At 44.6% G+C, this 144,179-nt stretch overlaps 2 protein-coding genes across 4 annotated transcripts; both read left to right on the forward strand.

The window, feature by feature from the left end:
* The first annotated feature begins 11,429 nt into the window (after positions 1–11,429).
* On the forward strand, positions 11,430–25,936 carry LOC146058503 (uncharacterized). The gene is made up of 6 exons (XM_083170791.1): positions 11,430–11,550; positions 13,409–13,511; positions 14,809–15,104; positions 17,650–17,745; positions 20,840–21,001; positions 25,268–25,936. Exons 1-6 carry the CDS (start codon positions 11,430–11,432, stop codon positions 25,630–25,632), a joined length of 1,143 nt encoding a protein of 380 aa, XP_083026917.1. The 3' UTR covers positions 25,633–25,936.
* A 29,591-nt stretch (positions 25,937–55,527) lies between these two features.
* Positions 55,528–118,402, forward strand: LOC146060767 (interleukin-1 receptor type 1-like). Of its 3 annotated transcripts, XR_014470471.1 has the most exons (10): positions 55,533–55,618; positions 68,054–68,132; positions 73,134–73,377; positions 78,715–78,886; positions 79,615–79,777; positions 88,467–88,535; positions 99,400–99,523; positions 102,528–102,673; positions 106,124–106,707; positions 118,331–118,402. XR_014470471.1 is itself a non-coding variant. In XM_083174385.1 (9 exons), exons 2-9 carry the CDS (start codon positions 68,063–68,065, stop codon positions 106,132–106,134), a joined length of 999 nt encoding a protein of 332 aa, XP_083030511.1. In that variant the 5' UTR covers positions 55,533–55,618; positions 68,054–68,062; the 3' UTR covers positions 106,135–106,849. The 3 variants fall into 3 exon arrangements, 1 of the variants encoding a protein (XP_083030511.1); XR_014470472.1 differs by lacking the exon at positions 78,715–78,886 and having other exon boundaries at positions 55,528–55,618; positions 79,602–79,777; XM_083174385.1 differs by lacking the exon at positions 118,331–118,402 and having other exon boundaries at positions 106,124–106,849.
* Positions 118,403–144,179: the final 25,777 nt, after the last annotated feature.

Genomic DNA, 144,179 nt, shown 5'->3' on the forward strand with positions numbered 1-144,179 from the left:
TTATCATCATTCATTTTTTTTTATTTGTAGTTGCATTGCCGCAAAGTGAACCTGCTATAATAATAAATCCAAAGAATAACTACTTACAAGTTGAAATGGGTGAGTTTTGTCCTTTTGCAAAATGGTGATGGATTTTTTACAGCATAGCTGCCGGGTCCATTGTAGTACTGTTCTCTACGCTGCTTTTTCTTTGCTAGGAAATTTGGTACTCTTTACCTAGAACGGCGCCCATCGCGACCATCGCGACCATCGCATGCACTAAAAAACGGGTGCGATGCGATGCCCGCGATGGCCGCGATTTCCCATAGGGATCAATGTTAAAAGTGTGATTGGACGCGATTTTAGTGTTCAATGGCTCAATGGCCGCGATTTTTCCATAGGAAACAATGTTAAATGGGCCACAGAGCCCAAATAGTCACCCTAAAGTCAGAAATGGCCCCCACAATTGTCAACGCCACCCCACGATCAACGTCAACCCGAAGCGTGGCGAGCGCAGCGGTACGCGTCCTCCGACCTTTTCATACCCCCACTATCCACGTCGGCGTGGAGTTGAGAATAGAATAGTGTGGCGAGCGCAGCGAGCCACCGAGCCAATGTGACACCTGTGAAGCCACGGACACCTGTGAAGCCCGCGAGGGGACGCGTTTACCTGTGAAGGTATCCGCGTCCCCTCGCGGGGCTCGCTGCGCTCGCCACGCTTCGGGCTCGGTGGCTCGCTGCGCTCGCCACACTATTCTATTCTCAACTCCACGCCTACGTGGATAGTAGGGCATGAAAAGGTCGGAGGACGCGTACCGCCGCCCCTCGCGGGCTCGCTGCGCTCGCCACGCTTTGGGTTGACGTTGATCGTGGGGTGGCGGTAACAATTGGGGGGGCCATTTCCCAGTCAAGGTTGCCTATTTGGCCTCTGTGGCCCATTTGACATTGTTTCCTATGCCCACATCGGGTCCATTGAGGCATTTAACAGTAAAATCTCGTCGGTCGGGCCATTTAACATTGATTCCTATGGGAAATCGGGTGCATCGCGTCGCGGGCATCGCGGGTACATTTATGGCCGGCCGCGACGCGACCGACGCGATTTCCATGTTTAACATGGGTTTCAATGGGAAATCGCGGGCATCGCGTCGGTCGCGTCGCGGCCAGACATAAATGTACCCGCGATCACCACGACGGGCGCCCTTCTAGGTAAAGAGTACCCCCACTTCTTTTGACTAGCCTATCCCTCCTCCTCCTAACCTCTTTCGCTTCTCCTATCCTGCCTACCCTACCCCTTCATCTGTTCCCATCCGTTCCTACTTATCCTGTTGTTTTTCGTTCCTCCACCCACCTATTTTTAGTATGTTAACTCTTATGAGTAGGGTCCTCCTTCCTCACGTACTCACCCTACCTCTTTACCTCACCTGTGCTCCTGTCCTGTTCTTCCCTTCCTCTACTTCATCTTCAGTCTCCTCGACAATTTTGACACCTACTTCAGAACTGTACACTGTAAACTGTACACTGGACACAGCCATCACACTGGACACAGCCTCTGGACACCGCCCCTGGACACAGCTCCTGTACACTGGACACAGCCGTCACACTGGACACTGCCCCTGGACACTGCCCCTGGACACTGGACACAGTCTCTGGACACCGCCCCTGGACACAGCTCATGTACACTGGACACAGCCGTCACACTGGACACAGCCCCTGGACAATGGACACAGCCTCTGGACACAGCTCCTGTACACTGGACACAGCCATTACACTGGACACAGCCTCTGGACACCGCCCCTGGACACAGCTCCTGTACACTGGACACAGCCGTCACACTGGACACTGCCCCTGGACACTGGACACAGCCCCTGGACAATGGACACAGCCTCTGGACACAGCTCCTGTACACTAGACACAGCCATCACACTGGACACAGCCTCTAGACACCGCCCCTTGACACAGCTCCTGTACACTGGACACAGCTCCTGTACACTGGACACTGCCCCTGGACACTGGGCAAAGCCCCTGGACAATGGACACAGCCCGTCACCCTGGACACAGCCCCTGGACACAGCCTCTGGACAATGGACACAGCCTCTGGATACCCCCCTGGACACAGCTCATGTACACTGTACACAGCCGTCACACTGGACACTGCCCCTGGACCTTGCCCCTGGACACAGCCCATCACCCTGGACACAGCCCCTGGACACAGCCCCTGGACAATGGACACAGCCTCTGGACACTGCCCCGGGACACAGCTCCTGTACACTGGACACAGCCGTCACACTGGACACTGCCCCTGAACACAGCCCCTGGACACAGCTCCTGCACACTGGACACAACCCCTGTACACTGGACACAACCCCTGTACACAGCCCCTGTACACTGGACACAACCCCTGTACACAAACCCTGTACACTGGACACAGCCCCTGTCACACTGGACACAGGCCCTGTCACACTGGACACAACCCCTGTACACAGCCCCTGTACACTGGACACTGCCCCTGGACACAGCCCCTGGACACTGGACACAGCTCCTGTACACAGCTCCTGTACACTGGACACAACCCCTGTATACTGGACACAGCCCCTGTACACAGCCCCTGTACACTGGACACAGCCCCTGTACACAGCCCCTGTACAGTGGACACTGCCCCTGGACACAGCCCCTGGACACTGGACACAGCTCCTGTACACAGCTCCTGTACACTGGACACAACCCCTGTATACTGGACACAGCCCCTGTACACTGGACACAACCCCTGTACACTGGACACAAACCCGGTACACTGGACACAGACCCTGTCACACTGTACACAGGCCCTGTCACACTGGTCACAAGCCCTGTCACACTGAACACAGCCCCTGTACAGCCCCTTGTACACTGGCCACTGCAGCCCCTGTACACTGGACTTGTGTACAGCAGCCCCTGCAGACCCTAATCGAGTGAGCAGCAGCAAAATAATATATTATTATTATAGCACAGCACAGAGCACAACCACCCTCTTCCCTCTCCTATGCTGGAGTAAAGATGGCGGGACGTGCGTGCGTCTTATATAGAATCCAGATCCCGCGAGAATCCGACAGCGCGATGATGACGTTTTGCCTCATTTTCGGTCCGGAATTTAGGCGGGAACTCCCGAGCCGGCTCGGATCCAGACTCGGGTCACGATATTCGGATCTGTCGGAACTCGGAGATCCGGACCCGCTCATCTCTACTAATTACATGTGCTTCTGTTTATCCCCATGATTATCATCTTCCAGGTATAGTATAGTATTCTTGTATCCTAAAAGGCAGCTGCTGTGTCTCATTATCAGTTTATATAAAAAGCTTCCTCAAATAACCTTTATACAGTATGCAATTCAATGTTCAACATGTAATAATTTTGCAGGAGCTGCTATTTCCCTAACATGTGAAGTGATATTTAATGGAATCATTTTATTATATTGGACAGTCAATGATTCTGAAATTCACACATATTCAGATGATGGCCGAGTGGTGCCGGGAGAATTATAGTAAGTATACTGTAAGTTACACATTACTCAAAATATAGTGTCTAGAATGAAGTACTGTAATGCAAAGTTAGATGTTTGTGCTATGCGGCGTATCCATATGTACAGTAACTAACATGCACTCACTGGTCTTGCCACAAATACAAAGGGGGGATGTAATAGATGCAAGCATCTGCACCTTTCAGAACAGTCTGCCCAATGATTTAAATTGATAACATTTTTAAAGGCAAAATAAACTTGGTTTGAAGTCACCAAGTAAAACTGCTTTAGGTGTATGTGAGCGGTGCTGTCTCCCAGGGCACCTGACCAACACTGATGACCAACATCAGTACCTAGACCAGTGATTCCCAAACTTTTTCAGTCCAAGGCACCCTTTGGGTCTCCATGACTTTTTCAAGGCACCCTTAAGCCAAAATATGGGTAAATAGTTGGCCCGTGCAAAAATTTCACATGCGACCAGCGGCCCCCAGCACACACAGCGTGGCCAGGGACAGCAGCGAGCAGGGTACTGCACCCATCTATCTCACTGCACCCACGTAACCCTTTTCCCCAGTGCACCAACCTGCACTGCAACCCCCTACCACACTGCACACACTTAACCCATTGCCCCATTGCACTCACCTAACCCCCTAAATGCACCTGCTCTGCCAGCCCCTGCTACAATGTACCCACCTAACCCATTGCACCCACCTAAACTACTGCGCCACTGCAACCACCCACACTTCCACAAAGCGCTCGCTTAACCCCTGCCAACTGTACCAGCCTAACCCCCTGCCTCCACTGCATACATCTTACCCCTTGCCACACTGCCTCCACCTGCACTGCCATCACCCACCACAATGCACCACCTGCACAACAACACTGCACCCAGCTGCACTTCCACCTCCTGCCACACTGCATCCAGCTGTATTGCCACCTTCTGGCACACTGCAATCAGCTGCAATGCCACTTCCTGGCACACTGCACCACCTGCACCCAAACCTCCTGGTACACTGCACCATCTGCACCCCCACCTCCTGGCACATGGCACCATCTGCACCCCAGCTCCTGGCACACTACACCAGGCAGCCAGAAGTCCTGCTCTCTCCCTTCCTCTCACCACGCACTGACAGACACTCAGCAGCAGTGTCCCTGCCCAGTGTCCTACTACTGCTGCCTCTGGCCATCCTCTTCCCCTCCCGCACTGTGCACGGCTCCTTGCCCGCAGCCTAGTGCTGTCAGTCTGACAGCAGAGTTAGTCGGGTCCCCAGCATGAAGGTCAGGACCAATGTTCCCTCTAATTTTACGAAGTCTGTGTGCAGCAAAAGATTTTGGCTGTGCAACTCAGGAAGGAAATTTACATTTTTGTGCGTCACTTATATATAACTGGAAAATGACGTTCAGCATTTGTGTTAACTTTACTTCAAAATTATATTAATGATATTAAACATTTAATCATTCAAAACACAGCACACAATTAATGTAGTAGTTAATGGGTGAAACACACATTAATTGAGTCCACAACTGCAAAAAAAGGGACAACTGCTGCTTTGTGCGCTCTGTTGTAATGTCTGTGCGCACGCTCCTCGAGTTGTGTGCGCGCGCACTTGCGCACAGCTTAGAGGGAACACTCAGGACTCAGCAGGTTCTCTGCTGTATGCTCTCAGTGCTGGGGACCTGGCTCAATGCGCTGTCAGACTGACAGCTCTGCTAGGCTGCAGGTAAGGAGCTGTGCACAGTGTGGTCGTACATGATGTGGGTGCCGGGGGTGTACAGGTGAGATCACGGGATGTCAGCTGCCCACCCACTTCCTCCCGAATGTGCACACATATGTAAGTGATAGTCACTTTATATATATGTGCACGCATATTCCCCCTAGCCTTGTCGCCCTTCACACGCCTGGGACAAACAAACCTGTGTAAAGGGGGGCTGGCGTACCACCTTTCACAGGGCGGGTGCTGGTTGACTCGCAAGTGTGGATCACCTATTTATGAACTCCATCCATACTTACAATCTCCACGTATACCTGATTCGGCCCAGTCACCTGTTCCTTGCATGATGTGCATACTGTAGTTTGCTAAAATCTGCAAGGCTTCCGCAAACACACTTACTTCCAACTCCAATTTATGCCCAATGTGTACTGAAAACACCATTGACAATGATAATAATTGGCTTATTAGTTGATAGTTAATGAAGCAAGATTGAGAATGGGCCAACCCTAGGACAGACCATATACGTATTAACTGGTTAAGAGTAACCGGTGTCTAAGCATTAATGTGATGTGTGAGAATTATTTAGCTTTATATCTTTCTCTTTTATCCTTTTCTCTTATATTAGCCATAGAGTCACTGCTGATGGGAACTCAGTAATCGGCATTAGCTTAAACTTTTCAAAAGTAAAAGATGAAGACTATGACAGAACATTTTACTGTAATATCTATTCTAATATAAACCCAAAGGCATTTATTATGTTGAGACACCCAGGTATGTATCGAAACCATTCACTAATTGTGTTATTATTTGACCATTTATGTACATGTCCTCATACACCAATGATGGTCTTGAAAACCACCCCACTTGGCATGCCAGGTAGTGTATCTTCAAGCATTGGGCATCTTTTTTGTCAAAAAAGCATCATAGTTGCAACACAGTGTGCAGGAGGAGACCATGGGGGAAATTTACTAAGATGAATTTGCGAAAAAAAAATCGTATTTTCATACGAAAATACGATTTTTTTGGTGTATTTGTATTTATGGCATTTACTATGCCAAAAATGCAAATTTTCGTATTCGTATTGATGGGACATTCGTATTTGTATTTACAAATACAAATGAATACACCATCGAATGAATACGACAGAAATCACCATTCCACAGAATGGTGATTCCTGATTTACTAAGCGGCCGTATTTTCAATATTGGAGTAATTGTAGTAAAACACCCGTGAATGGCCGGCCAAATACGGTAGGAAAATACACTTTATTTTTCTGTCGTATTTGCAGGCTTCAGTGTTAAAAAAAAAAGAAAAAGAAATATATAAATAAATGAAAAAAAAAAAACCGGCGTGGGGTCCCCCCCACAGCCGTTACCAGCACCAGGCTGAAAGAGCCAGGGCTGGTAATAAAAATCAGAAAACCCGGCAAATAGGGGTTCCCCGATTTTTTAAAACCAGCCCCAGGCTCCAGGTCCGCGGCTGGTTCCGAAAATACCGGGGAAAAAATTACTAGGGGTCCCCCGTACTCCAGCCGGTACCCGAGACGGACTGAGGAGAGACGCAGAGATGTTTCATCTTCCGTGCCTCTCCTCCGAATGATTCTATTGGCCGCTTAGCGGCCAATCAGGAGCCGACTTTCTCGGCCAATAGAATCATTCGGAGGAGAGGCGCGGAAGATGAAACATCTCTGCGTCTCTCCTCAGTCCGTCTCGAGTACCGGCCGGAATAGCCGGCGTTTGTTATTTTCTGAAGACCAGGACTACGTCGGACAGAAGAGGACAGATCTTCGCAAGTTGGATTTCCTTCCACAGGTACCCCTATGGATTTCTTCAGATCCTGGACCCCGGACTCTTCAGCCCTGGAGCCCCGGACCCTGGACCAGCCCTGGACCCCGGAACCAAGGCCCTGGACTCTGCAGCCCCAGACCCAGGAACCAAGGCACCGGACCATGGAGCCCCGGACCATGGAGCACCGGACTCCGGACCCTGGACACCCAGACCCAGGAGCACCGGACCCCGGTCCCAGGGACATACCGAAGGGCTCAAGATAGGTAAGTATCAGTATGTGTGGGCTTTGGATGTATTAAAGTTTTATTTTTCATGTGTCTGTGTGTGTGTTTATTTTACTATTTTTCATACTGTGGAACTACAAGTGTCAGCGGGCCCTTTAATGCCCCGCATACTGGGACTTGTGATTCTCCAAGTCCCAGCTTGCAGGGGAGGCTTGCTGGGTCTCCTACAGTAGTTCCACAGTATTAAACAATAGTTTTTTTTTTTTTACACAAGCTCTTCAGCCCGGTGACCACCGCACAGGGTCACCGGGGACAGCACCAGGCTTCAGCCTGGTCAGGTAAGTCCTGGAGGGGGGGACCCCTTTATTGGGGGGGTCCCCACTCCCCCAGGGCCCCTGGCCAGGTTGACTGGTATAATAAGTGTCCCCCAGCTGCGGCATTACCCTGCTGGCTGGTTTGGCCTGGGGCTGGTTCTTAAAATACGGGAGACCCCTAGTCATTTTGTCCCCCATATTTTGGGAACCAGCCCCGGACCTGGAGCCTGGGGCTGGTTTAAAAAAAAAAATCGGGGAACCCCTATTTGCCGGGTTTCCTGATTTTTTTAATACCAGCCCGGCTCTTTCAGCCTGGTGCTGGTTACGGCTGTGGGGGGGGGGACCCCACGCCATTTTTTTTATTTATTTATTTTGCCATTTTTTTTTTACATATTGCAGCCTGCACGGATCTGACTTAACCCGGCAGAGTGCCTGTATGAATTCGTATTAGCAGCCGTATATACGGCCGCTAATACGAATCATTACGCCATCGGAGGGTTAAAAAACAGTCGTATTTGACTGCTTTGTAAATTCACCTCCAGAACACGACATTGCATACGGCTGAAACAGCCATATGCAGTCGTATTCATTCGTACTAAGAATACGAATACGAAATTTCGCCCTACGCTTTTTGTCCCCTGTATTTTTGGAACCAGGTCCACCTTAATGAGCCCGGGGCTGATTATGCTTAGTAGGGGGAACCCCACGCCATTTTTTTGCATTGGTCTGTTCTGTCAAATTCGCCAGTCAGGACCTGGTCTATTTTTTTTTGCAATGTTTACGAAAAACCGCACCTTATTACATTTGCGAGTTTGCCACGGGAAAACTTCTGGATGTGAAGTGCGACCAAAAATCGCCAGTTCAAAAAATGCGCTATTACATGTGCGATTTTCATAAAACCTGCAAATTCGGCTGTTATTCCTGTTAATTTAACAGTGGTGAAAAGAAGGGTAGCCTCGAGATTTATCACCCATGGAGACGGATGGCCAACGACCATTGATAATTCATAATCATCGATGGTTTGTGGCTGCTATTGAATACTTTTGCATCCATGGGGGAAATCCAGATGGTTTCCCTACATTGATTGCACAATAACACTGAATAAAATAGCTCCACCCCTGAAACCTATTAAACGCCACCGCCAGATACTGATTGGCCCATGGCCCAGTCAGTAAAAACAGAGATGTCCATCAGTTGGTGAAACCATTGCCTCTTAGGGGTAAATGTATTAAGATGGGAGTATTACCAAAGATGGTATGTTGCCCATAGCAACCAATCAGATTCTAGTTATTTATTTAGCTCTTTCAAGAAGATATTAGAGTCTGATCGGTTACTATGGGCAACATCCCATCTTCAATCAAATTCTCAATCTTGGTAAATTTACACCTTAGAATCCAGTTTAAGTTCCCCCGGCCAATGAGTTACCTAGTTGCATAGTTACATAGTATTTAAGGCTGAATACAGACTCCCGCCCATCCAGTTCAGTCTTTATTCAGCCTTAAATACTAGTGTATTAGCTTCATCCCGAGTTGTACGTAGTGTATACTGATATGATTTAAGGACAGATTATGATTATTGCTTGTACCCCTGGATGTTTTTAACCAATAGATGTTTGTCTAACCTTATTTTAAATGTATTTATTGTGTCTGCAGACATTACTTTTCCAGGAAGAGAGTTCCATAGTTTGGCTGCCCTTACTGTAAAAAATGTTTTTCTTCTAAGGGAACGAAATCTTCTTTCCTCTAATCTAAACTCATGTCCTTATGTTCTTGAGTCTTTCCTTACAGTAAAAAGGGCTTCTGTTCCTTATATTGGCCCAGTGGCGTAACTTCAAAAATTGCGCCCCCCCCGCCAAAGGTTTCTGGCTTCATTCTGATGATATGAAGAACGGACCATCACAAAATGTCCGCCCCCATACAGCAGACAGTTTCAGAGAACTGTCTGCTATATGGGGCAGACATTTCATGATGGTCCGTTCTTCATATCAGAATGAAGCCAGGACGGGAGCTGGGACCACTGCAGCGCTGACACAGTGACAGGTATCCCAGCTCCCACCCGCACCGCTATTACAATAGCACCGCAGCCCCCCCGGCGCCCGCACTTACATTGCGCCTCCCCGCGACCGCGGGGGCTGCGGTGCTATTGTTACACCACTGTATTGGCCCCTGATATATTTGTACATGTTAAGCATGTCCCCCCTTAAACGTCTCTTTTCTAGTGTAAACAATCCCAAATGTTTCAATCGATCTTCATAGCTTAAATTCTCCATTCCCTTTATTCGTTTTGTTGCTCTTCTTTGGACTTTTTCCAGTTCTATGATGTCCTTTTTATCAGTGCCAGATTAAGGGATAAATGGGCCTGGAGCTGAAAATTATCAAAGGCCTATTATGCACCATAATAGGGGACATGGTCAGCACCTAATAATGTGGGGGCGTGACCAGTGTTCGGGGTGGTCTGCTCATGGGTGTGTCTCTATTTGTGTAAATATTTTATATATAAAATATATATATAATGTGTGTGTGTGTGTGCTGGAAATGGAAGGGGACTGGCATAGGAAAAATGCAAAGGGTTTAGTATAGGGTGGAAATTGGTTGGCATATGCAAGGGCCTGGCACAGAAAAGAGGGAAAATAGAATATACTTACCTTCTAGCGGCGGCTGCAGACTTTGGGCTTCAGTGCCGACCATGTATCGCCAGCACTGAGAGCAATGGATGATATATACTGTATGCACTGTACTTGCAGAGTGAGGCGACATTCCAGTCAAAAAAAAATACTGAAAGCCAAAACTTGGTAGACAACATTTCAGCACCTTTTATGTGGTCTCCTAAATTTACCACACCATATACCCCTTATACAAATCATGCAACACAATAGTAACCCCCTTATGCTGTACTTGCCTCTTACACATTATGCCACATGGAATGAGCCAAATTTCATACCGACTGAGCCAAAATTCACACTATGGCACACGGATTGAGTCAAAAATTACATTATGCCACACAGATTAAAGCAAATTTTTCATTTTGCCACATGGATTGAGCCAAAATACACAAGATAACAAACAGATTGAGCCAAAATTCACAATATGCTTCACAAATAGTGACATTAAAATGTACATTATAATGCCCATTACATGTTAAGCCACACACCATAATTTCCATTATCTATTATGCCAAACACCCTAATGACTATTAAACATTATGCTACCTAAGTGCTGCTTACCTACATGCTCATTGCCAGGGGTTCCATGCTTGTTGCCATGTGGGATTACATGCTCATTGCCAAGGGGGAATACATGCTCGCGGTAATTGTGGGGCAGCCAGCGCCGGGCAGAAGTGACAACCATTGACAGCCGTGCAGAGAGCGGGGGGCTGCCCGGCTGTATTCAGAGCTCTGCAGGTCCTGGCTATTTGAAATAATATCCCTTTCACACCAGAAAATGTAGGGGTTTACCCAGGAATATGGTCCCAGGATCATGCAGGGACATTCCTAGGCTGGCCTCTTGAGTCCCTGCATTTTCAGGTGTGAATTGGAGAGCAGTGCCATATTTCCCATTGGGCACAATGGGCAGTTGCCCAGGGGCCCAAGGATCCTAGGGGCCCACCCCAATGGGAAGAATGGCACTGCCCTGGCGATGGGTGCGTGGTGAACAGGGGCGTGGTGAACCTTGTAGCGCTGTGTGCGGTGCGCTATTTGCCAGGGCCCGGGCAGCAGCCGGGAAGCTGATTTTGAAGAGACTGGCTGGACACTGATTGGCTGAATTCTCTAAGCCAATCAGCGTCTGCCTCATCTTTTAAAAAATTAGCAGCGCTGCCCGCCACCCACAGCATCCCCCCAATGTCTGATGAGGAGAGCGGTGTTCGTGCGGGGCAGCATGGAGGTGCGCTGGCCACCTGCCGCTGCTGCTAGCTAAGTGACATGCAGAGCGGACAGCTGGCTCTCCCGGCAGGAGCCACATCCACGACTCTCTCCGGCACTCCTCCTCCTCCTGCTTCCCGGGCTGGGGAGGCGCTGAGGCGGGTGAAAGCCGCTCTCCGCAGTCAGTGGGAAGAGGACCATCTGGAGAGACTGCAGCTGCTGGGGTAACTATGTGCCACAGCACCCGGGCTCCACTGGGGGTGTGAGGGGGGCGGGGAACGGACGGAAGGTCCACTAATGTTCTGCCCAGGGTCCCCTAACTATGTTAAGATGGCCCCGGGGAAGAGAAAACCACCCCCCCTTTAACCGACTATATTGTTCAACTATATCTTCGGAACCAACTGACCCATTTGCATTAGACCAGTATCACATTGAAGACTACTTTTAAGTGGGCTTCAAATAATTTTGGTCCCATGAAACTGGGCCATTTGATTCCAGAGAAGTCTGCCCTCAAATAACATGAACAGACATTTGAGAAATAAAAAAATCTGTTTATCAGCAATATCTCTGGAACCAAATGACTCATAGCGACGTGGGGCTGGGCTCATTGGAGAGCCCCAGTCCTCATCTACAAAATGGGCCTATTTGGAGAGTGAGTCTGGAGCTGGAGCTCCATCAGGCCCATTGTTAATCTGGCCCTGCTTTTTATAGTGCAGGCCCAGAATTGTACTCCATATTCTAGATCTGGTCTAACCAGTGGTTGGTACAGTGGCATAATTACATTTGATTTTCTAGTGTCCATACCCCTTTTTATGCGTGCTAGCATCCTGTTGGTCTTATTTGGTGCTATATGACATTGAGCACTACACCCCAGCTTGTTATCTATTTGGACTCCTACTCTTCAAAACTTTTCAAGTTCTGAAATACCCAGTGCCTCCCCACTTAAGTTATAGCTAGCACATTGGTTATGTTTTCCAAGATGCATAACCTTGCATTTATCCACATTGAACCTCATTTTCCACTTTTTTGCCCATTTGTCTAATTTATTAAGATCGCTCTGAAGCGAGGAGACATCCTCGGTTGATTTAATTACTCTGCTCAGTTTAATGTCATCAGCAAAGATGGAAACATTGCTGAGTATACCCACCCCAATATCATTAATAAATATATTAAATAAAAGGGGCCCTAGCACCGACCCCTGTTGCACTCCACTTAGTACTGGTATCATATTTGATACTGCGCCGTTTATGACCACTCTCTGTTCTCTATTACCAGCCAGTTCCTTACCCATCTACAATTGCTTTCCCCTAGTCCCAGACTTTCCATTTTATTTATCAACCTCCTATGTGGAACCGTGTCAAAAGCTTTAGCAAAATCTAGGAAGACCACATCTACTGCATTTCCATTATAAAGGTTGTTACTGACATCCTCATAAAAGCCTAGTAAATTTGTTTGGCATGAACGATTCTTCACAAACCCATGTTGGTTAATACTGATTAGCCTGTGAAGTTCTAAATATTTCTGGATACCATCCCTTAAAAATCCCTCAAATTATTTACCCACTATTGATGTTAAGCTCATAGGTCTGTAGTTAGCTGGGTCATCCCTTTTTCCTTTTTTGAATATTGGTACTACCTCCGTTATTCTCCAGTCTTTTGGTACCTTACCAGATGATAATGAGTTCTCAAAAACGTAATACAGTGGTGTTGATAATTCCTTCCTTAATTCCATTAGTACTATAGGATGAATCCCATCTGGGCCTGGGGATTTGTTTGTTTTGATTTTGCTGAGCCGTAATGTTATCTCATCTGTCGTGAAATTGATTGATTTTTTAACATGATAGTGCCACCCAAAAACAGGTAAATCAACAGGAATTAGCTGTTGGGCCTGCTCAGGTACGAAAAGAAATCCCAGTTAAGTGAAGCCTACGTCATAAGAAAATAATATTTTTTTTTTCAAAAGCTAATGTTTATATGATCACTACTGTATTTTTGTTTTCCAATGTCTGATTATGTCTTTATCTTGTACTGTATTTGCAGATCCTAATTTCCAGGGAGTTTTGATTGCTATGTTTGCAATTGTGTCTGTTATTGTCATAGCTGTAATTGCCTTCCAAGTTTTTAAAGTTGATATTGTTCTTTGGTACCGGAGTTCCAGTTTTGCTCATACAGTTCATAAAGGTATGTTTGATGTGTCAATGACAAAGGGCAATGGTTTCAGAAAAATATACTTAATACTATTGGAAATTAAGTCATGTTGTATACATTATTTTTACCAGGGAGTAAACCACTATTTTCAAAATATGTCTTATGTGCATCAAAAACTTTTGTGAACAAATTACAGACAAGAAACTTTAACCCATTGAGTGCCAAGTGCATTTGTCCAAATAGGTGTGAAAATTGCCAAGTAAACATTTTTATTCATCATAATGACCTGTAATGTTTACAATTAATTTTAGACAAAAGAGAGTGCAGTTGTCACACTATTATAATCAAATATAAAATGTATTAATAACACATAGATATAATCTCTATAAAATATAGCATATTATTCAACACTGACATCTGTTGGGCATTGGAGACAATATTTCAAAAAGCATTGGAGACAATATTTCATATATTGCTTTTAGAAACTTATGGGCCCCATACATCAGCAATCACAATTAATGGATTTCCAGATCCAGGGATTTTTGGGCCAGATAAATGGATTCTACAATCTATTTGACTTGCCCACACATTACAGATTTATTTCAGTGATCGGCAGATTTTTCCATCTAAAGATTGCATCTTCATATCTGGAAATTGCCCAATCGATTGCTGTTCATAATGTAAATAGATGAAGACGAATTGGGAATGCCCACACATATAAAAAAGATCTGCAGATAATACCAGATTATTAAACATGTTTAAAAACCTGATTAAGCAATCGATTGGCGATTTTGATTGGGATTGCCAAAAGGGGGAGCCCTCACATCTAAAATTAATTGTGGCAATCATCTCCATATCTGAAAATTGTCACAATTAATTGCTGATGTATGGGGCCCTTAAATAGATGAAGACGAATTGGGAATGCCCACACATATAAAAAAGATCCGCAGATAATACCAGATTATTAAGCATGTTTAAAAATCTGATGAAGCAATCGATTGGTGATCCCTATTAATTTTTGATTGGGATTGCCAAAAGGGGGAGCCCACACATCTAAAATTAATTGTGGCAATCATCTCCAGATCTCAGGATTGTCACAATTAATTGCTGATGTATGGGTCCCATAAGTGTCACTAATAGAGCCAATTCTGACCAGCAATGACCACAGTTTTAGATGTCTCTTGTAGGCTTAATGTCCTGTTCGAATTGGTGCAGAGCAAGACAGCTAATCCGATTTGAAATAAACTCACTATTCACAATGAACACATTACCTTCTTTAATATTACACTCAGGATCAAAGATAATGTATTTACAACTTCCACCTTCAATAAAGAGGTGGACTGCAATAAATATCTTAGTTTTAAGAGCAGTCACCATCGCCCTTGGATCACCAACGTTCCCAAGAGCCAACTATTGAGACTTAAAAGGAACTGTTCAGATCATGGAACCTTTAAACTACAAGCTGCGTCCCTATTAGAGTCATTTCAAGAACAGGGTTATCCCCCTGAGCTACTAAATGAAGCGTTAAAAGATGTAATAGACATAGAAAGAACAACGCTTCTTGAAACAAAAAATCATATAGCTCAGGGTAATGCAGACAATGAATTTAACTACAGCTCTAAATTAATTTCTAAATATAATTCCCACTCTATGCAGATTAAGAAAATTATAAATAATAATTATAGGCTCCTTAGGACTGATAGGTTTCTGGCCTCCACTCTAGAAGAGAAACCAAGAACCATCTTTAAGAGAAAAAACACCTTGAAGAATGCCTTGGCACCAAGCCACGTTGCTCAGGATATTTATTTATTAACAGTTTCTTATATAGCGCATACATATTCCGCAGCACTTTACAGAGTATAGTTGAACATTCACATCAGTCCCTGCTTACAATCTATATTCCTGACCACATGCACACGCACACACAGACATTCTAGAGTTAATTTGTTTGGAACCAATTAGCCTACCAGTATATTTTTGGATTGTGGGAGGAAACCGGAGTACCCGGAGGAAACCCACACAAGTACGGGGAGAATATACAAACTCTACGCAGTTAGAGCCATGGTGGGAATGGAACCCATAACCTCAGTGCTGTGAGGCAGTAATGCTAGCCATTACACCATCCGTACATCCAAAGTCTATCCAAGGTACCCGTAAGTGGGTGCTTTAAATGTGGCAGGGTTAACTGCATTACATGCATATTTCTCATAGATAAAAGTGCACAATTTAACTCGACCTCTAACAAAACCTCTTTTAAAATAAAAAGTTTTATGAATTGCTTATCAAACTATGTGATTTACCTTATTACATTACTGATGTGAATGTTCAACTATACTCTGTAAAGCTTTGCGGAATATGTATGCACTATATAAGAAACTATTAATAAATAAATTAACTGTGATTGCGGCCTTCAGTATGTTGGCCGAACAACCCGTGCATTGATTGTACGATTCCTGGAACTAGTGGCGTAAGTTTGTCCCAGTTGCCCGGAGGCAGGATAAATATTGGTGGCCCCCAAATACCTCAATCAGTAGGGTGTCTGTCACCAGTAAGACAGGTGACGGGTCTAATACAGGGTGTGACACTAGCAAAAATTATGTTTGGAGGGGGAGTCAGCCACAGAAGTGATATCAACAGCTTTCAATTAACTAATTCAAACATTCAGGGCATAAGGGGTGCCCCCTTGGGAGCAGGAGCCCGGCGGCAGATGACTCCATTGCCTCCCAGAGTTACGCCTCTGCCTGGAACATCGGAGGAATGTGATAAATAAGGTACCATCACATAGTATCTCTAGACATGTAAAAACACAGCATTAAGGGAATGTTAAAGGTTTTGAGACTACTGGCATTGGAAAGAATACCAATTTCTGGTAGGGGTGGAAATAAGTTTAATAAATTGTGCAAAAGAGAGGCATTCTGGAAATTCTCATTCAGATCCCTTTTTCCATTAGGATGAACTGAACAATTTGGGTCCCTGAAGTAGAACACCATCTGATCTATAGATACTCTTGTTATATGATGATAGTCGTTTTGGGGGGGTTCTTTCCTGGGGTTATGTTTTATCTGTATATACCTTATATGTGCATCTTGCCTATATACTAAAAATATTGAAAAAAATTATTATTTTCTTTTGTACCATCGCTTTGGGGTCGGCTGGGAGTTGAACCTGTGACTCCACACTTGCTAACCGTGGTGATCTATGGGTGGAGTTTCTAAATGCAATATATGAAATATTGTCTCCAATGCTTTTTTAACCAATGTGCCTAACAGATGTCAGTGTTGAATAATATGCTATATTTTATAGAGATTATATCTATGTGTTATTAATACATTTTATATTTGATTATTATAGTGTGACAACTGCGCTCTCTTTTGTCTAAAATGAATTGTGGTCTTTCTACTTTGAGTGATTCAGAATCACTTCTGAGAGCAGCACCTGCCACACATCTGTTTATAAAAAATTTAGCTGTATAATTACTTTATTATATGCGCCCGATATCACTGTTTCCGGCTGTCGCGCTGTGTGTCTAAATACATCACACCTCAGCGTCAGCAGACTCAGGGTGTGTTTTTTTGTAGACCTGTAATGTTTACCTTATACAGGTTGAGTATCCCGTATCCAAAATGCTTGGGACCAGGAGAATTTTGGATAACGGATTATTCCGTATTTCGGAATATTTTAATATTTCAATGATGTATTTTGAAGTATCTTGCATTTATGCTGTATAAACACATAATATACACACAAATATATTTTATTACCACATAAAATACACACAAACATATTTTAATTGTTCAAAAAACAAGGTTTCAAAACGTGAAACAAAATGTGTGTACTATCTCAGCACTGAATTTGAATGCCAAGCAATCATTGTCTTGCACATATATAGTGCCAGTTACATATCATGTCCCCAGTGATGCTGTTACATATGTCCCCAGTGAGTTTTTAGCAAAAAAAATATTTTTTTTTCACTTTCTGGAATGTCCGTATTTCGGAATAATTCGGATAACGGATATTCGGATACGGGATACTCGACCTGTATTAGGAAATATTTTATATATAAGGAAATATTTTAACACAATTTTTCTTTGAATTTATATAACAAATGCGGGCTCTGGGATCCTCTTCAACAGCATCTCTGGTCCCAAGGGTGGAGATGCCGCTGAAGAGGATCCTGCTAAAGGCCGCCATGGCCGCCAGGCACCATCTGGGCACCACCAGGGAACCAGGTAAGTATGAAAATATATATATATTCCAAAATCCGAAAAAAATCCCTTATCTAAAATGCTCATGGGCCCGAGCATTTCGGATAAGGGATACTTAACCTGTATTGTGCACAACTCTCATAGAGATGGGTTTAAGCTTTACAATTGCATAACTTATTGAACAACTTAAGACACTGTACTGTACATTAGAGCACCAGATTCCCTATTTGCATCCTTAGCTTGTGAAGATAGAACTTATGTGCTAAGGTCTGCTAGGGTGAAAAGTCTGTTCAATATGATAAACGGGTAACTGGTCCAGAATGTATATACAAACACAGGGTTTTCAGAAAAGGTTTTCTAGAGGGGCAGAGCAAAGCACAGAGATGGACACTTAGGTGACCCAGTATATGCCGGGTCAATTAAAGTATTATAGATAGACCAAATGTATATTAATAATAATAATAATTTCCCCCACTCAACATGATTACATGTAGTACATTTTTTACATACTATGCATTTGGGGCCTTAGGACCTTATTCTGGGTTACTCCTTCTGTAAAATGTCCAGAGAGAATTAGATTTGGGTGGTCTATTTTTTTGCTATTTTTTTACACTGCAATATAGATCTCACTTTGAAGTAAAACCCCACCAAATCTAACTCTCTCTGCACACGTTACATCTGCCCCACCTGCAGTACACATGGTTTTGTCCATCTAAGAAGGAATTTGCCAGAAGGAGTGAACCAGAATAAGGCCCTTAATCAGGGCGCAAATTGATTGAAAAATGCAGTTGCAAATCCATTTAGTTCCTTGACATTCCAAAGTAATTCTGAAGGTTTCTTTATTTGTGTAGTATAGTACAAAATCAACTTTTAAAATCTGGTGCATAATTCTTTAGTCTCTATTGTATAAATGGTCATTTTTTAGCATTTGCGACCATCACTTGCAGTCATCATTTACTTTTCCCACATGGTCAGAGCTCATGTTGCACAGACTCTTTTAATCGCACCCTGTGAATGTGTGCGCACTCCTTACACTTACCGTACTTTCACTGAGACTATACAGCCACTGTGAAAGCACTGAGACTATACACCATGGCCAGATGTATCAAGCTTCAAAAAGTGATACAATGGAGTGATAAACAACCAGCCAATCAGCTCCAATCTGCCATGTTAAAAGCTGGGTTTGAAAAATGACAGTTATGAGCTGATTGGCTGGCTGTTTATCACTCTCCACTTTATGAAGTTGTAAAAATCTGGCCTTATCTGTGAAAGCACTGCAACTGACTACACACCCACTGCCTTGGATTGCACCCCAGTTTCCTTGACTAAACACCCATTCCAGCTGGCAGCTTCAGACAGAGACCCCTATTCACAGTCTCCAATCATACATTCTCTATGTTCAGTGCGAAAAATCACAACTAAAGACCAGAATAGAAAAATAGGAGGAATGCCTTCCGCTGGTGCACCTAAGAATTGATTAGACTCATAATACATAACGTTTATTGGGTATACATAAAAAAATGTTTGCGAAATAAAACCAAGACATACAACAATCACACTAATAAAAAAGGGGAGGATGTTCCCCTGACTCAGTGTGACCCCCTGATCACCACAGCCCCTATATGTAAGTGTTTTTGAGTACCATAAGCAACAGAATGAATAAGAGTGAGTATTCTCTTATTTTAAGAGGACTTGCGGTAAGGTCTTTTTTATAATAAGTGTATATCTCTCGCGGAGAGACAAATCTGATAGACCCGGGTGAGGCACGCAGCTATTGAGGGCAATACCCCAGTAGTGCTGCCGTCAGCCCTTGTAGCCGCTCTCGTCTCTTAGTGCTGAGGGCTGGTGAACCGTGTATGAGGTGTGCAGGCTTGCACTTGCCTCGTTCACCCAGCTGGCTCAGGTAACGCTGAGTCTGGCGCCAGACTAGCGTGTCGGTCACGGAGTGGACCGCTCACAATGGTTGTGCAACAGTACAGATCAAAATATCAACATTGTATGTGGGGAGGGGAAGAGGGGGTTTACAACACACTGAGTGTGTTAAGACGGTCAGCGTACGCTTCGCAGTGAACGCTTCCTCAGGAAGGGTCCTGAGGAAGCATTCACTGCGAAGCGTACGCTGACCGTCTTAACACACTCAGTGTGTTGTAAACCCCCTCTTCCCCTCCCCACATACAATGTTGATATTTTGATCTGTACTGTTTCGCAACCATTGTGAGCGGTCCACTCCGTGACCGACACGCTAGTCTGGCGCCAGACTCAGCGTTACCTGAGCCAGCTGGGTGAACGAGGCAAGTGCAAGCCTGCACACCTCATACACGGTTCACCAGCCCTCAGCACTAAGAGACGAGAGCGGCTACAAGGGCTGACGGCAGCACTACTGGGGGATTGCCCTCAATAGCTTCGTGCCTCACCCGGGTCTATCAGATCTGTCTCTCCGCGAGAGATATACACTTATTATAAAAAAGACCTTACCGCAAGTCCTCTTAAAATAAGAGAATACTCACTCTTATTCATTCTGTTGCTTATGGTACTCAAAAACACTTACATATAGGGGCTGTGGTGATCAGGGGGTCACACTGTGTCAGGGGAACATCCTCCCCTTTTTTATTAGTGTGATTGTTGTATGTCTTGGTTTTATTTCGCAAATTTTTTTTTATGTATACCCAATAAACGTTATATATTATGAGTCTAATCAATTCTTAGGTGCACCAGCGGAAGGCATTCCTCCTATTTTTCTATTCTTGTAAATCCCATGCCTATGGTAGCACACCCTCATTTTTCTGCACAAAATTATTATAATTATACTAGTATCTGGGAGGGTCCTTGAATCAATATAAAATGTTACTGACCTGTGCGATTGACATATCTCTTCCCTCGAATTGTGTCACAACTAAAGACCATTCAAAGAGCATAGCATTTCAATTTCATTTTAAATAAAGCCTCTAATGCAATGTTTAATAATCAATAAAAAATTTTTACCACATTAAAACCTGTTATACCATACACTTCTTGGGGTAAATGTTCTGTGACCGAAATAGAAGAAAACAAGATCTACTGTTGATTTAATTTCAAGAAAGAAATAAACACTTTTATGATTTCTAATGTTACCTTGCAGATGGAAAGATGTATGATGCGTACATTATGTATCCCAAAAATGTTATGGGAACGACCTGTCATAATATGGACATATTTGTGCTTAAAGTGTTGCCTGAGGTGCTAGAGAAACAGTGTGATTATCGACTGTTTATAATTGGACGGGATGATCTACCAGGCCAAGGCAAGTACTTCCCATCCTCTGTACAGTATTTACATACCCTCCAACATTTGAAGGGCAGAAATCGGTACACATTTAGGAAGGGGCATGGCCATGGGTAAAGTGGGAGTGGCCTTGAGAAAAGTGGGCGTGTCCCCCTGCCCAGCACCTGATGCAGCTCATGTCACATGGTGGCTTGGTGGGCTGCTGGCATATTAAATAAGTATACTTATTTATTAACTAAGTATATTAAATAATTATTATTTAATAAAGAAGTATTCTTATTTAATATGCCAGCAGCCCACCAAGCCACCATGTGACATGAGCTGCAGGCCTGGTAAACAGGTGCGTCACATGCTGGATAGACAAGAAGACAGAAATGCATTTACAAAGTGCAGCCTGCTGAGCAGAGCCACCTACTTGCTCTGCGCTGTGATGTGTGGCTGAGGCTCTGGACGGTCCGCTCCGGATCTGTGGGATGGATCCCCCCTCACGCGTGCCGCGGCTCAGCTGCCCACCGCACCCCTCTCCCCCACAGAGATTGGCATCCTCACTGTTTTCTCAGGGCTATACATGGATTTGCTTAATGATGCTGTAATGATATTGTAAAGTAGATTCTTGACTGAACTTTGGAAGATAATTTCCTAGGTTCCCTCCATGTTTTCTACACTCGTATGCTGCATGCACATATAGTTAAACAAGGAAATCATAATCGTTCAGAGCATTGTCTCCCAGTAGTTAGTATTTATAATGCACCTAGGTCAGTGATGGTTATGGAGGTGGTCGTTCAGCAACTTCACTTCATCCTCAGTGTGATCTTAGTATAGACAGCAGAAGGATAATGCGATTCAACGTCACTAGGGACTGCACGCACATGGGTGTCACCCTTCAGTGGGGAGACACCAAAAGAGCTGCACAACACCTAACCTGGCAACGTCCGCACCTGCACCTTCATATGCACCTTCATATGTCGCCCCCCCCCCTCGCATCCGCACACGCACATCCAGGAACCAGTCTTGGGCTGTCATTACCCAACCCACAGCAGCAGCAACATTAGGGCGGAGGAAGATAAAGACCTCCTGCGTCTGTGTAGGGATGGCCATCGACCATCGATAATTCTAAATCATAGATGGCTTATGGCCGTTGTCGAATAGTTTTGCCAAGGGGGAGAACCAGATGGTTTGCGTTTTTTTTACAATGTGCCATGACATGAAGCATTGCCCCGCCCCCCGTGATTTAATTGACCCACAGGCCAATCAGCTAAACAATATGGATGACCATCAATAGGTAAAAATATTGATGGTCATCCATTGCATAGTTTAGCACTATCGATGGCCAGTTGCACTATTGCCATCAATGACAACGATGGCCATCCATAGATCTGTGTTAATCTTTTGTGTATGGTATCTGGGGCAGCAGTGAGGAGAAGGCCAGAGAGAAGGACAAGGCTGAGCCAGTGAAGCCATCCATCCCATTCACAGGCTGCGCTGGCGGTCATGCTCTTTAAGACCGGGACACTATAAACTGAAACTAGCATCTCCTGTGGGCTCCCGTTGAGGAGGTAATGCCCCACTGAGGCTGGGGAGTGGGTCTGGGGGCACTTACTACTGGTGACATGGGAACTTCTGTGGGTAACAAGGAGGCACTGTGTGACAGAGGTGCTGGGGGCACCTAATGTGAGTGACAAGGGGGCACTTCTGCGGGTGACAGGTGGGCACTTACTTAGAATGGCAGAATGGTTGGGTGGCACTTACTACCGATGACTTGGGGCACTTACTGCGGGTGACAAGGGGGAAATTACTGTGAGTGACTTACTGCAAGAGACATGGAGGTATTGTATGTATAAGCAGTGAAAAAATGCCACACAAACAGACAAAGTCACTCTTAAGCACCCCCCAAAAAAGTCCTGCTGCTGCTTGTCTGCTGTAATAGTACAACTGTATACTATAGGACAAAGTAAAAAGATCAAAGAGTTTTTTGAAGATCTCTCACAGCGCTGGACCCTTGGAATCAGGATAAACTAGATCTTTATATATATTTGATAGCGATATTTAGATTCAAAAATAGTGCAGTCCACTTCTCTTAAATTCCAACAAAATATTTATTAAAACAAACATGAAAAACTCCACATCTAAAAAATGGCTTCCATATGCAATACAAAGACAAAAAATATTTCCTCACACAGCAAAGTTACTGCACCATCTGGAAACAGGGGATTTTAGATGCAACAAACCAGAAGTTTCCCTATGTCAAAAATAATCTCATGGAAAAAGATGTTCTTCCCGGGTATCTCCTATGAGCATTTAGGCATAGTCTGAAGAGACCTTTTCTAAGGCCTGGAGCAAAATAGAGGAAAGAAGACACTCTCACCCTTCCACTGTAATCACTGGTGGGGACCTTTCTATCCTTTGGTCTGGGGACGTCACGGGCCGACACACTGCCACTGTGGTTTTCCGTGTACCCCTTTTCCTCTGGATATCATCCTTTTTTAGGAGAGTGCTGTTACTCTCAGTGGCCGCACTGCCACTGCAGCTACTGGTCTCTCCTATTTCCCAGTGTTGCTGACTCCTCTGGGGTATTAATCCCTAGATGTCACAATGGGAACGGTGCAGGAGCCAGAGAGACTGCCGGCACATCTCTGACTGGGATGCGCAGATACTGCGCATCTCTCTGGCTCCTGCACAGTTCCCATTGTGACATCTAGGGATTAATACACCAGAGGAGTCTGCATCACTGGGAAATAGGAGAGACCAGTAGCTGCAGTGGCAGTGCGTCCACTGAGAGTAACAGCACTCTCCTAAAAAGGACAATACACGGAACCACACAGTGGCAGTGTGTTGGCCCGTGATGTCCCCAGACCAAAGGATAAAAGGTCCCCACCAGTGATTACAGCAGAAGGGTGAGAGTGTCTTTCCTCTATTTTGCTCCAGGCCTTAGAAAAGGTCGCTTTAGACTATGCCTAAATCCTCATAGGAGATACCCGGGAAGTACATTTTTTTCCATGAGATTATTTTTGACATAGGGATGTTACCCAGAAAAGGTCTGGTTTGTTATATCTAAAATCCCCCGTTTCCAGATGGTGGAGTGACTTTGCTGTGTGAGGAAATATTTTTTGTCTTTGTATTGCATATGGAAGCCATTTTTTAGATGTGGAGTTTTTCATGTTTTTTTTAATAAATATTTTATTGGAATTTTTAAAAGGAGTGGACTGCACTATTTTTTAATCTAAATATCGCTATCAAATATATATATAAACATCTAGTTTATCCTGATTCCAAGGGTCCAGCGCTGTGAGAGATCTTCAAAAAACTCTTTGATGTATAAGCAGCACCACATAGGGCATTATATGCATAATTGACACCACAGGGGGTATTGTATGTATAAGCAGCACCACAGGGGGTATTGTATGTATAAGCGAAACCATGGGGGCCTTGGAGGTATTGTATGCATTAGCAGCACTACAGAGGGCATTATATGTATAAGTGACACCACAGGGGGTATTGTATGTATAAGCAGTACCACAGGGGGTATTGTAGTATAAATGGCACCACAATGGGCATTGTATGTATAAGTGGCACCACAGGGGAATTGTATGTATAAGTAGCACCACAAGGGGCATTTTATGAATAAGTGGCACCACAAGGGACATTGTATGTATAAGTGGCACCACAGGGGGTATTTTGTGTATAAGTGGCACTACTGGCGGCATTATATGTATAAGTGGCACCAAAGGACCTTGTATGTATTAGCGATTACATATTGTCTAATGAGCATGATGGTGTGTTGCAAGGCCATGCCCTTGCAGTCAGGCCACACACTCTTTTTGGAATGGGTATCCTAGAGGTACGTGCAAATTATTTATTTTACATTTGAAATGGGGGGTGGAGGGGCGCCAGAATCTTTTTAGCAGGGGGGGAGCAAAATGTCTAGTTACTCCATTGAGTATAACATAAAATACCAGTATTTATGCTCTGTGTTCTCGATATAATTCTCATTACTAAATTACATTTTGTACAGGCAAATAAATAACACTAGGCAGAGGGATGATTTTTGGGGACTCTGTGGGGAGCAATAACTTGCAAGCTGCATTATGAATATATATTTCTGACAAATAAGCATTTCATCACTGCTAGTGAGCGAAAATACAGATAAGTAGGATAGATTATTTTCTTATCTTTATTATCCTTGAAAGTGTTATTTCAGATACGATTTTCTAGTTGCTTCATGTTCTTTGATACATAGGGGGATTTATTGGTGGAAATGTAAACCTACTTTCTTGTGTGTTCGCAGCCATTGCAGACCTTGTGGATGACGCAATCTCCCAGAGCAGAAGGCTGATTATTGTCTTAGGAGACCTATCAAGCGATAGCAGCCTCGGTGATGATTTTGAACAGAAAATAGCCATGTTTGATGCTCTCATTCGGAATAAAATTAAAGTCATCTTGATTGAGCTAGAAAAGATAACAGATTACACAAACCTGCCAGAGTCCATTCAGTACATCAAACAGAAGCAAGGTGTTGTGCGATGGAAAGGAGAGTTCACAACTAAGAGTTTTCAAAGTAACACAAGGTTCTGGAAAAATATCAGATACCGGATGCCTCCAGCCCAGAATCCTTCTGATCGAGAACTGTACTACATTGGTTCAGAGAACTGACATGGATGTAAAAGTCCTTCAAACACCTTGGTTAGAGGTATTTGAAGGACAGACAAACTGCATTACATATGATCGTGTGGATTTAGCCATAACTATGGATTTGTTGGTCATTGCACTGATATTTATGTCTATGTTGCAAATATAATTGTTAGGGGAGTGTCAGTGGCCCTGCTCTCTAACTCTGTTGCCCTGGCCCAGTGTCCACAGATACGTGCAGGGCTAGTCTTCTCCTGTACCCGTCCCGGCTGTAAGGGCGAATTAGGTCTGCCCAGACTCTGTTACAGGCAGGTTTTACGGTGGGACAACGTATCTGTGGAGACTGACCAGAAGGCAAGAGGATTCTAACTAACCCCAGAAAGAGCAGGCCACTGATCTCCCCAAAGACTGGGGAACCCCAGAAGCTCCAGGGGAGTAACAATACTCAAAGATGATACACAAATGAAATGGGACACACTGGTGAGTAAGATGGGATAACACACAGTGTGGGCGCAACAATGCACATGGGTGACCAATAAAGAAATATTCCAAGCTTACAAGGATACAGCAGGGTAACCCCTGACTTAACTGCAAGCATTTTTGAAGAGAGAAGAAGCGGTTGTAGAGGCAGATGCACAGCAAATGGTACAAGAGCTGTACCTGAAGAAAACGATTGTTTTGTATATATCAAGACAATTATCTTAAAAATGACCCTTATGTTTTTATTTTATTAGTGTGAAACTCGGGGTCATAAAGCGTTTTGAGACATGGTGAAATAGATGTTAAAAATACGTACGGTTACTAACAACATACATTGTGTATAGGGATTATAGTGGTGAAAAAATAGATTTTAAAATGTGGAGTCCTGCTTTGCCGTATTAGGTGACTGACTACTATGAGATAATTCTCACATGTATCTTGGGCTGTATTGCCGTTCTCTTGTGTAGTTATTTGGATGTTGGATCCAATTTTACACTTGGTAGGGGGTGTGAGTATTTAATATATTATTATTATTTCTTAGTATCCTTCGGGTCAAGAGGTTTCTCCCTTTTCGAGAGATGTATCTTGTATAGGCTTTATGTGGATAGGTACAGCTGACACTGTTCCACTGCACTTGTTAGCCTGGTATACAATATTGCAACACTGTGTTCCGTTTATATGGTAACAAGGGTTGGACACTGTGTGTTCCCTTTTAGGAGGATTGCATAATTACACCGTGGTATGCAATATTTAATGGATGATCTGGTTGTGACTGTATCATTTGACCATCCACAGAAAGAAGGGATGGGCTATGGCGGTGCTTGCAGCAGATTGCACTTAGTTAAATTTTCAGTATATTCACAGAAAATGTGGTGCTGACAGTTTATATATACTTTTTACTTTATACCTTTCGCAGTGTATTAGTAGATTATAGTATCACTTGGCATTGGAAACTGAACACTGTGTGTTCCTTTTTAGGAGAATTACAGGGTTACGCAGTGGTATGTAATATTTGTGTTCAGTGGTCTGGTTTATCTTGACCATCCAGGAGGGTGGGTTATGATACTGTTAGTAGCTAATATATGCTTAATTTAATTCACAGTACGTTCATAATATATGGTGCTGGCAGCTTGTGTGTCCTTTATTTCATTTCACCATATATCAATAGGTTGTAATATCACCTCATTAGTATGAAGCTATGGTCTAATGTTAAGATGGTGATTTTGCTTTGGGTGCTTGTCAGTGGTGGTCAGAGGATAATGCCTCTTGATTTATTATCACCACTTTCCCTTTTATCTCTCCTTTGTATAGTCTGGTGGCCAAACATAAGAGACTCGTGCTCCTATCTACTGATAGCCTCTGTCCCTAGGACACGCCCCTTTGCATCAGTCATATTCACATAGAATCAATGTTATACAATAATTGTTACAATAAGGCAAACGTCAGGACTCCACAGAGTCCGACACGTGTTTCTCCCATCTCAAACTGGCTTTTTCAAGGCCGTGGAGTCCTGACGTTTGCCTTAATGTAACAATTATTGTATAACATTGATTCTATGTGTATATGACTGATGCAAAGGGGCGTGTCCTATCCACATAAAGCCTATACAAGATACACCTCTCTAAAAGTGAGAAACCTCTTGACCCGAAGGACACTAAGAAATAATAATAATATATGAAATACTCACACCCCCTACCAAGTGTAAAATTGGATCCAACATCCAAATAACTACACAAGAGAACGGCAATACAGCCCAAGATACATGTGAGAATTAACTCATAGTAGTCAGTCACCTAATACGGCAAAGCCGGACTCCACATTTTAAAATCTATTTTTTCACCACTATAATACCTATACACAATGTATGTTGTTAGTAACCGTACGTATTTTTAACCTCTATTTCACCATGTCTCAAAACGCTTTATGACCCCGAGTTTCACACTAATAAAAAAAAAACATAAGGGTCATTTTTAAGATAATTGTCTTGATATATACAAAAAAATCTTTTTTCTTCAGGTACAGCTCTTGTACCATTTGGTGTGCATCTGCCTCTACAACCGCTTCTTCTCTCTTCAAAAATCCCTGATACATAGGTTGTTCAAAGATAGCACCCCCACCAAACAAAAGTGAATAGGTTGACCCAGATTTCCCAAAACATAGGAAACCAAGCAGCTGTGTGCAGACTCAACCCCCCTCTCTTGACTTAACTGCAAGCAGACTGGAGCACGGTGAGAGGACCTGAGGGTGCAGGACCACTCAGGACTGACAGGCAGGATATCCAGGAACCAGGACAGACTCTGGAGATCAGGTGCTTCCCCAAGCAGGCGAGCTGGAATCAGGCAGGAACCAGAAGCTATGACTTCCAAACATGCAAACAGCACAGGACTATGGGCTCAGACTGTGAGACTTGCACACGGCTGACTGAGGACTATAACTGGCAGGGCTGAGCAGGTGAGGCTGCCTTATGAAGGCCTCAGGTGATTAGAGCAGCTGTGAACTCCAGGCTAGCAGGGTTTAATCAACACACACTAGTGCAGCGGTGGCCAACCCGCGGCTCGCGAGCCGCATGCGGCTCGCCACGCTGAAATTTGTGGCTCCCATCGGGGTTTTGAATTTGGCGCCAATTCGGCTGCCAATTCAAAACGGCGCATCGGTAGCCAATAGGAAACGGCCGTGGCGAGGCAATCAGCGCTCGCCGCGCCGTTTCCACCCCGCCCCCGGCGTCTGACATCAGACGCCAGCGGGAGGGCGAGATGTCTCCATGCCGGCGGAGCGCAGGAGCGCTCCTGAAGAGGCGAGAAGCCGCCGGAGGACGGCGCAGAAGACGGCGGCGGGGAGAACAGTTCCGGCGCCGCTGAAGAGGCCAGAAGACGCCGGGATCAAGACAGAAGATCTCCGGCGCCTTCTGGAAGAACAAAGAAGATGGCTCCCGGAGAGGCCAGCGGGGGTGGGAAGCAAAAGAGCTAACGAAGCTCCCCCCAGCGGCCTCTCCCAACACCAGGTAGGGGCCTTTGGTCTCCTACCCCCCATCCACCCTAGACCACCGGGTGTCAGGCACTAGGCCCGTGGGCACATTCAGGCCCTTCCGGCCTGTGGGCGCATTAGTCGGGCCTTCTTGGCCCGTGGCTCATTTGTTTGTTGGGCCCTCCTGGCCCTCTAGGTGGGGCTTTTAGTTAGGAAGCTGGGCCCTCCAGCATAGGTGTTGCACTGTGGGCAACACCTGTGCTGGAGGGCCCAGCTTCCTAACTGTGGGGGCATATGATGTTTGGCACTGTGGGGGGCATATAATGTTTGGCACTGTGGGGGCATATAATGTTTGGCACTGTGGGGGCATATAATGTTTGGCACTGTGGGGGGCATATAATGTTTGGCACTGTGGGGGGCATATAATGTTTGGCACTGTGGGGGGCATATAATGTTTGGCACTGTGGGGGGCATATAATGTTTGGCACTGTGGGGGGCATATAATGTTTGGCACTGTGGGGGGCATATAATGTTTGGCACTGTGGGGGCATATAATGTTTGGCACTGTGGGGGCATATAATGTTTGGCACTGTGGGGGGCATATAATGTTTGGCACTGTGGGGGGCATATAATGTTTGGCACTGTGGGGGGCATATAATGTTTGGCACTGTGGGGGGCATATAATGTTTGGCACTGTGGGGGGCATATAATGTTTGGCACTGTGGGGGCATATAATGTTTGGCACTGTGGGGGCATATAATGTTTGGCACTGTGGGGGGCATATAATGTTTGGCACTGTGGGGGGCATATGATTGGCACTGTGGGGGGCATATGATGTTTGGCATTGTGGGGGGCATATGATGTTTGTCATTGTGGGGGCATATGATGTTTGGCACTGTGGGGGGCATATGACTGGCACTGTGGGGGGCATATGATGTTTGGCATTCTGGGGGGCATATGATTGGCACTGGGGGGAATATGATGTTTGGCACTGTGGGGGGCATATGATGTTTGGCACTGTGGGGGGCATATGATGTTTGGCACTGTGGGGGGCATATGATGTTTGGCACTGTGGGGGGCATATCTGGCACTAGGGGCATAAAGTTTTGTCATGTGGCCACTCCCCTTGTGTCATATGACCACATCCCTGGCCACTCCCCCGATCACACCCCTTTTTGGCGCGCGCGCCTTCGGCGCGCGCATGATGTTGGCTCTTTGGTTTGACCAACGATATTTTTCGGCTCTTTGCCTCTGACCGGTTGGCCACCCCTGCACTAGTGCATAATTACCACAGAGGACTGAGCTGCTATGGCACAGCCCTACCACTGGAGGCCACCAGAGAGTAAATACAAACACAAGCTGACATAATCCCATTACAGGCAAGGCAGATAGGAGTCATAACTCATGACTCCTAACAATAACCATTTCAACGTCTTGTTTACAACCTCACTTACTATTTGGTTTAGTTTCAATACAAGTGGAAATCTGTTAGTCTAAATTTGAAATGAAAAGTTTTGGTCTACACTTCACTTCAAGATACATTCTGGATTATCAGGGCTAGATTGGATAGGATACATATAGATTAATGATGATCAGGATGCCAGCGGTCAGAATACTGACACCGGCATCCCAAAGGAGGGAAAGTGGACAGGGGTTAGGTAAATATACTTACCTTAACCGTTTCTCCTCTTAACCCTCCCTTACTGTAGTCTAACCCTAACCCCCCACCCCCAGCCTGACTTTAACCATTCCCTCTAGTGCCTAATCTTGTCTCCCATACCTAAACCTATCCCCACCTCCAGGTGCCAAACTCTAACCCTCCCTCACTGCAGCCTAACCCTAACCTTCCCCCTCTCCCTTACCTAATCCTAGGTCTCCCTCAGTGCTTAAACCTAACCCCCCACCCCAACCATAATGATAATGCACCCCGATTACTTATCGCATCCCAGCAGTCAGGATTCTGATTTCAACGTTCAAGTTGATGTCAAGGTTATGGTGCCCAGCAGCAGTTGAGATGCCGGCATTGGTGTAGTGTAGGGGTTCTCAAATTATTGTGCTCTGGGACCCCATCAGACAATAAAAAATATTATTATAAAACCCCAGCAAGCTACCACAGAATGGTCCCCACACATGTGTGATCAGCAGTCATGCACGGCAGCATTCTGGTGGCACAAAATGATGGGAGGAGTCTGAAGTACCCCAAAATGAAACAGATTTTTCAGACTCCTTGGATCACTGGCTGAGAGGCTAGGAAAGTCATCAGCCTGATAATCTGCTTCTGAGGAAACCGTCAGATAGTGTGGACTGAGAAACATGTCAAGTTAATCTGCTATCCAGCAACACCAGTTAACCCCAAAGCTGCTCGTTTACAACTGGACCCCTTTATCTCCCCATGGATACCCGCTGTTCTTTGGCCACACCAAGGAGTGACCTGCGGCGATCTCATCTGTGCTGACACCTGGCCGGGTGAGTGCGACGCATCTCTTTGCCATCAGAGAAGGAAGCGAGAGGTGGGGGTGTGTGGATCTGCTCCCGGCACAGGCTCATATTCCATCAGAGCTGCGACGTTTGTAGGGGACTGTCAACATCAAATCACCTCCACTACACAGCCCTAACCTTGCTCACATCCCTACAGCAGACACCATATATATATATATATATATATATATATATATATATATATATATATATATATATATATATATATATATAGGAGACTTTTACTTTCCAAATTGGGATTCCCAAACATTTAAAGGAATACTCCTATATAGCAAACATTAAGGAGCTTGTCCCCTGGTGCCTATCTTGGGCTCCTTTCAAAACTTCGGAGATTAGGACGCTAGAAGCTCCCCACCTAAAGGAGACTGTGATGCTATATAAAGTGGGTAAGAGCCAACCTAAAGTGGATACATTTATAGGTTAACTGTGGATGCTGCTGCATATTTTATGCTTTTATGTTCAACTTGAATATTGATTTTTACTATTATTACTTTTTACCTTTATAATAAATTGGTATCTATGTGTGCAAATATACATGTGAAATGTTAATACATTTTCTTACATACATTAAATAATTATTTAATCAACTCAGTGCGCTCTCTTAATTTATAAATATTTTGTTTTCCTTGTTGATAATCAGCAATCATGCTGATATGGTCGGGACCCACTTTGTAATAGGACCCAAAGTTTGAGAACCACCAGGATGAAATTTCTTTTGCCACCCATCCCCACACATACAAAACTAAACGTATCTCATTTAAAGGATGATACGTGTACATGTGGTAGGGAATATAGATTGTACACTCTACTGGGGCAGGGATTGATGTGAATGTTCAAATATTCTCTGTAAAGAGCTGCGGAATATGTGTGTGCTATATAAGAAACTGTTAATAAATAAATAGATAATACGTGGTGCAAGTCATGGAGCTGGTCAATTGTATTGTACCTTTGACCTTTGTGTTTACCCAGATTGTGTATATTTTTTATTCAATAATAGTTTGCTAATTCACCAAGAGGCTTTATCAATGCATTGATAAAGGCTCTTGGTGAAACGGTCGTTGGCTCGTTAAAAGACCGCTGCTAGTGTGCCACTATATCTATGTGAAACAATGTATTAGTACAGTGTAGAATCAGTATATGTAATGATTATGCATAGATGAGAACGGGCAGATAGATAGCGCAGGGAGAACCCGGCAATAATAGCCGGCTTATAGCCTGCACTAGCCCGCTACAACAGTGATTTAGAAAGATTCATATCAGTGAATGACAGCACGAGCATATTCAGGCAGCAAGCTGGGTAGTGAATAGTCAAAGCCCGCAAAATAAGAACAGCGGGGGATAGATAGATCAAGCAATCTCACTTCATTTACACAGCCGTTTAAAACCTCTGTATTAGCAAAGCGACTGACAACGCGAGTATATACTGGCACAGAAGCTGGCTCGCGGTCAGCTCGCTCTTGTAAGAGGCTGGTCATATGAAAGTATATTTTAGAGCTTTATACTCAGTGCAGCCGCAATATAGACTGTATATCTTGAGACATAATACAAAATACTAAGAGGCTATTTAAGTGAGACTTGCACTGTCTTAAAGAGATAGACAGCAAGAATTTATAATCGGCTACAGACATTCGGCTCATTTAAGTAATCTGATGTAAAAATGTCTAAAGGTGTGTACACACAGCTCGCATCGGGACTCGCATCTCACAGCATGCTAGAGGGGCACAATTTACACTATATAGTGCAGATCTGCACTATACAGTCTTGTCTGCCCTCTCTATCTGGCTGCTGATTTGCTCTCACACGGGAGCACGCATCGGCAGCGCATCGGGCTCGCAAGCCCTAAAAAAGCACGCGATTTGCATGCAATTTGGCTTCTGATGTTCACTATATTGGGTACATCGTAAGCCAAATCTTACCGTCTGTACACACTATAAGTGTATTGACATACATTGTATGGAATAAACTGCCTATTAAGGAAAATTAGAATCTATATCACTGTTCAGGATTAAAACTGTACTATTATTTTCTCGTCTATCCAAATGGAGTATTAAGGGGGGTATTCAATGTCAGGGTCACGGCAGTCGAGCTTGCTCGACCGCCGTGACCCAGTCCCGTTCTCGGTCAGCTCGATTCAATGTCCCGCCTGCCGGGGAGCGAAAAGGGGGCGTGGCCGCGAGTTGCGGCCAGGAAGAGGCGAGCTGCAGCCGGCAGCTCGTCACTTCCCGGCTGTTCTCAGCAGAACGAGCCCAACAGCTAGTGCTGTCGGGCTCGTTCTGCCGAGATACCCTGCTCAATGCTGTCGGGGAAGACAGCATTGAATAGGGCCCGGCGAGCATCTCCCCGATGGGAGGTGCTCGCCGGAGATTGAATATCCCCCTAAGTGTGTAAAAAAAGTGTAATTACACTGAATAAATAAATAAAATATAAAGGGATTATAAAAGGCCTTTGTTATACAAGAAAATACCAAGATACAATAACACTTATGTACCTCATAAATAAAATACTGAATAAAAGTGTAGTATAACAAAAATTATTATTCCTTTGAACACAAGAGTTTAATAACTACACTGAATAGATCTGTAATTGTGTAATGGATACTGTCAAAACATTAATTGCAACATAAGTGTCTAGGAATATTTTTCAGACACTTAGTTGCAACCAAAGGCTAAACATAAAACCAACCTTTTTATGTAACAAGACAGTTGCACAATAATTTAGATACATTGTTGGCACACAGGGACAACTTATCCCCTATAATTGAAAGCATCACAAAGCAGCAGTCTTTATATGTTTTAAATCTTATTATTTCTTTCTTTCATCTTCATTAACTATATTTTTATATTTCACCAATTTTATGTAAGATTATTAAAAGTTATATTTTATGACTTAAATTTGGACTTTAAGTGCACCCACATTTATACTTACTGTGTTCTTTTTGTGTGTAGTAGGGCATATATCCTCATGGTCCATCTGTTTAGGAGTTAATTTTAGCCTGCAAAACTTGCAGTTAATTAACATGGCAGATGCTCCCTCCTCAAGAACAGCAGCATTACACCTTTCTGTCATGATTTATCACAGTGCACTAAGTCGGGCGACTGTACAAAGTCAATATATATCAGTTTACTTATCTGTCTGACCCTCTGTGGTCATTGGAAAAAGTGCTGCGTCAGAAGAAACTGTCACTCTGTCTGCAGGAATAAATCTTTTTCCAGCTCCACACAGTGTGGGAAAAAAAGGACGCCAGGGCAGAGTGAAGGAAGCTTTCAAGTCCCTGCTACAGCGGGGACGGAGGCTCTTTTGGCACCTTTTCCCCATTTAAGCTGCTCCTACTGAGTGTTTCTTCTGGTTTCCAGTGTCTCGTCTCCTATGGGGACCACTTGGAATCACCCAGCTGCACTGAGCTCATTGAGCTGATTCTTCGAAGAATGGCGATTCTTTATATAGGGGTGATTTACAGACCACCAGGTCAGGAAGAGGAACTTGACAAGAGCCTATAGCAGGACATCAATAAAATGGCATTAAAAGGAGAGGTGATAATCATAGGAGACTTTAATCTACCTGATGTAAACTGGGAGCTGCCTGTTGCAAGTTCCACCAGAAGTAGGGACATGCTGAATTCCTTGCAAGGAGCATCCCTCCAGCAATTGGTGAGGGAGCCCACTCATAAGGACGCAATATTAGACTTAATACTTACAAATGGTGACAGAATATCTGACATAAATGTGGGTGAAAACCTGGGATCCAGTGACCATCAAGCAGTTTGGTTCAAAATAAAGACAGAGACTCACTCATTGCACACAAAAACAAAGGTGTTAGATTTTAGGAAGGCTGATTTTGTAGAGATGGGAAACTCTGTACGGGATTCTTTGGAAGAGTGGAGAAACTTGGAAGGAGTGCAGGAGAAGTGGGAAATATTAAAAAGTGCAATTCTAAAAGCAACAGATCTTTGTGACAAAATAGTTAGGAAAAACACAAGAAAAAGGAAGCCATTGTGGTTTGCGAAAGAAGTAGCAAGTATTGTGAAAGCAAAAAAGTTGGCCTTTATGAAATTTAAGCAGATGCAGAACAATGAGGACAAAGAGATCTATCTTGTTAGACAGAAGGAGGCTAAGAAGGTAATCAGATGTGCAAAAGCATAGGCTGAAGAGAAAATGGCCCAGTCAGTGGGTAAAGGGGGGAAAACTTTTTTTTTGGTATATAAGTGAAAGGAGAAAAACAAAAAGTGGAATAATAAGACTAAAGACAGAGAGTGGAAGTTTTCTTGAGGGGGACAATGTAATAGCAGATAATATTAATAATTATTTCTGCTCAGTATTCACTGCTGAAAGAGAGGGGAAGGGGCCACAGTTAAGTTGTAAGTATAGTCAGAAAACTGAGGGAGAAATAAGTACATTTACAGAGAAGAAAGTCCTCCCAGAACTCTCAAAACTGAAAGTGGATAAATCAATGGGGCCAGATGGGATACATCCAAGGATACAAAGGGGGATATTCAATCTCCAGCGAGCACCTCCCATCGGGGAGATGCCCGCCGGGCCCTATTCAATGCTGTCTTCCCCGACAGCATTGAGCAGGGTATCTCGGCAGAATGAGCCCGACATCACTAGCTGTTGGGCTCGTTCTGCCGAGAACAGCCGGGAAGTGATGAGCTGCCGGCTGCAGCTCGCCTCTTCCCAGCCGCAACTCCCCTGCAGGCGGGACATTGAATCCCGCCTGCGTGTTCTCAGTCGAGCTGATTGAGAACGGGACTGGGTCACGGCGGTCGAGCAAGCTCGACTGCCGTGATCCTGACATTGAATACCCCCCTAAAAGACCTTAAAGGGGAGCTGGTAAAACCAATAACAGAATTATTCAACCAGTCACTAGCTACTGGAGTAATCCCAGAGGACTGGAAAACAGCGAATGTAGTCCCACTGCACAAAAGTGGAAGCAAGGAAGAGGTAAGCAACTATCAACCAGTGAGCCTTACATCAGTAGTAGGGAAATTGATGGAAACACTCTTAAAACAAAGAGTTGTAGAATATCTCAAAACCAGCAATTTACAGGCTCCAAAACAGCATGGGTTTACTGGGGGAAGATCATGTTAAACAAATCTTATTGACTTTTTTGACTATGTGACTAAAGTAATAGATCATGGTGGGGCTGTAGATGTAGCTTATTTAGACTTTAGTAAAGCTTTTGACACTGCCCCACATCACATAATGTTAAATAAACTTGAAAGCTTGGGATTGGATTCTAAGATAGTTGAATGGATAAGAGCATGGTTGCAGGACAGAAAACAGAGAGTTGTAGTAAACAGAGTCACAGTCAAAGGAGGGAAAGGTTACAAGTGGAGTACCCCAGGGATCTGTACTTGGACCAGTGCTTTTTATTATCTTTATTGGTGATATTGCAAATGGAATTGAGGGTAAAACGTGCCTTTTTTGCAGATGACTAAAAGATATGCAACAGGGTAGACACACCAGGAGTGGTAAAACAAATGATTGATGATCTAGGTAGATTAGAGGAATGGTCAAGAGCATGGCAACTACAGTTTAATGACAAAAAATGCAAAATCATGCACTTGGGTTGCAAAAATCCAAAGACTAAATCTAGTATAAATAGCACTAGAATGGAAACTACTGAGGAAGAGTGGGATCTAGGTGTCACTATTTCAGGGAACTTAAAGGCAGGTAGGCAATGTAACAAAGCAATGAAGAAGGCAAGTCAGATGCTTGGTTGCATAGGGAGAGGTATCAGCAGTAGAAAGAAAGAAGTAATAATGCCACTGTATAGGTCATTGGTACGACCTCATCTAGAGTATTGTGTTCAGTTCTGAAGGATATAAATACATTAGAGACTGTACAAAGAAGAGCAACTAAAATGGTGCATGGCCTACATCACAAAACGTACCAGGAAAGACTAAAAGATCTTAATATGTATACTTTAGAGCAGAGAAGGGAAAGGGGGAACATGATAGAAACTTTAAAATATATCAAGGGGTTTAACAAGGTACAGGTGGGAGACATTCTTCACAGGAAGAGGAGCAGCAGAACACAAGGACATGCACTGAAACTAGAGGAAGATTCAGGAGAAATTTGAGGAAGAATTGTTTCACAGAAAGAGTAGTAGATAAGTGGAATAGCCTCCCATCAGAGGTGGTAGAGGCAAATACAGTAGTACAATTTAAACATGCTTGGCGTAGGCATATTGATATCCTTACAAAAAAATAAGGATCAAATATGGTTTGAGGTAGCATGTTTAAAAAAGGGGCAGACTAGATGGGCCAAGTGGTTCTTAACTGCCATCAAATTCTATGTTTCTATGTAGCCTGTAAACCCATTCAAGATGGTGTCCATCGCCTTTTATTCCCCCCTATGCAGGGAGCCAGCTCCGGAGTCCTCCAGGGCCCAGGAAACCTCACTGTGATGAGGTTAAAGCGCTGTGCTGAGAGACCAGACAGCTTCTCTCAGCACACAGGGAGCTGACAGGACGCGCTTCTGTCAGCCTCTGCTGCGCTGTCAGTGTGAGGAAACTTCCCCTGGAAGCTTCACACTGTAACCTGCACTAACTAAAGTGAAATATTAATTAAAAAAAACAAACCCCGTAGCTACTCTAACACATGGCTGCTTCAGCAGCCCTTCAGCATAGTACCCACTCCGGTGGCCACCTAAAATGAACTGGTGAATGCTGGGATGCAGAAGGGAGGAGCCTGCCTCTCTGAAAGCTTTAGCATAGGTGCCTGGCTTCTTTGCACCCTTAAATCCCTACGGTTGAGCTGTGTCCCCAGGATGGATGAAAAATAAATTAATGCTACCGTTGGTGGGTGGGACCCGCCGGTATCTGGGATGGTTGCCCACCTTTCCGGGAGCTGGGGCCAGGGATGCCAGAGAGCCGCATTTCCAGTGGGACCGGGAATGGCCACACGCATGCAAGCTCCCCTGGAAAACGGGAGCCTCGCGTATGGGAGGAGGATGAGGGAGGTGGAGACAGATGGCGCAGCATCACTGAGTGTATCAGGCGGCACCACAACTGCAGCTCCCAACATGGTGACTGAGAGTGCAGAGGGTGAAAGAGCACCGAGTGTCTCAGGTGCCGCAGCCCCCGGGTGCTGCAACACAATCCTGGCCATCCAGACTGCCAGCCGTTGCTGTTACACCCAGAGGGATTCCTGGCCTGTGGACACCCTGGCCAAATTGACCTTTGGGGGTGGAAGACCTCAGCTGCCCCCAGCTCCTGGGTCAACCCAGTGGTGCCCCCCCAGAGAAGCCCCAAAGAGGAAGTATGGCTTTAGTATTGGGGGGGCAGTGGTAATGGACCTCGACCCATAGAGGGCCCAACTCCGGCCCCAGGCCCCACCGACTCTCCACTCCTCACTCGGCCTCATTGACTCCCATCCCCCACACGCTGGCTCTCCCTTCAGAGGTGATTTCAACAAGGGCCCCTGACATACCCCCCCCCCAGCCCCACTGCAGGACATCCTCCATGCTGGCTGACTCATGTAGGTGCTGTAGGGGAGAAGGTCTGCTGAGTCCTTCTACTGCTGCCTGTGAGAAGCATGATAAAGATGGCACCGCAAATGGCTGCATAGGAAATGTGCCACTCAGCCAAATGTACCCCCATGTTTCCCCTGTCTCATACACTGCATAGCAACCTAAAACTGTACTGTCTCTGCTTAACTTATCTACCTGATTTTTGCAACGACAAGTGGCGCTGCCTAGGAGCTGTGCAGCTCAGCAAATATATGTTCCCTGTGTGATAAATGTACTGTCTCTGCTTATATTGTTACCACCTACCTGGCTGCTGCAATGACCAGTGGCGCTGCTGATGGCTGTCTAGGCGCTGTGCAGCTCAGCGAATATACAGTATATTCCCTGTGTCTATAATCCCCAGGATACATCTAGTGTATACCTGTATGTGTTATGTATATCTGTACTGTCACTGTTTAACTGTTACCTAACTAGTTGTTACACAGCAAATTCAAATTCAGTTCCTAGTATACGCAAGTATAACACCTGGCCAATAAAGCTGATTCTGATAAATTAAGCAAATGCTGGAAACCAGTGGAACAGTATCAACCATGAAATATTTGCATTTCCTCATACTTTACTTCTCCTTACTGGTATGTGCTATATATGACACCAGAGACTCTTATGCAACCAGTGTGCTACTTCCTTACTGCTTTGTCACTATGTTTAGACAAGTTAGGCAGCACAACAGGAAATTAATAGTCATAAAGTTCCTGGATTTTTAGCAATGAGTTTCTATGTCCCAGCACAAAACAAAGTATGTCCATCCTAACTTTTTCATGATATAACTATTAATAAGTTATCACAAACACAAACTAATATTTTAAGCATGTCTCCAAGAGACATGCTCCTATGCTTGTACCCGCTGGTGTATCTAAAATGGGTGCACGGTGTACACCGGCCCCTGAGTCCCAAGGGGGCCCAGGGCATGCACACTGCACCTATTTTGATAATAAAGAAAAAATGACAGAGCACAAATCTATTTTAAAACTCTCCTGTCGGCTGCTGTCTTTAACTCCACCCCTTGAATTGTAACAAAGAGCAAAGAGAAAAAAAAGACAGCGCTGATTCAGGTAATCACATTAAAAATATTTTAACATTAACAGTACATTTACACAAATCACACACAAATCACTGGGCCGGTAAATAGACAACAAAAACTAATATCACTTTCACTGTAGCTGATACTTTAAGAGATATTACACAAGCAGATTGGTTAGTATAGCATAGCAAAAAAGGCAGTGGTTAGAGAGAGCGAGGCCTGCCTAGGCATGAGGGAATATAAGAGTCGGTGCAGTTTGGGATGGTATGACAAAGATAGAAATCAGAGTGTCACTTACCCATAGAAGTGCAGTGTAGATGGGGTAGCCAATCAGGTGTAGAAGGGGTGGTAGCTTAAGTGGAGGTATATAAGAGGTAGTCAGGTGATCCATCTTCCTCTTGAGTCTGGATTCCCACCCTCCCTCCCTTGTGCTAACCTACCACATGGCCTTTTGTCCGTCACCCAAATTTGGCTCTCATCAATTTTAATTTAATTGGCGGGAGGGCGCTCTCGATCAGCAGTCCAGTTTGAAGTACAGGTGGTCACTGTGAGGTATTGCCACCCTCTGCCAGGAAGGCTGGTGAGTTCTGCCCCCGAGGGGGGACGCAGGACACTTTTAGAACTGTCCTCATTAGGCCCTAGGAGGGGCGGCAAGACAGTCACAGCGCAGGCTGGCTTTGAATTCAATGGGGGCGGTTCCTCGCCCTAGTTACAAGTTGGGGCGTTGTAGTCGCCGCCATTGCTAACTTTATGACTGGCTGGTCTTCAAGCGCTCTCTAGGCCATCCCTTTCAATAGGGTCATACCACAATAAATACCCTTTACCTTTTTAAACTTATGCAGTGGTTGTCCGTGTCGTTATTTCAGGTCACGTGTCCGTGTGAGTTATTTCAGGTCATGTGTCCATGTGATTTACTGCTAGGGGTAATCAAGGTTTAAGTTGAAAGAAAAGGTTCATCTCAATAATGCATTAGACGCCTTATAGATGCTTCCTATGTTATAATTTGGTTAGTCCTGATTATAGCAGCTGGTAAGAATCCATTGATGATGTGCAAAAAGAAGCAATTTAGCAAAAACAATCAGTCAGCTCTCTCACAGCTCTGTTTGTTAAGGATTCAGTTATTAGTAGCATGTATGCTTTTAGAGTTATGCAAAATACTGTTCAGTCAATGGGTAAACACAAGGATTAGTGTCTGAGCTCATATGAGCTTTAACCTGCCAGCCTCCCAACTGTGTGACTTTGTACAAAATCGCGTTCTCCCGGCTGCTGATCCTTGCCAATGCAATGCAGCCCTTCTAGGTTCCTCCATGGGACAGTGAGCGGGGCGGCAGTGGGGTCGGCACTTGTGTGGATATCCTTTAACGCAGTTCTTCGCCTCCAAATCAGCGGCTTCCTCAGGAAGGTATGTATTCCGGTTGTCACCATATCTTGGTTTAAATAGCGCTCCCCTGTAGGTGCGCACATGCGCCGTGCAATGTAATCAAGCCTCCTTCTCATTTGGAATGCACGTGCATGCGTTCCAGCACGTATCCAAGCCTCAATCTCAATTGAGAGGCTCTCATTAGCAATCTCAGGCACGCTTTGTGATTTTTCTAAAATTTTCCACCTCTAATCTATTACTTTATACAAATTCTACTGCTGCAAACAATTTTCAGAATCCATCCACTTGCTAAATTTGGAAAAAGAGCTAAGCCGTGTTTTACATGTTGTGACAAATTGAGAAAAAAAAGCCAAGATGTATGTGGTCACATCTGTATATAGAGCTAGATGTTTATATATTATTTTTATTACATATCTATAGAGTTTGAAAAATATCGCTCAATAACCATACCATTTTCTACACCAATAAGGTGATTTAACATGAAGGGACAAATATCATATTATATAGTTCTACATTGATGTTATCATATATTATTAAGTTTCACACTAACGTTGAGACCTTTGGGCATTAGGGTGGCTAACCGGAAAATCCAGTAAGCCTCTCTCCGGCAAAGGTTACCAAACCGATTCCCACCTCTTACAGTTTTCTTAATTTGTTCAATCACTTTTATTTGAATATGACCAACAATATTATTTTGACAAGATGATATATGTTTTGATAGCAGGTGTGTACGAATACCCCCAAGATGTTTTGCTGATGTTCAAGATATCTAACGTGTAGGCTCCTGGTCGTTCGACCAACATACTGTAATCCACATGCGCAGTCTACTGAATAGACTACAAATGTGGATCTACAATTCAGATGTCCTTTGATCATAAACTTTTATTTAGTTTCATAGGAACTCAACTCCACACTTCTCTTAACTGCCGTTTGGAATGTTAGGCATTTATGATTGCCTTCAGGTAAAGGTGGTAGCCAATTTTTAGTTGTTAATTCCATTGATGGAGTTTCTCTTACAGAGAAATGACTCGATACTAGTCTTGATTTTAGGTTCTCTGAATTGCGGAATATAACTCTCCCACTAGGTTCAATTACATCTTTTAGTAAGTCATCCTGCAACAACAATTTAATGTTCCTATTCACAATTTTCTTAAATACATATGCATAGCTATTATATTGTGTAACGAGCGACACATTCCTCTTGTCATACTGATTTTCTTTTTGGTACTGTTTTTTCCATCTAATACAAGGTCTTTTCTATCGATTTGTTTAACCTCATTGTAGGCTTCTTCTAATAATTGACTTGGATACCCTTGATCTACAAAATAATTAATAAGTCTCTTCGTTTGTTTGTGGAATGTCTGATCCGTTAAGCAGTTGCATCTAATGCGCACCATTTGGCTTTTAGGAATGTTGGTGTTCCACCGTGTAGCATGTGAGATAGTAAATTCTAAATACCTATTTTGATCTACTGGTTTTATGTAGGTCTCTGTGTCTAGTCTGTCTATATTGGCCAAGAGCGCAATGTCCAAGAAGTTAATTTGTGTAGGGTGATAATTACAAGTAAAGTTTAAGTGTTCAAATTTAAACTATTCGTGAAAAAATTCTGTGACTCAGAATCCCCATCCCAAATTATAAAAAACCCATCAATAAAAGAGCGTAGAGGACCAGGCTCGCACCGAACCGCTCACACCACACATGCTCCTCCTCGAAGGCACCCATATATAGAATGGCGAAACTCTGCACGAACCTGGTCCCCATAGCCGTCCACCGTGTCTGTAGGTAATAACGTGTATTAAATAAAAAATGATTGTGTTTGAGAATAAAGTGAATTGAATTAACAATAAGATCACGCAAAGAGTCTGAAATTGAGACATCATTCTCCAGATATTTCTGTATAACTTTTACTCCCAATTCATGGGGAAAGTTCGAGTACGATGCCTCCACTTCACAAGTCACTAATGTATAACTCTTTTTCAATTTTAATGTGTTAAATTAGATTCAAAAATAGTTTTGTATCTCTTATGTATGACTTCAGACTCTCTACGTGACCCTGTAAATAATAATCAACAAATGCGGATAAATTATTTGAGAGGGAACCAACACTGGAAATAATAGTTCTACCAGGGGGTTTGTGCAGGGTTTTGTGAATCTTTGGCAGAAAGTAAAACATGAGAGTGATATGATGTGTATTATACAGAATATAAAAAGTCTCCTTGGAGATGGCGCCCCCGGCCACTGCTTTATCTAGAAGATTGTGCAGGGCTTTTGATATTGGGTGGTGGGGTTGCTACTCATAGACTCATAGAATTCGTTGTTATTTAATTGTCCATACGATTCCTCTATATACAGATGTACCGGGTCTCGTCTTTGCTGGCGATCCGCCAGCAGCATGCTGCTGGCGGATCGCCAGCAACACGGCGCCGCTATCTGACTGAGACGCGTGTGCGTCCCCCACGCACGCGCGTCTCAGTATCCAGGCGGCGGGGCGGCGAGGCGGACGCATTACTGTCCGCCTCCCGCTCGAGGGGCAGGGGGGGGACCCGAGGAGGCTGCGGGGGGGGGTTCGGTCGCCCGGTGTGGGCATCGGGCGACTGAGGGCAGCACCGTCGGAAGGGGACGCACGCGCACCTCGTGTGCGCGCGTCCTCTTCCGGCATACAGATGGCGGCGGGGCAGGGGATGGCGATGGCGACGCCATCGCCATCCCCTGCAAAGATGAGACCTGTTACATCTGTAGTCTATGGTATTGATTGTGACAACCCCACTGCCCTTATCTGCTGGCTTGTTAATGATGCTTTTGTCAGCATATAAACATTTTAGTGCCCTGTGTTCTCCTGGTTTCAAACTATCCTTTGTATTTTGTTTCTCTGCCTTATCACGCAGTTTTTTTAATTGTTCTAAAGATGTCTTATAGAAACATTCTACAAAAGGTCCCTTATATTGCAGGGGATAAAATTCAGATTGACACTTAAAGTTCGGAGCTCTTTTTAGGTCATACATTTTCAACTCACTATTATCAGGCTGTACTATACAGTCCTGTTCCTTTTCTAAGGATTCCAACATTTCAAGTGCTATTTGGTCATCTTTATCCAACAAAACAGGGATACCATCAATCTTTTTTTGCCTCATTATTTTAGCTGCAAACAAAGTTTTCTGCTTATCTATGAAGTGAAGTCTGAGAGCTCTAGTGCTCAGATTCCAGAGCACAGCAGTGTGTCACACATGTGCAGTAGGGTAGTGCTCAGACCCTACTGATCCTGGCAGAGAGAAGGGGGCAGCTGTATAGGCTAAACATGAGCCTCCTCCTCTCTTGAGCGCCGCTGCTTGCACCCTCTGCTTTCTCAATTTCACTTCTCTATTTTTGGCCAGCTATCCCCGATAACAGGCATGGTCAAACTGTGGCCCTCCAGCTGTTTTGAATCTACACAGCGCAACATACCTTGCCATAGTTTTAGCATTCCCTAATAGCAAAACTGTAGCAAGGCATGATGGGACTTGTAGTTTCACAACAGCTGGAGGGCCATAGTTTGGTCATGCCCTACAACATGCTTGGCCAACTTGTGGCTTTCCAGCTGTTGTGAAACTACACACACCAGCATGCACTATCACAGTTTTACTATTATGGAATGCTAGTAGTTTCATGACATCTGGAGAGCCACAGGTGGGCAAGGGCTAGATTTTGTGAGATATTCAGTAAAGTTTTGACTTAACAACTATAGGTCTGTTCAAGTAATCTGTATTAAAATAAGGTACTCCAATTAGTCAGAACAAATGAAAAAGTGTACATGGGGCGAACACTATAATTAGGCAAAACTAAGTAGTTGTGTTTTGTTTTTTGTCGTCCCCTCAACGTTAAAAATGTTTTTTTTTTTTTGTTTTGTTTTAGTAGTGTAACACCGAAATCTGCATTCATAGTTCATATTGGGATGCAGTGTAAATCCCGGCGGTCGAGATCCCGGCGTTCAGAATCCCGACGCTGGAATCCCGATCGCCGAAATCCAGACACTTTCTCCCTCTGGGGTGTCCACGACACCCCCGGAGGGAGAATAAATTAGTGTGCCAAACGTAGCGAGGCACTGGGCCCGCTGCGTGGCGAGCGCAGCGAGCCCGCAAGGGGGGGGGGACGATCCACGTCCCCCCCTTGTCGGGATTTCGGCAATCGGGATTCCAGCGTCGGGATTCTGAACGCCGGGATCCCGACCGCCGGGATTTAATACTGAATCCTTCATATTGTATATCTGAAATGAACAGTGATAAGAAAATGTAAAATAAATGCAGAGTAAAGACTGTGGCAAGAAAGATCAGAAATGTAAAAAAAAAAAATGAATGCATTTCCAGGCTAGTATAAAAGCAGGCTGCATCCACACTTGGGGGTATATTTACTAAAGTGTGAGTTTATGTAACTAGAGATGTTGTCCCCAGCAACCCATCAAATGCTAGCTGTTGACCTCTAGATATTAACTCTGGTATCCAAGCACGATGTACTCTCCCAAGAGGACTGTTCAAGAATTTTCCCTTTTGTTAAGTCATCCTGTAGGTAGGTTTGTGTGTGTGAGTGAGTATGGAGCAACTTGACATGCGTCCGCAAATACACTAGCAGCAACAGCATAAACTAGCAGCAATACACAAGCATTTTTAAGTGTTTCTAGTTCCAATTGAAGCTAAAACCTTAATGGATGATAAATATATTTTACACTTCTGAGTGGTGTGATGTCCATCAGTAACCATTGGTTTAAAACCAGAAATCGACAGTAAACTTACAACATTATGCTAGAGGAGTCTTCTGAAACAGGATACAACTATTGATGCAAAGTGAGACAACATAGATACAATGGATTTGTTCTTCAGCACAAAGCATCGTGGATAATCTGAGTACAGGACTACATCACATCATCCATGAACTTGTGGAGTGAAGTCTGTCAGCGTCACCATTGTAGCCTTCGAGGAAAATATCACTGATTTGTTGATTAAAGGAACTGATGTCACAGATCTTGAGTGTGTTCCTAAGAGTATGTCAACTAGAACATACTTACTTTTTTAATTATATTAAATTGATTATTGCTTTTCTGCATAACACTGTGTTTTCTGGTTATAGGACCAGCTTTGCAAATATTATTGAGTAATGTGTGTTATTCGGTACTCTTTACCTAGTACGGCGCCCGTCGCGGGCATCGCGGGTACATTTATGTGTGGCCGCGACGCGACCGACGCGATGCCCGCGATTTCCCATTGAAACCCATGTTAAACATGGAAATCGTGTCGGTCGCGTCGCGGCCGGCCATAAATGTACCCGCGATGCCCGCGACGCGATGCTCCCGATTTCCCATAGGAATCAATGTTAAAAGGAGCGATGGACCCGATTTTACTGTTAAATGGCTCAATCCACCCGATTTGGCCATAGGAATCAATGTTAAATGGGCCACAGAGCCCATTAACCCTTAAATGCCCCCCCAAATTTTTAACGCCACCCCACGATCCACGCCAACCCGAAGCGTGGCGAGCGCAGCGAGCCCGCGAGGGGCGGCGGTACGCGTCCTCCGACCTTTTCATGCCCTACTATCCACTAGGGCGTGGTGTGAGAATATAATAGTGTGGCGAGCGCAGCGAGCCACCGAGCCCGAAGCGTGGCGAGCGCAGCGAGCCCCGCGAGGGGACGCGGATACCTTCACAGTTATGCGCGTCCCCTCGCGGCCTTCACAGGTGTCCGTGGCGACGCGGACACCTGTGAAGCCCGCGAGGGGACGCGTCTACCTGTGAAGGTATCCGCGTCCCCTCGCGGGGCTCGCTGCGCTCGCCACGCTTCGGGCTCGGTGGCTCGCTGCGCTCGCCACACTATTATATTCTCACACCACGCCCTAGTGGATAGTAGGGCATGAAAAGGTCGGAGGACGCGTACCGCCGCCCCTCGCGGGCTTGCTGCGCTCGCCACGCTTCGGGTTGGCGTGGATCGTGGGGTGGCGTTAAAAATTTGGGGGGGCATTTAAGGGTTAATTTGGCCTATTTGGCCCCAAATCGGGTCCATTGAGGCATTTAACTGTAAAATCGCGGTCAATCTGCCGTTTTAACATTGTTCCCTATGGGAAAATCCCGGTGATCGCGGTGATCGCGGGCATCGCGGTCATCCCGATTTACCCGCGATGCCCGCGATGCCCGCGATCACCGCGATTTTTACCCCCGACGCCCGCGATTTCAATCGCGGGCGCCGTTCTAGGTAAAGAGTACCTGTTATTCTTTGTAAACTGAGACAAACCAGAGCGAGGGTGGTGTTGGGGGTGTTAGAGGGCAGTGTGCAGCAGCGTGGTCTCCTCTCTGTGCATACATTTTGCGCACTAGGACCCAGATGCCGCAATAAGGGGCAATCTCTGACCCAATGGTTTACTGCAAACTGCAGCCATTTTACCATGTAGTGTGATATAATACTTTGCAGATGTCTTTTCAACAATAGAGAATTGGTAAGACGTAACAAATTTTACATGCATCGGTTAATGTCTTGTATTAAAGTACTACACAATTCTTTCCAATATCACATCCACAGTAGTTATTTTCAAAGAGCTAATGGATTTCCTGAACAGTGTTCTGCACAGCATTTAGCTACAGAGTGGATCTTTAGCATACTCCTTTAATTGCGATATAATTAAATGCCAGACTGTTATGTGTATAGGCACAGATACATTAACACTGTAGTAAGATGCTTAGCAGCTCTTTCCCATGGTCCAGGATAACTTCATTATAGAGAAATATCAACAAGTAACAAGCTATCCAAATGATATGCTCATGGCAGGAATCCATAAATGCATCAGGACAAGAATGGCCAGACTGAATTCAACCCACAACAATGTGTTTTAAGAAGACTCTCTATAAGACAGGCATTCCCAACCACTGTCCTCTAGGCACACGAACAGTGCAGGTGTTCTTGATATCCAGGCTTCAGCAGAGATGGATAAATCAAAATAACTCAGATACTAATTAAGTCACCTGTGCTCAAGCCTGGATATCACTAAAATCTGCATTGTTAGTGTGCCTAGAGGACTGAGGGGTAGTTTTATTAAGCTCGGTGAAGTGATAATGTGTCTGGTTTTTATCACCAGCCAATCAGCAATTAACTGTGAAGTTACAGGCTTGGTTTCAAATATGGACACAAAAAAAAGAGAGAGATTCCCGCACCAGTACTTTTTATCACTTAGATGTGATCCTCAAAAGTTAGGGAGATATAATCTTCCCTAAAATTAGTCTGGGGGGTGCTACCCACTACTTATAGTTAGACCTAAACACCCACAAAGAAAAAGAAGTATCTTCAAGGGTGCACTGAGAATCGATTTTTAATTGTTTAATAAAAATTAACTTTTATTGTATTTATTATAAAAAGTCTCCTATTAAAAAGAGACCACGTTACCTTGTCTTGAGTGAAATATTAAAAGATAGATTTGTGAATAAAGAAAGAAAAATAAGTGTAATAATCTTAAAAGAAGAGAAGGATAAATGTATGTGCGTCAGCTTTTTATTTCACCATCTACAGCTTTAATTTGCCTATATTATAAGTCAGGGGTGTCAAACTCAAATTCATCGGGGGCCGCATCAGCAGTTTGGTCACCCTCAAAGGGCCGGTTGTATCTGTAGGACTATGTGTCCACTCTTTATTATCATAAATTATTGTCACTGCATTAAATTATTGTATACTCAGCAGTAGCATTTCCCTCCTGCTATTGCTGTGAACTGCAGAGCATTAGGTCACACGCTGCCTGCACAGGGGGGCAGCACTCAGTCTTAGGGCATATGTCCTGCTTATTATCATGGGACCCAGCAATTAATGATGGGCTGTAATGTGCCAGTGCACACACACACACATAGGCAGAGAGTTTGACACTTACCCGCTCTGATGCGTCCACTCCAGTCTGAGCTGCTCCACCACCAAGGACACAGCTGCGCTCTCACACAGGCGCATTTCCCCCTCCCTCCTGTGAGTAGCGCTCCTCGCACTATCTATCCAGGAGTGGGGGGCAGCGTGCTCCTGGTCACTGTGCAGCGCACACTCAGCAGTAAGTGACCTGGAGCGCACAGCAGCAGCAGCATCATTCACCACGACGGACCTGCTCTTTCCTCTCTCTGGCTCCTATACAGCAGGTGGGAGCGGAGGAGGGGTTGACGACCGACGGCACTGCACTAGAGGGCAGACGTTCTCTGGCTTGTAGGCTGCCACGCATGCGCTGAAGAGGTGGCTTTCTTGTTTAAAAAAAAAAATTCGAGAATAAAAGGTGAAGGCTGGCAGCGGCTGCGCGGGCCACATGAAGAGGTCTGGCGGGCCGGATTTGGCCCGCGGGCCTTGTGTTTGACACCCCTGTTATAAGTTATTACTTGCTGCTACTTCGATGTCTTTATTTATTGGCAGCTTTGTATCCAAAGGGAATCTTAAATTCTTATTGTTACTTCAGGGCTTATACTGTTGCAATTCTTTTGTGGATCTTACAGACAAGGTTACTGTGACCACATCAGTGCCTTTTGATCCATTACAAGGTTACCTCAGCCCTTTGCAAACAACATTCATACCACTTTCACACTGCCTAAACCTTTTAAAAAACGGTATTTTAAAACGGTATTTAAAACGGGTCTGAGCCTTGACATTACAGTAGATTCCCATTTTAAAAACCATTTAAATACATGTTTCAAGGCAGAATGCAGGGGACAGCCTATCACAGGTCTGTAATCTGTTGTTTTTTGCTAGATACCGTTTCAGAGCCATTCTCACTGCATAAAAATCGGCTCTGAAATGTGTAGGACTCTGCTATTTAGACGTTTTGAAATAGCGGTTATCTTTAATCGGTAAATCAACTCTGGCACTTTCCCACTGCAGCCTTAAACGTGTTGAAATGTGGAAAAAAACGGCAATATACCGTTTTACAAGTGCAGTGTGAAAGGGGTATTAGATGCTTGTTAATGTATTATTAAATATTATGTCCATACAATGTGCCTGTGTGTATAGTTTTTATTGGACAGGTTCAGTGATATTCTGATAAGCACGTTTTCCCACACGTAAGACAATTGGTGCTATTCTCCGTTACCGTTGCAGGTGTAAAATAAATGTTTATCTGCGCTATATAATATTAAGGGATATCCTTATGAGTATCCTGTTATTAAGGGGGTGAGTCCTTATCCTATGAACTTCATATCCTGCATACGTCTTATGTCCAGGATTGTGCGGTTTATCCTCCGGACAAAGTGCAGTCAGTGCTTAATGCATATATTATTAGGGCTTCTGAATGTTGTTTGCAAAGGGCTGAGGTAACATTGTAATATATCAAAAGGCACTGATGTGGTCACAGTAACCTTGTCTGTAAGATCCACAAAAGAATTGCAACAGTATAAGCCAGTGGTTCCCAAACTGTGTGCCGTGGCTCCCTGGGGTGCCTCGGGACACATGCAGGGGTGCCGCGGCTTGGTGGTCTAGGACCAACTCAAATTATTAATGGTTGATTATTTATGAGCAAAACCAGTGCTGGTGGCTGCCAATCATAGAATGTGTACAAACAGAAGCAAATACTGCCCTTTACCACATAACTGCCACTAAGAATCACATATAAACCCAATCTAATAAAACATTTTGGGACCTAGGGGTGCCCGTGAAAAAAACTCTGATTCTCTAGGGTGCCGTGAATCAAAAAAGATTGGGAACCCCTGGTATAAGCCCTGAAGTAACAATAAGATTCCCTTTTGATACAAAGCTGCCAGTAAATAAAGACATCGAAGTAGCAGCAAGTAATAACTTATAATATAGGCAAATTAAAGCCGTAGATGGTGAAATAAAAAGATGACGCACATACATTTATCCTTCTCTTCTTTTAAGATTATTACACTTCTATTAAGATTATTACATTTATTTTTTTTCTTTATTCATGAATCTATCTTTTAATATTTCACTCAAGACAAGGTAACGTGGTCTCTTCTTAATAGGAGCAAGCAACTTTTTATAATAAATACAATAAAAGTACATTTTTATTAAACAATTAAAAATCGATTCTCAGTGCACCCTTGAAGATACTTCTTTTTCATTGTGGGTGTTTTAGTTTGAAATATGACATGTAGGAGCTGATTGGCCGGTGATAAAAACGAGACACTTTATCACTTCACCGAGCTTAATAAATCTACCCATAAGTTTGGGAATGCCTGCAATAGGGACTAGACTAGAGCATCCAATCAGTACCAGTCAGTTAGCCAAGCAAGATTACAACTCCAGCTTCAGGATCCAGGAGTCAGAACAAAGCCTAGCACAATAAGACCATAGGGTAGAGTTACTAAAGCTTCTAGAAAAGACAAGCAGTTGTGTTGCTCATTGCAAAATAGGCGAAACTGAGAGGTGGTCTGCGGGTACACCAGATCACCCATTTGCCTGCTCGAACGCTGATTTAAAAAAAAAATGACCCTGGACAAGTGGGTGGGAGGGGAATGGCACTTTAGGGGCCAGGGCCATCTTAACAGCAGTGTGGGCCCCTGGGCAAAGCAATGAACTGGGGCCCTTACCCATTCTCCCCATCCTAGGGGTGGGGGTGCTATCAGCAGCAGCTTTAATATCCCATAGGTGGCAGGGGGTGCTCTGTCTTCCACTCAACATGTAGGACCTGGAGCAGTAACTTCTTCTAATTACTCCTTTACTGCACAGGTGGTGGGAGGGTGAACACTAACGTGTGGAAGGGGGCACTGAGCTGAATGAAGGGTCCCTTGTAAATGACTTCCAGGGAGGTAGGGGGTGTTTTATACGCAGGGGAGGGTTGGATAATGGAGTGGGCTTAATATTCATCATTTTCTGATGGAAGGGCAGCTTGTTTGACTGCAGATATCGCCATTATCTGGAAATAGATTTCTTAGCCTTCAATAGTTTAAAATTCTATCTGTCCCAACTTTCAGGAGGTGCTGGGAACTTGGGGATCAGAGATCAGGAGCCAGAGCAATCCATTGACGAATATATAAAACTGTACACCAGACGTTTGGAGCTGGAGCAGGGACTGGCTGCTGGAAGGCTGATATCTCTGGTTCTGGGCATGATAGAGACAAGCCTCTAGTGTTGACAGAAAGGGGAGAGTACTAACTTTTGGAATATACTCTCAGAAAAACTCTGTCAGAGAGAATCTGAGAAATATGACTGGGAATTGCAATTAACAGGTCAGATGTGCACTGCTGATTTGAAGTTGGATATCTCCAGTTCCCCAGGGCCGATTTTCCAAATTCTGGTATCCCTGGAAAAGGGGATCCTCAGCTATCAGCATAAGGCCCTTATACACCTGGGTCCCCTGGGCAAGTGCCCATTAAGCCCATATGAAAAGACAGCCCTGTTAGGGGCTCACAGTTTCTGTCCATGTACACGCAGAGACCGTCCACCCCAAAAAAGATGGCTGCCGCTTGTTGGAGACAGACGCCTGCTTCTCTAGTGTCTGACTGGGGCGTAGAAAGTGCAGTTTCTGGGAAAGCTGGTGCACACTGCAACCCTGCAACATTATGTAACTCCCCATGGCAGTGAGCATATAAGCCCCCATGGCAACAAGTATGTAATCGTTCCCTGCGGCAAGAGCATGTAACCCGGCAGTAACACAGCAGTTTAGTAAATTTGCCATATTCTCCAGTCATATATTTGGCCAATCCCATTCGTACACGGGAAGGGCCGTATTCGGCAATATTAGTAAATTTCCCCCAACTTATCCTGCAATGTCTCCTGATACCAGTACATGTTAGCTGCATGCATACTGAAAGCAGCAGTACATTACTCTCTTTTTCACACCAGCAGCAACACTTGGCTCGCTCATACATTGTCCTTTGTCCTCACATGATGGTGAGACAGTAGAAGCAGGAGGAGCCAGGGACATTGAACTTTGATTTTCTCTGTATAAAGTCCGCTATTATTGCAAAAACCTGACATTATCATTGTGTAAGAAACTTAAATACCTTAAGAACTTTTTTTTTTAGCATAGAGTTGATAAATATGAATTTTCTGGGCAGCATTTCATCCCATTTTGTTGACAAATTTGCAAAAACAAATCAAGACATGCAACTGTCACCAAGGGATTATCCTAGTTTATCATTTTCATGTTGACAACAATAGAATTGTGTTATTGTGCTTTAGTTGTAACTATTTTTGATATATGCTGACGAGGGAAAATACTTGTCTAATTACCGTACACCTATTGTGAAATGTGCTTATGTTGCAATCATTCTGAATGGACTCATCATAGGATTGGAATACAGGCCCACAGATTAGCTCTTGACACTCTGTAGCCTAGGCCAGAAAAACTTTGTCATAAGAGGCAGACTCCAGCTTCGCCACTCCCAGAAAACATGCCTCCATTTTCTGGAATACTGCCCATTCTTCACACTCAGACTACTGTAGCCCATCAGTCAGGCTGCGGCTTAGGGGGCACCACGCACTCTGTTCTGCACATTTGCAAAGCCAGTCCTGCATAGCTGTTCCACAACTGGATATGTATGCAAACCCTTCCAAATTAAGTGTGTATAGCCCTGCCCTCAACCTGCTGCATCTTCTCTCTAGGCATCTCCCAGAGACAAGAACCGAAAAGTAGACAAGTATGATTTAACATAATTATAAAATTCATCCTCAGTTCTCCTGAGTTGCAAAGTTGGGCCTCATTCAGCATGGATTGCTAATTAGAGAAAAAGTAGTTGACTGCAACCAGGAAGCCGCTGCCCAGACAAAGAAAAAAAGCCAGTGCAAAATTGGGAATGCATTGCAAATCCCCATGCATGCACAGATCCTTCCACAACACTGAAGAGTACGTTCTGTGTGCAAATTGTAAAATTGAGACTTTCACTAATCTGTGGCTGAGACGGGCGGGAAGTGGTCATGGTCTAGCATCTGAGACCCACCACTAAAAATATCTAGGCATGTCTGCGTTTTTTCAAACACACCCAGAAAATGTCTGTTTCCACCCATAAAGCTGGCTTCCTGTCAGTCAAACTCTGACTATGATGCAATTTCTAAGCATTCACATGTTCAGTCACTAACTTTGTTTATGCACATGGGTCCAGATACCTATCCCGCATCATGTATTATCACCTGTAAACTGGAAATTTTTAAGCCAATAAAAAGTCTTATAATTCGATTTTTGGCCGATGGTTATTATTGGGCTATTACTCTTTTTTTCATTTAACAAAAATTATGACATGTAATTGGATACCCCCTTTTATTTATTTATTAGCAGTCTCTTATATAGCACACACAGATTCCACAGCGCTTTACAGAGAATATTTGACCATTCACATCAGTCCCTGCCCCAGTGGAGCTTATAATCTATATTCCCTACCACATGTACATGCACACAGACATTCTAGGGTTAATTTTTTAGGAGCCAATTAACCTACCAGTATATTTTTGGATTTTGGGAGGAAACCATAGTACTGGAGGAAACCCACGCAAGTACGGGGGAGAATATACAAACTCCACACAGTTAGGGCCATGGTGGGTATTCAACCCATGACCTCAGTGCTGTGAGGCAGTAATGCTACCATTACACCATCTGTACTGCCCTTTTTAACCTATTGAGAGAAAAGTGTTCTGCAATTAACATTATCTTTTAAACTTCTCATAACATGTATAATTGTGGGGGCTTTAGTGTTGATTTGCTGGTATGGGGCCCGATTCATGTTGGGTCGCAGATTCACAAAAAATCTTAAACTGAAATTTTAGGAATGTGCGCTTGTGAGGCTGCGAGCTGCGGTCACATTTGTAAAAATGTGACTGCAGTAAACAGCACAATGGGGAGCGGAGACCAGTCGTTCACGGGGTGATGTCCAACCATTTGCTGGGTACGTTCCAGGCAATGTAGGCGTGTCTGGACCGTTCAGTTACAATATCACTTCTTTATTTTTACATTTTCCCATTTATTAATACATATTTTCTTTATAAGAACATTTGGAATAACAAACACTAAGAAGAATATAAATAGTTAAACAGCCCACAGATATCTCTGGTCTCTCAATTAAACATTGCGCATGTAGTGAAAATGCTATGAAGTAAATCTGTCGTGTCCAAACGTGTTTTGGGATGTTGAAATCTGAAGCCTCTGCTCCTCCCTTCTAGGATGTATTTCCAGCAGTGATACCAGCAATCCAGTAATGAGACAGCGCAAGCTGGAGAGAGGTAAGAACTGGATCCATTCTTAAAGTATAGGACAGTATTACAGGCACAGTTCTATGATGATTCCTTCCCATCTCTATAAACAATCATGTTCAAAAGTTTTTTTACTCCAGGCAACCAAAATTGCAAAGTTAATGTGATGGTGAGGAAACATTGCCATACTAAATAGACTGGTATACTGTACTATAATAATAATAATAATAATAATAATAATAATAATAATAATAATAATAATAATAATAATAATAATATAATTGGGATAAATGGAAAGCATGTGGTGTATTATCTTCTGTTCCTTAAATGTGAGCATTCACATTACTTTATTTCATGTTAGGATTTGTGAGTTGTGTAGCGGGAGGTTGTGGCTTCTTGCAAAAGCAGTCTCAGAAATATGAAAGAGCTAAAACAAAACACGTATACAATACCAAATAAACAGGAATTATGAAATATAGTCTTAATTAAAATTAAATTATATATATGCTTATATATTATATAATATATATTATGTTGTATAAAAATACCCTTTAGCTCCTATATACTTGTGTTTTTTTGTAATATTTCCTAGACACTATGTAGATTTACTTTTAGTTGTTTGTTTTATAGTGCTGTGATTGCATTCCATGCTGCAACACATCCAAGCCTTTATATATATAAGCAGTGCTCAAAGTGGAAATTTTAAAGTGGGGGTATGAAAAAATAAAGGATATAGTGGCGCTCCAGAAAAAGGGGTGTGGCCACTGGAAAGGGGGCATGCCTTAAGTGTAGTGTACCACACCACATACCCCTTAAACACGTTATACACCACAATAGTAGGACGCTAGTGGATAACTAGGGGGGTATGTGTGGCAGGAAGTTAGCGATGGACTGGGGGGCAGGTGTGATGGAGATAGCGGGTCACTATGGGGTCAGATGTGACAACAGTGGCGTAAATTCGTCCCAGGCACCCGGAGGCAAAATTTTTGTCAGACTGACAGGTGAAGGAAAGGGGGTACAGACGGGCAGGTGAAGGAGAAGGGGGCACAGACAGACAAGTGGAGAGGAAGGAGGCAGCTGGGTGGAGGGGAAGGGGCAACGGTGCAGGGGAAGGGGGCACAGACAGATGGGTGCAGGGGAAAGGGGCACAGACAGATGGGTGGAGGGGAAGGGGCAAAAACAGGTGGGTGGAGGGAAAGACACATTTGGGACTGGTAGAAAGGTAAAGTTATGGAAACAGGGTAGTCTAGCTGATTGATGTGTAACTTGCTACAGCAACCGGAATCATGCTTATAATGATTTGAAAGACTGTTAAGTATTGTGCAAACAGGTGTCATTATAAGGGTTTTAAATGACTGTGCAGGAACACTAACACTAAAATATAGCTTTTGAACAATTCCTGTACAGCCACTTACTGTAAAAAGTGCAGAGCACTCAGTGCCCGCCGCAGCAGTCCTGGACGCGCAGTGCTTAAAGTGGTCCAAGGGAGGTGGTGGAACTCACCCCTCTACACCCACCCTTGTGGGCCACACCCCTAGCACCTCCCACCTGACTGAAGCCACACCCATAACTCCACCCCTTTAAGTATATTCATTGTTTACCCATTTGCTGTTGGACTTTAAATTATATCCATGCAGTCTCTCAGCCACACCATTATATCCTGCCTATTTCAGGTTCGAACTACTGTGTAACAGTACATGCAAATAAAGTCAAAACCATACTGTATATGGATGATGCAGGTATATAGTGCTATGACAATGGTGTGATACAATTAATAATGCAAAACACACATAATTGATTGATGGGGGCTTATTTTAATGGAAAACAGTTCTAAAAAGCAAAAGTCTTTGGTAAAAGGTATTGCTAGCAGCAATAAGGGTGGTGGGGGGACACAGCATTAGGGGGTGCCTGTGCACCTGTAACACTCCATGAGTACAGGGAAAAAGAATGCCACAATTCAATACACATTAGAGCTTAAATATAAGTAGCGAGGACTTGATCAACCTACTGTACTACTAGGGGCTGGTGGCCAATGATGGTCACTGAGTGTTTGAGTATGGGAGAGGTGTGAGTGCAATGTGTAGAGAAGAGGGCTTAGACAACAGGAGGGAAGAGGACCCTGCTCTGAAAAGCTTACAATCTAGTAGGGGCAACAGACAGATTACATGAGGTGCAAGCAGGTGGCAGGATGTAAGCAGGGGCAGGGGTCAGGTCAGAGTTTGGTGGCAGTGCAGACTTTGTCTTGCAAATTATTTTCTCTTTAAAAAAACATCTGATATCACCCAGTATCCCACACTACCACAAAACTCGGACTTCAATACAGCTTACCCTTTGTGTGGGTGTGCATAGGCATTACACACCCAATATAGCTTTTAAAACACTAGCAGTCACCCACAAATAAATAAAATACACATCACCCATTTAAAACACACTAAGGGCCTAATTAAGGTTCACTCAGAATGTTTGCTGTTAGCTTCAAGGAGGGATGGCCAAACAGGACAGCGGGAACAGGGCTCACCTATGGGAATGCCCTGCGTTTTATGGGCGTCCCCATGAAAACTCTAGGCATTCCAATGGGAACGCAGGCCCTGACTTCTATATGCAAAGGCAGGAGAAATCATTTAATCGTCCATGATCATTAAATAATTTCCCCTGCTAGTGGATGCAGGTGAGGGTATGTGTTCAGGGTAGTTTATCAGGTGCTCAGTAAGCTGTGGTGTTTGCAGCTCACAGAGACAACAGAGAGAGAGAGATATGGGGTAGCCATCGACTATCGATGTTCCCAAGACGTGTGCGCATCCCGTCCCAATGCTCTGCGCATGCGTGGGGAAGCACCCCTTGAATGATTTGGCACACTTAACAGCACCCTTGCAGTAAGAAAAAAAATATTTTTCTTTAAAAAAAAAAAAAGAAAAGCCAGCTCCCCTTGACCGATACGGCACACATGGCGGTGCCCCTGGACTGATACAGCATACATGGAGCACCCCTGGAATTATATAGCACACCTAGCAGCACCACTGAAATGATATAGTACACATTTCAGCACCCTTGAAATTGTACAGCACACATGGCAGCACCCCTTAAATGATATGTGGTGTTCATTCTAGCACCCGCCATATTTGAAAACCCATGCAGTTCCTCTTACCTGTCTGGGGTGTCGCTGTCTGCTGTGGTGTTTCTAGCACAGGAGTGGTTTGCATATCACTGATATACAGACCACACTGTGCTAGAAGCACTACAGCAACACCCCAGGCAGGGAAGAGGAACTGCATGGGTTTTCAAATATGGCGGGTGCTAGAATGAACACTAGATATGGCACACTTAACAGCAAACTTGCAGTAAGAAAAAAATCAAATAAATGATTTTAATAACAAAAAAACAACAAAAAGCCAGCTGCCCTGGACTGAGAAGACACACATGGCGGCACTCCTGGACTGATAAGGCACACATGGCGGCACCCCTGGACTGATAAGGCACACATGGCGGCACCCCTGGACTGATAAGGCACACATGGCGGCACCCCTGGACTGATAAGGCACACATGGCGGCACCCCTGGACTGATAAGGCACACATGGCAGCACCCCTGGACTGATACGGCCCCCCTGGACTAATACGGCACCCATGGCGGCGCCAGTGGAATTATACAGCACACATGGCAGAACCAGTCAGACACAAAGAGAAATATGTTCAGGGATGCCGAAGAGCCAACATCATGCAGATCCATACATTTATACACCACCACCCTCATACATGCATACATTTACACCACCCTTATACATACATTTATACACCGCCTCCCTCATACATGCATACATTTATACTTACACCACCACCCTCATACATTCAGTACATACAGCACCACTCTCACCGATCTATTCCAGACAGTGCCACTGAGAGGATCTGGCGGGCGCCTGTGATAAATGAGGCAGACTCCATCTGTATCATATACACGAAACACCCCCCCCCCCACAGTGAGGTACAGCATGACCCACCCTACCACTCCTCAGCCCTAGTAACATACACTACCCCACCATCCCCCTCAGCAACCAACCTGAGCTACCCAACCACCACCCCCCACCCCCTTCCTGGTCTCAGTGATAGACACTACTTCCAGCCCCATCTATGTAATCTCACTCCCAGCCAGCATCAGAAATACAGTATGCCAAAAAAAATTGGACAAATGAAAGGTTTGAGACTAGTCCCCCAGCCCAGCCCCAGGCATCAATAACACAACATTATACAACATACTGCTGCTCCCCAGGCCCCATATCACTGAGATAACAGCTGCAGTGCAGTCAGTAGTAAGTACACTAACTCACCAACAAAATAGATACACCAGATTGAGGCAGCAGTGTGCAGGTTAGGTAGGTAGGTTATGGTCACAGAGTATGAGGCTGGACTCTGGAGCAGGAGGTGGAGGAGAAGCAGACTGAGTTTGCAGTAAGATAGAAAATGGCGACAGAGAAAAGGCCCGCCAAAACCAGACCGTGGAAGAATACCCCTGCTAACCTTGCCCCCCCCCCACTCTCCCCCACCACCATCCCCTCAGGCCACAGAAGCACAGACTCACTCAGGGTAATAGTTGCTGTCCGACTCCTGGCTGGGCTCCCGGCGGGGGCTACTGGAATTAGTGTCCGGCGGAGGCAGCGAGTGATGAGCTGCGCAGCGTCCGCACTAGCTTGCTGCCAATCTGTCTGAGTGACAGCCTGTGCATAAACCCGGGTCCCTCCTCTGTCCCCTGGGTGGCCAATCCCAACAGCAGGAGGGGGAGGCACTACCAGGCAGTCAGGCCAGTCCCCGCCCGGCACTGTGTACCGCTCGGCGCTCATAGTCACAGCCGCCTGTCACTCAATAGAGTCTCTATTGTGACAGACGACTGTGAGCGCCGAGCGGGGCACATAGACAGTCTCACGGCAGCATCCGCATCGGCACATCAGCGCGTCCCCCCGTCCCCGCATTGAGAGATCCAGATACAGGATTCTCGGCGGCGAGGCAGCAGCAGCAGGCTGGCTGAAGGAGGTGGAACTGAGTTCCGGCTTCAATTGGAACTGCCGGAACTCAGTTCCGGCCCACTTTAACCCCTGTGGACGCGTCAGGCAAACAACGTCTGCCTTACCCAGGAGACTACAGCCAGAAATGCCACATTGAATCCCGGAAGTGCTCTAGGGGTTACATCTGCACGGGGATCAGCAGCAGGCTAGGTATTACAGCCTCGGACGCTCTTCCTTCAGCACACGCTGCACAGTGCTGGCCACATCATCCCCACACAGCTCTGGACGCTGTAAGCGGCTGACAGGGAAGTGGAGCGCAAATCCTAGTAGCTTGCCGGGTGAACGGGAGTTGCAGTGACATGGAGGCAGCCAGTGATTGGGGGCAGGGGGAGCTGCGGACCCTTGATCGGGAAGGGTCCCATTGCAGCTGCACCCCCTGTAGTTACATCACTGCTTAGCAGGTCCCCGCCCCGTGCATATCTACTGAGCGGGGACCCAGCGCAGCATGGGTCTGCTTGTGTTGGGGCCGGGGCAATTCTCCAGAGTCTCCCGCCCTGCTGGCATGGAACATAGGGAGGCAATGGAGCCAGTGCCCCCTTTAAGGCTGGCGCCCGGCAGCAGATGACTCCATTGCCTCCGGGAGTTCCGCCACTGTGTGACAAGCAGACAGCGGATGACTGGGGGGAGCTGGTGTGACAGGGAGCTATAGATAGATATTAGAGAAACTTAAATATGGTACAGATCACAAATAAAATGAAATATATCTATGCACACATATACATATATATCTATGCTCCTCCTGCTTCCCCATCACCTTTCCAAATGACCTCAGAGCAGTGCATGTTGAGGATATGATGTGCTCCTTCCGTGGCTGCTGGTGACCCAGCGACAGACACCTCCACTGGCTTCTCCCCTCCAGATCTGTCACAGCCGCCATTGGCAGTATGCTGTATGGATCCAGGCCTCAGGAAGCTAGCAGGAGGGCAGCTAGTGGGTGGACGGATGCAGCAATGGCAGGTGATTCACCAGACTGATGGTGACTTTGCCTATGGCGGTGGTAGTCCCTGTGTGCGCTCACCCAAACACCACATCACCGCTAAGCAGGTATCCCCTTAAACATCTCTTTTCTAGTGTAAACAATCCCAATTTGTCCAATCTGTCTTTATTTTTTTGATTACGTTTTTATTGGGTTTTCATGAAAATACTAGAAAATTTTTACATGACATCATAACACAAAGTATAACAAGAATCAATACAATCACATAGTCAATAAAAATTAAATGGAGGGAAAAATAAAAGGGAAAGGAAGGGGAATAGTATTACCAGGTGGAATGTACAGTAGGAAGTAATCATATAGGGACCTCATAAGTTCAGACATGATGTTATTTTAAGCCATACAGTTTTCCATCTAACACAAATAGGAGCCTGAGCACCTTCAATAGGGACGACACCTGGTTTACCAACACCCGTATACCATTTCTAATTAACTAAGGGGAAGATGTCGGAGAGCGCAAACTGTCAATTGAAGGAATATGTGTCTGGGACATCAATGAGGAGTCAATGTTTTTGTATAATGACCAATTCCCCCCATTTCAATCTGGTGGGAGGTGAAGGGGAAATGTATGGGCTAGAAGCGGTTTCATAAATAAAATGTTAATGAATTCTGGCTTCTATACTTTGAATACAGGGAATATTTGGTGTTTTCCATTGTTGTGCTATAGTCACTTTAAAGGCAATAAGTATATGGCCAAGGATATAGTTATCGGTATCGCTAACATGTGGGTAAGAGTAATGAAATAGAGCAAGGAGGGGTCTAAGGGGTACATGGTAATTTAGCACCTTTGAGATTAGGACAAAGACTGTTGTCCAGAGTGGCTGGATATGAGGACATGACCAAAATATATGCAGGATGCTCTTAATCTGTCCGCAACCCGTCCAACAATAGATTTTTATTGAAACAAAATGGGGTACAGAAAAGAAAAAGGGAGCTTTCGGGAGGGGGGGTAGGATGAGAACAAATCACAGTAAAAAAAACAATGTTAGTCGCTATGCAAAGCGACTATCTCTGACTTATCAGGCAATACAAGACATTAGGCATATCAAATATCCATACATTTTCGATAGGTGGATTTAAATTAGATGCATAGGTGTACCTAGTCAGTAGGTATTAAAACAGCAGTTTAACAGGTCTATTCATATAGAGGTTTTTATTATTGTTGAACCTCAGGTGGTTCATTCAGGCTAAACTGGTGCGGATCTGTGAGAGAGGTGGGTGGAAAAAATTTAGCTCCCTCACCTTCTGTTACGTTTGCGTGCCAGGGGAGCCAACGTGTATGGGGGAAGGAGGATGTAGACGTGAATGGGATATAGTTTGTCTCCATAAGGAAATGGTGGTTTGTTTTCAAGATAACTTGTAGCAGGGATGGAGGGGAGGGCTGTTTCCATTGCTGGGCTAAATTGGCTCGGGCGGCAATGAGAATATGTCCTAAGATAAATCTCTTCTCAGGGGGGATAGCTTGAGAGGAGACATGGAACAACGCAAGGGAAGGGTCAGGCAAGATATTTATCTCAAGTACAGTGGAAATAAGGCCAAAAACCTCAGACCAGTAGTTCAAAATTTTAAGGCAGGACCAGAAAATATGGTATATATTCCCTATACACCCACATAACCTCCAACATTGATGGGAGCAAGAAGGCCAAAAAGTGCGGAGACGGTCAGGGCTCAGGTATAGTCTATTAATTAATTTGATGTGCATCTCAGTGTGGTTTAGACAATGAGACATTGTGTAAGAGGAGAGAAAAATCTGCCGCCATTGTGTAAGAGTAAATGTTCTACCTATGTCCGTCTCCCATTTCACATGGGAGGTCGTCTTAGAGAAGACAGTGGGAGTTATCAGGGTCCTGTACCAGAAGGATATGTCACCTCTAGTACCTACCATAAAGGGTCGTGCAAGAAATGACTGGGATGTAGCATCTGGAGGGGTGTGGGTAGGAGAATGAGAATGAGATTTCCACCAGTGCACGATTTGGATTTAATGGAAATATTCAGATGCGGGGATGGAAAATTGGCATTGTATGGAAGAGAAGGGGAGTAGGTAGCGTCCCTCAAGTAAGTCTCCTAAAGAGGAAACACTATAGGTCTTCCAGGTATTTAGATTAAGATTAGGGATAAGTTTTGCTACAGTGGTGATGGAGATGTTGGATATAATGCATGCTGGGGTAGGAAGGGTGGATAATAGTTGGCCCCAGGCCTGCAGGGAAGCCTTAGTGGTCGGGATCAGGGAAGGTTGAACAGGTCTGAGGTGTCTAGGGATTCTGAGCAAATCCGCAAAGGGGGGTGGAGGGGATTGAGGCTTGTTCAATAGTTACCCAGCCTGTGAAGGAGTCAGCTTCAGTATAGAATTTAAGAGGGGCTAGGAGGCATGCATTTTGGTAGTGATACAAATCTGGGAGGTCCAGACCTAAAAATGCTCAAGGTAACGTCATCCTAGAACGGGCCATAGTTGGGGGCTTGGACGACCAAACGTATTTAGTTAACATGGATGTGCAGAGTTCTAGAGATTTCGTAGGGAAGGTGTAGGGGATGGTGTGGAACAGATACATCAATTTAGGGAGTAAAGACATTTTAAAAGCCGCCATACGGCCCATCCAGGAGATGTCATACGACAGCCAAGATTTAGATATGTTGGTCAGAGTTGTGAGAAGTGGAGTGACGTTAAGAGTGCAGACATTAGGTGTGTATGGGGGGGATATTTATGCCCAAGTATGTTATTGAGTCTGTTTGCCAGTTGTACTTCGGGAGGGCATCCGTTTTGGTAGTATTCAATTTATAGTATGAAGCTGCACTATATGAAGCTAGTCTATTGTGAAGGAAGGGGAGCGTTCTAATGGGGTTGGTTACAACGAGCAATTTATTGTCAGCGAAGAGGCTTAACTTGTGGTGATGTGGGCCTATCTGTAAACCTGGGAAGTTAGTGTCGTTACGTATAGTAATGCTGCATGGTATTTTTCCAAGTCTGGGTAAGTTATTCCCCCTTTATCTTTTGGGGCAGTAAGTATAGTTCTAGCAAGTTTAGCTCTCTTCCTTCCCCAGATATAATTTGAAAAAATACGGTTAAACTTATTGCAGATGGATTTGGGGAAGGGGCGAGGAATGGTTCTGAAGAGGTACATGAGTTTGGGAAGGAGGATCATCTTGGCTGCAGTCACACGCCCCATCCAAGTAACATCCCTTAGGAGCCATTCCTTGGTCAGGACTTTGAATGTAGAGGGTCAAAATTACAGGTCAGAAGGTCAGGGTCTCTACCTAGATGCACTCCAAGGTATTTAAGGGATTTATTTTGCCAGGCATATTTGAATTGAGTCTTCATGGATTGGATAGAGTCAGTAGAGATATGGAATGGGAGGGCCTCTGTTTTATTAGTGTTTAGCTTGTAGTAGGAGACTTGTGAGTACTGTTCGAGGATAACATGTAACCGGGCAAGGGACGATTCTGGGTTGGTGAGGCAAACCAAAATGTCGTCCGCGAAAAGACACACTTTGCGCTGGATCCCTCCAATCAGAGGACCCGATATCATGGGGTCATTTCTAATATATTCTGCTAATGGCTCTACAGCAAGGACAAATATTAAAGGGTAAAGGGGACAGCCCTGTCTAGTGCCATTGGATATTTTAAAATTTGTGGACAGGCAGCCATTGGCGAATACTTTGGCCTATGTACAGGAGTACAAAGCTAAAATAGCGTCAAGAAATGGGCCAGTAATGCCAAATTTTTGCAGCGTCTGTTGCATACAGTTCCAGTGCAGCCTACCAAATGCTTTTTCAGCATCGAGCGATAGCAAGAGTAGAGGCTGACTGAAACCACGGCAATGTTCAATAATATTCAACACCAGTCTTGTGTTTTCGTATGCCTGTTTGCCAACCTTAAATCCCACTTGATCTGGATTGATAATATTGGGTAATGGGGGGAGAGTCTGTTTGCAATCATTTTTGCAAATAATTTGACATCCACATTTAAGAGAGCAATAGGACGATAATTCTGCACAGCAGTAGGGGGTTTGCCTGGTTTTGGGATTAATATAATTCGGGATTCCTGCATCTCCCTGGGAAATGAGGAGAAGGTAGTAGAGTCTTGGAAGAGGTTCAAAAGAACTGTAGCGAGGGACTTTTTTTAGTGTTTGTAGAAATTGGAGGTGAAGCCATCAGGGCAAGAGGCTTTATTTAAGGGTACAGAGGATATTGGCTAATTCTATTTCTTGGAGGGTCCAGGGAGAATTTAAAAATTTGATATCTTGGGCCGATATAGACCGTAGGGGAAGGCTTTTAAGGAAATTAGATATCTCTTTAGAGTTTGGTTGGGGGAGTATCTAAGTCATTTTTTAGGTTATATAAGCCTAAATAGTATTTTGCAAATGTATCTGCAATATCGAAGGGGTATGATCCTTTATTACCAGAGGTGTTGTAAATAGCCTGAATTCATTCTTTGGCCCTGTGACCTCTTAGTTTGCGTGCAAGCAGTCGTCCGGTTTTGTTATCTAAAGTGTAATACGTTTGATTAAGTCTCTGTATGTTCCGGTGTATTTCTGCTAATGAATAAGAGTTAAGGTTATCTCTAGCAGCCTTAAGGTGTTCCTAAATGATATTGTTTGAGGGATTTTGTTTATGTTCGTTTTCTAGATTGGCTACCACTGATTCGGCTGCGTCCTTTAGTTTTTAAAGTCCCTTTTTAATTTGGAGGCTATTTGTATAGCCAAGCCTCTGATTACTGCTTTTAGGGAAAACCAATGGGTCTGAGGTGAGGTTTGAGAAGGGAGATTGGTTGCAAGGTATAGATCGAGAGAGTTCTGCAACGCTTGGGTACTCTCGGGGTTCTGGAGTAGATGGGGGCTCAATCTCCAGGGACCTGGAGTTTTTTTGCAGGAAAGTATATGCCAAGTAATAGAAAGGGGGGAGTGGTGAGACCAGGACATTGGTTGAATGAGGATTTTGCTTATTGAAGCTAAGGTCCATTTATCTACAATGGCTAAATCTATTCGGGAATATGACTTGTGTACTTGGGAGTAAAATGTATAATCCCGGGTGGCAGGGTGTTTTGTACGCCATGCGTCATATAGGTTGTATTTAGCTAGAAGACCTTTAAATGAGTTAGAAGGAGTTATAGGTCTGGACTTATATGGGGAAAGGAGGGGATTTGATTTGTCGATGGTAGGGTCAGTGGGTAGGTTGGAAATTCCCCAGGATCATAATAGCTCCCTTTGCTTTACCTTGTAGAATACGAAGGACTTTCCTTATGAAGGGCATCTGTTTAGAATTGGGCGCATAACAACAGGCCAGGGTGACCTCGAGTTCCTCTAAAACTCCCACTAAAATCAAGTACCTCCCCTCAGGGTCAGTAAATTGGGATATTACTACAAACTGACTATTTTGGGCAAATAGGATAGCAATACCTGCCTTTTTTGCAGGGCCATTTGCTGTAAAACATTGGGGGGTATCTTGAATTGAAGAAGTGAGGGGGGCTCTGTTTTTGGAAATGGGTTTCCTGTACCGCTACAACCTGGGCTTTTTGTTTGTGAAAGTGATTTAAGGCTAGTCTTCTCTTATTAGGGGAATTTAACCCCTTAGCATTGATTGATAGAATGTTAACCATGGGTTAAAGTAGGAAAAGATGCTTACACCAGTATACACACACATATCTACTTCAAGGTTGAAAAAGAACATCTTAAGAGCATCTTAAGAGGTGAAAAAAAGAACTGGATGAGGACAGATACAAAATTCCTACTGCATATGCAAGAAAAAAAGAGAAAGGAGGGGGAGACAATAAAAAAGAGGAAAAAAGAAAAGGAAAGGGTCCAATCTGTCTTTAGACTTTAATTTATCCAACCCTTTTATTAGCTTTGGACTTTTTCCAGTTCTATGATGTCTTTTTTGTAGTGTGGGGCGCAGAATTGTACTCCGTATTCTAGGTGCAGTCTGACCAATGCTTTATAAAGAGGAATAATTAAATTTGAGTCCCTAGTCTCCATACCTCTTCTTATACAGGCTAGTATCCTATTGGCCTTTTGGCTTAGTTTAACTATTCTTTAAAATATTACAGTTTTCCAATTTTTTCTCTACCATGAAACTACCTGTATCGCATCCATCCCCCCTACAATTCAAAGTCCTGTGTATTTTCCAAGTCAGTGCATGTAAGATGTCGAAATTGATCATATAGTATAACAATATAACTAAGTTAATGCCATTAAAGACCTTGGGCTACATTTACTAAGCATCCTTTGTCACTCACTAATTCTTAACAGGTTTGTTCCTGAAATTTAACCTGTAAAAATACTAAATAGAAAACCAGACAAAAATCATCAGGTTACAAACATTGTTGCTTAGTAAATCAAACCACTAGTACATGCTGTATTTTTCTACATTTTCTACTTACATTTTCTACTTACATTTTCTACTTTTTCTCCCAAACTATTATTATAGGTCAATGAAATGGTTACTTCACGCCTTATTTTTAGGCTATATATATTAACTCTGATATATTTACCATCCTATAAGGCAGGTGAGTAAATTTTAATATTCATTGAAAATGACAGTATTACGAGTGTGTGCAATGATGGGGTTGCTGTATAATACAGATGTGTCCTCATCCACTATCTTCATTGATACCAAAGCGCACCAGGTTCTGGAGGAATTAGCTGCGCAAAGTGTATTTTTTGCTCAAATCTGCATCGTAATCCTATGAATAAAACAACTGGGTGTGACAAAACTATTTTTGCTAGATTGCATTGATTAATTTAATGTTTTCAATTTTTGTTTGTGTACAGTATTATTTTTAAAGTCCAGTCAAGTCTGGTAAAACCGTAGAATTCACAGTAGCCCATGTGGATGATATTCCAATCAATCAGTCTTGACGGTCAAAGTCAATTAATTTTCCAGCTGTTTCCACGATCACACCTGTCTGAGCCTAGTCATTTTCTGGGTGGGTTGGTCAGCGGTTTTATAGTGTGTTTCTGATCAATCCCAGGTTTCTATTTTATTCTTTAAATCATCTAAAAAAAATTATTGTATTCAAATATATTTCAAGTATGCATTCTTGGCGGTTATGTAGCAGTTTTGATCTTGGTAAATATGTGAGTTGCATACCACAAAATAGCGTGGATTTAGAACCCATCACTTAATGCCACAAATCAACCTGCCCCAGTAGTGGTCACCTGCATCGTCTCTTCCTGCTTCACCTGGAAAGAAGAAATATTAAGTCAGCTAGCATGCGGTATATATCGAAACAGGGTACTGGAAGCAAAAACTGAAGTAAGCTGATGAAATACAGTTTACTGGAACAGAATGTTGTATATCAATGCAGAACCAGGAACCAAGGTGCTAGGTCCTCTAAGTCAGTGGTTCTCAATCTCTGTCCTTAAGTAAAAATGTATCAGTTAATGCTGATAGTTTGGTTAGATTTTGGCCAATTCAGGGTTTGTTTACTAAAATGGTAATTCTAAGATGGGATGTTGCTATGGGCAACCACTCAGAATTTACTTCTTGTTTGTTTAGTACCTTCTAGAATATAAATGATAGAGGGGAGGATGCACTAAAGGAAAAATGCTCTTATTGCAAGTGCTGCTGTTTGCGATACTTATGTGTGGCGGGATGTTCTGCAACTGCTTGGTACATCCCACCCAGAGAGAGAGAGGCTGGCAAATGCAGAGGAGAGGAAAGGGGAGGCATAGGTAGAGAGAGGCAGCTTATAGAATAACTTCAGGAGGTCACAATTAGGACTACATTGTCCTTCTCTGATTTACATTTGGGATCTATTTGCCTATCTTGCATTCACCAGTTAAAGTGTGTCAGTGTGTCAGGTCAGAAGCAATAAGACAGTACAATATATATCAGTGATGGCTAGCCTTGACACTCCAGCTGTTGTTGAACTACACATCCCAGCATGCCTTACATCAGTTTTAGCATGGCCAAATAGTGAAATTGTAGCATGTCATGCTGGGATGTGTAGTTCAACAACAGCTGGAGTGTCAAGGTTAGCCATCACTGGTGTATGTACTCTTATGCACACATCCTCATATTACTAGCATCTGCACACCATGTGGTGTGGGTTGCCCTGCTGCACATCTGCGACTCTCTGAGAGGTGCAGCGTATACTGTACCACTACTCACGATATCCTAGAGATGCTGGGCTGTGTGTTTAACTACAGTACACTAGAATTAGTTCTAAATGGGTTCATTTCAGATAAAGCACAATGGTAGCACTTCACATAGAGATTACAACACAGATGTACAAATTCCAAACATCAAATTGATTAATGTAATAATAGTTTTGTCACTTCTAGTTGTTTATTTGTGCAAACATGACACACACGCTTGGCGCTGCTGAGTTGCTCAGGACCTGGCACGCTGAGAGCAACAGTGTATGAGGGCACATCTGCAGTATTCTGTTTATGAAAGGACAAAGGGCGAGATGTATCAAAATGAAAATGCTGTAAAACCCCTGTTTTACCGCATATTCATATGTACTATTACCCAGCTGCAGATTTCACCGACCCTTTTCGCCGCCCGCCACCCGCCGCAACCCCGATGCCTTGCTGACCCCCCTCTCCCCCTCCCTTGGGCTTACCTTCTTGCAGGTCCTCCCGGACCTCGGAAGGTAAGCCCTTCCTCCCCCTAGCAATGCAGCCGGACATCCTTCCGGCTGCAGGGGGGAGGAGGAGGCGCCGGGGACAGCCTGCTTTGCTGTCCCCGGCTTGAAGGCAGCAGGAGGGGCAGGGAGGAGACGGAGACCCCCCGCACACCACAGTACATGTATCGTGGGGGGTCTCCGCTACCGCACCGCGATGCCAGCCGCATTTGTTAGTACACATGCGCTGGCATCGCGGTGGGCGGGCGGTGAAGGGCGGCAATGTATATTAATACATCCCGCCCAAAGCCTTTGTCAGTGATTAGTCTCATTAATGCATCGCTCTATACATCTAATGGGGTGCTGACCTCAGAGGCTACTACAACACATTAGATACTGTGAAATGCAATACCAGTAATATCATAGAACAAATGCAGTACGACACAGAATCACCCCGCTCAATGTGTTTCTGGGAGCTATGTTAGCAAATTAGATGCACATGCATGGCGATGGTTTGCGTCAATCACCATGGGAGTCCCACAAGGTGATTGGCGAGGCAACCATGAGCATGGCTACATATGTACATTTCTCAGTGTTATGATGTCCAGTTAGCCAAAATATTACATTATATATATATATATATATATATTTTCTTTTGATTGTCCTTATAAGGGATATAGGACGGGATGCTCTAAAATAAAAATGTGGTAAAAAACAGGTTATTGGGTGAGGATCCCTCCCAGCATGCCCCGCAGCCAGGCCATCACTGAGCGCATGCACATAGGGACTCCCGTGTCTCAGACCCGGAAGAGCTGTTGGTTGCATTAATAATCGCATATGTTAGTGCATATACGATTATTCCAAATGCGGTATACGGCGGAGGGGGGCGATGTAGGGCTGTGGATGTTAAAACATCCCCCTCATGGTCACTAGGTTGACTCAATTAAGGTCGATATACATTGGGTTCACCACTGAAAGTCGACAGGGCATAGCTTGACACCTGAAATAGGTCAACATGGCTAAGGTCGACAGGGTTTGAGGTCGTCACAAGCATTAGGTTGACAATGGGAAGGTCGACATTAATTCTTCATGTTTTTTCTTAGCTGAATTGTGCCGACAGGCGGCATTTAATATCCAACCATCCACTAGGGGGTGGAGAGAGAATATAATAGTGTGGCGAGCGTAGCGAGACAGCGTGCCCAAAGCAGGGGGGTGCAGTGAGCCATGTGAGGGGCCGCAGTACACTCAGGGCTGGATGTATTAATATACATCACCGCCCTTCGCCGGCTGTCCGCCGCGATGCCAGCGCATATGTACTAACATATGCGGCTGGCATCGCGGTGTGGTAACGGAGCCCCCCGCGATACCTGTACTCTGGTCTGCGGGGGGTCTCCGTCTCCTCCCTGCCGCCTCCTGCTGCCTACACGCCGGGGACAGCTAAGCAGGCTGTCCCCGGCGCCTCCTCCTCCCCCCTGCAGCCGGAAGGACGTCCGGCTGCGTTGCTAGGGGGAGGAAGGGCTTACCTTCCGGGGTCCAGGAGGACCTGCAAGAAGGTAAGCCCAAGGGAGGGGGAAAGGGGGGTCGACGCGGCGGGTGGCAAAAAGAAGCCCATAGGCTTCTATAGCGTATCGCCACCCAAAGGTGGCGATACCCTGCCCTGCGATAACGGTGCGGCCGGGTAATAGTACATAGGAAAATGCGGTAAAACGGGGGTTTTACCACATTTTCCCTTTAGTACATCCCGCCCTGAGACTGTATCTATGTTGACTACATCGACATTCGGGATATAAAAACATGAAAAACTCATGTCGACCCTTTGACTGTCGAGCTTCCCATAGTCGACCTAATGCTTGTGTCCACCCTAGCCATGTTGACCTATTTCAGGTGTCGAGCTTAGCCCTATTTACCTTCAGTGGTCGACACAATGTATGTCGACCTTAATTGAGTCAACCCTATGATCCATACCCCTTTAGAATTTGATATTACTTGAAAGCGGATATTTAAAATAAAGGGTCCTTGTGTATTAGCACGGCTCCCACGATTTCCATCTTATGGCATCTTATACAATTTAAAATTGTATACCATTGTATATGGCATACAATGGCATACAATGAGATGAGATGAGATACGATTTTAAATTGTATAAGCACACTAATGGGTGCTTACATTGTTAATTGCCCCCCCTCCCCTATAAGATTTTTAATTGTATAAGCACCCTAATGGGTGCTTACAGTGTTAAATGCACCCCCACGCCACCCCCACTATCAACGCCAACCCGAAGTGTGGCAAGCGCAGCGATCCCGCGAGGGGCGGCGGTACGCATCCTCCGACCTTTTCATACCCCCACTATCCATGTCAGCGTGGTTTTGATTTTATATAGTGTGGCGAGTGCAGCGAGCCACCGAGCCTGAAGCGTGGCACGTTTTACTTTACATGTATTACGCGTCCACTCGCCACGCTTCGGGCTCGGTGGCTCGCTGCACTCGCCACACTATATAAAATCAACTCCACGCCGACATGAATAGTGGGGGTATGAAAAGGTTGGAGGACGCATACCGCCGCCCCTCGCGGGCTTGCTGCGCTCGCCACGCTTCGGGTTGGCGTTGATAGTGGGGGTGGCGTGGGGGTGCATTTAACATTGTAAGCACCCATTAGGGTGCTTATACAATTAAAAATCTTATATGGGGGCCAATTAACATTGAAAGCAACCATTAGTGTGCTCATCTCATCTCATCTCATTGTATACCATATTAAGCCTTATGGTATGCAATGCGATGGGTGCCGTGATAATACACAAGTACCAAATAAAGTATGCAATGTAGTTTATTTCATAAAGCAATTAGACGTCTGCCTGATAAGGGCACCATCCATGTTATATGTACAGCACGTTCTGTGCATAGGTATACACATAATACATTTGCCTGGTTTGCTTTGTAGAGCTGTGTGAAGATGATGGAGTGGAGTATTACATAAAACATGTTGCGGAAGGCCAGCCCATTTCTGTCACCTGTCCACTTGAAAGTGCCTCTTACAAAAGCAATTTCAATGTAACGTGGTTTAGAAATGGCTCCTATACAGAAATCACCCCAGACGTACAAATGAGAGTTCATCAGGATCAAAATAACCTTATGTTTCTCCCTGCAAGGCTGGATGATACAGACTACTACTTATGTGTGCTCAGGTAAGTCTGCCATCTAACAAGTGATCAGCGCCATGTACAGATAGTTCTTGGAATAATAAAAATCAGTTGCAGTACAATATGGATCTGATGCAGTCCTATTAGCAAGGCTGCAAATTGCACATCATTATCAATGTGGTGTGTACACACTAGGCAATATTTTAAACAAAGGGCATTCTGAGCAATATTGTTACATAGTTACATAGTAGGTAAGGCTGAAAAAAGACTTGTATCCATCTAGTTCAACCTGGTATAGATATCCATTGCTGATTTGGTAGGTTCTGGTATTTTACAGACAATTTATATTTCTTATTTGTACCCATGGATGTTTTTCTCCAGTAAATGTTTGTCCAACTTTGCCTTGAACGCATTTAATGAGCCAGCTGTTACCACCTCTCTGGGAAGAGAGTTCCAGAGTTTGACTGTTCTGACCGTAAAGAAATTCTTTCTACTAGCTGAATGAAATCTTTTTTCTTCTAATCTATACTCATGTCCTCGCGTCCTAGATTCCTTTCTAGTAGAAAAGAGGGTGTGTGACAGTTCCTTATATTGGCCCTTGATATACTTGTACATGTTGAGCATGTCCCCCCTTAAACGTCTCTTTTCTAATGTAAATAGTCCCAAATTGCTTAATCTCTCCCCGTAGCTTAAATTCTCCATTCCCCTAATAAGCTTTGTTGCTCGCCTTTGGACTTTTTCTAATTCTATGATGTCCTTTTTATAGTGTGGGGCCCAGAACTGTACTCCGTACTCTAGGTGAGGTCTCACCAATGCTTTATATAGTGGCATAATTACCCTTGAGTCCCTAGTTTCCATTACCCTCTTAATACATGCCAGAATTTTGTTGGCCTTTTTTGTAGCTACATTACAATGGGCACTACATCCTAGTTTGCTGTCTATTTGGACTCCTAGATCCTTTTCAAGTATGGAATTACCCAGTTCCTCTCCACTAAGGTTGTAACTTGCACACTGGTTGTGTCTCCCAAGGTGCATAACCTTACATTTATCTACATTGAACCTCATCTTCCATTTTTTTGCCCACTCATCTAGAATTGCAAGATCATTTTGAAGCATGGTGACATCTTCTGATGATTTGATGACTTTGCTAAGTTTTGTATCGTCCGCAAAGATGGATACATTGCTGAGTAACCCTATCCCAATATCGTTAATAAAAATGTTAAACAAAATGGGCCCCAAAACCGAACCCTGGGGCACTCCGCTTAGTACCGGTATCATATCTGATACGGCACCATTCACAACCACTCTTTGTTTTCTATTACATAGCCAATTCCCTACCCATCTGCAAATATTTTCACCCAATCCTAGGTTCTCCATTTTATTAATCAATCTCTTGTGTGGGACAGTATCAAATGCTTTAGCGAAATCTAGGAAAATCACATCTACAGCATTTCCATTATCGAGGTTTTTGCTAACCTCTTCATAGAACCCTAGTAGATTAGTTTGGCATGAACAATTTTTCACGAACCCATGTTGGTTAGTACTGAGTAGACGTTGATGATCTATATATCACCGTCTACTCAGTACTAATCAACTGGGGCTGGCTGGCAGCACAAGCATGTGGCCCCTCGCCACCGCCATATTTCCTCCCTAGGCACTGTAATGTGCAGTAGAGCTAACATAAATACAGCATATAAACACTTACTGTACAGCCACTTACTGTAGGTCCGCCCAATAGGCAGAGCAGTCAGTGCTAACTGCAGCATCCCCACCACAGCCCTGAACTCATCAGGCAAACAGCAGTTGCCAGGAGACTACAGTCTTCATCCTGTAGAAACTGCTAATCCTGGAAGGGATCACTGCGGCACAGGGATCAGCAGGTGTCACAGCCTCAGTCCGCCTTCCCTCCACATATGCTGCACAGTACCAGCCATGTCACCCCCGCACAGCCCTGGACACTGAAAGTGGGTCCCAGAGTACAACTTCCAGCCTGCAGAAGTGGAGTGCAAATCCCGGAAGCTCGTCAGGGAAGGGGAGATGCGGGACATGGAGGCAGCCAGTGGTTGGGTGCAGGGGGACCCTTGGATCAGCAAGGGCCCCATAGCAGCTGCACCCACTGCACCCTCGATAATTACGCCACTGATGTTGTGTACTGTAATGTCTCCCGGCCATATGTACAAAGCTGGCCCTAGGACACTGAAATTGTATGGCTCGGGGGGCATATGTCACCCTGCCCCCCGGCCCAGCCCGACACTGAGTATAATCACCTAGTGTATGGGGCTTTTATTTTGTTTCTGTGCAGGCAGGGTTTATTATGGCTATATTACATACAAAATATTTATTTGCTGTTAATAAAATCTACAGAAATAGCCCCTATAGCCCTGTACACACATGGTGATCCTGCACTTTTGCTGAGCACCCTGCTTAAGTATGATTGATGAGCGGGGCTTTGCTTATTTTTAATAGTCAAAGCTCCGCAATCTAGGGAAAGCCAGTGCAAGCACTGGCTTTCCCTGCGGGTAATAGCAACCCACAGGGCTGCACATTGCCATCGCTGCAGGGCATACACATGGAGCAATCAGTGCTCCATTTCTAAGCAATCTAGTCAGATCTCTTAAGCTGGGTACACATATGTACAATTTCATTTTTCTTGCGACCGTTCGATCGACCGAATACACGTTCGGCCGTCCAAAACATACGACCGTTCTGCGCGTACACATATGTACAATTTTACTTGCGACGTCCGATGTACTCCCGTCCAAACAATCGCAAGAAGAAGTATATGAGAGACCCTGTAACCCTTTGCCTGCTGTTTTAACTAATGTGTGTTTAATGCCTCACTGCCCAACACTTTAGAGGCATCACTTTAAGACATTAATCAATGTTGAAGTTTTAATAGTGTGTTATGGTGCCCTGCAAAGAGCTTCCAGCACACTCTATTAAAACTTCAACATTGATTAATGTCTTAAAGTGATGCCTCTAAAGTGTTGGGCAGTGAGGCATTAAACACACATTAGTTAAAACAGCAGGCAAAGGGTTACAGGGTCTCTCATAATGCAGCATACCACCGTGCTTTGTCAAACTGTCAAGCATATCGATCGAACGTGCGTACACACTTCACTTTTGTTCCGATATGGAGCCGTCCTGTCGGATGAAATATTAAGCAGCAAAGAACCTTCGACCGACCGACCGTGGACGGCCAAGAGCGTTTTTGGCCGTTTATCGATCGCACAGCAGCAATTGGGACAGCGTACACACCTATACAATCGAACGGCCGTTTGCCCCCAGATTGGAAGAACGGCCCGACGATTGTATATATGTGTACCTAGCTTTAGAAAAGGAGCTGAACTCGCCCCGTGTGGATGCCCCTTAAATATCTGTTAGCAGACAAAGAAAATTGTGGTATTCTTTAAAAAACAAATTTTTTTTTACACACTAAAAGCAAAATGATAAAGTAAATATTGCATACTACTTGATGCCTCAATTATCAATAGCTAATACAATTGTGCTAAATATCATACATTTCTAAACGTAGCCCAACCAAATAATGCTGAGAAGTGGAATTCATTTAATGCTGTTCTAACAACAGACTCCATTGTTGCATTGTTACACATTTTTAACATTTGGATTAGCAAAGAACTAAATATGTCTCATGATTAAAATGTTCTTTTCTGATTATATTTTTCATGAATTATAAAAATCTAATAATACATTTCCAGGGATAAATCACTATGGCTTCTAATAGAGATTCCCATTGTGTGAATTGTTTTAGGACAAGTCAATAAAGATTTCTTACATTTTAATTAATATAAATATAAAATTACAAGCGGCGGCTCCGTCTGTGCCATTTGATGGGAGCGGCAATTACCGGCAATAGTTAGGGTAATATTAGAGAGAGTCCTGCAGGACCTGCAAATACTGCACAAAAGTGCTTAAACATTTGTTGCCTTATTTAGTTATATCTTTTTTTCAATTTATTTGTTATGATTTTATTTATTTTTTATTTTACCGCTTTAATGTTTATGTATAGTTTTTGTTTTTTTATTTTTTATTTTATCTACACAGTAAAACTCTTTTTTTATCTTCTACAGTTCTGTACTGTTTTCAACCTTTAATCCCTACCTTACCCCCAAAAATTAGCGCTCTAAAAATCTTCTACAAAAGTACCAAAAATCAATCAGAGCTGCGCTACCCCTTATCAGTGCAAGTGAACAAACCTTCTAAATATAAAAAATAACATCAGCAGCTCACTACGATATGGGACTCATTAATTTCTTCCCTGTTGTATAAAACACAATATACTTATAGGAATGTTGAGAATCTACCATATCGAAAATTGACCTATATCATGGGAATGGATTGCTCTACTGCAAATCACAATATGCCCAATGTAATGCTGCTATTAAATGCCCAATGTAATATACCCAATGTAATGCTGCTATTAAATGCCCAATGTAATGCTGCTATTAAATGCCCAATAAATGCCCAATGTAATGCTGCTATATGCCCAATGTAATGCTGCTGATAAATGCCCAATGTAATGCTGCTATATGCCCAATTTAATGATTTTTTAAAAATAAGTGTAGTGAATATAATTTGACAGTTTGCAGTAAAGGTGCCCATACACGGTACAATCAGTGGCGTAACTATCGTCCCGCAGCCCCCGCGATTGCGGGGAGGCGCTGAAGGTATGTGGGCGCCGGGGGGGCTGCGGGATGATAGTTGCCTTCTGCCGCCGGACCGGTGGTTTTATTTGCACCACCGGGTCCCAGCTCTCCCGAGTCCCGGCAGCCGCAGCGCTGTTCTAATACAAAAAGGTGACACTTGAAAAATGGCTGCCCCCATACCGCAGACAGTTTTTCGTCTGCAGTATGGGGGCAGCCATTTTCCAAGTGTCACTTTTTCATTAGCAGCAGTAACGGGAGAGCCGCCCGGGACCCGGCGCAGACGGATGCGGCCAGCCGGCCACGCCGGCCAGAGGTAACACACACACATACACACAAACACGTCACACATACATACAAACACACACACACACACACAAACACAACCCCCCCTCCCCACCGCCGTACCACGGGTCCCCTCCGCTCCGTTTTTTTTTTACCGGGGGGGCGCCTCCTGCATTGTCAGCAGGGGGGCGCCGAAAATCTAGTTACGCCGCTGGGTACAATTGTTGGGTGCGAAGAGATGTGCGCTCCCTTCACACATCTAATTGCACAGCTCAAAAAGTATGTGCTGCATTACTTTTTTGTACTAGATCTCATCTCACTGCATTGCAAAACCTTTGCGATGCGATATTGTATACAATAATTGTACCTTGTATGAGCACTTTTAGTATTTTTTTTTTGTTCACAGTAATTTTTTTTCTCTTATTATAAACAGACGTCCGACATCCTGCAACAAGATTCTTACAAAAGTAGAAGTGTTTAAAATAGACGATGGACTGTGTTATAATCGTGATATAGTATACATTGGTGGTACTCAAAATTTGGGATCTCTGGGTACTATTGAATGCCCATACATAGACAACATTGTCCACATAAAATGGTTGAAGGTATTTTGTTTTATAAATGTAAATTTTATTTATAAATGCACAGTGCACATTTTAATGCTTTCTTTTAATGTGTGTGTGTGTGCCATGGTCTACTTTCATTTATTTGTAAGGTGTATAAATTGTAGTATACTGTACTGTTACATGTTACATGTTATTAGGAATACAAACCTTTAGCCAATTGCATGATTGCCCCAGGACTTACATGAGCAGTGGGGCATATACAGGGAGCCACAGAGCAGAATGTGAGCATCACATCACAGTGCAATGCTACAGAGAATCCTACATATCACAGTATTGGGGTTTGCAACATACCATATATACTCGAGTATAAGCCTACTTTTTCAGAACATTTTTTATGCTGAAAAAGCCCCCCCTCGGCTTATACTCGAGTGAGGGTTCCACTTGAGTCAATAAGCTTTCCCAGTTTTTTTGTTGTTGTAAAATTAGGTGTCTCGGCTTATATTCCGATCGACTTTTACTCAAGTATATACGGTAATTATGAATTTCCATCTTTGAAGAGACAGCTGCTACTGTACATGAGATGTTACTGTACATCAAAACTCATTTTCTTGTTTTTCTGTCTGACTGTTGAAATAGTTTCTTGGCTTAGTGCATTTTAGGGGGATTCTTCTATGAGTTTTTGCAGTTATTTAATATATATATATATATATATATATATATATATATATATATATATATATATATATAACTACAGTATTTCTATACAGGAATGCCAGCCTTTGGAACTAGACAGTAATAAATATTCTGTAAAAAGGAATTTATTGTATATCAAGAATGTGGAATTGCAAGATAAAGGAAATTACACATGTGTAGCCAGCGTCATGTATAATGGTACAGAATATAATATCTCACGGACCATTAACACTGAAGGTAATTATGAATTTTTTTTATATAACATTATTCTAAATTAATCAATTATTTGACAATTTTTTTTTGAAAATGAATGATAAATATAAGTAAGATGTGTCGTAAGGCCCCCATACATTAGGCCGACTTGTCCGAAGGATAAGCGCCGGGGGGGCGGTAGGTGCAGCAGCAGAGCAGGCAGTTTGCAGTGTCCGGTACAAAAGATAGGCCAGCTGTTGATTGGCTTAGGTGTTCTCTCTCTCAGCCTACCAGTGGCCGGCTTATCTTTTGAATTTTCAAATTCTGCCACTGCTGTTCACAGTGTCCATTCACTCAGCGCTTCCCAGACACTGCGGTCTGCCCTCTCCGCTGTTGCACCCACAGCCTCCGGGCTTTTCATGCTGCCTGCCCCTTCACATAGGTGTGTGCCAACCGTGCTTCACTGCTGGCACAGCGATGTGCAGCTGATGGGTCAGATCCGACAGATTGAACCTGCAGCAGGTTCAATCTGTAGGGTCCAACCCGATGCGCACAGGACCGCGCATCGGGTCGGATGGCATGTCAAACACATCTGATTTGGGCTGGATTTCTCAGCCCGATCCTTTGGAATCAGGTGAAATCAGCCCAAATCGGATAAGTGTATGGGCACCTTTAGTCATATCAACCAGCAACTGTGCAGGTACATCCATGACATCCTCGATTAACAGCTTTTGGGTTATTGATAAAGCCAGAAAAATATTGAAATAGAATACTCAAGCGTTCCCAAAAATCCACTGCAGCTTCTTTTTTCCCCCAATAAACTACTACTACTACTCACAATGAAATGTCACAAAAAGAAAACCGATTTAAAAAATCCACAGCGCTGTGATATAAGTTCTTAGTGCTCCAATCTTATATATTATCCTGAGGATATCTTTAAATATCTTGAAAATAGCTTTAAACTTCCAAACACTGCTGTTCAATAGAAAAGGACTCCCATGCAGAAAAAAATCCAGTCCTTTAAACATGAAAATGCAGAAAGCATATTCCTTTAAACCCACATGCAAAAAAAAGTATAATAAAATTCAATAAAAAACAATGAAAAAAAATTGCAGACAGAGCTCACGGGCCTTCAGGGTTTCTGTAGTATAGTGTGCCCCAGCGTAATGATGTATTTCCCAGGTTTCACCACTGATTATATTATATTATATTATATTTCCCCTATACCTCAGGTCTCCAGTGTCCAGGGGAGAGTGGGGCTTGTAGATGGTAATGCAGGGAGGCTTCCCTGCATTACCATCTCTCACCTTCCCCGTGTCTCTTACACAGCCGCTGTATTCAAAATCTGTCGGTGACTTCAGACCCCTGCCGCTGGTATGGAAGGTCACTCTAGCCGAAAACACTTTGGCTTGTGAAAGCCCGCTTTCCATCTCCACCAAAAGCAAGGTGGATGTACTCCAGGGACAAGATCTGCACCTCTGCACTTCTTACTTTTAACGGTGTTTCAGATGTCGGATGTCAGAGTCACGCTCTCAACTCCTGCATCTGTCTTTACTTAGATCATAGGTCTTCAACCTGTGGCCCTCCAGATGTTGTGAAACTACATGTTCCAACATGCATTGCCACATTTTTTCCTATAAGAGCATGCCAAAACTGTCAGGGCATGCTGGGACATGTAGTTCCACAACATCTGGAGGGCCACAGGTTGAAGACCTGTGACTTAGATGGTCCACATATATTTAAAATTGAGCACCGCAATCCACCTAGCTGCCGACACGTTTCTTCCATCCACGGGACTTTCTGAAGGCGCAGGTGGACTGCAGGCTCATACTAATTTATACCTAGAAAATCCAGTATGCTCATTCCGTCCATTATACTGGTTATAGGGTTTTCTTAAAGACATAATGAGTATAACATTGTATACCCCATACAGGATTCTAAGATGCTTTTTAACATTTCAAACCAACAAAACAAAAAATTAAACAATCAGAAACACTATTGTGGAAATCATTTAGAGAAACCATTTTATTTCAAATTCTCTGTTTAGACCCTTTGGTACTTATGTATTATCTGGGCTCCCATGTTAAATGCACCCCATTTTTTCATACCCCTACTATCCAAGTACGCATGGAGTTGATTTTATATAGCTTGGCGAGCGCAGCGAGCCACCGTGCCCGAAGCGTGGCGAGGGGACGCGGTCTCATAAGAAAAACGGGAGCCCAGATATTACATAAGTACCGACCCTTTTGTTGTAGGGTGTGTAATTCATATATCCACCACAAATCCCCAGCTACATGACGACTGATCAGGTTGTTTATTGAACATTTATGTTCTTACTTTAAATGTACAGACATGCAGTGAGTGTAGAAACACACTGCATGTCTGGCAGGCGGCAGGCTCGGGTATGTTCGGCGCGGCTCGGGGGGACTAGGGAGTTTGGGTGTCTGAGTCCTCCCGAGCAGCCCCGAACATCCCCAAGCCTGCTACCTGACTTTGGGCAGGATTCTCTAATAACCCCGGCCGCACATCGCGATGTGCAGAGGGTCCTGATCGCTGGAGCAGAGATGAGGGGGAGTGACAGGAGGGGATAGTGATGGGGGAGTGGGGAGGGCTATGCTCTGTGGTGGGTTTTGCTGGGGCAGGACAAACTTGCCCTGACAGTTTTGTCCTGCCCCAGCAAATCCCACCACTCAAGGGGTTAAAGATGGAGTTTGCCTTTGAAAACCAACCAGGATCACACCCATAGTGAGAGTGGGATACAGTGCACACCAGTCACAGTTCGGGGTATAGTCTAGTTTAGATACAGTGTGGGCTGGGCACAGTGCAGGATGGATACAATTGGGGATGGATACAATGCGGAACAGATTCAGTGCAGGAAATGGAGCAGGTTGGATACATTTTGGGAAATAGTATGGGTACGATGCAGTGCAGGTTGGATAAATTGCAGGTTGGATACAACAATAGTACACTTACTGTGATGGGGGTGTCAGCAATGAGAGTGCAGGGGTGCTGTCAGTGTCCTAAGAGCAGGGTGGCAGCAGTGCAAGAACACAGGCTGTGTTAGCAGTACAGGTGTGCCAGTGGTGTACTCAGTTCAAGGGTGGCAGCCGGGACCGGGGCAAATTTTTTTAAGGATACCCCACCATTGACATGACAATGCCCCATAGGGGGTGTGTGATTGGCAATGCCGGGATGTACTAAGTAGAGGGGGGGGGGGGCAGGGGGAGAGAGAGCAGGGAAGAGAGTGGGGGCAGGGTGTTCTTCTGCCGTGTCCTATTTAGAACGAAAATATGTTTAAAATCCATTTCTATATTACGTTTGCACTTAATATATCACACTATTTGGTGCTTGTCTCATCTCTCCACCCTTGAAAAAGACACACATATAAAGACACGCCTTTATATCAAAGAGAAATGACAATAGAGCTTACTTATGTAACATGTAGTGATTCCAATCAACGTCCTTCACCAACTCAGAGAACCTCTAAAATAAGGTTGACATAAGTTTAAACCACAGGTGTTTGGTAAAGGGTTGATTCCAATGTTCTGTTAGATCAGCCCAGATGGTCTTTTCCAAGGATAAATTCCACAATCCCAAACAATCTCTTACATAAAGGCCCTTATTCAGATCTGATTGCAGTAGAAATTTGTTTTCAAAATGGGCAAAACCATGTGCACTGCAGGTGGGGCAGATGTAACATGTGCAAATAGAGTTAGATTTGTGTGAGTTATTTTGTTTCTGTGCAGGGTAAATACCGGCTGCATTATTTCTACACTGCAATTAATATTTCAGTTTCAACACACCCCACACAAATGTAACTCTCTCTATACATGTTACATCTGCCCCACCTGCAGTGCACATGGGTTTGTCCATTTTGAGAACAAATTTGTTCTCCTCCTCTGCAATCCAAAGCTACATTTTAACATTTTGCCTAATTGTTTTTTTTAAGATTAGAAAATCAAAATGTTACGCTAACATTATTGTGTCCAAAAGCCCATTCTTATAACTGGAGGTTCCCCTCATATTTGGCCGAATCCCCTGATTTTAAACTACATTTAGAAAAGAACTTCCTGAACTATTTGGAAGACAACAAACAACATAGTGAGGATATAAACCTGCTGTGGGCGGCTTCTAAACCGGTCATGCGGGGCCATATCATAGCATATGTATCCGCAAAAAAACATCAGATGAATAAAAGATTTAATGAGCTCAGTAAAGAAATTTCAATAGCATACTCTAATATGCTGGGGAACAGGACAATAGAAACGCAGAAGATATACACAGAATTGAAAGCTCTATATGACACACTCTGCACAGAGAAGGCCCAATTTAACATAGACTGCCAAAAAAAATCGTTTTTTTAGGGGAGGGAACAAATCGGGCAAATTGCTGGCCTCTTTAATTAGAAGCAAAAAACCCTGTAACACATATACCCAAACTATATTCAGGGACACAACAACTAAACACGGCTGCAGATATCGCTAAATCTTTCCTAGATTATTACACAAAACTTTACGAAGCACCCTTGGATAATCCCTCTTTGGGGATGGACTTTGTAAAGGGAGCCGGTCTATCTAAACTGACACAGCCAGAGAACACAAATCTGGTAAGGCCCATTACAGACCAGGAAATAAGGGGGGTGATTGGGAGGTTGGCAAGAAGTAAAGCACCAGGCCCGGATGGGCTGAGTGCAGAATACTATAAAATATTAACTCCGCATTTAGTACCACACCTCCAAGCACTCTTCAATCTGGTATTGTTAGGAGAGCCAGTATACACGGATTTTAATAAGGCAAGGGTAATTGTTATACCAAAGGTAGGAAAGGATCCCACCTTAATATCTTCTTATCGCCCAATATCATTACTAAACCAAGATCTTAAAATCCTGACATCTATTATTGCGGATCGATTGCAAATAGTGCTACCCAAACTCCTTCATACCACTCAGACTGGGTTTGTACGCGGGAGATCATCCGTTCACAACATTAGACAAGTAATAGCATCTTTAGTCCAAGCGGAGGCCAATGCAGGGGGAAGATCAATCCTGATAAGTTGTGATGCAGACAAGGCCTTTGACAGAGTGTCATGGCCACATCTGTTAAGGGTGATGCACGCACAAAATCTAGGAGTAGGATTCATCACACTTTTTAGGAAACTATACTCTTCACCCAAGGCCTTTCTGACGGTTAATGGAATGAACACATCAGAATTTACACTATATAGAGGCACGAGGCAGGGCTGTCCACTTTCACCCTTGCTGTTTGATATAGCGATAGACCCCTTAATTAGACAGTTTTATAGAAACACAGAGTGGAAGGGAATACAAGTGGGACAGAATGTACTGAAAGTATCGGCATATGCTGACGACCTGCTACTGTACATTACTAATCCACAAGAGGCAATCCCGGGATTAATTAAAACACTTGTGGATTTTGAACAAATATCAGGATTTAGGATAAACAAGACCAAAACCAACGCCTTAGCATTACATAGAGGGGCAAAGCAAGGGTGGTTGGGAACATTCCCATTTAAGTGGGCAGACACAGTCATTACTTATTTAGGGATTAAAATATCGGCACATCCGAAGGACCTATATAATAATAACATCCAGCCCATGATAACACGTATCCTGGCAGATTTTAAGAGATGGAGATGCCTGCCGCTATCATACATTGGGAGGTGCCACCTGATTAAAATGGTGGCATTCCCACGATTATTATACTACATGCAGATGTTACCGTTACTGATTGGGGAGGCAGATCTGCGAATATTAAACACGGCTATGAGCACCTTTATATGGGCAGGGAAGAAAGCAAGAATATCTTTATACAAATTAAGCCAGAAGACAAGTGTGGGAGGCATAAATCTGCCATGTATACGGAGTTATGGGCTGGCGGCTAATTATAGGTACGCAGTGGACTGGATTAACAACACAGAAAATTTCGCGAATACAGGACTCGAGCAGTCTTTTTGCCATGAAATCCCTCTAAGTAATCTACTACATATGAGAACAGCAAAATTCCCAGATAAAATCATGGGGAACCCACTACTGGTCTCTACTTGTAAAGCATGGAGAACCGCTCGGAATAGGCTAGGACTATCCCCATATAATTCAATATTTGCCTCGGTATATTACAATCTAAAAACTCAGGTACCACTTATACAAAATAAGAAAGATATTTACAAGTGGAAGAAGGAGGGGATTAGGATTGTGTTAGATCTATTAGATCGGAAAGACTTGTCAATGTTGTCTCATGAGAGATTAGCAGAGAAATACCCGGAAGCAAACATCCCTATATTTAGTTACTATCAAATAAGAAGCTACGTATTAAGTATACTAACTAAATTACCAGATAGAGAGTCACTAGGGGGCTTGGATGCGGTGACAGGCAGAACAGCAGCCAGTCAAGTAGCCAGCAGAGGCATCACTACATCCCTACTGTACACACAAATCAGAAAACAATCCCAGGTGGACGACATTCAGACAGGGATGGCAAAGTGGAGTAGAGACCTTCCTGGGATATCCCTACAAACCATACTGTCCGCATTTGTTAGAATAAATAAAAACGGTACTTGTGAGTTATCCGGGCGTCCGATTTTTAAATCGGGTCGGATCGGGACATCGCATCGCATCGCATGCGACCATCGGATGCGATGCGATGCGATGACCCGATTTTTCCATAGGAATCAATGTTAAAATGGACTGAGTCCATTTTAACATGGAATTCAATGGGAAAAAGGGTCCTTTTCATACCCCTACTATCCAAGTGGGCATGGAGTTGGATATAAACCTGTGGCGAGCGTAGCGAGCCACCGAGCCCGAAGCGTGGCGAGCGTAGCGAGCCCCGCGAGGGGACACAGAATACCGTCCCCTCGCGGGGCTCGCTTCGCTCGCCACGCTTCGGGCTCGGTGGCTCGCTACGCTCGCCACAGGTTTATATCCAACTCCATGCCCACTTGGATAGTAGGGGTATGAAAAGGACCCCTTTTTCCATAGGAATCATTTTAACATTGATTCCTATGGAAAAATCGGGTCATCGCATCCGATGGTCGCATGCGATGCGATGCGATGCGATATCGCATCGCATCGCATCTGATTGTATGCCTTAACTTAAGGCATACAATCAAAAAATCGGACGCCCGGATAACTCACAAGTACCATAAAAACTTAGTAACAGCATCATACATGGAGATGCAGTACAAGTTGCTGCATAGGGCATATTATACACCCCAAAAAAAATACCAAATGGGTGTATCTACGGATACAAACTGCTTTAAATGTATAACACCGGGTGCAGATCTGTATCATTGCATGTATGGTTGCCCAGAAGTACAAAGATATTGGAAGACAGTAGTGGCATATATACAAACTACCTACTGCATTGATATAGAACTCACTCCCGAATGGGCCATATGGGACATAATGACGGACAATAAACAGAATAAATTGTCGCGAGGACAACGGAAACTTGTGGCCAAAATAGCGGCGGCTACACGGAAGACGATCCTCTCACAATGGACAGCCTCAAATACACTCTCAATTGCCCTATTAAAACCCAGAATCCTGTACCTATACCAGATGGACTGGACAGAGATGGTTTTAGACAAAGATAAAAGGGTTAAGGGTTTTTTTGATATCTGGTTGCCTCATATTAAAAACCTTTCCTCCCCCGTTAAAGAAATAATAAGAAAAACGATAATAACAACATCCTGGTATAATATTGAAAGGGAGGCTACTGGTTCAGAACCCTTTTGATAGATAGGGAACAAAACCTTATGATAAGACTGAGGAGGGGGGGGCGGGGGGGAGGGGGCACTATGGACATAGGACGGAGGTGTCCTCCGCCCCGGCCCATCTCTTATCGCTTCGCCTTTCTTCTCCTAGCACCTTTCTTTCGAGGATCAGTACACCATTCTATAAGGAATAAGGGGGAGTATACGAGGTAAAAAAGTTAAATGTCTTTATAGGCAGAGGGGGATAATACCAGCATTCGCGGGACAAACAATAAGGATGACATGTAGAAAGGAACATGGAACTTGAAGGTGAATAACTGTGACCGAAACCCGGTGCTGCATAAAGACACCCGCCGGGAAATAATAGGGAAGGGGTGAAACACACCAAAAATTAAAACGGGCATCAATTAGAGATAAAACAACCAATCCCTCACATGGAGGGCTTATAGAGAAAAGCTACACTGACAAATTAAACAAACAAATAAAGAAACAAAGGCAATGCCTGGATAAACTAAGTATTTCACAGAGCACTAGTCTCTTTTGGAAAAGACAAAATTATTTAATAGGCACAGAGCACTTAAAAGCGGTAGTCTTTATTGTGGCACCGGGGACCGGATAATTAAATTAATACCTGGTAAATATACAAACTGGTACACAATCAAAACTCCAAGAAGTATTTTGTAAAGATTCATCCATGTAAACCCTTTTTTTATGCTCTTTTTATGTTTATATGTATATATATATATATATATATGTATGTGAAAGAAATATAATAAAAAGTATTTAAAAAAAGAAAATCAAAATGTAAGAGATTACTTGGGTAATTTACTAATATTGCTCAATGGTGCTAAATAGGCGTTCTAATGCAAAATAAATTTTTCTTGGTGAAGCCAAATATTTCTAAATATAAGGGAGTGTCTGGATAAGGCTGTAATAATAATTTCTCACAAAACTTCTTTTTCATTTTATTATCATCATTACTGTTTTTCTTTATTTGTAGTTGCATTGCCGCAGAGTGAACCTGCTATAATAATAAATCCAAAGAATAACTACTTACAAGTGGAAATGGGTGAGTTTTGTCTGTTCTCTAAGCTGCTTTTTCTTTGCTAGAAAGTTTTATTTTGCAGCTTGCAAACCAGTAGTAGTGTCCTCACCTTTTAAGGCACCCACAGCACATTCAGTACATGGGATGATGCTTGCATGCCATCAAAAAGGTGTGACCAGTGGCTTAACTAGAAATTTTGCACTACCTCGTCCCGAAAAATTGTGATGCCCCCAATACATTTATTAGCATATTTTAAATGCTCATTAACAGGAGTTTCATGCTCATTAACAGAAGTTATATGCTCATTACCAGGAGTTTCATGCTCATTACCAGGAGTTTCATGCTCATTAAAAGAAATTTCATGCTCATTAACAGGGGTTTCATGTTCATTGCCAGGAGTTTCATGCTCGTAGCCAGAGGCCATACAGTATATATATATATATATATATATATATATATATATATATATATATATGCAGCACTCAAAGACGCTTGAAATCAACCAGTCTGCTCCAGGAGCTCTTTCATCAACGTTTCAAACTTTATCGTTATTCGTCAGGATGCCGCCTACCCCACATCCAATTATCACTTTGGTGTAAATGGAGGGCACCGGGCATATCTAATTATCTACACCAGCAAACACACTCCATATATGTATATATGTATTTATAGGACAAGAAGAGGTACCCTTTCAGTGCGCTAGAAGTTGTAGGCGGGCAGCAATTTTGTTAGTATATGTATATATATAATATATATGTATGTGTACATATATATATATATATATATATATATATATATATATATATATATATATATAGCAGGGTTTTCTTATACACATTCATGTACAGGAAGGAGGCGGCACTCAATTGGATTTAGAAAAGTGCTTTTAAGTTTTCAAGTAAGATGCATATGATGACGACGTTTCAAGACATTTACAGTCTTTTCCTCAGGTCATTTCATAATTGCAATAACAGTGCAATGTGCAAAAGCATAAACAGTGTCTTACCTTCTCTTGAGGCAATATATACATGTGTGCAGCGTGAGACAGTGATGCCGGCTTGTCAGGACTTCCGGGAGGCCGGTCTCTCAGGGACGCCCCCTGGGAGTAACCTCGAGTACGTCACCACCCGCCGGGCATCACACTCTGCAAGTACAACGAGTGATAATAAATAACGTGCAGTATTACAAAATCACAAAAAACAGTGTCGATCATAGTGAAAAAACAAAACTTGTACTAGTGCTGAAAATGGAAATATAGAAAAGTTAAAACGCTAGCGGGATCCGTGGTAATATCAGATATATTACTGCCGCGCTGCGCTTCACAGACCCGCTGTGAAGCGTTAGGCTGACGGCGTTATAGGGATCCGGGAGTCATCATGTGTACCATGTCGACTACTTGGAATTACCTTTTTGTCAATTTATATATGGATCCCCGCTGGCTAATGGAGAGCTCCATATATCTGGAGGGGATTCAAGATGGATACTGTGTTGCTAATTACGATACTAATGTATTTATATATACATGTTTTATCAAAGTAAGATAAACGGGTAAATACCACAGATCAGTATTGTATCAGTACATATGCGACATATTAGAACTATTCAACAACTATATGATTCAGAGAAAAATGTTCCAAGTGAATTTATCATTTAGTCCATTGGGGACTAAGGTGTTTAAAGTGTGTATCCACTTGGATTCACACTGTGACAGTTTCTTTTGGCGGTCTCCACCACGGACAGGCTGTGGAACGTGATCTATTACTTTACAACGCAAGCTTGCTAGAGAATGTCCTGCAAGTCGGAAATGTTTAGCGACAGGTTGCTCAATTCCTTTTAGGTCCTTGCCCTCCAGCGATGCCCGAATGGATGATCGATGTTGTGCCATTCTTGTCCGTAGATCGCGAGAAGTTTGGCCCACGTATACTAATGCACACGGACATGTGATGGTGTAAATTATGAACGTGGTGGTACAGGTCAACGTCTGTTTGATCTTATACTTCTCACCAGAGTGAGGGTTCTTCACATATGTACCGGGTTCCATGTAGCTACAGGTAGTACATGTCGGACATCTCACGCAACCGCGGTTTCGGATTGGAATAAATGTTTCTTTTTTGATTGGGGTCAAATTCGTTTTTACCAGAATATCTCTAATGCTTCGGCCCCGGCGATAAGCTGGCATTAAGCGTTTGTCTTGCAGACATGGTAATTCCTTGTCACTGGTCACAATCGGCCAAAGTTTTTTTGTTTGTTGCGACAATGTATCGCATATAGGTGTATATTTTGTGACAAACGGAATTCTGTGGCCGGTAGCTTCCCGTGTCGATTTCTGCAGCAATGATTCCCTGGGTATTTGCATTATCTCGTGTTTCTGTTGGATTAATTCTTTATATGCATACCCACGAGTAACAAACTTGTTGATCATTTCATCCAGGGTAGTTGATAGGCATATATGGTTACTAGAAATGCGGGCTGCTCTTAGCATCTGAGATCTCGGTAGACCACGGATCAGTGCCGGTGGATGGCAACTGGACTTTAACAGGAACGTGTTCCTGTCTGTAGGTTTATTATATACAGACGTGTGGATGCGATTATCTTTCAAGCTGATTAATACATCCAAATAGTTTATGACCTTAAGGTCCATTTGATGGGTCAATTTTATTGGAGTATCTTGCATATTAATAGACGTGATGACGGCCATTAATTGCTCTGTTGTATCAGTCCAAAAGATGATCAAATCATCTATATACCGTGTATATAGGAAAATCTTGTCGGATATTGTCGCATCATCAAAGAAGAATATCTGTTCCTGTTCGAACATATATATGTTCGCCAGTGCCGGAGCCACCGGGGACCCCATTGCACACCCGGTTGTTTGTATGAAGAACTGCCCGTTGTGCATAAAGTAATTGTGGGACAAGGTATACTGTAGTAATTCCATAAAGAGGGGGATAGGAATTGCGTCAAACTTTTTTCTGTATAAAAACGTCTCAACCGCTTTTAACCCACTGGCGTGGGGTATAACTGAATATAAATTTTTCACATCGAGTGTGCACATCACAAGACCGGTTGGAATCGCTGGTAAAGCTCCCAATTTGTTCAATAAATGAGTCGTGTCCTTCAAAAAGGTTTTTTCCTGGATCAATAATGGCTGTAGAAATGTATCTAGCCATTGCGCCACCGGATGAGTGATGGAATCGACGGCTGATATAATCGGGCGGGGGGGTGGATTGAGTTCATCTTTATGGATCTTTGGGATCGTATATATCACCGGGATCTTAGGGAAATCGTTGCTCAGATTTTTCCTGTATCCTGTAATCCGGAGTGCCGAACAAAGCTCACAATCTATATTATTGGGACACTGCAATTGCGTTTCCTATCCGTTGAGGCACCGGAGCCCATTACCCCCTTTTCACTTTTTTGTCACCGATTACTACACCTGCAAAGCGTCATCAGCTATCAGCTGTTTTTTACCTCGTCTAGCAAGGGATCCTACATCGGAACCTGCTGGCAGTATGGAGAAGCTTTCATTTCTGGAGTTAAAGGATCATTTGGGAGAACATCTCTCTTACTCTCAAGAACAAGTAAATTCTATCCTTTTTGAAGCAGATTTAAGCCCCAAACAGGACTCCATCACTCCGGAGGAATTACAGTCCACATTATTGAAACTAACCAACAAAGAAACTGATTATTTTCTTCATGGCACCTCACTATCGGACTATGTCAGATCCAATATGATCCCTCGCGGGTTCCGCATTAGAAATATTCCCACCATCGGCCGCAACAATGCGGACTTTTGCAGAAAGTGGGTGTCCATCCTTAACAAAGCGAGTATGGATATGATGGTGTTAGTCATTTCTGAATCTAGCCGGGTGTTGCAGGAAACGAAAGAAAAAATCTTAGAAATAAAAACGACCAACAAGAAATTGCTGGACGACAAAAAAAACAAGCAACTGTGGGAGAAACTAGAAGCCCTATGTCAAAAACACAAGGATGAACTACTATTGTTTAAAAAGAACAAGTTAACTACAGTAAAATCCGATTATGAGGATTATAAGGTTTATAGATGGCTCAGCGGAACCCAAGCACCTGCAACTCGCCCCTATAACAAAAATCGAACCTCCTGGAAAAACAAGAGGTTTAATAAAAATAGAAATGATTCAGCGTCCAATAGCGACAGTGATTTCCGTGCACCTGATTCAGATGACCCCTCCACCAGCACTGCCGGCCCTTTAGGCGCGATCACCAGAGCAAATACAGGCGATGTTCGCGGAGAGGGGGCCAAAATCAAAGAATCATTAAAGCCTCCTCCAAGGGGCACGAGAAATTAGTTTTCAATTTATCTGCACATACATTAACAGATCCGGAGACTGCAGTCCTGAATAAGGGCTTATCTTTTGTTCCAACAACGGTCCACCAGGACCTACAGTGGAAAATTGACCTCTATGGACTACATCGCACTTTAAAAACGAAGGAATTTTTTCAACATAAAAACGTCACACCTGTAACACAGCATTCAGCACCTAAAAAATTGCACTCAACCACTTTTGACCCTCCTTCATCTAATGCTTCCCTAAAGACTTTTAATAGACTCCTGGATCAAAGCATCACAAAACAACATCTGGACAATAAACACCATCACAATAATTTGTCCAAAGCAGAACGGTCTGCTTTAAAACATCTGGCGCAGGATCAATCAATAATAATTCGCCCCGCCGACAAAGGTGGGGGGATTGTTCTACAAGATCGACATCGGTACATAGCAGATCTGGATACGTTGCTACAGGATACAGCCATCTACAGGCGATTACCGTCTAATCCAACAGACAATTTTATCAAAATCCTAAATAACATCTTGGATGCGGCGCTCATAACACAACAGATTGACGCCAAAACAAGGAAAAATCTGAGCAACGATTTCCCTAAGATCCCGGTGATATATACGATCCCAAAGATCCATAAAGATGAACTCAATCCACCCCCCCGCCCGATTATATCAGCCGTCGATTCCATCACTCATCCGGTGGCGCAATGGCTAGATACATTTCTACAGCCATTATTGATCCAGGAAAAAACCTTTTTGAAGGACACGACTCATTTATTGAACAAATTGGGAGCTTTACCAGCGATTCCAACCGGTCTTGTGATGTGCACACTCGATGTGAAAAATTTATATTCAGTTATACCCCACGCCAGTGGGTTAAAAGCGGTTGAGACGTTTTTATACAGAAAAAAGTTTGACGCAATTCCTATCCCCCTCTTTATGGAATTACTACAGTATACCTTGTCCCACAATTACTTTATGCACAACGGGCAGTTCTTCATACAAACAACCGGGTGTGCAATGGGGTCCCCGGTGGCTCCGGCACTGGCGAACATATATATGTTCGAACAGGAACAGATATTCTTCTTTGATGATGCGACAATATCCGACAAGATTTTCCTATATACACGGTATATAGATGATTTGATCATCTTTTGGACTGATACAACAGAGCAATTAATGGCGGTCATCACGTCTATTAATATGCAAGATACTCCAATAAAATTGACCCATCAAATGGACCTTAAGGTCATAAACTATTTGGATGTATTAATCAGCTTGAAAGATAATCGCATCCACACGTCTGTATATAATAAACCTACAGACAGGAACACGTTCCTGTTAAAGTCCAGTTGCCATCCACCGGCACTGATCCGTGGTCTACCGAGATCTCAGATGCTAAGAGCAGCCCGCATTTCTAGTAACCATATATGCCTATCAACTACCCTGGATGAAATGATCAACAAGTTTGTTACTCGTGGGTATGCATATAAAGAATTAATCCAACAGAAACACGAGATAATGCAAATACCCAGGGAATCATTGCTGCAGAAATCGACACGGGAAGCTACCGGCCACAGAATTCCGTTTGTCACAAAATATACACCTATATGCGATACATTGTCGCAACAAACAAAAAAACTTTGGCCGATTGTGACCAGTGACAAGGAATTACCATGTCTGCAAGACAAACGCTTAATGCCAGCTTATCGCCGGGGCCGAAGCATTAGAGATATTCTGGTAAAAACGAATTTGACCCCAATCAAAAAAGAAACATTTATTCCAATCCGAAACCGCGGTTGCGTGAGATGTCCGACATGTACTACCTGTAGCTACATGGAACCCGGTACATATGTGAAGAACCCTCACTCTGGTGAGAAGTATAAGATCAAACAGACGTTGACCTGTACCACCACGTTCATAATTTACACCATCACATGTCCGTGTGCATTAGTATACGTGGGCCAAACTTCTCGCGATCTACGGACAAGAATGGCACAACATCGATCATCCATTCGGGCATCGCTGGAGGGCAAGGACCTAAAAGGAATTGAGCAACCTGTCGCTAAACATTTCCGACTTGCAGGACATTCTCTAGCAAGCTTGCTTTGTAAAGTAATAGATCACGTTCCACAGCCTGTCCGTGGTGGAGACCGCCAAAAGAAACTGTCACAGTGTGAATCCAAGTGGATACACACTTTAAACACCTTAGTCCCCAATGGACTAAATGATAAATTCACTTGGAACATTTTTCTCTGAATCATATAGTTGTTGAATAGTTCTAAGATGTCGCATATGTACTGATACAATACTGATCTGTGGTATTTACCCGTTTATCTTACTTTGATAAAACATGTATATATAAATACATTAGTATCGTAATTAGCAACACAGTATCCATCTTGAATCCCCTCCAGATATATGGAGCTCTCCATTAGCCAGCGGGGATCCATATATAAATTGACAAAAAGGTAATTCCAAGTAGTCGACATGGTACACATGATGACTCCCGGATCCCTATAACGCCGTCAGCCTGACGCTTCACAGCGGGTCTGTGAAGCGCAGCGCGGCAGTAATATATCTGATATTACCACGGATCCCGCTAGCGTTTTAACTTTTCTATATTTCCATTTTCAGCACTAGTACAAGTTTTGTTTTTTCACTATGATCGACACTGTTTTTTGTGATTTTGTAATACTGCACGTTATTTATTATCACTCGTTGTACTTGCAGAGTGTGATGCCCGGCGGGTGGTGACGTACTCGAGGTTACTCCCAGGGGGCGTCCCTGAGAGACCGGCCTCCCGGAAGTCCTGACAAGCCGGCATCACTGTCTCACGCTGCACACATGTATATATTGCCTCAAGAGAAGGTAAGACACTGTTTATGCTTTTGCACATTGCACTGTTATTGCAATTATGAAATGACCTGAGGAAAAGACTGTAAATGTCTTGTAACGTCGTCATCATATGCATCTTACTTGAAAACTTAAAAGCACTTTTCTAAATCCAATTGAGTGCCGCCTCCTTCCTGTACATGAATGTGTATAAGAAAACCCTGCTATATTAATCCAGTGGATGGCACCGTGGTAATTATCCTGTAATCCGGAGTGCGAACAAAGCTCACAATCTATATATATATATATATATATATATATATATATATATATATATATATATATATATATATATATATATATATATAAAACACAACAACAGTGCGCAAAAATATATAGAAAAAATGCCAGTCTCCAAACGGACAGCAATACCCCTCAACACAATGTCCTTTCACGTGTGAGTCTCTGTAGTGTGCACTCAGGTAATGATAGACCCGGCAGCTCCAAACTCTCTGCCTCTCCAAGGCAATCCTGAATCCACAGGTGTTTTTATCTAGAAAGAAATGAGGAGAGCGAGCGCTCTATAGTGCATGAATCTGTTTTTAAAAGAATTTATTGAGGGTAAAATAGGGTAAACACAGTGAGGGTAATGTACCGGACAAGGCGGTACTCACACCGCAGATGAATTGCATAGACACGCTGTCCAAACAGCAAGTTGTTGGAGAGGTTACACTCAGCGCGTAGTCTCAGCTGCTAACAGCGGTGGTGGTGATGGAATCCACAAGGTACCTACTGACGTTTCGAAGCAGTGCGCCCCTTCTTCAAGGTGTGAGCGCTCACACCTTGAAGAAGGGGCGCACTGCCTCGAAACGTCAGGCTATCTGATGTGACACCTTGTTGTATTACCAATACACCTGTTTTGTGGTTAAACCCGTGAGTGCCGCCTGCTTTGTTCCAGTACTACTATAGCCCGGCCCGGCTCTACCTGCACATGGTGTAAGTCTATATCTTGTTCATTGTCTGTATTATATTTTATCCTGATGACAAACTAAATTTGAAACGTTGATGCAAACTTGACTGGCATACTATTCTTGTTCCTGAGTAAGTGTCGTGAGTGCCACACCACCACTGTCTATATATATATATATATATATATATATATATATATATATATATATATATATATATATATATATAAAGTACAGATAGGGCAGCACATCCAAACACCAAACGATAGTGCTCCGGTGCCAAGCTGGTAGATACCGCGGTATCCAGTGATACAAAGATAGACAAGCGGCACCCGGAGGCTGTTTCAATAAATCAACGCAGTCAGAGCTGGATCAAACGTTTTCGAAGTTTAATTACTTCGTCATCAGGATACAATACAAGAGTAAACGTACATACCTATATCAGGAACACCACACCACGTGAAGTCATCCTGCCGGCCCCGGTCACGAATGACGCGCCCACTGATGACGCAATCATCCACCGCCCGTTGCCCGGACAACCATAAAGCATAAAATCAAAAACCTATAAACAAAGTGCATACAAGAAATAAACATACAAAAGTCATAACCAGTACAGTGGTAATGAGTCATAGTGATCTTCTATGCAAACAACAGCGAAAAAGCTGGAGCGATCTAGAACATGGTCGCAGTTGCAGGGGTAGATGCAAGTGTTTCAAGGGTGCTGAGTACAAATGACCACTGTAAGCGAAAAAAACGCAAAAGTGTCAATACATGCAGGCATAAAGCAGGAGGGCATAAAGCAGGAGATAATGGCAAAGTGCTAGAACACGCAACAATGTAGTGCGGTAGTCCGCAACTATGGTGAGAAATCTGAGTACACATCATAGGAAACAATGTAAACCCGCTGATTCGTTAAGCCCTCGGGGCGCAAGTGTGCCTAGGCTATGGATCCAACGCGCTTCTCTTTGAAGCAGCCTAAGTGATCGATCGCCACCACGTTTGTTAGCAGGTTCGTGGTCAATGATAATGTATTTAAGCTGGCTCATGCTGTGACCGGCTGTCACAAAATGCCGAGCCACTGGCTGGTCACTGTGACCACTAGCATATGCGGCACGTAGGGTCGATTTATGTCCTGCAATCCTCTCCCGCAATGTGCGGTCGGTTTTGCCGACATAGCCTTTCCCACAAGGGCACAATATGAGATATATGATGTATTTCGTCAAACATGTAACCACGTGTCGGATGGGGATGCGTTTACCAGTCAGAGGGTGCGCAAAGTCGGTACCGATCATGAGTGCTCTACACACTACACAATTAAGGCAGCGGTAGCAGCCTGGTCTTTTACTTAAGAAGTTGCTCTGCACAGATTGTGAGGAGTCAAGTCCACTGATGTCTGTCCTCATCACCCAGTCTCTGAGGTTTTTGCCCCGGCTATAGCAGGGCATAAGTTTTTTAGTCCCTAGCTGCAAGTCAGGGTCAGTCTGAACAATGGGCCATAGACTATTAGAAATGGTACGAATGTCGTCACTGGCAGTGTTAAAATGATTAACCCAGGGGAATCGCGACTCCATATCCTTACTTCTGTTGGTGGGTTTAAGAGTCTCGTCCCGTTGACATCTGAGTGCTTTGTCTTTGGCCAACTGTAATTGTTTATCATCATAACCTCTCATGAGGAAGTCCTGGATCATTCTGTCAATGTGCACAGTGGCGGTGGTTCTGTCAGAACAAACCCTAATAGCCCTCAAAAATTGGGAATAGGGTAAGGAGAATTTTAATTTAGGGGGATGGAAGCTGGAAGCATGCAACGTGGTGTTTCTGTCAGTGGGTTTGCGAAACAATTCAGTACAGATTTTATTGTCTCTGATGCTCACCTGAACATCGAGATAATTGACCGTGTCGACACTGATGTTGTACTGGTTATGACTTTTGTATGTTTATTTCTTGTATGCACTTTGTTTATAGGTTTTTGATTTTATGCTTTATGGTTGTCCGGGCAACGGGCGGTGGATGATTGCGTCATCAGTGGGCGCGTCATTCGTGACCGGGGCCGGCAGGATGACTTCACGTGGTGTGGTGTTCCTGATATAGGTATGTACGTTTACTCTTGTATTGTATCCTGATGACGAAGTAATTAAACTTCGAAAACGTTTGATCCAGCTCTGACTGCGTTGATTTATTGAAACAGCCTCCGGGTGCCGCTTGTCTATCTTTGTATATATATATATATATATATATATATATATATATATATAATATATATATTTTTTAAATTAGATGGCACATATGATAGCCACAAATGCTGTGTTTGGCTGGTTGGGTTGGGGGGGGGGGGGGTGTTGGGGGGCACCACTATCTAATCCGCCTCCGGGCACCTCATATGAACTTATGCCACTGGTTCTGCATGTAATGTTTGAGTGTTGCACCCAGCTCCTGTTGGCACATTGGTGTCACACCTAGGTGGGTGACACCTGGGTGTGACCCGCTCACCAATGTTGACACCACTGTACATCAACAACCCTAGGGTGAGTATGTACTACAGTGTATTAGAGCAAGGTCTAGGGATAAAGGGAAGTGGAGGGGTGGAAAGTGATTAATTACATGTGCTTCTGTTTATCCCTGTGCTTATTAACTCCCAGGTATAGTATAGTATTCTTGTATCCTAAAAGGCAGCTGCTGTGTCTCATTATCAGTTTATATAAAAAGCTTCCTCAAATAACCTTTATACAGTATGCAATTCAATGTTCAACATGTAATAATTTTGCAGGAGCTGCTATTTCCCTAACATGTGAAGTGTTATTTAATGGAATCATTTTATTATATTGGACAGTCAATGATTCTGAAATTGTAACATATTCAGATGATGGCCGAGTGGTGCCTGGAGAATTATAGTAAGTATACTGTAAGTTACACATTACTCAAAATATAGTGTCTAGAATGAAGTACTGTAATGCAAAGTTAGATGTTTGTGCTATGCGGCATATCCATATGTACAGTAACTAACATGCACTCACTGGTCTTGCCACAAATACAAAGGGGGGATGTAATAGATGCAAGCATCTGCACCTTTCAGAACAGTCTGCCCAATGATTTAAATTGATAACACATTTTTAAAGGCAAAAGGCCAGATTCTCTAAGCTTCAAAAGTGATAAAATGGAAAGTGATAAACAGCCAGCCAATCAGCTCCTACCTGCCATGTCACAGACTGTGTTTGAAAAATGTCAGACAGGAGCTGATTGGCTGGCTGTGTATCACTCTCCATTTTATCACTTTTGAAGCTTAGAGAATCTGGCCCAAAATCAACTTGGTTTGAAGTCACCAAGTAAAACTGGTAATGGGTGGTCCCAGATCTAGACATAATAGTCGGGGGGACCTTTGCGCGGCGCAGCAAAAAGGGGGCATGGCCGCATGGGGAAGAGGCATGGCATCACAAAAAGGGGTGTGGTATTACACTTTAGACCATACACAATAATGCCCATTACACATTTTAGCAAACTCCGTAATATCCATTACACATAAAGCCACACGCCGTAATGCCAATTACACATAAGGCCACACACCATAATGCCCATTACACATTGTGCCACACATCATGATGCCCATTACATACTATATAACAAACCGTAATGCCCATTACATATTTGCCACATAAGTGCTGCTTACCTATGTGCTCATTGATAGGGGGTTCTTGCTTAATGGCACCATAGTACCCATTACACATGATACCGCACACCATAGTACCCATTACACATGATGCCGCACACCATAGTACCCATTACACATGATGCCGCGCACCATAGTACCCATTACACATGATGCTGCACACATAATGTCCCTTACACATGATGCTGCACACATAATGCCCCTTACACATGATGCTGCACACCGTAATGCCCCTTACACATTAAGCCACACATTATGCGTAATGCCCCCACATACTGTATCACCACTTGTAGCGTCCTTTAAGCAATGCCCCCAAAAGTGCCACTTACTGTAAATTTTTATATGAGTCTTCGCTGCTGCTGCAGGGAGAGGTGGACAGCGGTGTAGCTGCTTCTATGGAAAGAGGAGCAGAACGCAGCGCAGAGCACGCTCCCCCTCCCCACTTGGTGTCCCCTCTAGCCGAGTGGACATTTGAAATATTGTGCGCGCTGCTGTTGTGCGTGACATCGGGGGAGCACGCCAGGCACCACATGATTAAAGGGGGGGGGGCGGGCTGAGGTGAAAGTGGGGAGAAGAATGGGAGCAGAAGCTGCAGGGGTGACAGTCATTGACAGCTGGACAGAGAGCAGGGGGCTGCCCTGCTGTATTCAGAGCACTGCAGGTCACGGCTGTATGAAATAATACCCCTTTCACAACAGAAAATGCAGGGATTTACCCGGGAATATGGTCCCAGGATCATGCATTTCTGGTGTGAGGGGGAGAGACAACCACTCCCCTCTCCCTACCCCCCTTTAACCAACCAGCTATATCTTCGGAACCAACTGACCCATTTACATGAGACCAGTATCATATTGAAGAACTTTTGAGTTGGCTTCGAATGATTTTGGTCCCGTGAAACTGGGCCATTTGGTTCCAGAGAAATCTGCCCTCAAAGAACATAAACAGTCATGAAATTACATTTAAGAAATGAAAAAAAAAAAAAAAACGGTTTAACCTCAATATCCCTGGAACCAATTAACCCAACCCATATGGATCCAGCCTGGTATCAGATTGAAGGCCCAGCGATTTGGGTTAGACTGAGATCAACCTCGAGCTTCAGTGATGCCGAAGGGGGAACTGGCAGCCGTTGAACTGGGTGGGGTTGGAATCAGCGGGTCCCATGTTATCCTATAGGGAAAACTTTCCAGCTTTGCCTGGCAGTATCTCCAGTTCCCAGGGGGCTAGAGATACAGGGCTGGGCTCATTGGAAAGCCCCATCCATCAGCCACCCCTGGACCACCCCCTAGATTCGCCTATGGTGCATGCGGCCATGGAAAACAGACTTTACGCCGGTAGCATGCACCCAACATTGCAGACGGTGGATGGGGGGCGGCGGGCCAGGATACTCACCCATCGTTTCATGAGCGTTCCAATGAAAATGTTGGACATTCCCATAGTAATCACCCGTTGATGTGGTCGCTGGGGGTGGGCAGCTGACATCATCGGATGTCAGCTGCCTGCCGACTTCCTCCCGAAGGTGCACGCATATATACGTGACTTGAGAGTCACTTATATATGCGTGCACGCACCACATCTTTCGATGGTCGGCGACCATCGAAAGATGTGTGAGATTCCCCCTGGCCTGCAATTGGATGTTTATGTATAACATCCATTTGCATGCTGGGCGAACAAACCCGGAGTGCGTACCAGTATTCGCAGGTCTGGTTCTGGTTGACTTGCAAGGGTGCGAATTCGCATCTGAGCGAGTCAACTAGAATAACCTCTATGTGCAAAAGATCTAAATCAGGCATCCCATCTCTCCACGACACTTCAATGACACTCACACCAGACAAAACAGTTGTGTGTGTCTCCATGATTGCCACCTAGTTATTGCCCAGGATCACCTATTTATGAACTTCATCCATACTTACAATCTCCACGTATACCTGATTCGGCCCAGTCACCTGTTCCTTGCATGATGTGCATAGTTTGCTAAAATCTGCAAGGCTTCCGCAAACACACTTACTTCCAACTCCGATTTATGCCCAATGTGTACTGAAAACACCATTGACAATGATAATAATTGGCTTATGAGTTGATAGTTAATGAAGCAAGATTGAGAATGGGCCAACCCTAGGACAGACCATATACGTATTAACTGGTTAAGAGTAACCGGTGTCTAAGCATTAATGTGATGTGTGAGAATTATTTTGCTTTATATCTTTCTCTTTTATCCTTTTCTCTTATATTAGCTATAGAGTCACTGCTGATGGGAACTCAGTAATCGGCATTAGATTAAACTTTTCAAAAGTAAAAGATGAAGACTATGACAGAAAATTTTACTGTAATGTCTATTCTAATATAAACCCAAAGGCATTTATTATGTTGAAACGCCCAGGTACGTATTGAAACCATTCACTAATTGTGTTTTTATTTGACCATTTATTTGGCTCATGGTACGTTATGTACATGTCCTCATACACCAATGCTGCAGTCATGCCCCACTTGGCATGCAAGGTAGTATATTCTTCTAGCATTGGGCACCTTTTTTGCCAAAAGTGCATCATAGTGGCAGTAGGAGACCATATTGATTAATGTGATATATGCGATGTTAGCAGAGTTACACTGGACCTGGACATCTTGTGCTGTATGGCATTTCAACATATTAGGGGAAATTTGTATGTGTGCAGAAGTATACAGTGTACTGTAATCTTTAGACACCGACTGTATGAAAGGTGTTCCGGTGTTCCAAGCTACTGTACTACAAAACCTCCAAAACTGACAAGCCTAACATCAAGAGTTTGTGGAGTTTGAAGATCTTCTTGCCAACAGGAAACCCTTGCTACTATTTACATCAGGCACCAACAGGGAATATACTTTGAAGTATAAACACAACTATCCAAATGCTATCAACAGCAGATAAAAACTAAAGTGAATAAGATTCCATTATACTGACAATGTTTTCTGACCCTGGTAATTAACCATACATAGAAAGACATCTCACTAGTTGGGATGCAGCTGAGGTGTAACTCTGGGAGTCGAAGTCATCTGTCACATGGCTCCTGCTGCCAAGGGGGCACCTCTCCTTCCCTGCCAGTTTGAATCAGTTAACTCAAAGCCACGGTGAGCATGGTATGACTGGGGGACTTTACGTAAAAAGTGTCCCCTGGCTGTGGCATGACACCATGGGCTGTTGGATCCCGGTGCTGGTTTCAAAGCCCTTACTGTAAAGAAATGCATAACCTTGCATTTATCCACATTGAACCTCATTTTCCACTTTTTTGCACATTCATCTAATTTATTAAGATCGATCTGAAGCGAGGAGACACAGAGGCGTAGCAAGGGCGGTGCCACCGGAGCACACGCTCCAGGTGCCGGAAGACAGCAAGGCGCCGGAGCTGTGCCGGCACCGCCAGCTTGCATGCTTCCCCGCCCGCTCCCCTGTTCCGCTGTGTCCTGGAGAAGTGTTACTATGTAAATTCATATCTCCCGCTGGACCGCGCTAGCCAATAGGCGCTTGCGGTCCAGCAGCCAATCAACTGGTGGCTGCTGGACCGCAAGCGCCTATTGGCTAGCGTGGTCCAGCGGGAGATATGAATTTTACATAGTAACACTTCTCCCGGACACAGCGGACGGGGAGCTGGGAGCGGGCAGGCCCGGCGACAGGGGAGGGGGCGCACGCATGCTGCATCTGTCAGCCCCCTGACAGCTCGTGCATTGGGGGGGCTGAGTAAGGTGTACTCCCTCCTACACACTACTGCTCCCACCCTCCCTCCCTCCTGCACACTACTGCTCCCACCCTCCCTCCCTCCTGCACACTACTGCTCCCACCCTCCCTCCCTCCTGCACACTACTGTTCCCACCCTCCTTCACACTACTGCTCCCTCCCTCCTGCACACTACTGCTCCCTCCCTCCTACACACTACTGCTCCCACCCTCCTACACACTACTGCTCCCTCCCTCCTGCATACTACTGCTCCCACCCTCCCTCCCTCCTGCACACTACTGCTCCCACCCTCCCTCCCTCCTGCACACTACTGTTCCCACCCTCCTTCACACTACTGCTCCCTCCCTCCTGCACACTACTGCTCCCTCCCTCCTACACACTACTGCTCCCACCCTCCTACACACTACTGCTCCCTCCCTCCTGCATACTACTGCTCCCACCCTCCCTCCCTCCTGCACACTACTGCTCCCTCCTTCCCTGCTGCAAATTACTACTGGCGGTGCATTGAAAATAGCAGCCGGTAACGGGCTGCTGCACAGTTCTGTCCCCCTTGGCAACTAGCAAATTCAGTCCCCCTTGACATCGAGCATGAAGCCCCTTGGCATCGAGCATGAAGCCCCTGGCATTGAACATGTGGGTAAGTGGCACTTATATGTGAAATATGTAATGGGCATTGCGGAGTGTTATATAGTATGTCATGGGCATTGAGGAGTGTTATATAGTATGTCATGGGCATTGCGGAGTGTTATATAGTATGTTATGGGCATTGCGGAGTGTTATATAGTATGTCATGGGCATTGCGGAGTGTTATATAGTATGTCATGGGCATTGCTTGAGTGTTATATAGTATGTCATGGGCATTGCGGAGTGTTATATAGTATGTCATGGGCATTGCGGAGTGTTATATAGTATGTCATGGGCATTGTGGAGTGTTATATAGTATGCAATGGGCATCATGTGTGGGCGTATGTTTAATTGGAATTACAAAGTTCAATAAAATGTGCAATGGGCATTACGGTGTGTGTGGTATAATGTTGGCCGTGCCCGCTTTTCACTGAGCAGGAGCCTCACCTACTACAAATTGGGGGGGGGGCGCGAAACATGCCCTTGCTCCGGGCGCCGTGGCACCTAGCTACACCACTGAGGAGACATCCTCGGTCGATCTAATTACTCTTCTCAGTTTTGTGTCATCAGCAAAGATGGAAACATTGCTGAGTATACCCACCCCAATATCATTAATAAATATATTAAATAAAAGGGGCTCTAGCACCGACCCCTGTGGCACTCCACTTAGTACAGGTATCATATTTGATGCTGTGCCCTTTACGAACACTCTCTGTTCTCTAGTACTCAGCCAGTTCCTTACCCATCTACAAATGCTTTCCCCTAGTCCCAAATTTTCCATTTCATTTATCAACCTCTTATGTGGAACCGTGTCAAAAGCCTTAGCAAAATCTAGGAAGACCACATCTACTGCATTTCCATTATCAAGGTTGTTATTGACATCCTCATAAAAGCCTAGTAAATTTGTTTGGCATGAACGATTCTTCACAAACCCATGTTGGTTATTACTGATTAGCCTGTGAAGCTCTAAATATTTTTGGATACATCCCTTAAAAATCCCTCAAAATAATTTACCCACTTTTGATGTTAAGCTCACTGGTCTGTTGTTAGCTGACTTATTCCTTTATCCTTTTTTGAATATTGGTACTACCTCCGCTATTCTCCAGTCTTTTGGTACCTTACCAGATGATAATGAGTTCTCAAAAACATAATACAGTGGTGTTGCTAATTTCTCCCTTAATTCCATTAGTACCCTAGGATGAATCCCATCTGGGCCTGGGGATTTGTTTGTTTAGATTTTGCTGAGCCGTAATGTTATCTTTTCTGTCGTGAAATTTATTGATTTTTTAACATGATAGTGGCACCCAAAAACAGGTAAATCAACAGGAATTAGCTCTTGGGCCTGCTCAGACCCGAAAAGAAATCCCAGTTAAGTGAAGCCTGCGTCATAAGAAAATAATATTTTTTTATTTTTCAAAAGCTAATGTTGATATGATCACTACTGTATTTTTGTGTTCAAATGTCTGATTGTGTCTTTATCTTGTACTGTATTTGCAGATACAGGTTGAGTATCCCGTATCCGAGTATCCGTTATCCGAATTATTCCGAAAACCATACATTCCAGAAAGTGAATAAAAAATATTTTTTTTGCTAAAAACTCACTGGGGACATTTGTAACAGCACTACTGGTGACATGATATGTAACTGGCACTATATATGTGCAAGAAAATGATTGCTTGGCATTCAAATTCAATATCTGAGATAGTACACACATTTTGTTTCATGTTTTGAAACCTTGTTTTTTGAACAAATAAAATATATTTGTGTGTATTTTATGTGGTAATAAAATATATTTGTGTGTATTTTATGTGTTTATACAGCATACATGCAAGATACTTCAAAATACATAATTGAAATATTAAAATATTCCGAAATACGTAATAATCCGTTATCCAAAATTCTCCTGGTCCCGAGCATTTTGGATACGGGATACTCAACCTGTACTAATTTCCAGGGAGTTTTGATTGCTATATTGGCAATTGTGTCTGTTATTGTCATAGCTATAATTGCCTTCCAAGTTTTTAAAGTTGATATTGTTCTTTGGTACCGGAGTTCCTGTTTTGCTCATACAGATCATAAAGGTATGTTTGATGTGTCAATGACAAAGGGCAATGGTTTCAGAAAAATGTAATTAATGCTATTGGAAATTAAGTTAAGACATGTTGTATACATTATTTTTACCAGGGAGTAAACCACATTTCAAAATAGGGGCCTTATTCTGGTTGGTGCGGTCCGTTACGAATTCTTTCGGAGCTGACCAAATGCCACGCTGTGCGGACATTGTAAGAACAAACGCCCACAGGTCGTCTGCATTCGGTCGGACTCACTCTCTAAGAAGAGGGTGTGTTTTCAGACAACATCCTAACAGTGCGTGTGCGGTGGGAACACAAAGATTCTGCACGGTCTTACAGCGTCCGAACGGACGGGAAGCTGCCCGTACACACCAATGCGGTGTATTTACGCAAACATCACTACTGTAATCGGAACTCATACATCTGCCACATGACACACTTATGCAATTAGGCAACCTCATACAAAAGGGATTGTTTTTAATTGTAATCAATTAATTCCGAATTTAAACTTAAACACATTACTACCACTTTAGATTAACCCTTACATCATGTTAAGTGGTATTAATTCATTATTGCCCCTTTACCTGTCTTAGTGGTTCCAATTGAACCTGTGAAAAGAGTGTAATTAATCACTAATGAGTAGAGGAGTGGATTGTATTGTGGTCAGCTAAGAGTGCTTCAGGTGCGGGCGTACTAATTGGGCGAACCGAATGCCTAGCGCATGAACAAGTGGTCTCCGCAAAGTGAAACTTGCTTATGAAGACCGCATATTTCAGGCGTGTTGGTTTGTTTGCAGTCGGTGTCTTGTCCGAATGCACGCCTACCACAGTTTGTGCACTCCCTCGTGTACGCCCAGATTTACGCCCAGTTTTGCCCACTTTGAAACCACGCCCTTGTGTAGGGCCGAATGACGCCTATATTACGAACATATTTCCAGAGTCGATTCGGTGCACATTTCTGGACGGTATTAGTGAGAACGAGTACGGAGACCATGCGTGGCACATGCGCATTGCGTTGCCTACGCATGCGCAGACAGCTAAAAAGCGCCCCTCCGAAAGAATTCGGAATGGACCAACCAGAATAAGGCCCTATGTCTTAGGTGCATCAAAAACTTTTGTGAAAAAATTACATACAAGACACTTTAACCCATTGAGTGCCAAGTGATTTGTCAAAATAGGTGTGAAAATTGCCAAGCGAACATTTTTTTTCATCATAATGACCTGTAATGTTTACCTTATATAGAAAAATTATTCATTTTAACACAATTTGTAATTGAATTTATATAACAAATGTGAGCGAAGCTGGCACTTTTAGCAGATACAGGTCAGGTCTCCCTAATTCGTGTATTCCAAGAACCGAGAATATTTCATTTTGTTTTTTTGTTTTTTTTCCCCCCGCCCCTTTTTTCATACTAACCTCAACCTCCGATGTCTACGGCGGTCTCTGTGATCCTCTTCAACGGCATCTCCGGTCCCAAGGGTGGAGATGCCGCTGAAGAGGATCCTGCTGAAGGCCGCCGTGGATGCCAGGGGACCATTTGGGCACCACCAGGGGACCAGGTATTCCAAAATTCGAAAACAATCCCTTATCCAAAATGCTCATGGTCCCGAGCATTTCGGATAATGGATACTCAACCTGTATTGTGCACAAAGAAAAATAAACTTGATTGGTGTTCTACTATCTGCAGCTGGTGCTGGGGTTGTCAATCCCAAATGGGTGTGTACAAAGCAAAAACAGAAGATGTACCAGCGCAGGCTGTAAAAAGAATATTAGATTCGAACGTATCTTTTACAATTAATTTTTATTAATAATCCTTAAGCTGTAATTAAATTATGAAATTATGGAATTCCATATAAAAAAATATATAAAAAATTTGGTACTCTTTACCTATCACGGCGCCCATCGCGGGCATCGCGGGTACATTTATGTCTGGCCGCGACGCGACCGACGCGATGCCCGCGATTTCCCATTGAAACCCATGTTAAACATGGAAATCGCGTCGGTCGCGTCGCGGCCGGCCATAAATGTACCCGCGATGGCCGCGACGCGATGCACCCGATTTCCCATAGCAATCAATGTTAAATGTCCCGACCGACGCGATTTTACTGTTAAATGCCTCAATGGACCCGATGTGGCCATAGGAAACAATGTTAAATGGGCCACAGAGGCCAAATAGGCAACCTTGACTGGGAAATGGCCCCCCCAATTGTTACCGCCACCCCACGATCAACGTCAACCCGAAGCGTGGCGAGCGCAGCGAGCCCGCGAGGGGCGGCGGTACGCGTCCTCCGACCTTTTCATACCCCCACTATCCACGTCGGCGTGGAGTTGAGAATAGAATAGTGTGGCGAGCGCAGCGAGCCACCGAGCCCGAAGCGTGGCGAGCGCAGCGAGCCCCGCGAGGGGACGTGGATACCTTCACAGCTATACGCGTCCCCTCGCGGGCTTCACAGGTGTCCATGGCGACGCGGACACCTGTGAAGCCCGCGAAGGGACGCGTTTACCTGTGAAGGTATCCGCGTCCCCTCGCGGGGCTCACTGCGCTCGCCACGCTTCGGGCTCGGTGGCTCGCTGCGCTCGCCACACTATTCTATTCTCGACTCCACGCCGACGTGGATAGTGGGGGTATGAAAAGGTCGGAGGACGCGTACCGCCGCCCCTCGCGGGCTCGCTGCGCTCGCCACGCTTCGGGTTGACGTTGATCGTGGGTTGGCGTAAACAATTGGGGGGGCCATTTCAGAGTTCAGGGTAACTATTTGGGCTCTAAGGCCCATTTAACATTGTTTCCTATGGTAAAATCGGGTCCATTCAGCCATTTAACATGAAAATCGTGTCCATCGGGCCTTTTAACATTGATTCCTATGGCAAATCGTGGGCATCGCGTCGTGGCCATCGTGTGCACATTTATGGCCGGCCGCGACGCGACCGACGCGATGTCCATGTTTAACATGGTTTTCAATGGGAAATCGTGGACATCGCGTCGGTCGCGTCGCGTCCGGGAATCTTTAGCCCGCATACGACGCGACCGACCGTGGGCGCCGTGCTAGGTAAAGAGTACCAAAAATTTGATAAAATTGTGGACATACAATATTGCAATAGATTTGTTAACCAACACTGTACATATGATATATTGTATAGGGCATATTACCATACGGACATGGAAAGTGTATTGTCTCCAATTTAGCAGCAGATGGACACCAGGTGGCCAATGAGTCCCAGAAACAGAGTCCAATGGTGGAATTAGGTTCCTCTGACGGGGTGATGGTAAACCTGGATGACTCGTGCAAGTCTTGAGCTGCCTCGGATTTGCCTTCTGGATATGAAGTGTTATGGAGATTTGTTTACATGAGAATTATTGAAGTGGGTAGCCCTCAATGGTGGTAAATGCAAGTGTCCTTGATAATTAAAATCTCAACGGGTTTCCCTGAGATCAACCTCCCAGCTTCCTCAGGAGCAGAATAAAAGGTGTTTTCCACAGAGGGTCTGAGGTGATTGCATGATAAAATACAGCTGTACATTTGTAAAATAAAATCAAGATACCGTTCAACAAAATATAAAAATAAAATACTTTTTACTGGACTGATCTATATGTCTCTTTATTGTACATTATAAACATCTGAAATTCATATCATAAAGACTCATATACTTTAGATTGAGTTAGTAGGAACAGGTTTGTTCTGTATAATTAGTACCATGTGACTTGTACTCTGGTCACATGATGCTATCATTAAAATGACATACCCGGAAATGGAGGATATAATTATCATATGCACGATCAGTGCTAGGCCCAGATATAATTACTCTCCTACTGCCGCTATAAGGAATGTAAATGTGCTTACCTATAATTAGGGAGATAGTAGCAGCAAGGGAGAGGTTATTTCACATCTCCCTATGGTTATCGGCATTATGGTTGTCATGGAGGTATTTGGGTTCCGGTCACATGTATGCCCATTTTCTAAACAGATATTATAAGTAAATATCAATATAAAATAAATAAAAAATAAATAATGAACCAAATTGAGAGATTAGAAGCATACTTGCCAACCCTCCCGCATTCAGCGGGAGGGTCCCGCTTTTTGGTCCTTTCTCCCGGTCTCCCGGGAATATATAGGATCCTCCCGTTTTTTCAGCTACTTGGCGAAAACCAGTGACTGCGCATGCGCAAGTCACAAAGTGTAGTAGAGGATGACTGACGTTGCGCGGCTGTCCTAATAATGCCGGCGGGGATTCTGTGCTATGGTATCGCTGGCCGCAGCAGCACAGTACGGGGCAGCCTTGGGAGCAGGAGCAGACGAGCAGTAGAAGGCAGCACCACAGAAGAGATGGTGAGTAAGCTAGAGGTTGGCTGCTACGGTGCTGCCTTCTGCTTCTACCACTCAGCTCCCTGGCGTCCCTGCTGTTTTATTTACTAACGTTCCTTAGGCTCTGTCTCCCTCCCCCTTCAGACCTCCACCACGCTGCTGCTGCAGCAGCGCAGCTTCATCAAAATTGTTCCTCTCCCCCCTCCCCACTGCTTTATATCATATTTATGAAGCAATAGGGAGGGGGGAGAGGAATAATGATGAGGGTGCAGGAGGAAAGGAAACAACTATTTTTATAAAGCTGCAGGGAGTAAGCGTCGAGCGAGGAGGAAGGATTTAAAATGTGACTCCAAATGTAATTTGGTTAGCTCCGCCCCTGGCCCCGCCCCATTTACATCACGCTCGATGTCCACGCCCCCTACTTTTTGTAACTTGCTGCAGGCTCTCCCGGAAAGGGCACAAGAGAAGTCGGCAAGTATGGATTAGAAGCAAGCCACGTGCCTATACTTTTCTGTCATCAACCCTATCAAAAACCCTTTGCATGTTTAGCCTTTTTTTTCCCCCCACTCAACATGGTTACATGTAGTACATTTTGTACATTCTATGCATTAGGGCCTTATTCTGGTTCACTTCTTCTATCAAATTCCTTCGTAGATGGACAAAACCATGTGCACTGCACGTGGGGCAGATGTAAAATGTGCAGAGAGAATTATATTTGGGTGAGTTATTTTGTTTCTGTGCAGGGAAAATACTGACTGCTTTTTTTTTTTTACACTGCAGTATAGATCTCACTTTGAAGTAAAACCCCACCCAAATCTAATTCTCTCTGCACAAGTTACATCTGCTCCACCTGCAGTGCACATGCTTTTTTCCATCTAAGAAGGAATTTGCCAGAAGGAGTGAACCAGAATAAGGCCCTTAATCAGGGCGCGAGTCGATTTAAAAATGCAGTTGCAAATCCATTTACTTCTTCGACATTCCTAAGTAATTCTGAAGGTTTCTTTATTTGTGTAGTATAGTACAAAATCAACTTTGAAAATCTGGTCCTGTGCATAACTAGGGCTCGGCAGCCCTAGCGATGACGGGGGAGAGCCGGTGCCTCCGGGGCGCAGGGGCACGCAGCTTTCACTGAGGCTGCCAGGAGTCCTCCTGTGAAAGCCCTGCAGCACTGTAAGGATTAGCAGTTTTTCCACCTCTGGCTGTCTGTATGAGGACGCTCAGTGACCCGCCTAGGGTTGCCACCTCATCCCTTTAAAACTGGAGACATATTAATTACGCAGGTTCTGTGGCTGGATGACTTCAAGACTCAATTTCAACTGTTTTTTTTTTTTTTAAACAGCCATCAGACTTCATTCCAACTGTGTTTTTTTAATCAGCCACAGAACCTGTGTAATTAATATGTCTCCAGTTTTAAAGGGATGTGGTGGCAACTCTAGACCCGCCCCATGAACCGCCCATGGGGCGGGTCACTGAGCGTCCGCACACAGACAGCCAGACATCTTCTCCCCCTTCCACCCTGCCTGCCGCTCCCCTGCCTCACTGCGTGCCTGCAAACATGGCCGCATTATCAATGGGGCGAATGATTGAGCCTAGTAGCCGCGCGGCACAGAGGACCATGGAAGTGGCAGGAGCACTGGTGCGGCAAGTAGCATGCTACAGCCATGGTGTAACCCGGTGTCTGGCGTGTGTGCTGTGTGGCAGCACTGCACGCAATCTGCAGACTGATGCCTGCCTCCCTGACAGCCCATGAGGAGAGAACGCTTGGCTGCTGCTGGTGAGCTGGAGCCTGCCGCCTGCTTGAGACACAACTGTGAGTCAATGAAATCTGTGGTGGATCATAGTTTTGGGGATGAGAATGTGCTGCTATCTATTGTGTGTATAAAGTGTGCTGTCACTGTGTTTATATGTGTCAGGGGAGGGGGTCCATTTGTGTGTAAAGGAGCTCTCACAGACTCTTTTTGGCAGCTATTTTAATCGCACTCTGGGCCTTATTTTGGTTCACTCTTTCTGACAAAATCCTTCTTAGATGGACAAAACCATGTGCACTGCAGGGGAGCATATGCAAAATGTGCAGAGAGAGTTAGATTTGGGTTGGGTTTTACTTCAAAGTGAGATCTATATTGAAGTGTAAAAATAAAGCAGCCAGTATTTTCCCTGCACAGAAACAAAATTACTCACCCAAATCTAATTCTCTCTGCAAATGTTTTACATCTGCCCCCCTGCAGTGCACATGGTTTTGTCCATCTAAGAAGTATTTTGTCAGAAAGAGTGAACCAAAATAAGGCCCTCTGTGAATGTGTGTGCACTTACCCTTATCGTACTTTCACTGAGACTATACAGCCACTGTGAAAGCACTGAGACTATCCACCATGGCCAGATGTATCAAGCTTCAAAAAGTGATAAAATGGAGAGTGATATACAACCAGCCAATCAGCTCCTGTCTGCCATGTTAAAAGCTGGGTTTGCATTCGGACGCTAACCACTGGGGCAAGGCCCCTCTCCCACTGAGACATAGGTTCCTACCGCAACCCCCCTTCATATACAATGCCTAATTTCCTGTCTATGAATGTAAAAGGGCTGAACTCCCCTAACAAAAGACGAATGGCCCTGTCCTACTTTCATAAACAAAAGGCCGATGTGGTGGCTGTTCAGGAGACGCACTTCAGCTCCTCCAACCCCCCAGTATTCAGAGACGCAAACTACCCTACAGCCTACTACGCTAATGGCCCCACTAAACGCAACGGGGTTGCCATACTATTTGGCAAACATACTACTTTTGTATTACAGTCACAGACTCAGGACAAGAGTGGTAGATATATTATATTGTCTGGCCTATTAGATGATACACTGACCACTATCGTATGCTTATATGCACCAAACTATAATCAAATCCCCTTTCTGCGCAAACTATTTCTTCTTATACAAAAATCCGCAAAGGGCCCTGTGATTCTTCTGGGTGACTTTAACCTAGCCCTTGATCCAAAACTAGATAAATCACGTGTACCCTCTACCCCTTCCTCGCAGTCATCAGGCCCGTCCCTAGCTTTTCGCAACCTCCTTTTGGAGTTTGACCTCTATGATATATGGAGAACTAGCTACCCCTCCGGCCGCGAATACACTTTCTACTCCCCAGTCCACAATTCATACTCCAGGATAGATTATATACTATGCGACAAATGGACCCTACAACACACGAAAGATGTGGACATTTTGCCCATCACATGGTCAGATCATGCCCCGGTCACATGGTCTTGGAACACTCACTCCCCCAAAAACCCCTCGAGACCCTGGAGGCTTTTCCCCCATCTACTTAAAGACCCCACCTCTAGATCTACTATACTAACTTCCATAAACGCTTACCTTGCTACCAACTCCCCTCATGACACCTCCATCACAAACCACTGGTGCGCTCTAAAGGCAGTCACCAGGGGAGCCGCAATCCAAGCAGGCGCCTTCCTTAAACGAAGGTCTGCTAAGTCCCAAATGGAACTAGAAGCCAGACTGGGTGTACTCGAAACACAGAATAAAACCACCCCATCCAGAGCCCTCAAAAAAGAGATATCAGGTATACGCAGCCAGATCCAGAAACTCCTTCTTGCCCGCACCCAACTGGCACTGAATAGAATGCGACACAAATTTTATTTGTTTAGTAATAGATCAGGCAGAATGCTAGCTCGAAAACTGAGGGCCCAACAAGCCAGAAACAAAATTAAGCACATTATAACTCCCTCCAAAACCAAGGTCATTAACCCTAAGGATATAGCGAACCAATTCGCCCAATACTATTCCAAATTATACAACTTGTCCTCCGACCCCTCTACCCCCCAGCCCTCTCCAGACTCGATATCTGCATTTCTCGACAAGGTACAATTCCCATCCCTCACCCCAGAACAATTAGCAGCCCTTAATGCCCCCTGGTCACAACTGGAAATACAAGCAGCTATCAAATCCCTACCTCGCAACAAAGCCCCAGGTCCGGACGGATTCATATCTGATTTCTACATCACATTTAAAGACTTAGTAGCTCCATTACTGACGGACCTCTTTAATGAACTATCCACGCTGGGGTCTGCCCCACCAGAACTACTTGAAGCCCGCATAGTGACTATCCCCAAGCCGGGGAAAGACCCATCCCTATGCCAAAATTACCGCCCCATAGCATTGCTAAATTGCGACATTAAATTGTTTGCTAAAGTGATGGCCCTACGTATCAACCAGGTATTGCCGTTGCTGGTGCACCCTGACCAGACCGGGTTTGTCCCGGGAAGACAGGCCTCCGACAACACCAGACGAGTGTTCGATCTTATCGACTCCCTGTCTGGTGAGCAGGACCTCCTCTTACTATCTTTAGACGCAGAAAAAGCGTTCGACAGACTGAACTGGCGCTACATGCAGGAGGTACTCTGTCGATTTGGCTTCAGAGATCGCATCCTCACATCTATAATGACACTCTACAGCTCCCCTTCGGCCCGGGTGCTCAGCAACGGCTTCCTCTCAGATACCTTCAATATCACTAATGGCACTAGGCAGGGCTGCCCTCTTTCACCGCTTATCTTTGTTCTATCAATCGAACCTCTAGCCCTTACCATACGCAATGATAACAAGATAGGCGGTTTAAAGATTGGCCAGAGCCAACATAAACTGAGTCTCTTTGCGGATGATGTTCTGCTTTTCATAACCAACCCTATTACAACTCTCCCTTACCTCCATAATATTTTAGACGCATATAGTTTGGCCTCATATTACAAATTAAACACTACCAAAACAGACGCACTCCCGATCAACCTCGCCTCTTCCATCCCCCTCCTAAAGTCACTATATCAATACAACTGGCAAAAAGAATCAATAAAATATCTCGGGATTAATATCCCCTCCACCACATCTAAGGTCTTTGACATTAACCTTACCCCCCTACTTTCTGCCTTAACTGCCCTATCCAATTCCTGGACTGCATTCGATATTTCCTGGATGGGCCGTATGGCTGCTTTTAAGATGTCCCTCCTCCCAAAATTGATGTATCTGTTTCGAACTATTCCCTACGACTTCCCTCAGAGGCCCCTCCGGCTAGGCTCATCTATTCTGACGAAATATGTGTGGGCCTCCAAGCCCCCAAAGATCGCTTGCGCCAAAATGTGTTTACCCAGAGCATTCGGAGGACTAGATCTCCCGGATTTGTTCTTATATCACTGGGCATCCCTCCTGGCCCCAATTAAAAACTACGCCACATCTGACTCCCCCACGAGCTGGGTTGCTATCGAGCAAGTCCTCTCCCCTCGCATACCCCTGGCCGACCTATTTAGAATACCGCGTCATCTTAGACCGTCCCAGCCTCAACTTCTCCCATCCACCAAAGCAGCCCTACGAGCCTGGGACCAATTACTAGCCACTTTAACTACCACGACTAACAACTTGCCCAATATCTCCATAACGACTGTAGCTAAACTCATCCCAAACCTAAACTTACACTCCTGGAAAGCCCGGGGCATTACCACCCTAAGCGATATCATGGATTCACACTCCCTCCAATCCTTCGCTTCCCTACAGCATAGTTTCCTGATCCCTGCTTCGGAATACCTACACTACACACAAATTGCTCACTGGTGGAGAACCAACATAGCGACTCTACCCCCACCACAGCCCTCCCTCCAAACTATATTTTCCAGACCTTTCACAGCACACACTAAACGTGACATCTCTTTCTGGTATAAGACCCTGATAACCCCCTCTGCTTTCTCGAAAACCTCTGCGCATATGAAATGGGAGGCTGACCTGGGTAGAACGTTTACCCCCGCACAATGGCGCCAAATCTTCCTCACCTCTTATAATATGTCCAACTGCTTGAACCACACAGAGATGCACATCAAGCTCATAAATAGAATCTACATGACTCCTGAGCGTCTGCACACATTCTGGCCATCATCCTCCAACAAATGTTGGAGGCTGTGTGGTCAAGTGGGGGACATATTCCATATCTTTTGGTCCTGCCCCCTAATTCTTAAATATTGGACAGAAGTATTTGATCTAATCTCCTCAGTACTCAAGATCAAAGTCATCCCAGACCCAGCCCTGGCCCTGCTCCATGTCTACCCCCAAGAGATCCCCCCCGTGAAGAGACCAGTCATGGGCCACATACTAATCGCTGCAAGGGCCAACCTAGCTCAGCAGTGGAAACAGGCCACCCCCCCATCCTTATTACAGGTCATCATGAAGATGAACCATCATTTCTTGATGGAGACTGGCTCGATTTCTCCCACCCCCCCACCCTCGCCTTCCTCCCACCGCTGGCTATTATGGCACACATATGTATCAGAGGGTGAGGGAGCCCAGTTCTTCCCCTGCACATCCGCATCAGACCCCCGCCAGTTCAGTCTAAATGAGACCGCGGAGGCCAATGGAGCTGTTGACGCTCCAACCATTCCCCTACGCAAGTAATAACGGTATTGAGTCTGGCAATGCTGGTTCAGCCACTCTGCTGTTTTGTTGCTATACGACTATGTTAGATGTTTTATTCTTTTTTTATTTTTCTTATATTGTATTGTTCGCTCTGCGTAGCGAATTGTCCGATTTATTATGTGCCCTATTCCCCCCCCCCCCTCCTGACAATACCTCCCTTTTCTTCCTTTTGTACCCCATATACTGATTATACCTTAATAAAAATTTATTGATGTTAAAAAAAAAAAAAAAAAAAAAGCTGGGTTTGAAAAATGACAGGTAGGAGCTGATTGGGCTGTTTATCACTCTCCACTTTATCACTTTGAATCACAGATAAATCTGGCCTTATCTGTGAAAGTACTGCAACTGACTACACACCCACTACCTTGGATTGCACCCCAGTTTCCTTGACTAAACACCCATTCCAGCGGCAGCTTAAGACAGACGGCCAGATGTATCAAGCTTCAAAAGTGATAAAATGGAGAGTGATAAACAACCAGCCAATCAGCTCCTACCTGTTATTTTTCAAACCCAGCCTGTAACATGACAGGTATAAGCTGATTGGCTGGCTGTTTATTACTCTCCATTTTATCACTTTTTGAAGCTTGATACATCTGGCCCAGAGACCCCTAGTCACAGTCTCCAATCATACATATGTTCAATGTGAAAAAAATCACAACTAAAGACCATTCAAAGAGCATTTTAAATTGATTTTAAATAAAGCCTCTAATGAAATGTTTAATAATCAATAAAAAGTTTTTACCACATTAAAACCTGTTATACCATACACTTCTTGGGGTAAATGTTCTGTGACAGAAATAGAAGAAGACAAGATCTACTGTTGATATAATTTCAAGAAAGAAATAAACATTTTTATGGTTTCTAATGTTACGTTGCAGATGGAAAGATGTATGATGCCTACATTATGTATCCCAAAAATGTTATGGGAACGACCTGTCATAATATGGCCAAGGCAAGTACTTCCCATCCTCTGTACAGTATTTATTACATTGCTAGAAATGCTGCTTGGCAGAAACATATCTATTCATGTGTAGAGGGGGCCAAATGAATAGCAATGACTGGAATATCCTTGACTGGAGGTGGTATTTGTTGGTTTGTGAAATATTCTGGTTGGTTTATGGGATAAGAAACTTTAGAGGATGCTAAAGAAGGACACCCCAGTTTCCCTAGATCTGGTATTATTAGCAGTGGTAGACTTAGGGGTAGGTATGGTAGTGTGAGTAGCAACCCCTTGTCCAGACATTGCACTCATAATTCCTTGAAAAACCGAAGTCACTGCTTTTACATGGATTTACTTAATGATGATGTAATGATATTGTAATGTAGATTCTTCTTCTACCTCAAATGTACTTAAATGACTGGACTTTGGAAGATAATTTCCTAGGTTCCCTCCATGTTTTCTACACTCGTATGCTGCATGCACATGCAATTAAACAAGGAAATCATAATCGTTCAGAGCACTGTCTCCCAGTAGTTAGTAATAGAATGCACCTAGGTCAGAGATGGTTATGGAGGTGGTTGTTCAGCAACTTCACTTCATCCTCAGTGTGATCTAAGTATAGACAGCAGAAGGATAATGCGATTCAACGTCACTAGGGGCTGCCCGCACCCGGGTGTCACCCTTCAGTGGGGAGACACCAAAAGTGCTGCACAACACCTCACCTGGCAACGTCCGCACCTTCATATGTTGCCCCCCCCTTGCATCCGCACCCGCACATCCAGGAACCAGTCTTGGGTTGTGATCACCCAACCCACAGCAGCAGCAACATTAGGGCGGAGGAAGATAAGGACCTCCTGGGTCTGTGTAGGGATGGCCATCGACCATCAATGATGGTTTATGGCCGATGTTGAATACTTTTGCCATGGATGGGGAGAACCAGATGGTTTCCCTCCATCTATGGCACAGCAAAACCGATGTTTTGCTGTTTTTTTCCAAAGTGCTGTGATATGAATCATTGCTCTGCCCCCGACACCCACAAAGCCCCACCCCGTGTTTTGATTGCCCCACAGGCTGATCAGCTATACAAAATGGATGACCATCGATAGGTAAAAATATTGATGGTGATCCATTGCATAGTTTAGCACTATCGATGGCCAGTTGCCCTATTGCCATCGATGGCAACGATGGCCATCCCTAGATCTGTGTTCATCTTCTGCGTACGATATCTGGGGAAGCAATGAGGAGGAGGCCAGAGAGAAGGACAAGGCTGAGCCAGTGAAGCCATCCATCCCATTCACAGGCTGCGCTGGCGGTCATGCTCTTCAAGACTGGGACACTATAAACTGAAACTAGCATCTCCTGTGGGCTCACATTGAGAAGGTAATGCCCCATTGAGGCTGGGGAGTGGGTCTGGGGGCACTTACTACTGGTGACATGGGAACTCCTGTGGGTGACAAGGAGGCACTGTGAGTGACAGAGGTGCTGGGGGCACCTAATGTGAATGACAAGGGGGCACTACTGCGGGTGCCGTGGGAATACGGTCATTTGGTCTACAGCATGATGGTCGACAGGCATTAGGTCGACATGGGAAAAGGTTGACATGGGTCTAGGTCAACATGGGAAAAGGTCGACATGGTTCTAAGTCAAAAGGTCATTAGTTTGACAGGTCGTTAGTTCGACGGGTCGTTAGTTCGACAGTGTCTAGGTCGACATGGGGTTTTTCACAGTTTTTTTTAGCTGACATGTGCCGACAGGCAGTATTTGATGCCCTACCATCCACTAGGGCAGGGCTGTGCAACACCGGCCCTCCAGATGTTAATGAACTACACATCCCAGGATGCTTTGCATTAGTATTGATATGTGGCCATGCTGAAACTGATGCAAGGCATGCTGGGATGTGTAGTTCATCAACATCTGGAGGGCCGGTGTTGCCCAGCCCTGCACTAGGGCGTGTTGGGAGAACAAAATAGTGTGCCGAGCGTTGCGAGGCACCGTACCCAACGCATTGCGAGCGCAGCGAGGGGATGTGGTGCACTGTGTCCATGTTGACTGTGTCCATGTTGACTGTGTTACAAAACTGTGAAAAACCACGTCAACCTTTTTACTGTCCACCTAGACATTGTAGAACTCAGTGGCGTAAGTTCGTCCCAGTTGCCCGGAGGCAAGATAAATATTGGTGTCCCCCCCAATAGTTCAATCAGTAAGGTGTCTGTCTCCAGTAAGACAGATAATGGGTTCTAATACAGGGTGACACTTGCAAAAATGATGTTGGGAGCTGGAGCCCGGCGGCAGATGACTCCATTGCCTCCCAGAGTCTGTCAAACTAACGACCTGTTGAAGTAATGACCTTTTCGACCTAGAACCATGTCAACCTTTTCCCATGTCGGCCTAGACCCACGTTCACCTTTTTCCATGTCGACCTAATGGTGTTGACCTAATTACTGTCGGCCATCATGCTGTAGACCAAATGATCTCAACCCGGGTGACAGGTGGGCACTTACTTAGAATGACAGAATGGTTGGGGGGCATTTACTACCGATGACTTTGGGCACTTACTGTGGGAGATAAGGGGGCACTTACTGTGAGTGACCGGGAGTCACATACAGTGGGACACTTACTGCAAGAGACACGGAGGTATTGTATGTATAAGCAGCACCACAGAGGGCATTATATAAGTGACAACAAAGGGAGTATTGTATGTATAAGCAGCACCACAGGGGGTATTGTATGTATAAGTGAAACCTTGGGGGCATTGGAGGTATTGTATGTATAAGCAGCACCACAGAGGGCATTATTTATATAAGTGACACCACAGGGGGTATTGTATGTATAAGCAGCACCACAGGGGGTATTGTATGTATAAGCAGGACCACAGAGGGCATTATATGTATAAGTGACACCACAGGGAGCATTGTATGTATAACCAGCACCACAGGGGGTATTGTAGTATAAGTGGCACCACAAGGGGCATTGTATGTATAAGCGGCACCACAGGGGAATTGTATGTATAAGTGGCACCACAAGGGGCATTTTATGAATAAGCGGCACTACTGAGGGCATTATATGTATAAGTGGCACCAAAGAACCTTGTATGCATTAGCAATTACATATTGTCTAATGAGCATTAGGGTGTGTTGCAAGGCCGTGCACTTGCAGTCAGGCCACACACTCTATTTAAAATGGGTGTCCTAGAGGTATGTGCAAATTTTACATTTGAACTGGGGGCGGAGGGGCACCAGAAACTTTTTTAGCAGGGGGGGGAGCAAATTGTCTATTTACGCCATTGAGTATAACATAAAATACCAGTATTTATGCACTGTGTTCTCAATATAATTCTCATTACTTACATTTTGTACAGGCAAATAAATAACACTAGGCAGAGTGATGATGTTGGGGGACTCTGTGGGGATCAATAACTTGAAAGAACTTGGGAAAGATAAGGATGTCCTGTTTTGGTGCACCAACAAGAATATAAAATTTAACTTTTACTGCTTTATTTTAATAACTGCTATAAAATATAAAAAAACTAATATAGACAGACATAGGTGGGGTTCACACATTTAAAACTAAGGTGGCAGGCAGGTGTTGCACTCAATTATGTCAATGTCAGTTGTTTGGTTGTATCAGAGTCAAACAGTGTGTATCTGGCCTAGGCAATAACTTGCAAGTGGCATTATGAATATATATTTCTGACGAATAAGCATTTTACCACTACTAGTAAGAGAGAAAATACAGATAAGTAAGATAGATCATTTTCTTATCTTTATTATCCTTGAAAGTCTAATTTCAGATAAGATTTTCTAGTTGCTTCATGTTCTTTGATACATAGGGGGATTTATTGGTGGAAATGTAAACCTACCTTCTTCTGTGTTCTCAGCCATTGCAGACCCTGTGGATGAAGCAATCTCCCAGAGCAGAAGGCTGATTATTGTCTTAGGAGACCTATCAAGCGAGAGCAGCCTCGGTGATGATTTTGAACAGAAAATAGCCATGTTTGAGGCTCTCATTCGGAATAAAATTAAAGTCATCTTGATTGAGCTGGAAAAGATAACAGATTACACAAACCTGCCAGAGTCCATTCAGTACATCAAACAGAAGCAAGGTGTCGTGCGATGGAAAGGAGAGTTCACAACTGAGAGTCTTCAAAGTAACACAAAGTTCTGGAAAAATATCAGATACCGGATGCCTCCAGTCCAGAATCCTTCTGACAGAGAACTGTACTACATAGGTTCAGAGAACTGACATGGATGGAAAAGTCCTTCAAACACCTTGGTTAGAGGTTTTTGAAGGACAGAGAAACTGGATTACATATGATCATATGGTTTTTAGCCATAACTATGGATATGTTGGTCATTGCACTGATATTTATGTCTATGTTGCAAATATAACCATTTCAACTTCTTGTTTACAACCTCACTTACTATTTGGCTTAGTTTAATACAAGTGGAAATCTGTTACTCTAGATATGAAATGATAAGTTTTGGTCTACACTTCACTTCAAGATACTTTCTGGATTATCAGGGCTAGATTGTATGGGATACATAAAGATTAATAATGATCAGGATGCCAGGGGTCAGAATACTGACACTGGCATCCCAAAGGAGGGAAAGGGGTTAGGTAAGTATACTTACTTTAACCCTTTCTCCTCTTAACCCTCCCTTCCTGTAGTCTAACTCTAACCCCCAGCCTGACTTTAACCATTCCCTCTAGTGCCTAATCTTGTCTCCCATACCTAAACCTATCCCCACCTCCAGGTGCCAAACTCTAACCCTCCCTCACTGCAGCCTAACCCTAACCTTCCACCTCCCCCTTACCTAATCCTAGGTCTCCCCAGTGCTTAAACCTAACCCCCCACCCCAAGAATAATGATAACGCACCCCGATTACTTATCACATCCCAGCAGTCAGGATTCTGATTTCATCATTCAAATTGATGTCAAGATTACGGCGCCCAGCAGCAGTTGAGATGCTGGCATTGGTGTAGTGCATGGGTTCTCAAACTATTTTTCTCTGCGACCCCATCAGACAATAAAAAATCTTATTACAAGACACCAGCAAGTTACCACAGAATGGTCCCCAGACATGTGTGATCAGCAGTCATGCATGGCAGCATTCTAGTGGCACAAAATGATGGGAGGAGTCTTAAGTACCCCAAAATGAAACAGATTTTTCAGACTCCTTGAATCACTGACTGAGAGGCTAAAAAAGAAACCAGCCTGATAATCAGCAATATGGAGTCTTGACCTCATGCTGATATGGTCGGGATCCACTTTGTTATATGACCCAAAGTTTCAGAACCACCAGGATGAAATTTCTTTTGCCGCCCATCTTCACACATACAAAAACTAAACATATCTCAATTGAAGCATGATACGTGTACATGTGGTAGGAAATATAGATTGTAAGCTCCACTGGGGCAGGGACTGATGTGAATGTTGAAATATTCTCTGTAAAGCCCTGCGGAATATGTGTGCGCTATATATAAGAAACTGTTAATAAATAAATAATATGTGGTTCAAGTCATAGAGCTGGTCAATTGTATTGCACCTCTGACCTTTGTGTTTACCCAGATTGTGTACTTTTTTATTCAATAATAGTTTGCTAATTACTTAGGATTAGTATTTTTTCACTGACCTCTATATGCCCTAAACTACATCCCTGACCACTCTATACCCTACACTGCATCACTGACCCCTTTATAGCCTACACTACATTGCTAATCCCTTTATCACCTGTACAACAAAACTGACCCCTCTATACCCTACACAACAACATCACCTATATAAAACATTACATCACTGGCCCCTCATACAACATCACCTCCCTCTCTTCTGCGGGTGAATTTGAGTGTTTTGCATGCCAATGGCCAGTAGATGGTGCCAGATGCAGCAATTCAAGTGTTGTCTTGTTGTCAAGTGTTGTATGTTATATTGTTATTTTCACGGATTAGTAACTAGTTTAAAAATAAACAAACAAAAATAAAAAAAAAAATATTAAAACAATTTAATATTTTACTCATTAAATCAGCTTGTTTCCTGGTCCTACATTTGTGTGTATTTAAATCCAATATTAACATGATATATTAACAGGATATATGTCACAGGAATTAATTTACTAAGCATTGGTTTTGTTTTTTTTGGGTTCTATTTCTTTTCCTTTCTTTTTCCTGCTTTTCTCTTTCTTTTCTTTCTCCGGCTTTGCTCTCTCTTCTCTGTTTGACAAATAACAAGACATTTGTATTTAAATCTAGACTTTTATGTGTCAGATTGTATAAGTTTTATTCTTAATAATTTTTTTTTTTTTATACAGAATGTTGTACAATGTGTATTTACGGTACTTATATGTTAGTTGGGCGCCCACTAAGCTATTTGCGTAGTGGGCCATTCAGCGTAAGGAAATCGCAAAGCATCGCATGTGCATTTGTAGTGTCATACCGTGCGTGCGATGCGATGCGATGCAATAGTAGAAATTAATCAGGTTTTTTTGCCGGTATATTTTTTCCCGCTATTATCGCATTGCATTGTTAACCACACATTGTGTGACCCCAAAACTTGTAATGGGATGCAATGCGATCTTAAGAATTAATGTATTCCCTTCTATTTTAAGTACTATACATACGACCCCATAGTATGCAAACCACCCCATACAGTTGCAAGCGCAGCATATGCCCACTATTCATGTCAACCCGAGGCGTGGCGAGCGGCAGCGGAACACATCCTACCATCCTTTTCATACCCCCACTATCCACGTCGGCGTGGAGTTGATTTCATATAGTGTGACGAGCGATGCGAGCCACTGAGCCCGAAGCGCAGTGAGCGCAGCGAGTCCCGCGAGGGGACGCGGAAAACATATAAAGTAATCCGCGTCCCCTCTCCCCACTTCGGGCTCAGTGGCTCGCTGTGCTCGCCACACTATATAAAATCAACTCCATGCCGACGTGGATAGTGGGGGTATGAAAAAGTTGGGAGGACGCATTCCATCGCTCCTTGCGGGGCTCGCTACACTCGCCACGCTTCGGGTTCACGTTGATACTGGTGTTGTTTTAGGAACACATTTACAGCATCCATACAACACATCTGAGACAGTAATGCAGACACAGGTTAACGTTTAACTGTAAATTTAGTAATAACTGAGTAAGATCATTAAAATGGAATAAGAACAATATAATCAATAGATCAATATCATTAGAAAGAACAATATCATTAGAAAGAACAATATAATCAAAATAACAATATCATTAGAAAGAACAATATAATCAAAAGAACAATATAATCCAAAGAACAATGGGGGTTATTCTTGTCCATTCTTTCTGACAAAATCCTTCTTAGATGGACAAAACCATGTGCACTGCGGGTGGGGCAGATGTAACTTGTGCAGAGAGAATTAGATTTGGGTGGGGTTTTTCTTCAAAGTGAGATCTATATTAAAGTGTAAAATCATGCAGTCAGTATTTTCCCTGCACAGAAACAAAATAACTCACCCAAATCTAATTCTCTCTGCACATGTTAAATCTGCCCCCCTGCAGTGCACATGGTTTTGTCCATCTAAGAAGGATTTTGTCAGAAAGAATGAACCAGAATAAACCCCATATCATTATAAATAACAAGATAAAAAGAAAAGTGCGAAGTGGGCACTGCAGAGCCCTTAGGCAGGAGGCTAAATGCATATAAAATGCGCTCAAACGGCTGGACTTGTGCCACAGATTTCATCCACATGAATTCTTCTAATTAAGAGGGTAAATTGTGCCTTGTAGTGCCACGTTGTTTTTTGTTTTGCCACTTTGCGGCCCCCCCACATATGCTCAATGTTCTGTGTATGTACTCCCGAATTAGGGTCCACAAAGTGATATTTGTGATTGACCCTGGCGTGCTCGTAGCCGGCCGCTACCAACTCAGTTTTATAGGCATGACAGCAGTCACTATAGATGACACTCTCAGGGGCAAAATGTGATGTTATCGCATCCGTCAGGGTTGTGGCGTCTCTGCGTTCCACTGCTTTCATAAAGCAGGCCCCCGTCTCTCGGCACATGCCACCGAACACCCACTGCTGTGGCAGAATCCTCCCACGGAGTACTTTCGCTTAGTGAAGAGGGTCTCGCCCCCTCCACAACAAGTCCCGGTCCTCCGATCTGCTGCTGAGGCTGGGCAAGTACAGATGGAGCCGGGCTGGTCTTTGCAGGGGATGGCGTCAGAATCGCCAGCCGCCATCCCCCGCCAGCCGCCATCTGTATCTGCGAAAGATGCGCGCGCGTCCCTTTCCGATGGCGCTTCCCCCGGGTCCCCGCCGGCTTGTCGGCGGTCACCCGGGGTCCCCACCGCCTCCCCGCACCCCCCCCCCGCCCCTAACCCTGTCCGTCTCCCTGAAGCGGAGACGGACAGGTTCCCGTCGCCCCACCACCCGGAAACTGAGACACGCGTGCGTGTGAGACGCACGCGCGTCTCAGTCAGATGGAGCGCCTCGCTGCTGGCAGATCGCAATCGCGATTTGCCAGCAAGAGGGAGCCCGGCTCCATCTGTAAATCATAAGTACATGCCTCTCTCATTAAAACTACAGTAAAATGTTATGTTCTTTTTGCCACTGTGTAATCTATCTTTTCCTCAGGCCCATTATATCAATAAGGTAATAGTTTTTAATAGTTTTTAAATGTAGGTTACTCTAGGAGAGCCATAACTTACTTTTACCAAATACTAAAAGAACCTCATTATACTGGTCAATTCCAAACAGGTATCAGTAAGGGGCGGACACACTTCCCCAACCAAGACAAAAAGACTATTCTAAAGACCTTATTGTACTCTACAAAAACGATATCTTACAAAGATATGTTTTTTAGAATATTTTATAGGGGATATTTATCTCCTCACCGTTGTAACTTTATGGGCTTAGCCAGGGGCGGACTGGTCTGCCGGGAAACCGGGACGTTTTCCGGTGGGCCGGCACTTTTTATTGTAGAAGAGGCCGCCCATCCTCCCTAACGGGGCCTCCGCGGCATCTCTGTGCAGGGCCGTGGCACTGTGCCCTAAATGGAGATGGCCGCGGCCAGCCTCAAGATTTCATTTAGTTAAAATGTCCGCGGGAGGGCTGGTGCGCATGTGCGGGCGCACGCAGCTGCTCCCGCGGTCAGGATGCTGGGCTGGATCCGATGGACGGTGGCCGCGGCGGCGGAAGAAGCAGGCAGCCAGGCATCATTCAGAAGTAAACCTTTAACACAATCTGATAATCTATTGATACATGCAAAGTTGGCTAAATGTATTCTAGAAAGAGTAAGAGGCAAAAAGAGGGGGAGGGGGATGGGGATGTCGCCCTCATCTTTCCAGTAACTGAATCTATGGATTGATCATCTTCATGGTGACAAAGATGTTTTGTCTGCTGGTGTGACTTTACTTGTTACTTACATGCCGTGCACTTGTCAGATTTCTCCAGTTCTTAAAATGTATACAGTGAGATAGTATAGCCCTGGATTACTGCTTCAGAGAAGATGTAATCTGTGGCATATCTGTTGCTAAATGAAACAGATGTCTGCTGAAATAAATATTACATTCTAATCTGACATTAGAGACCGGAAATGATTGTTCCCAGATTTTCAAATAATTGGAATTGTCTGTTTACGCTGTCTGCCTTATAGTAGGTCAGATCTAGAATTAAAAACAGATCTTCAGATTTCATATTTTACACAGAAAATGTGCAATGGTTGGTTCCTCCACCCCTAGGATAATGATACGCTCCCTGTTGATACTTCTATTGTCATATATTGCAGGCCCCCGTACTTGTGTACCATGTATACTGTACATGTAGGCTAAGGAGCATGTACAGTGCTAAACATGCAAGATCCATACACAGGGGGTTATTCTAGTTCATTCTTTCTGACAAAATCCTTCTTAGATGGACAAAACCATGTGCACTGCGGGTGGGGCAGATGTAACTTGTGCAGAGAGAATTAGATTTGGGTAGGGTTTTTCTTCAAAGTGAGATCTATATTGCAGTGTAAAATCATGCAGTCAGTATTTTCCCTGCACAGAAACAAAAAAACTCACCCAAATCTAATTCTTTCTGCACATGTTACATCTGCCCCCCTGCAGTGCACATGGTTTTGTCCATCTAAGAAGGATTTTGTCAGAAAGAATGAACTAGAATAAACCCCACAGAAAGGACTTGAGTGCAACTCTGCATTAATTAACTGTATGGAGTGTGTATATTCTCCCTGTGCTTGCGTGGGTTTCCTCCGGGTACTCCGGTTTCCTCCCACAATCCTAAAATATACTGGTAGGCTAATTGGCTTCCGACAAAAATTAAGGGAATATAGATTGTAAGCTCCACTGGGGCAGGGACTGAAGTGAGTGTTCAAATATTCTCTGTACAGCGCTGCGGAATATATACTACGCTGCGGAATATGTACTATATACGCTATATACAAAACTGTTAAAAAATAAATAATTCCTATTGGGGTAGATGTATCTAAGATTGGAAAGAGATAAAGTACTATCCAATCATCTGCTAGCTGTCCTCTTTCAAACATAGGGGTCCATCCTATTAGTCCATTCGGGTGCCGTTTTAACGCTCAAAACGGCACCCGAATTAAGCCTAACTCGAACCTTCGCAGGGACGATTTTGCTTAAAAGTGCTCGCACCTCCATAGGGGTGCGAGCACTTTTAAGCTAATTCAGCCCACCGTAAAGTGCACCCGGTGTCGTGATGATTACGCACTCACCATAATTTTTAAAATGACAGAAGCTGATTGGGTAGTACTTTATCTTCTCCACTTTACCTGTGTGTGTGTATATGTATATACGATTTATGTTCTGTGCATCACGTCTGACCTCCGACCCAGTGTGCATGGGAATGCGCATTGGTTCAACTCGGATGTCAGACACATGGGATTTGGCGCAGTTTTACCTGATTTCCTGGCCTGATCCGTTAAAATTCGGTGAAAACAGGCCAAATCGCACTAGTGTATGGGGGCCTGAAGGTCCACTTTGTCTTTTACTGCCCAATCTTGTTTTATTTAGTTTTTGGGTACTTGTTTCCTAGAACGGCCACAACGATTTAGATCGTTGTGGTCGTAAGATAAAAAATCGGATCGATCGCATCGCATGCGATTTGGTCGCATACGATGCGACCGATCCGATCGACCGATTTTTCACCCGATTTTTTTTTTTTTTTCACCAGATTTGTTTAAATTGCCCCCCCAAATGTTAATAAGTGTGCTAGACCCCACGATAGACGTGAACCCGAAGCGTGGCGAGCGCAGCGAGCCCGCGAGGGGCGGCGGTGCGCGTCCTCCGACCTTTTCATTCCCCTACTATCCACTAGGGCGTGGAGTGAGAATATAATAGTGTGGCGAGCGCAGCGAGCCACCGAGCCCGAAGCGTGGCGAGCGCAGCGAGCCCCGCGAGGGGACGCGTCTAACTTCACAGGTATACGCGTCCCCTCGCGGGGCTCGCTGCGCTCGCCACGCTTCGGGCTCGGTGGCTCGCTGCGCTCGCCACACTATTATATTCTCACTCCACGCCCTAGTGGATAGTAGGGGAATGAAAAGGTCGGAGGACGCGCACCGCCGCCCCTCGCGGGCTCGCTGCGCTCGCCACGCTTCGGGTTCACGTCTATCGTGGGGTCATGGCGGGCACATAAAAAATGTGAAATGGGTCATATTGGCCCATTTCACCTTTTTTATCATTTTTCCCTATGTGAGATGGACTTAATCAAGTCCATCTCATCTTGTGCCATTATAATGGCACAAGACCGACCGATTTCAATGTTAAAAGATTTTTTAACATTGAAGTCTATGGAAAAATCGGGTCAATCGGTCGGTCGCATCGCGGCCGATTTTAATTGGTCGCGACCGACCGATTGACCCGATTTCTGTCAATCAAAGTGAAAAAATTGTAAAAAATCGGCCACATCGTGAGGATCGTGTCCCTTAATTAAGAGCCACGATCACTCACGATTGTGGCCGTTCTAGGAAACAAGTACCAGTTTTTGTTCCTAATATATACGTGATCATTAATACTAAATGACGATACTAGTTGAGGCTATGATTGGACCATGTTACAATTTATAATATGTCTGACCTTTACCTGAGTGTTGTGCATCTCTGTGCAGTCTATTATCTCCCATCTAATGCAAACACCCTGCAGTGTGCTTGGGTAGATTTGCTGGCAGCTGCTCCCGCGGTCCGGATGCTAGGATGGCTGTGCCGACGCTGCCCACGTGATCCAGCAGCAGCACGCAGGACTGATTTGCGCCGCTGGGCTGGATCCGATGGACGGCGGCGGCGGAAGAAGCAGGCAGCCAGGCAGCAAAACATACAGTCACAGTCAGCAGATGACGGTCGGAGGTGGCCATTCCAGGAGGGTAATTAAATTGCTGGCAATGGAAGAAATAATGTGTGGCTTCAGCCCTCAGTGAAGTAGACTAGTGTATGTATGTATAATATCTATATCTATATCTATATATATAGTGCAGAGGCTCGGCACTCCCAAAAAACAAATTGTGGCTTGCAGCTGGTGCCTTCACAAAGGGGTATAATATATTTTTCTTCAGGATATACAAAGAACAAAAACTTACATACCTTTATAGATAAGTACATACAGGTTGTTCAGCGTGCTGGGAATGGAACTGTGTATCCGCCCATTCGCCGAGGAGGTGATGACTCAGAGAGCCAGTAGCCATGCCCCCACAGCAGCGTAAATAAGGCATGGCCATGTGAAATAGGCCACGCCCCCTTGTCACCAGGCCACACCCCAAAAAAACAAAACCTCCGCTGGCCCCGTATACGGGCTGCTTCAAGATATTTCCCGGACTGGTTTTCATTCCCAATCCGCCCCTGGGCTTAACCAATTCTTCAACGTGCCCTAAGTGCAGCCATTCTGATGCAAATTTGTATCACTGTTTATGGGAATGTACAACTATCCAAAGATTTTGGTTGGCAGTTCGACAATTTGCAATTGATAAACTGGTGAATGAATTATTGTTAACACCAGAATGGGCCATTTTGGGATTTTTGCCAGCCAATCCAAAGATCTCAGTCGGGTGTAAGAAGCTGTTGTTGTATGTCTCTTCGTTGGCGAGGAAATGTATATTGCAGCAGTGGATATCTGCCACACCTCCCTCACTCTTTATGTTTAAAGAAAAATGTCAAACTACAAAGGAAACCAGTACAAAACTTTTTTCGAGGTGTGGAAAAGCTATATAGACACATTGCCAAGGAAACCAAAAGACAAATACATAAGTGCTTTCACACAACTCTCTGGTATCAGACCAGACTGCTTTTACAAGATCCACCATATTTTCTCTTCATAATCATAAAGCACACAGACACACTATGATTTCTATTTTTACTCTTGTTTATTGAAGATTGTATATGGAACCTATATTTACAAGAAATTATTAATTTATTGAATATCAGACAATTTCCTTGTATGTACATTATTATACATTTATCACTGCTGACAATTCATAATTATTAAAATCCTTTATTATATGAATATTAACTTCATAGAAGTAATCGTTACTGATTACACGGAAAGAGAAAATTGAAAATGTATGCATTATACAATGTTGTTCAATGATAAATTTTGTTGTTGTGCTCCAATTTATGCAATAAAAACAATTTTGAAAAAAAAAATGTTATGTACTTTTATATGTATTTGGAGCCTTGAGTGGTGCACACTGTACCTATCTCCTTTGCAAGCAGCAGCAGTCCATAGGCTGTGTGTCCCTCTGTGTCCCCTGTCCTGGCTAGTGGGAATTCCCCTGTCCCTGCGTGCTGTAATGCTGTGAGTGACAGCGCGACCAGTGTGTTAGTTAGCACGCCCAGTGCCAGATTAAGCCTTCGGGGGCCCGGGGCACTTTAGACAGGGGGGCCCCTTGCACTTGTCATTACGGTACTCTTTACCTAGAACGGCGCCCGCGATCAGAATCGCGGGCGTCGGGGGTAAAAAATCGCGGTCATCGCGGGCATCGCGGGTAAATCGCGGGTACATCAAAATCGTGTACCCGCGATGACCGCGATTTTCCCATAGGGAACAATGTTAAAAAGCCTAATTGACCGCGATTTTAATGTAAAATGCCTCAATGCCCGCGATTTTCCCATAGGAATCAATGTTAAATGGGCTACAGAGCCCAAATAGACCCAATTAACCCTTAAATGTCACCCCAATTTTTTTACGCCACCCCACGATCCACGCCAACCCGAAGCGTGGCGAGCGCAGCGAGCCCGCGAGGGGCGGCGGTACGCGTCCTCCGACCTTTTCATGCCCTACTCAGAGCCGGCCCTAGCCTAAATGATGCCCTAGGCAAGATTTTGGCTGGTGCCCCCTAGCACCGCCACTAGTTCCGCCTCTGACACTGCTCCCCTTTCCCAGCACCATCAACCCTCATCATAGCAGTCATCATTTTGGTGCTCCTACCTGCAATATTTTAAATAGAAACAGTGCACACATTTGGTGCGCAGCCCAAATAGGGGTGCGTTCTTGCTGGGAAGGGGCATGGCCACACAATTTTACCCCAAATTCAAATTATGCCACACAGTAGTGCAACTTTATTCACATTATATCATGTGAGAGTGTCCCTTATTCATGTTACATCACATTGTAGTACCACTTTACCTTATATACATTACTCATGAAATTATACCCTTAGAAAAAAATCCTGAGAAAATATTGTATTTTAACCACCTCCATGGCCACACTGCAACCCAGCACAAAGCAGTGTGTGCTGGGCAGAGGAGAAGAGCTGCAGCTGCTGCTGTCACTTAAGGGGAGGGGGCCCAGGGCCCCCACTGGGCCCTCCCATCAGGCTTTGGCCTGGGTAATTTGTACCCCCTACCCCTTTTTCTCGGCACCCCTGATAATACCACACAGTAATGCCCCTTACACATGACACACATTATTTATGTCCTTATAACCGTAATGCCCCTTACACATTATGCCAACCTTTATTAATGCCCTTCATACACATGACACACATAATGCCCCTTACACATATGTTTCACATTATTAATGCCCTTATACACATGACACACAAAATGCCCATTACACATGTCGCACATTATTAATGCCCTTATACACATGACACACATAATGCTTGTTACACATATGTCGCACATTATTAATGCATTTATACATGACACACATAATGCCCCTTACACATATGCCGAACACTATTGCACAACCAACCCACCCGCAGACCGCACTCGCACAGCCGCTAATACTGTGACCTCTGCCTCTGCTTGGATTCAGATGTTTCCTCATACATCTTGTCTCAATAGGCCATGCAGCTCCTGGCCCTTCTGCTAACGTTGGGTGCCTTTTTTGCTGAAAATTCGTCTTATTTGCATTGTTATGACCAGCACACACAAGGAGCTTCCGATGATTAAAATGATATGCGGCATGCCTATATTTTGTGTGTGACTGTGGCTGTACCTGCATACGGAATGCTATGTTACAGTGATTTCCATGAATACACTATTTCATATGCAGATACAGCCTCACTCACACAGAATATAGGCATGCTGCATATCATTTTAATCAGCAGAGGCTGCTGATGCCCCTAGGAATTCCAAATGCCCTAGGCAATTGCCTAGTGTGCCTATGCCTAAGGCCGGCCCTGGCCCTACTATCCACGTCGGCGTGGAGTTGAGAATAGAATAGTGTGGCGAGCGCAGCGAGCCACCGAGCCCGAAGCGTGGCGAGCGCAGCGAGCCCCGCGAGGGGACGCGGATACCTTCACAGGTAAACGCGTCCCTTCGCGGGCTTCACAGGTGTCGGCGTCGCCACGGACACCTGTGAAGTCCGCGAGGGGACGCGTATAACTGTGAAGGTATCCGCGTCCCCTCGTGGGGCTCGCTGCGCTCGCCACGCTTCGGGCTCGGTGGCTCGCTGCGCTCGCCACACTATTCTATTCTCAACTCCACGCCGACGTGGATAGTAGGGCATGAAAAGGTCGGAGGACGCGTACCGCCGCCCCTCGCGGGCTCGCTGCGCTCGCCACGCTTCGGGTTGGCGTGGATCGTGGGGTGGCGTCAAAAAATTGGGGTGACATTTAAGGGTTAATTGAGCCTATTTGGGCTCTGTAGCCCATTTACTATTGATTCCTATGGTAAAATCGCGGGCATTGAGGCATTGAATGCAAAATCGCGGTCAATCTGGCTTTTTAACATTGTTCCCTATGGGAAAATCGCGGTGATCGCGGGCATCGCGTCGCGGCCGTTTATGTACTGCCCGCGATCCCGCGATCACCCCGATGGGCGCCGTTCTAGGTAAAGAGTACCGTCATTACTGGCCACAAACTGCATGGGAGAACATTACACCTTCAAAACACAGAGTAAAGGCAGTATAAACTTGGTCAATGGGTAACTGCAGGGGATATATATATATATATATATATATATATATATAAAATATAATATATATCTTTCCACACATCTATATATATATATATATATATATATATATATATATGTGTGGAAAGTGGTTCTCCTTTGTGTTACGAATTTCGGGTGTAAACCCACAGCCGGGACTGCTGTTTAGAACAGCCACAGCGGAACCCTATTCTGCCTCTGTTGACCCCCAAAGAGAGGTGACCGGTTTCCGCAGATACTAGGCTTCGCCTGTAGCCGCCACGTTTGAAAGGGCGAGTTAAGCCCGCCCAAGCTCCGGTGCAGCCAGGTGTTATGAGGTGACAGAAAACCGGGGACCCCCTAAGGGTACAGCCAAAAGGAGAACTAACTAAGAGACCTAACTGAAAATTAAGAAAAGGCAACTTGCCAGAAACTGGCTAACGCAGCTAATGCGCCAGCGACCTAGTCGCCAAACACCAGCGACAGCGTCGCATACACAAGGATAAATTACACCACACCAAAAGCACACTACACACTGAACAAACAACACGGAAGGCCTGAGACCGTCTTGATGGGAAAAGAACCCCAACAAGACACGGCGGAACCCCGAAGTAACCTCTGACCCCTCCAGAGGTAAAGAACGCAAAGAGATCTTGCTCAGGAGAGCAACCAGAAGATAAGTAATAAAACAGACTCCCCAAAGGGGAACTTACGGCACCAGGGAGGACTGCCACAGATCCTCCAGGACCGACCCCAGGAACAGGCTGGGAACAGGACTGGGAACAGGTCAGGAACAGGTCAGGAACAGGTCAGGAACAGGTCAGGAACAGGTCAGGAACAGGCTGGGAACCGACCAAAACCAGTAGCAAGCAAGAGGGGCAGGTGAAGGCTAGCAAGACGCTATCACCGGCGTGGACATGAAGGACAGCCTCCCTTAAAAGGGTAGTCCTGTCCAATCAAGAGGCAGGATGCCTGCCCAGCCTCCCATTATGTCTCCCCCCGGCGTGCTGCTCCGTTGCCAGGTTGCCGTGGCAACCGCCGGGCAGAGGAAGTGACGCTGAGCGCCACTCTCCTGCGTCCTCGCTGCCCGGCAGCTACGGGAGCCGCACGCTGCTGCCGCGCCCGACAGCTACCTCCCCCGGCGTCCTTGGTTGCTAAGCAACCAGCCCTAGCGACGCCGGAGAAGGAGGAGTGCACGGCCGGGAGCTGCTGCAGCCCCGGACCTTGCCGTGCACGTCCTCCGCGTGCAACAGTACCCCCCCCTTGAGGAGGGGTTGACAAACCCCTAGACCCGGGCTTGTGTGGAAAGTCCTGAAAGAATTTTCCCTTGAGTCTCGGGGCATGTAAATCTCTGTCAGAGACCCAGGATCTCTCCTCTGGTCCATATCCCTTCCAGTGGACAAGGAAACGAAGTGAGCCACGGGAAATCTTGGAATCCAGAATCCTCTCTACTAGAAACTCGGGTTGCCCATGGATCTCCACTGGAGGTCTGCCTTGAACCATCTTTCGAGGGAATTTCCTCGAAGAAATCACTGGTTTAAGGAGAGAGGAGTGAAATGTATTCGCAATTTTGAGAGACCTGGGAATTTGTAAGCGAAAGGCTACTGGGTTAACCTTTTTTATGATGAAGAATGGCCCAATGAATCTGGGACCAAACTTAGACGAAGGTTGCCGAAGTTTAATGTTACGAGTCGACAACCAGACTTTGTCACCCACCCTGAAATTACAAGGCCTCCTTGACCGATCTGAAAAGACTTTTTCACGAAAAGCAGCCTTTTTGAGGGCCAAATGCACCTCCCTCCAGATGACCCTTAAGCGAGAGGTTGATGAAGATGCCACCACTGGCCCTTCCGGACCAAGTGCATTGGCCTTGGGATGAAATCCGTAGACGGCAAAGAACGGTGACACCTTGGTAGATGAATGGTAAGAATTGTTGTAGGCAAACTCGGCAATGGGCAAAAAATCTGACCAATCATTCTGTGCCTTGGAAACAAAAATACGCAAGTACTGCTTCAGGGACTGGTTAAGCCGTTCTGTTTGACCATTAGACTGAGGATGGTAGGCAGAGGTCAAACTGAGCTTAATTTTCAGGGCGGCACAAAAGAGTCTCCAAAACCGTGCAATGAACTGAGGACCCCGGTCAGACACAATATCCTTGGGTAACCCATGGAGTCTAAAGATGTGTTGAAGAAAAATTTTGGCCAACTCCTTGGCCGACGGCAACTGTGGCAGAGGCACAAAATGAGCCATCTTACTAAAACGGTCTATAACGACCCAAATTACCTGAAAGCCAGAGGACACCGGCAGGTCGACCACAAAGTCCATGGCAATATGGGACCATGGCCTCGACGGTATGGCTAAGGGCAAAAGTAGACCAGTGGGCAGAGACCTTGGGACTTTGTGCCTAGCACAGTCTGGGCATGAAGAGACAAACTCTCTAGTGTCCTTAGAGATGTCAGGCCACCAGACACTACGGGAGAGAAGTTTTAACGTCTTCTCCACTCCAGGATGCCCTGCAATCCTGCTGTCATGAAACTCCGAAAACACCTTCCTTCTTAAGGGTTGCGGAACATAGAGACGACCGGTAGGCACTTGACTAGGAGCCTGATTCTGCACTGGACGGAGAAGCTCTTCCAAGGTCTGGGTGAGACCAGAATGTATGACTGAGGCAGGAAGAATGGGTTCCACAGGTAACTTCACCTCCTGTTTGGGAAGAAAGCAACGGGAAAGTGCATCTGCCCTGACGTTCTTTGACCCCGGCCTGAAGGAAATCAGAAAATTGAACCGGGTGAAAAATAGAGCCCAGCGGGCCTGCCGGGCATTCAGGCGTTTCGCTGACTCAATGTACTGTAAATTTTTGTGGTCAGTTACCACCAACACTTGATGGCGGGCCCCCTCCAGCCAGTGCCTCCATTCCTCGAAGGCCCATTTGATGGCAAGCAACTCCCGGTTGCCGACATCATAATTAACCTCCGCCGAGGAAAATTTCCTGGACATGTAGGCACAGGGGAATAAACACAAGGAAACAGGATCCTTCTGGGACAAGACAGCCCCTGCCCCTACCTCCGAGGCATCTACCTCAACGATAAAGGGCAGCTCAGGATCAGGGTGTCTAAGGATGGGCGCGGAAACAAAGGCCTGTTTGAGTGTTACAAATGCTTGTTCCGCCTGTGGTGACCAACTAGAGGGGTCAGCCCCTTTCTTAGTAAGAGCCACTATGGGCGCCACCAGGTCAGAAAATGAACGAATGAAGCGTCTATAATAATTGGCAAAGCCTAGAAATCTCTGAATGGCTTTCAGATTTGTAGGCTGCACCCAATCCAGAACGGCCTGCAGTTTCTTTGGTTCCATATAAAACCCTTCTGGCGAGATTATGTATCCTAAAAAAGATACCTTAGAAACCTTGAATTCGCATTTCTCTGGTTTGGCGAAAAGATTGTTTTCGCGGAGTTTCTGGAGAATCTGACGAACCTGGAGGCGATGCTCTTCTAGGTTCTCAGAAAAAATCAAAATGTCGTCTAAGTAGACAACCGCGAATCTTCCCAGGAATTCTCTCAATACATCATTTATAAAGTCCTGAAAAACTGCAGGCGCATTAGACAGACCAAATGGCATCACGAGGTATTCGTAATGCCCGGTTTGCGTACTAAAGGCCCTCTTCCACTCATCCCCAGATTTTATGCGGATGAGATTATAGGCCCCTCTGAGATCGATTTTGGAAAATACTTTGGCCGAGCGGAGCTGATCGAACAGCACGGAAATCAACGGTAAAGGATAGCTATTTTTTATAGTAATCTTGTTGAGAGCTCGGAAGTCAATGCACGGTCTGAGTGACCCATCTTTTTTAGAAACAAAGAAAAAACCAGCACTAAGAGGGGACTTGGATGGCCTAATAAACCCCTTTGCCAGGCTTTCTTGCACATAGTCCTGCATAGCCTTGGTCTCGGGGCCAGAGAGTGAATACAGTCGGGCTTTAGGGAGTGGTGCACCAGGAACTAACTCAATGGCACAGTCGTAAGGACGATGGGGTGGCAATACCTCGGCCTTACCCTTTGAAAACACATCCGCATAATCTGAGAAGCTGGGTGGTATGCTTTCTACAGAAACGGCGGCTAACACTACGGGGTTGAGGATACAATGCCCTGAGCACCAAGAACTCCAGCGAGTTATCTCGCCCGACTGCCAATCAATGGACGGATTATGGTTATGCAACCAAGGATGACCCAAAACTAAAGTAACGGCTGTGCAGGAAGTTAGGTAAAAGGAAATATTTTCTGAATGAAAGATACCAATTTGTAACCGTAATGGTGGAGTCTGGTGAGTAATCACACCAGTAGAAAGAGGACTACCATCCAGACCTCGTAACGCAATGACGTTGTCAAGAGGAATTTGAGGAACACCAATCTCTTTGGCAAAAGAAGTGTCCAAAAAATTCCCTGCAGCCCCACTATCAATGAAGGCCGAAAGAGAGGTACCAGTACCATTATAATGAAGCCTAGCCGGGACTAATACCGCATTACGAGAGGAGATCTGCTGCAGACCAAAGTGAACCTCCCCACCATTCACTTGGTCCGAGCATTTCCCGACCGATTGGGACAGTTGCGCAGCACATGGCCTTTGCTACTGCAGTAAAGACAAAGACCCCCACTTATCCTGCGGGCCCTCTCTTCCGGAGAGATTCTGAACACTCCGACTTGCATGGGTTCATCCACCTCCTCAGGGGGAGTGTAGACGCAGGTGGTAGGTCTAAAGGAGGAACCCCTCTCCGACCTCCGTTCCTGGAGACGCCTGTCAATCTTAATAGCCAATTCCATCAATTTATCAAGGGTTTCCGGCACCGGATATTGAATAAGGCTATCCTTAATGGCCTCGGATAACCCAAATCTGAATTGGCTCCGTAAGGCTGAGTCGTTCCACCCACAGTCGTTTGACCATCGGCGAAACTCTGTGCAGTATCCCTCCACAGGATCTCTACCTTGTTTTAAGGCGCGCAAATGACTCTCCGCAGATGCTTCCCTATCGGGATCGTCGTACAACAGTCCAAGTGACTTAAAAAAGGCATCTACCGTAAGGAGCGCGGGTCGTCTGGTTTCAAGCCAAAAGCCCAGGTTTGAGGATCTCCTTGTAACAAGGAAATGATCCACCCCACTTGCTGGGCCTCAGACCCTGATGATCTAGGTTTTAACTGAAAGTATAATTTACAACTCTCCCTGAAATTAAAGAAATCTTTGCGTCTTCCGGAAAACCGGTCTGGGAGATTCATCTTAGGTTCAGGAAGCATCGCAGCCGCTCCCCGAGCAACATCTTCCTGTGACTTGACCCGCAGAGATAAATCCTGAACCATTTGAGTAAGGTTCTGGAGCTGGTTGGCGAATGCCTGAGCGGGACTGGTAGGAGACGGGTTCATATTAAACTGCAGAAGTACACCAAAAATCCAGCAAACTGAAAGCAATCACAGGTACCCAGGAAAAGAAGAAAAATAATCCCCTACTCCTAAATCCTGTGACAAAAAAAAATTATATATATTTTTTTTTTTATGAGGCCGGTGATAATGTTACGAATTTCGGGTGTAAACCCACAGCCGGGACTGCTGTTTAGAACAGCCACAGCGGAACCCTATTCTGCCTCTGTTGACCCCCAAAGAGAGGTGACCGGTTTCCGCAGATACTAGGCTTCGCCTGTAGCCGCCACGTTTGAAAGGGCGAGTTAAGCCCGCCCAAGCTCCGGTGCAGCCAGGTGTTATGAGGTGACAGAAAACCGGGGACCCCCTAAGGGTACAGCCAAAAGGAGAACTAACTAAGAGACCTAACTGAAAATTAAGAAAAGGCAACTTGCCAGAAACTGGCTAACGCAGCTAATGCGCCAGCGACCTAGTCGCCAAACACCAGCGACAGCGTCGCATACACAAGGATAAATTACACCACACCAAAAGCACACTACACACTGAACAAACAACACGGAAGGCCTGAGACCGTCTTGATGGGAAAAGAACCCCAACAAGACACGGCGGAACCCCGAAGTAACCTCTGACCCCTCCAGAGGTAAAGAACGCAAAGAGATCTTGCTCAGGAGAGCAACCAGAAGATAAGTAATAAAACAGACTCCCCAAAGGGGAACTTACGGCACCAGGGAGGACTGCCACAGATCCTCCAGGACCGACCCCAGGAACAGGCTGGGAACAGGACTGGGAACAGGTCAGGAACAGGTCAGGAACAGGTCAGGAACAGGCTGGGAACCGACCAAAACCAGTAGCAAGCAAGAGGGGCAGGTGAAGGCTAGCAAGACGCTATCACCGGCGTGGACATGAAGGACAGCCTCCCTTAAAAGGGTAGTCCTGTCCAATCAAGAGGCAGGATGCCTGCCCAGCCTCCCATTATGTCTCCCCCCGGCGTGCTGCTCCGTTGCCAGGTTGCCGTGGCAACCGCCGGGCAGAGGAAGTGACGCTGAGCGCCACTCTCCTGCATCCTCGCTGCCCGGCAGCTACGGGAGCCGCACGCTGCTGCCGCGCCCGACAGCTACCTCCCCCGGCGTCCTTGGTTGCTAAGCAACCAGCCCTAGCGACGCCGGAGAAGGAGGAGTGCACGGCCGGGAGCTGCTGCAGCCCCGGACCTTGCCGTGCACGTCCTCCGCGTGCAACACTTTGGACTTCACAAAAATGACTACGCAGGTGCAATCAGCTCCAACATTTCGGATTTTACTCCATTTTCAAGGATAGAACCATTTCTTTGAGTGCAGCACCCGGGCAGTTGTCATGTGTATCTTGGAATCTTGGAGTGCTGGTAACCATGTATATATATATATATATATATATATATATATATATATATATATATATATATATAAAGTATCGTGCGGTCCGGCACTCTCCCTTCAGCAGTTTCGACCTCGGTGCCCTCCACGATGAAGAGGTAAGTAGGGAAGAACAGGCGGCACTCCAAGGGTTTGTATAAATAGTTGTATTAAAGCTGATACGACACCAACGTTTCGGGGCCACAATGCCCCTTTGTCAAGGTGGTGAAAACATACAGTGAATGACATATGGTTACAAAATCTTACCTTAAATAAGGTGAGTGCACCGCCCCTCCTCCTGTGCAGTCGGCACGGGTTCCCGCATCCGTCCATGTCGCAGGAACTCGGAAGTGTCTGCATAGAATGACTACTTCCTTAGAGACGCGTGGGACGCATGCTGCGTCTGTTGGACCGCAAGCTGGTTGTGTTGCCGGAAATGATAGTAGTGTGCAGACATGTCAGGTATACGGGATAGCCGGCCGCTGTAACAAGGAGAGAGCGTTTACAGTGAATATGCGTGATATATTCAAAACAAAAACCTGTGTGAGAACACGGAGACATGATATCAAAAAAATCATGAAAATAGTGCATAAAAACAAACAAGCTGAGAAGAAGAAAATATATTAAGCATATACTAAGGATAATACGGTGGAGGACACATCATACATGGGGTGGTCAGTGAGAACACTATATGTAATGAATAGAATTACATTATGACTATAAATTATTTTATATTCTATATATAAACCAATATATTTGTATATTGGGTTCAACGTCCGCATACGATTCCATCGGATAGAACTGGGGTAGTATAGGGAAAATAAAGAGAATACTCAGTATCTTTAGAGGAAAACTGAATAAGGCAGTTTATCATTGAGTCCAGAGGGTTTCACTGCGTTCAATCGATGAATCCAAGTCGCCTCCAAGCGTAATAATTTGCCATCGCGGTCCCCTCTCCGGATCGAAGGTGGCACGTGGTCAATAGCCATGTGTTTAAGGTCCGAGAGTTTATGATCAGCTTTAATACAACTATTTATACAAACCCTTGGAGTGCCGCCTGTTCTTCCCTACTTATATATATATATATATATATATATATATATATATATATATATATATACAGAGATACTCTGTCTGCTGCTGTATCCAGGTGTTGAAGTCTTGACAAAGGCCCCTGTGGTGGGCCGAAACGTCGACCATATTGATGTCCTGATGAATTGAAAATAAAACTTTGTCTGCTATTTGCACAATTCTCAGTGCTGGTGAGTGCCTACTTCTCTCTGCAAGTATATATATATATATATATATATATATATATATATATATATATATATATATATATATATATAGAGGCGTAACTACTACCTATTGGGCCCCTCTCCACCACAGGAGGAGAGGGTGACAGGTGTGTGTGTGGGGGGGGGGGGGGGAGAGATAGAGAGAGAGATAGAGAGAGATTATATGGAAGGGGCCGAGGTGTAAAGGGGAGGTTGTAGCAGTGTAGAGTGAGAAAAGGAGGAGAGACATGGTGGGGAGGGAGTAAATGAGAGGAGGTGGAGAGAGACATACAGAGAGAGAGAGAGACATACAGAGAGAGAGAGACATACAGAGAAACAGAGAGAGAGACATACAGAGAGAGAGACATACAGAGAGAGAGACATACAGAGACACAGAGAGAGAGAGACATACAGACAGAGAGAGACAGAGAGACATACAGACAGAGAGAGACATACAGACAGACAGAGAGAGAGAGAGAGACATACATACAGAGAAAGAGAGACAGACAGACAGAGAGAGAGAGACAGACAGACAGACAGAGATAGACAGACAGACAGTGAGAGACAGACATACAGAGAGAGACAGACATACAGAGAGAGACAGACATACAGAGAGAGACAGACAGACAGAGAGAGAGAGACAGACAGAGAGAGAGAGACAGACAGAGAGACAGACAGACAGTGAGAGACAGACATACAGAGAGAGACATACAGACAGAGAGAGAGACATACAGACAGAGAGAGACATACATACAGACAGAGAGAGAGAGACATACAGACAGAGAGAGAGAGACATACATACAGAGAGAGAGAGAGACAGACAGAGAGAGAGAGACAGACAGACAGAGAGAGAGAGACAGAGAGAGAGACATACAGACAGAGAGAGAGAGAGCAGGGAAGAAAATGAGGAGGGGGCACCTGCATCGCTTTTTTTTTCTCCTATTCACATCATCTCCCCTCCGACCCACAGCTAACCCTGTCCCCCCCCCTTACCAGTATAATTCATGCTGTCAGTGCCGAGTCTTCCTGCACTGACAGCTCCGTGTCTCCTGTTTCCAGGGCCAGGCAAGCAGCACAGACAGAAGGGAGAGGGGGGGGAAGGCTACAACAGCCGGACCACCACATTCCCCTTCATTATGTAGTGGGGGAGGGGGCAGAGGCACGCACCACCAACACTGCCAAGCGAGCGGCACTAATAAGGAAAAAGGGTGCAGGGGATGCCTGCTGTGCTATGGGGCCCCCCAAGGGCCCGGGCCCCATAGCAGCTGCATCCCCTGCACCCTCCATAGTTACGCCACTGTCTATATTTATATCTATATATATATATAGATATATATATATATATATATATATACACACACATATACTGTACATACATACATATAC

Source organism: Crinia signifera, chromosome 2 (assembly GCF_055691185.1).
Source record: "Crinia signifera chromosome 2, ASM5569118v1, whole genome shotgun sequence".
Classification (NCBI taxonomy): domain Eukaryota; kingdom Metazoa; phylum Chordata; class Amphibia; order Anura; family Myobatrachidae; genus Crinia; species Crinia signifera.

Coding starts and splice junctions, on each gene's coding strand:
- LOC146058503 (XM_083170791.1), top strand. CDS start 11,430: ATGCAGAGCGGACAGCTGGCTCTCCCGGCAGGAGCCACATCCACGACT. Junction 13,512..14,808: donor AAAGTTGATATTGTTCTTTG/GTACCGGAGTTC, acceptor TATTACACTCAG/GATCAAAGATAATGTATTTA. Junction 17,746..20,839: donor GGGCACCACCAGGGAACCAG/GTAAGTATGAAA, acceptor GTTACCTTGCAG/ATGGAAAGATGTATGATGCG.
- LOC146060767 (XM_083174385.1), top strand. CDS start 68,063: ATGGTTACTTCACGCCTTATTTTTAGGCTATATATATTAACTCTGATA. Junction 78,887..79,614: donor TCCACATAAAATGGTTGAAG/GTATTTTGTTTT, acceptor ATTTCTATACAG/GAATGCCAGCCTTTGGAACT. Junction 99,524..102,527: donor GTGGTGCCTGGAGAATTATA/GTAAGTATACTG, acceptor CTCTTATATTAG/CTATAGAGTCACTGCTGATG.